Consider the following 112,935-nt stretch of genomic DNA (forward strand, 5'->3'; position numbering starts at 1 on the left):
GGGTGTTATTCTCTAATTAATGAAGCACCGTACTGCCAATGTAAAAACTGTATGCTAGTTTTCACGCCCTTCAAAAATGTAAGCTACGTTTTTTGTTTTGGATTTTTTTGATAGCCTGATCTCCTTTTTACTGAGAATAAATCAATAAGAATTTATAACATTCATGACAACAGGTAATAACTTGGATATTTTGATAACTTTCAGCAGTAAAAAATATGTTTACGAATGAAAATGGAAACAAATCTGTTGAAACATGTAACAGTGGGAGCCTTATTGACAATACAAAAGTTTTCAAATTACTTGGCACAAATGATCCCCACCATGACACAATCTGCAGAGCGCAACATTGCTACCCTCAAGGAATATCCAGGTTGCTACCCCCAAGTCAAGGTCACACTTAAAGGTCAAATGATAAAGTCCGCTCCTTAACTTTTAAACTACTGAAAAGTTTTTAAAATGACTTTGTACAAATGGTCACCAAAATAACATGATGTTGCCACCCCAAAGGACTAGGTCACACATAGAGGTCAAATGTTAAAAATCAACAATTTTGTGTCCTTTTCATAACCCTTTTAACTATTGTTATTTTGTAATTATATTGGCACAAATGATCACCATCATCACCTACAGAGGGTAACAAATAGGTGGCTACCTCCAAGGTCAAGGTTATACCATAACCATAAAGCATGATACAACCAAATATGTAAGAAACTTGTCAATATATGAAGTCTAGAATTACTCATGGTTACTAAGACCTTGAATTAAAAATTCAATCTAAATGAAAGGATCTACAAAGGTATCCCTCTGAATATAGAAGATAATTGGTCAATAACTGAAACAGACTTTTGTGATGAGCAAATGTGCTGGCACAACATCAAGGTCATGGTTGGGTAAAAGGTCAAGAAGTACACATTCATGTCCACTGCAGAAGGGGATTTAGCTGTCCTTAAGACTGCCTTGTTATTTAGGATAATAAGAAATATGCGGAAATGCCTTTGAGATAAAACATTATCTGCAATTTTAACGAAATTATATATTTACATCAAAATCTCGCAAGATGCCCCTGTACAAAAAGCTTTCTATACTGGTAATAACCTACTATCAAACTGATGCAGTCACCTCCTTTGGTTAAAAAATTGTAGAAGTTTATTTTATTTCTTGCTTTTCTGACTTTTTAAAACCAGCACTAGTGCCGTATATTAAAATTGATAATAACACATCAATCAGAATGGCTTATATGATATAAACTATAAGGTACTTTTTTTGTAATCATGGGCTACTTTTAGAAGTGACTAACTGTATTTCACCAGTCATGGGGAGGAACTGTTGTCTTTAAGAGTCCCAGTAGAACAAAATTCATTTTGTACAGCAGACCCTTGAAAGGCTCAATTAGTTGAAACATCTACATATATCTTTTAAACAAGGGTCAGAGCGTCAATAATCGATTAACATGAATCTGTTCTGCATTGTCGTCGAATATTTTTATCATACCAAAGGCAGTTAATGCTGACAATAATTTCCCATGCCATGGGAATTGTTTTAAAAGAAAACCAAATTCTTAGCTAGGAATGTCTTCAAGTCCAGACAGTCACTGGATATATGCAAGAAAGTGTATATGAACAATGGTAGTTCAAATGTTTTGGAATAACGAATAATTTGGATGTTTTTGTTCGCAAGTGTAACGTATCTCCGAGTGGGCTTTTGATTATAAGACTATTTAACTGAGAATTGCCTTCAACTACTTATTTACAGTTTATCATATACATATAATTTTTCTTATGGTTACCTTACCATTGATTGATTGGACAAAGTAATGATTACTGATTATATGGTGAACAAACTATATAATAAGGAAAAGAAACAAACTATATAATAACTATATAATAAAAACACTTGATGAAAAGCACACAATATTTACAGCTTATAGTCATCCAACATCATATAGAAGCTGGGCTTCTATATCAATTGGTGATCGTTCACCTCACCAAAATAATATATACAACTGATGTTCATCCAATATCAAAGAAGCTGAGCTTCTATGATAAATCTATGATAAATAAGACGTATCTTTATAGTCAACGTTCAGCAGCTAGAGCAATTATATCCTATTTTTGTATTCCCAAAAAAGACAAGCTTTTAAGGGATTTACTTATAGGACTTTGATGCCCACGGTTTATCTTCCTGGATAGCTTGAAGTGTTACATTCGCTTTCCAATCCGAAAAGTGATTTCAACTTTTTTTTTTTTTTTAATGCGTTTATTTAAGGTCGCCGCCGGAAAGCCCATATGGGTGACCGTACACTCAAGTCGGGCCATCCTAAAACGTCCCGCCAAGATTTTTATGTCAATTTTTTTCCAGCTTTTATTGGTGGAGGAAGACCCCAGGTGCCCCTCCGGGCATTATTTCAGGCACGAGCCGGCACCTGGATGGCTTCCTCACATGAAAGATTTCGACCCGAGTGAGGATCGAACCTACAGCAGTGAGGGACCTGTGATCTCCAGTCAGCGACCTTAACCACTCGGCCACGGAGGCCCCCCTGATTTCAAATGCTACTTCTCCTGCTTATATATGGATAAGAGAAGCGCCATCTACTGGATTACTTCCCCTTATTCTAAATAATCTCCTTTCCAAAGTACAAGATAATCTCTAAACTTAACAATATATTGAAATTCAACTTACCTTTTTAAATTTAGCATACTAATAGACTCTTTCCCGATAGGAATAACATAATAATAAACAAATATGACGTAAACAAAACATTTAACAGTACCAAATTTACCAAATATGTAATAATTGGTGTCCTGAAATGTAGATGCAAATGGCGTTTTATATTAAAGAGACGTAACTCTGGTATTACTATACAAGCGCATTCGTACATAAATAAATTCGTCACACAAGTTTCATTGCACTTATTAAATAATTCAGTAGTTTCATGTTTATAAATCAGAAACAGGGTGTAACATCAGGCCTCCAGTGCAATCTGATTAAAAAAATAGACCTGGTTATTGCATAAATGCAATTGTAAATTGAATACTTTGTAATTTAATCTGAATAATTAAAGGTTTTGCCAAGAGTAAAAATATAAAAGATGGTGTTCATCATACGACACCTTATGAAAATAGGTGTCTTCTTTGGGTACTCTGCACTTAGTCTACCTAATTGCAAATATGTCCGGACCAGCTACGTGTAGCTATTTAATTTTCTTTTGAATAAATTAATAATACTGATTAACTATAAATCAGGACCCTTAAATTCTGCCTACATGTATCTGGTCATGTACATACAATAAGCCATGTCAGAATACTATTTAAGTGAAGGGTGCTGTATTGTTACTAAAATAGTAGCAACATCCATCTTTTTATTTATATATATAACTTCTCTACTTCTTTGTTCAGGCAATTATTAATCGGAAAGTAATCGATTATATCCCATCCGATTGAACAGATAATCGATTTGGAGAAATTTCATCTGATTTCTATCACTAGCATAAACAATTTCTTCTGTGCGCAAGTCCTACATTTCTCAAGGAATTTTGACCAAATTTCCACAGAAGCATTGTCATCAAGTGTCCTAGCGCATTTTTTCCCTTATGTAGAATATATAGCAACTTCTCCTACATTTCTCATGGGATTTTGTTCAAAGTTCCATAGAAGCTTTGTCACCAAGAGCCCTAGCGCATATTGTCGGGGTTTTGTGATCGGATACTATTTGACCTTATTATGACCCTTTGTTTTTTTCATATAATGTAATATATAATGAAATATCATTTTAATCACAACTACTATACTACATGTACCAAAGTTTATATAGCTATTTAACAGAAACCGTCTAGTTTGATGCACACCTGCCAGCTCACCTGCCTGCTTTTTGGTCCTGTAAAATGAAGGTCAAGGTCACTGTTGCTAAAAATAGAAAATCAATTTCTGGTCAGTAAGTAGTGTTTTAATGAAACTTGTTTTAAATTTAGCTCATGTGAAGATCTAACTTAATATAGCTTTGGGCCACCTTAAGGGTCAACCTTAGTGTTGCTAAAAATAGAAAATCGGTTTCCAGTTAGGAATGAGATACTTTTATTATCCCCCTAGGACCAGGTCAGGATAATTTTTCCATCTGCTGTTTTTACAAAATACTTACTCTTTACAATGGTGATAATTGAAACCCTGGTTTCGTGGCATTGCCATGGTTCTTGTTTTTTGTGTTTTTTGTTTTGTTTTTTGTTGTTGTTGTTTTTACTGCTCTCAATGTTATCAATGTTTACATTATGTGCTTTAAAAACGTCGTTTGTGTAGAAAAATGGTCGGATTTGTTTTGAACGATAATCTGTTTATTATGTTTCTTTTTTTATTTGTGACATATATAATACGTCACTAGTATTCTATAGCACAGGTAAATGCAACTGACATTTATCAAATAAATATGAAAGTGTGTCTCTTTGACTTCTGAATTTAAATGTTGTGACAATGACTGTGAGTTATTTTGTCAAAAAATAATGATAAATGTCTCATCAAGGTGCACACTGTATCATTGGCTGACATATATATAAACAATGAAATGATGCACTTCTAATCCAAATTGATAACTTGGTTACATAAAAAATCTGTCTGCATAAACTCTTCATTTATCTACATGCCAACATTAAAACATGAGACTTTCTTCAACATTGAAATTCAATATTACGACAGAAGGTTCAAATAAATGACAACAACCAGTTATCACAAGAGCTGTCACAGGAGACAGCGAAGCTCGATTAATAAAATACTGGACACAGTAAGAAAGACAAAACTATGAAAGAAAAATCAATTATGTATAATTATGTTTTAAGTTAATATAGTAAAAAAAATAACATTGTTAACATAAATTCCAAGATCAAGGGAAATGATTCTGGAAATAGTCACGCTAGAGTTATAAACCTTGTCACACAACATGTGTGTAATGATAAGAAATATATATTTGAAGTTTGAAGTAGATACCTTAAAAAGTAAAGAAGTTATAATATTTCTTAAAGAAAATCCTAAGTTCAAAGAGAGATAAATCTGTAAATATTGCTTCAATAGTTATGAACCTTGTCACATAAAATGTAATTGATGGTAAGGAAGAAGTATTTGAAGTTTGAGGTAGATACCTTTAAAACTAAAAAAGTTATACAAGGGGTGATCCAAAAATTCGTGGACAATGTGTGTATCTCCATAACGTGACGTCCTACCGAGGTGAACTCTTTCGATATTATTAATCAATGCCTTTTTAATAAATTGACCAAATTTTAAAACACCAATTGCATTTTTTTATCTATATATGACAACATCAAAACATTCAGTATCAAAATCGCGGCGCAGCTTACTTTTTCTCTGTGATGTAAACGTTTTCATCTCATTTAAACACATGTAAAACCAGTGCAAACAAAGAAAATTGCGGGAAACGTTATAATAACGTTGTTTTGATGTGTATGATGTCATTCTGTCAGTATCAGAAGACATTTTAAAGTTGCGGTTATTTTACACTCATGCTTTAAAGAACATGTGCCTAAAACAGCTTAACCAAAAATGAACGTCACGGATCCAGCAAAACTTCGGACAGTTATATAGTTCTGTGTAAATTTTGGGAAAACGCCTGGCGAGACAAAGACCTGCTCATCGTGTCGCGGGACACACAGCTGACCATTCAAATCCAGCTTGGAGCAGAAGTACTCAGTCATCCACCATATTCGCCTGATCTTTCCCGTGTGACTTCCCCTTGTTTCAGAGTTAATAGGGAGACGTTTTGACAATCTGGACGAGTTGAGAGGAGCCATCCAATGCATACTGTCATCATTCAGCCAGGAATGGTATGCAAATACATTTAGAGACTGGTCCGCCGCCTTGAAAATGTGTGCGGGTTAAAGGGGAATACTTTGAAAAGTTATAAGGCAAAACGGTAACGTAGATTACTTCCTATGATAGCATAACTTCGTTTGTGACGTCGTGAGCTGCGCTGCGTTTTGTCATGTCTATGTGTATAAACTGGTGCAGAATCGTTAATTCTTGTACAATTTTTACAATATTTTGAGAATTTGCCGACATATGCGCACTTAATAAGATACTAGAATTTCATGTGATTTGCTTTATTACTTTTTGTTTTATGCACGGTGTCCACGAATTTTTGGATCACCCCTCGTACATGTACTTTGGAAAAATTTCTTTGAATTCCAACCAGTAGTTTTCAAGTTATGCTCTGGACAAGGAAAAGTAACAAAGGGCAATAACTCTGTAATTAGTCAAGACGGAGTTATGGTTCTTGTGCACTGCACTCTCTCTCAATGTGCTTGATCATTGTATAAAGTTATATTGAATTCCAACCATTAGCCTTCAAATTATGCTCTGGACAAAAGAAAGCAATGGAAAAGTAACAAAGGGCAATAACTCTGTAATTACTTTAGCTAGAGTAACGGTTTTTGTGTACTGCACTTCCCCTTATTGTGCTTGACCATTGTATAAAGCTGTTTTGAATTCCAACCAGTACTTTTCAAGTTATACTTCGGACAAAGAAAAGTAACAAAGGGCAATAACTCTGTATTTAGTGAAGATGGAGTTATGGTTCTTGTGCACTGTACTTCCTCTCAATGTGCTTGACCATTGTATTAAGTTGTATTGAATTCCAACCATTAGTCTTCAAGTTATGCTCCGGACAAGGAAAATGCAACGGACCCTGGACCGACCGACCACTGAGTGACTCCTATAAACCCCCCAAACTTCTTTTCGGGAATATAATTAGAACATTTTTTAAGAGTTTCATTAGATAATGCTACACACAAAATATCTAATCTCTATCCTTGCACTTTCAGAGATGATTTTACTAATACATATATGGAAAAAGATGTTTCTTGCCAAATATCTAAGCTCTAGTTCTTTCGGTTTTTACCAGAAAATTTTTGTAAGATTTTTTGTAAAAAAATAATTTGGTTGCCATAGCAACCGGAGTTCTTTATAGAATTTAATTCTTTGGACAATTTTGGTAGAGCTTCAAGCAAGCAACATCCCTGCAAGTTTCAACAAATTTGGCCAAGTTGTTTATGAGATGTTGTTTAAAGAAATTGTTGACACACACAGAGACGGACGGATGCACGCATGGACGATGGACAAAGGGCCATCACAAAAAGCTCACCTTGAGGACATTGTCCTCAGGTGAGTTAAAAAACTAGGAATGTGTTGTAACACCAAGAATGCCCCCTGCATGCAGCCAAAGTTCAAGAAAGATAACTCAAAAATCATCGGACCAAAACCAAATTCAAACTTTAGTTGCATTTTCTGGTTAAATACCTGCACATACAATTTCAATCTTATACATACATTTCTACATTTTTGCCAATATTTTGTTAAAAAGCAGGATAGTACCATACTTAGGGTTTAATTACTTTTTTTATTTATATTAAAGATATATTAAACCTACCACATATCATTTATAAAAACAAGACAGTATTAAAATTGCATGTATAATTAGCTAAGATTATGAACTACACCATAACATTCATATTTAAAAGTTACAAATTGATTAAAAATGTAATTTATATTGATAAATCTGTTTGTAAAATAACACAAAACTTTGTTTAAATTCAATTTTACTAATAAGATACTGTTAAAAGTCAATTTTACTAATAACAGGGTTGCCAGCACTTTGGTGAAATAAAATTCCCTGACTTTTCCCTGACTTTTCACTGACCAATTCATGTTTTTCACTGACCAAAATCGTCAAACACATAAACGGCCTCCTGACCTCCCCTTTAGCCGTCCAATCTTCCCATTATATTTTTGCATGTAAACTTGTATTTATTTTCCAAAATATAAAACATTTACATCAAAGTAATTATTCAAATATTGTGTTCTACTATTCTTAACTATTTCTATTCAAACACAGTGTGACTGTTGGTCAGTGAAACATATGACATGAAAATCAGAAGAATCATAATATAAACATCTGTATTAGAAATCACATAAGTCACTCTTTCCTTCCTAGTAGTAACACATAAAACACCAAGACTATAAGAGTAATACTTGTATGACAAAACTTAAAATTCAAACATCTCTAAACTATAAAAACAATAAACATTTAACACAGTTACTTGTATAAGGCATCATGATTAACTCCACTGATTGTGAAAACAAGAACATAGGGCTCATTTTGGCATATCATGAAATAATCACTATAAAATTAAAGACTTTGAATGAGTGAAGTAAGTTAGTGTAAAAACTAGAAATGAGTCATCATGCCACGGATGCCCCCGCATGCAGCCAAAATTTCAGATGGTGCATTAATTATTTTTTTCATTTTAAGTTCAAAGCCCTTAAAACTTTTCAATGTTAACACAAACCATTTCCATACAATGTTCAAGGCACTGAAATTATTCAGTCTTAACCTTTTAGAAATAGCATATTGCATATTTGTAGCCAAAATAATGGCTAAAAGAATGAGTGGTGAAACTGAAAGTTCAAAATTTTTCCAACATTCAGGAAAGATAAGTTTGTCTAAAATCATTGAACCATGACCAAATTCCAACTTAAACTGCTTATTCCTAAGATGTATCTAAATTATTTTCAAAGTGAAAGAGACATAACTCTGCCAAAAAATCATCAAACCATGACCAAATTCCAACTTGACCTGCCCATTCCTTTGACATATCCATATGTCAAATTTAAGTTGAATATGTGACACTGTTGGGTAGATAATGAACAGAAACTGTAAATTTCATATTATTTTCAAAGTAAAAGGGGCATTACTCTGCCAAAAATTATTGAACCATGACTAAATTTGAACTTGACCTGGGCATTCCAAAAACATATCCATATGTCAAATTTGAGTTGAATGTGTTGTACCATTGGGGAGATAATAAACGGAAACTGAAAATTTCATATTACTTTCAAAGTGAAAGGGGCATAACTCTGCCAAAAATCATTGAACCATGACCAAATTTGAACTTGACCTGCACATTCCTTTGACGCATCCATATGTCACGTTTGAGTTGAATGTGTTGTACCTTGAGGGAGATAATGAACGGAAACTGAAAATTTCATATTATTTTCAAAGTAAAAGGGGCATAACTCTGCCAAAAATCATCGAACCATGACCAAATTCAAACTTGACCTGTATTTTTTCATGACATATCAATATGTCAAGTTTGAGTTGATTGTATTGTACCGTTGGGGAGATAATGAACGGAAACTGAAAATTTCATATTATTTTCAAAGTAAAAGGGGCATAACTCAGCCAAAAATCATCGAACCATAACCAAATTTTGAACTTGACCTGTATTTTCTCATGACATATCCATATGTCAAGTTTGAATTGATTGTGTCCAACCGTTCTTAAGATAATGAACGGAAACTGAAAATTTCATATTATTTTCAAAGTAAAAGGGGCATAACTCTGCCAAAAATCATCGAACCATAACCAAATTCGAACTTGACCTGTATTTTCTCATGACATATCCATATGTCAAGTTTGAATTAAATGTGTCCAACCGTTCTTAAGATAATGAACGGAAACTGAAATTTCATATTATTTTCAAAGTAAAAGGGGCATAACTCTGCCAAAAATCATCGAACCATGACCAAATTCGAACTTGACCTGTATTTTCTCATGACATATCCATATATCAAATTTGAGTTGAATATGTCCAACCGTTCTTAAGATAATGAACGGAAACTGATGATGACGGAATGACAGAATGACGGAAGGACGGAAGGATGGAAGGACGGAATGACGGAACAGGGTAACACTATATGCCCCGGCCATTACATGGCGGGGGCATAAAAAGTTAGTGTGAAAAACATAGCATCACATAATTTAACCAGTTTCCATCACGTTTGCAAGACAAATCCTCTTGTACAATTTCTTAGTGTCAAAGCAAAAAGCAAAGAAGGGCTTTTAATTACTAACAAAATCTAGTCAGTATACATGTATACCAAACTACCATATTGGCATATAACCTGCTTTGCTTTTTGCTTTGACACTAAGAAATTGTACAAGAGGATTTGTCTTGCAAACATGATGGAAACTGGTTAAATTATGCAACAGAAATTATGTATTAGTCAGCTCTGGAGGCAAGGGCTGCAAAGCTTTTCAGTCTTTAGGCTGAATGATGTTCTAAGGTAAATAATGGGTATTATAATCACTAAGTTAACATATAATGCTTCTTAATATCATAGTTTACTGTTATTTGAATTTAATGCCTAACTGTGAGAGTGATAAAGTCAAATATTAAATGCCTAAAGACTGCCATAACTGCCAAGAAAGACCTTCAATGCGTATATTTTTCGACCTTTGAAATAATTTTTCCCTGACTTTTCACGATTTTCATTTTTCACTGACCAAATTTCAAAATTCCCTGACAATTCCCTGACCTTGAAAAAATACCTAATTTCCCTGACTTTTCAAGTCCGCTGGCAACCCTGAATAAGATCTAAAAGAAAACACATTATAGTAGATTAAAAATGAATAAAGGTTTAGGATTCTGTACATTTATTAAAAATTGTTGGGAGAAAATGATGTTTAATTTGTTTGAAACCTTTAGTTAAACTTCTTTTTATGTACACATTCTGGTTTCCCAAACCGTAATATTCAGCTTCTTATGTCCTTAACTTTTATTTTTGCCCTGCTTCCCTCATCTTTTGATTTCACTTTCTTATTTCCTAAAAGCCCCATTATGCCTCTGATATGCTTTAATTTTAATTTCTTATAACCTTTTTTTTTTTGGTAACCCCATTCGAGTTACTCCATTTGCAAAAGTCGCTTTGCACGGCTAATATACCATAACGGGAGACTAAATCATGGTCACTGTACAGACTAGACAGAGTCGCTACATACAGACCATTTATATAGTAAAAAAGGTTCAGCGCACCTAACTATGGTTACTAAAGACAGAACGTCACTATATACAGGGGGTCACTAAGACAGTCTTTACAGTACATATACATACATTTCCACAAAAGTAAGAGTGCTGAAACTGAAAATTTCAAATTTCCAACGCTCAAGAACGATAACTTTGTCTAAATCATCAAACCATGACCAAATTCAAACTTGACCTGCATATTCCTATGACATATCCATATGTTAAATTTGTGTTGAATGTGTACAACTGTTGGGGAGATAATAAACCAAAATTGAATTTTTTTTTTTAATTTCAAGAGGGCCATAAATGCATGCAGCCAAAATTTCAAATGTTATAATATTTAGTTCCAAATTTGTTTGCATAAACCATTTTTTTCAATCTAAGTTCAAGGCTCTTAAACTTTCAATGTTAACACAAACCATATTTACACAAAGTTCAAAGCCCTGAAACTATCCAGTGTTTACCTTATGCAAATTGCATATTTGTAGCCGAGATAATAAGAAATTGTGATTTTTTAAAAAATTTCCAAGTTCAAGGGGGATAACTGTCAAAAAACATCTGACCATGACCAATTTAGAACCTGACTTGTATTTTCTGGTTAAATACCAGCACATGCAATGTCAACCTCAGACATTTCTACAAAAGTTTGACCAGAAACTGAAAATTTCTTATTTTTTTCTAAGTTAAATAAGGATAACTAATCGGACCAAAACCAGATTCGAACTTGACCTGAGCATTCCTTTAAGGTATCCATATGGCAAACTTGAGTTGAATCTGCACAACTGTTGGGAATTTCTACAAGGGGCAAAAGTCTGTCAAAAGTCATCAGACTAAACTATGACCAAATTAGAACTTGACCTCCATGATGTATCCATATGTCCAATTTGAGTTGAATAATTTGGCCTTCGAGATCAAGGTCATTTATGAATGAAGGTCAAAGTCTGTCTGGTTAACTTAAAGGTCTATCCTAGAGAAGTGTTGCGTTCAAGTTTGAAGACAATCCATTTATAAAAACCAAAGTTATAGCCACTTATAGCAAAAGTCAAGCAAAATTTAGACATTTAAACTTGAAGGTCAAGGTCATTTATGAATGAAGGTCAAGCTTAGTCTGGTCTACTTGCCAAGGGTTGTTATTGCCCAGTATGAAGACAATACACCAAAAACTTTAAAAGGTATGATCAAGGTTAAAGATTGCAGACAGCAACAGGAACGCCAACATGACTAACCATATTTCTATTTTATTTTCATTTTTTTTTTTTAAAGTCAAGCTTAAAAAGGAAATAACTCCAAAATTAGGCAAGGCAGAGTTACAGTTCATATACACTGCACTTCTACTTAATGAGATCCTTCCAACTACAAAGTTTCTCTGTTGTAGTTTTAGAGTAATGTCCCGAACAACAAAATGCGGATGGACGGACATATACAGACATATAGAGGGACAAAGTTGCGACTTTATGCCCTTGGGGAGCATAAAAAAACCCAAGCAAAATTTAGACATTTGTCCTTGAATGTCTTCTCCCAAGGGTTGTTGTGGCCAAGTTTGTTTGTTTGTTTGTTTGATTTTACGCCTTTTCCAAACAGTATTTCAGTCATATAGGCGGGTAGTTTTCTAACCATCGTTCCTGGAGAGTTACACCAGTACTAGACTACCTTCCTCCGCGCTAAACTACCAAAGCATCTCCCTGGGAGCGAACCCGCGCCAGAGAGGTAACTGGATTAGAAGTCATCGACTCTAACCCCTCGACCACGGAGGCCAGTATGAAGGTACTATATCAAGAACTTAAAAGGTTATGATCAACGTTATTGTCTATGGCCGGCAATGCCACCATGACTATAACAATACCTCTTTTTTTTCTTCAAAAAAAGTCAATCTAAAAATCAAAGGATGGCATAAGTGAGAGATAATACACTGAAAATTCACTGTCAAGTTTATTTTAGTCATTCCAATAAATTCATTTTAAAAAAGACAATACTAAATATTATGAACTCTAAATGTTACAGCAATGAAAATATCTGAAAAGAAAGAAAATAGTTAGGTGTTTTGTGTTGTTTTTTACTAGAAACAAACTATAAATATTTGAAAGAATAAAGCTATCTAAATAGCTTTTTAGTTGTCCTTAATAATATGCTATTGACAAATGATAACAATTATTTCCCGAACAAATTAACATTGTTTCTCCTCTGATCACTGTGTAGGTAGCTGTTCTATAGGTGTGGCAAACTTGAAATCCTCTGGAAATAGTTCATGGGCTTTAGGGTACATGAGTTTGTATGCCTGTCTTATTGTAACTTCAGCAACACCTGCGATGTCTCCTATTTCTGTAATTGAATATAAATGTTGAAATGAATGTTTGATAATTAGAAATAAATCATACCATTATCATATCCCTATAAGAGAATACCAGAAATATGTCACTAGAAACTAATAATGTCATTGTTGCCTCATGCCAAAACTAGAGCGATCAGTGATCACAAGTGTTGCCTGATGATAGCAACTTAAGCAGTTGTTACAATTGAGGGGTGATTGGATAGTTTGTTGAAAATGTAAATTTAACTAGAACTATCACTAAATGTGATTAATACCCCCACAAGACTGCTTCGGAAATAAGGATGTTACTAGTAACAGAATACCTTGTAAAAGAATTGAAATATAGAGTAATGGTTGTGGGCAATTAAAGATAGTTGTGGTTCTTATATGTTGCATTACCTTTCAATGTGGTGGGCCATTGATGAAGTTTAATTGAATTACTCTGTAATAAGTCCAGAAAGACAAAGAAAAGGAACAAAGGGCAATAATTCTATAAATACTGAAGATAGAGTTATAGTTCTTGTGCACTGCACTTCCTCTTATTGTGCTTGACCATTGTATGAAGTTGTTTTGAATTCCAACCAGTACGTTTTAAGTTATGCTCCTGACAAGGAAAAGTGTCAAAGGGCAGTAACTCTGTACTTTGTCAAAATGAAGTTATGGCTGTTGTGCACTGCACTTCCTTTTAATGTCCTTGACAACTGTACGAAGTTGTACTGAATTCCAAACAGTAGTTTTCAAGTTATGCTCTGGACAAGGAAAAGTAACAAAGGGCAATAACTCTGTAATTAGTCAAGATGGAGTTATGGTTCTTGTGCACTGCACTTTCTCTCAATGTGCTTGACCATTATATGAAGTTATATTGAATTCCAACCATTAGTCTTCAAGTCATGGTCAGGACAAAAAAGGCAATGGAAAAGCAACAAAGGGCAATAACTCTGTAATTACTTTAGATAGAGTTATGGTTCTTGTGCATTGCACTTCCCCTTATTGTGTTTGACAATTGTATGAGGTTGTTTTGAATTCCAACCAGTAGTTTTCAAGTTATGCCCTGGACAAGGAAAAGTAACAAAGGGCAATAACTCTGTAATTAGTCATGATAGAGTTATGGTTCTTACGCACTGCACTTCCTCTCAATGTGCTTGACCATTGTATGTAGTAATATTGAATTCAAACTATTAGTCTTCAAGTTATGGTCCGGACAAAAAAAAAGCAATGGAAAAACGACAAAGGGCAATAACTCTGTAATTACTTTAGATAGAGTTATGGTTCTTGTGCACTGCACTTCCCTTATTGTGTTTGACAATTGTATGAAGTTGTTTTGAATTCCAACCAGTAGTTTTCAAGTTATGCCCCGGACAAGGAAAAGTAACAAAGGGCAATAACTCTGTAATTAGTCAAGATAGAGTTATGGTTCTTACGCACTGCACTTCCTCTCAATGTGCTTGACCATTGTATGTAGTTATATTGAATTCAAACTATTAGTCTTCAAGTTATGGTCCGGACAAAAAAAAAAGCAATGGACAAGCAAAAAAGGGCAATAACTCTGTAATTACTTTAGATAGAGTTATGGTTCTTGTGCACTGCACTTCCCCTTATTGTGTTTGACAATTGTATGAAGTTGTTTTGAATTCCAACTAGTAGTTTTCAAGTTATGCCCCGGACAAGGAAAAGTAACAAAGGGCAATAACTCTGTAATTAGTCAAGATAGAGTTATGGTTCTTGTGCACTGCACTTCCTCTCAATGTGCTTGACCATTGTATGTAGTTATATTGAATTCCAACCATTAGTCTTCAAGTTATTCTCCGGACAAGGAAAATGCAACGGACGTCTGGACCGACCGACCGCCCGACCGACCAACCACCGGGTGACTCCTATATACCCCCCCCCCCAAAACTTCGTTTTTGGGGGTATAATAAACTTGGTAACTGTCCACTGCACAATGTTTTATGCCACTTCTAGTCTTGATGGTGTACACCTACAGGGAAAATCCATGACCCTCACCCCCGGGATGAAAACCAATTTAGACCCCAGGACTATATTTTGAACAAATTTGGTCCATTACACAATGTTTCAGTCAAAATATCAAAACTTTAGCCATTATTGAAATGAAGAATTTAATATAATTATACATATAAGGAAAATTCATACCACCCTGGATAGGGGCTAATTTAGACACTCAGGGCTATAATTTGAACAAACTTGGTAGAGGTCCACCAGACAATGTCTCAAGCCAAATATCATATCTTATATTAAGTTTTAATTGTTTAAGAAAAAAATTATTTTTTAAGTTTTTACTACATACATATAAGGTAAATGCATAACCGCCGAGGAGGGCCAGTTCTGACACAAGGTCTATAATTTGAACAATTGAGACAATGTTTTATGCTTAATATCTAACATATAGCCATTTCAGTTTTTATGAAGATTTTTGAAGTATTTACTATACAAGGAAAAGCCATACCCCCTTTGGGCCGGCTCAATATTGAGTCCAGGACAATAGTTTGAACAATTTTTGTAGTTTCATTAGATGATGCAACTCACAAAATATCTAAGCTGTAAACCAAGCACTTTTAGAGAAGAAGATTTTCAAGACATAATTTTTAAAATCTATTTTTAGCCCTTCTGACCCAGATGTTCAATGGAGCAGAGCCATTCGAAAATTTTAGTACAGCATCATATTAGGAACATGCCAGGAAATTTTAAAATTTGACCCAGTTATTTCAGAGGTGAAGTTGTTTGAAAACAAGAGGGCCCAGAGGGCCCTGGATCACTCACCTAAGAAATAGGTAAATAGGTTTAAGTTGAGCCCCTTTCACCCCAGAAGAAATAGCGAAAATCAAAACATCGCGAAAAATACAGGATTTACATTACATATAAGGAAAATCAATGACCCCTGGGGCCGGCCAATTTTGACCCTAGGGCTTTCATTTGAACAAACTTGGTAGACATCCACTAGAAGATGTTTTATGCAAAATATCTAAGCTCTAGCTCTTTTGGATTTTCATAAGAAGAATCTTTAAGTTTTAACTATATACATGTATATATAAGGAAAATCAATGACCCCCTGGGGCGGGGCTAATTTTGACCCTAGGGCTTTTATTCGAACAAACTTTGTGAACATCCATTTGAAGATCTTTCATGCTTAATATCTAAGCTCTTGCTCTTTGAGGTTTTTTTAAAGAAGATTTTTTAAGTTTTTTCTATAGACATGTAAGGAAAAAAATCAGACTCCCTGGGTGTGGTCAATTTAACCCTAGGGCTTTTATTTGAACAAATCTGGTAGACAGTCACTAGAAGATGTTTCATGCTTAATATCTAAGCTCTAGCTGTATGGGTTATTTAAAAGAAGATTTTTTTAAATTTTACATATAAGAAAATCAGTACCCCCGGGGCAGGGCCAATATTGATCCCAGGGCTTTTATTTGTACAAACTTTGTAGACATTTACCAGAAGATGTTTCATGCTTAATATCTAAGATCCAACTCTTTGGGTTTTTTAAAAGAAGATTTTTTAAGGTTTTACAACATGTATATACATGTAGGGAAATAATGTCATATATATATAAACATACATGTATATGGAAAAAATGACACCCTGGGGCTGGGCCAATTTTGACCCCAGGGCTTTTATTTGAACAAACATGGTAGAGAATCACTAGAAGATGTTTCATGCCAAATATCTTAGCTCTAGCTCTTTGGGTTTTTTAAAAGAAGTTTTTTCTTTTGCTTGCCATGGCAACCAGATTTCTGCATGGAATTAAATTCTTTGAACAATTTTTAAAGGTGACCACCAAAGGAACATTCCTGTGAAGTTTGGATGAAATTGGCTCAGCGGTTTATGAGGAGATGTAGTTTAAAGTAAAAGTTTACCGATGCCGGCTGAAAAGCGATCACAAAAGCTCACCATGTCACTTTGTGACAGGTGAGCTAAAAAATGACAACAGATAAATGGTTGCATTGACAGTTGATGAACGCTGTACAAGCTGTGATCTCAAAAGCTCACCTTGAGCACTCTGTGCTCAGGTGAGCTAAAAATAGGGGTATATGACTGAAATTAATAATGTGTTTATTGCAGCGCAAATGAACTTTGACTTGTGTTAAGATACAACATTTTTAAATGCCAAATATAAACACAATCATTGAAATCCTTCGAAAGTTGATGCAACCAATAGTTTCACATAAAATTGCTTACAAAAAGGGACATAACTCTATTTATAATGAGCTGATTGCTCACATGATTATGAAGGCTCAATCCCATTTTATTTTGGCTGTGTGACCTAGTTTTTGACCACATATGACCCATATTCGAGCTAGACATAGAAATCAAAATTTAAGAATATTTTCTAAGTCAATTTTTGACCTTCAAGTGTGACCTTAACCTTAAGCTGGCAAAATGGTAACATGGGTTCTGCACATTACCTTGTTGAAGTGAACATTTGATCCAAGATTGAAGAAAATCATTCCATTAGAGAAGGACTTACAGAGCGGACACGACATACTGTCTAATATTTGATTGTTTGATATTTGACCTTCAATTGTGACCTTGACCTTGAGCTGACACATGGGCAACATGGGTTCTGCACACCTCCCTTGTTGAGGTGAACATTTGAGCCAAGTTTGAAGAAAATCCTTAAATTGGTATAGATAGAGCGGACATGATAATGGGGACGGACGGACCGACAGACACGACAAAGCGAATCCATTATAGCCCCAGCCCCACATTTTGTGGTGGGGGTATAGTAATGTCCAAAACAAATAATGTCAATATTTAAAATGCCTTGAAATACAATATACCTTTTTGTGTTTTCTTATCCTCTGATGCCTGTGATGCCATGTAAATAGCTGCTGCGGCCACTGATACAGGACTTCTCCTGTAAAAATTTTTATGGGAATACCATATAACTTGTTTGCAATTTTATAATATTCAGACATGTCATAAGTACAATGGGGAAATTTTAATTAGTGGCAATGGCAGTGCGTTTTAATAATTAAATCTTACCTGTGAACAAGAAATGAGTCCATAGGACATGATTTAACTCTAGGTGAAATGTTTTTTTTAGGCTACACGTAACACAAGTTTAAAACAAACAAAAAAATCTTTTACTAAGTCAATGACAAAAACTCTACAAATACTGTATAAATCCACAAGCAAACCCCAAGGTGCATAACTACACATGCTGACCAACATTCTTGTATGTTTTCAGGACTACAGGTCAAATACTTTTTGAGCTATGCATGAACAAGTCTATAATTTATACTAAGTCAAGGGCAATAACTCTAACAAAACTGAAAAAAATCCACATGCAAAACACCAGGACTGGTGCTTAGGTTCACAGTGATGTTGATTATCATTCCTGTAAAGTTGGTTGATTCTGACCCAAGCACTGAAGGTACACATAAAAACAACATTGATACTGGTGACATTTTTCATTTACATTGTGACGTCATGAACTTGATTCTGTTGTTTTATGTGTGTGCACCTGGTTGCGTACCCCTTGTTATTTGTAATTTTCACAGAATTATTTGTAAACATATTGCATTGATTTTTCAGTATATGTATATATATAAAGGAAATGTTGCAATATTTGTCTCTTGTAAAATCATGTACACAACTTAAAAGATGTTAACAGTAGAGCCGCAGGCCACAAACTTTGAACAACCTTTGTACACTGGTAGACAGCACTTCTCACACCACTACAGTTTCAAACAGTCAACTGCTAAGACAAGATTTGATGTATGGATTTAACTAAAAGTCACAAGGACAGAGGTGAGGACTATAAGCGGGATGTAGCAAAACCTCAATTCTCTGTTCCTCTAAATAAGCTTGAGCCAAGGCTGTCCAGTGTGCAAGTGCATTACTATGGAGTAATTTGATCCTACACCAGACCTTGGGTTTTTTGTAATGAAGTGATTAAGTACAACAATGAGAACATGGTCACAGTAAAATGTTCCAGTGACACTACGCTTCTCTAAGGCACAGCTACATAGGCCAGTATTCCATCACTGTAACAAGATTGCATTTGTGAAACAAGAGGGCCATGATGGCCTTATATTGCTCACCTGATTATTGAGGCTCTCAAGCCTCAATATTGTTAGCAATGAATGAAAGGCAGATATAATGCCATAAACTTAAACTGACATCATAACATTTATATCTGAAACAGTGCAAATGATAATAAGTTTTTTTTTCATATACTGCAAAATCACTATTATTCGTGGGGCACGAATTTTCGTGGTGTTCGTGGGTAGGTCAATCCACGAATTTAAGATCCCACGAAATTTTATTACACCATGTCTCTATTCTGTATATTAAAATCATGCGTCGGCGCTTTTCCTGCCGATTTTTGGATAATGAATGTATACAGATAATCAGCTTAGTGGCAGGTTATATCTATAAATAGTTCAAGTTTACAATATTTAAGAAACTTCAGAGAAAAGTCGATTAGGCCCCCTATATATATGTCACAAATCTCGATCACATAAACACATCACAGGGACTACTTGATTGTTATAGGCTACTTGATTGTGTCAGAAAATATACTTGAGATAATCAAGTAAATATGGGGCATTAATTAGCGCCGATAAAAATTGTCAGTTTGCACTTTTTAATTACCAATCTAATTGACTTTGATATTAATGTTGTATTTTAAAAAACAAACAAGATTGCATTTGAGAAAAATGCTATGCCACCGCATTAATACAACACTAAATACTAGTAGTAGTGTAGGAACAGATTCTTTTTGTTTCTATACAATTTTGAAGATTGTCATAATGCATAGATCTCTGACCTATCTAATTCTTAATATCAGATTAGTGGTTAAATCTGTTGTTAACTCAATAAAAGATCAGAGTAGGAATATATCAATGCACTCGAGTCTAGTGAATTAGGTGGTGAAGGTCATATTTCACACAGCCTAAATTTCATGACTACATCAAATGCAACACAGTAAGACACTTTGTAAAAATCTAGGTCAGCTGAAATCAAAGTTCACTTTACATCCTAATCTGTGCACATGGTTCAAATTTCATAGCTGTACATCAAAGGACAAGAAAGTAGGTCACATCATCAAAATCTAGGTCACCTGATATCAAAGTTCAATTTTACAACTAAAACTGTGCACATGGTTAAAATTGTCCCCTTGGGCAAGGCAAAATTTTGGACCCAAGGATTTAATTCAAAACAATCTTGATACAGTCCACCAAACAACATTTCAAGTCAAATATCTAAGTTGTAGCTTTCTCCCATTCAGAAAACATTTGTTATATTTTCTGTTTTTACTATGTGTACATAATGAGAATCACTGCCCCGGGGCAGGGCCAATTTTGACACCAGGGGAAAAATTTGAACAACTTTGGTAGAGCACCTATAGATGATTTTGGGGGCCTCCGTGGCCGAGTGGTTAAGGTCGTTGACTTAAGATCACAGGTCCCTCACCGCTGTAGGTTCGATCCTCACTCGGGTCGAAATCTTTCATGTGAGGAAGCCATCCAGCTGGCTTACGGAAGGTCAGTGGTTCTACCCAGGTGCCCGCTCATGCCTGAAACAATGCCCGAAGGGGCACTTGGGGGTCTTCCTCCACCAATAAAGCTGGAAAAAATCGACGAAAAAATCTCGGCGGGACGCTCTAGGATGGCCCGACTTGAGTGTACGGTCGCCCATATGGGCTTTCCGGCGGCGACCTTAAATAAACGCATTAAAAAAAAAAAAAAGATGATATTATATAGCTAACATCAAAGCTCTATGCCTTGTACCTTCAGACAAAAATATTTTTTTATTTTTTTACTATATGTACATAATGAAAATCAATGACCCCTGGGGAGGGACCAATTTTGACCCCAGGGCTATAATTTGAACAATCTTTGTAAAGGTTCACTTCACAAAGTCTCATGCCATATATTTAACCTCTAGCCTTTGTCAATTCAGAGAAGAAGATTTTTCAATTCAGAGAAGAAGATTTTTCAAGTTTTTACTTTATACATATGAGGAAAACTATGGCCTCTGGGGCAGGGCAATTTTAACACTAGGGGCATAATTAAAACAACTTTAGTAGAGGACCTATAGATGATATTATATACAAAATATCAAAGCTCTAAGCCTTGTACCTTCAGACAAGAAGATTTTTTATTTTTTTACTATATGTACATAGTGAAAATCAATGACCCCTGGGGGGTGGGGCCAGGCCAATTTTGACCCCAGGGCTATAATCTTGCTAGAGGTTCAATACATAATGTTTCATGAAAAATATCTTAACTCTAGACTTTGTAAATTTAGAGAAGATGATTTTTTAAAGTTTTTACAAAATACATATAAGGAAAACCTATGGCCCCCGGGGCAGGGCTAATTTTGACACTAGAGGCAAAATTTGAACAACTTTGGTAGAGTACCTATAGATGATATCATTTAACAAATATTAAAGCTCTAGGCCTTGTACCTTCAGACAATAAGATTTTTTTGATTTTCTACTATATGTATATAAAATTATTGAAAATTAATGACCCCCGGGGTGGGGGCAATTTTCACCCAAGGGCTATAATTTGAACAATCTTGCTAGAAGTTCACTTCACAATGTTTCATGCAAAATATCTAACCTCTATCATTTGTCAATTGCTAGAAGAATTTTTTTTTAAGTTTTTACTATATACATATAAGGAAAACCAATGACCCCCGGGGCGGGGCCGATTTTGACCCCAGGGCTATAATTTGAACAATTTGGGTAGAGGTCTACCAGACAATGCCTTATGCAAAATATCTAAGCTCTAGGCTGTTTTGGTCTTTACAAGAAGGATTTTAAGTTTTTACTATATGTACATATAGTGAAAATCAATAACCCCCGGGACAGGGCCGATTTTGACCCCAGGGCTATAATTTGAACAATCTTGGTAGATTTCTACCAGACAATGCCTTATGCAAAATATCTAAGCTCTAGGCCTTTAGGGTCTTTACAGGAAGGTATTTTATGTATATATAGTGAAAATCAATGACCCCCGGGGCGGGGCCGATTTTGACCCCAGGGCTATAATTTGAACAATCTTGGTAGAGGTCTACCAGACAATGCCTTATGCAAAATATCTAAGCTCTAGGCCTTTTGGATCTTTACAAGGAGATTTTTTAAATTTATTCTTATAATTCCTTTTGGTTGCCATGGCAACCAGATTTCTGCATGGAATGAAATTCTTTGAACAACTTTGGAAGCCCTTCACCCAAGGATCAATCCTGCCAAGTTTGGTTGAAATTGGACTAGTGGTTTTTCACAAGAAGATTTTTTAAGTTCACTATATAATCTATATAACACACACACACACACAAACAAACAAACAAACAAACACACACACATACATACACACAGGTGAATCGCTATATGCCACCGCATCGCAGATGCTGCGGTGGCATAAACACAATAAAAAATACCGATCATAACAAAAGATGACTAGTTAATTCTTTTATTGCATTTTAACAAGTTTGTTAATGGTCCAGTTTACATGAATTTTATTCTGTATTTGTACGACTTCTATTCCATAAACATAAAAAATGCGGCCGACTTTGTTATTTTTTTAGATCCGTACATACTCGTTCCATTTACTTGTAATAATGTATATGCATATAGATTTACACTGTAGATGTGAAGTTGCGTGTAATTTCTGTAACTGGCTGATTAAAACGTGGCAGTCGTGTCATAGAAATTATGTGATATTTACGTCTGCGAATTTTAGGGACAGGGTTCAATTGAGCTGCCTATCATGTCACATAAATGTGTTATTTGCAATAAATTATCGACAGATTTGCCCAGAGGCAAGGATTAAATTTAATGACCAGCGTGGTGTAGTACGTAAAGATCTGTGTTTGCTGTAAATAAACAAGAGGGCCATGATGGCCCTGAGGTCACTCACCTGTATAAAGGCACCCGGAGCGGGGCCAGTTTAAACCCCAGGGCTTCTATTTGAACAAACTTGGAAGATTGGAAGACACCCATTAGATGATGTTTCACAAAGTGAAGTTTTTACTACACACATATAATGAAGAACAATGATCTACTCCCCCCCCCCCCCGTCAGGGCCAATTTTAATCCAGGGGCTTTTATTTGAACAAACTTGGTAGACACCAATAAGAAAATAAGAAGATGTTTCATGCTAAACATCTAAGCTCTAGCTCATTGGGTTTTTTAAAAGAAGATTTTTTAAGTTTTTACTATACACCTATAGTTAAAAAATGATGACACCCTTGGGGCAGGGCCAGTTTTGACCCCCGGGCGTTTATTTTAACAAACTTTGTAGATATTTACTTAAAGATGTTTCATGCTTAATATCTAAACTCTAGCAATTTGGGTTTTTCCAAAGAAGATTTTTAAGTTTTTGCTATACACATATAAGGAAAATCAATGACCCCCCGGGCGGGGCCAGTTTTGACCCCAGGGCTTTTATTTGAACATACTTGGTAGACACCCATTAGAACATGTTTCATGCTAAATATCTTAGCTCTAGCTCTTTGAGTTCTTTAAAAGAAGATTTTTTTATGTTTTTACTTATTTTATGAAATGCATATAGGGAAAATCAATGACCCCCTGGGGCGGGGCCAATTTTGACCCCAGGGCTTTTATTTGAACATACTTGGTAGATACTCATTAGAAGATGTTTCATGCTAAATATCTTAGCTCTAGCTCTTTGGGTTCTTTAAAAGAAGATTTTTTAAGTTTTTACTATATGCATATAGGGAAAATCTATGACCCCCTGGGGCGGGGTCAATTTTGACCCCAGGGCTTTTATTTGAACAAACTTGCTAGACATTCACTAGAAGATGTTTCATGCCAAATATCTAAGCTCTAGCTCTTATGGTTCTTTAAAAGAAGATTTTTTTAAGTTTTTACTATATGCATATAGGGAAAATCAATGACCCCCAGGGCGGGGCCAATTTTGACCCCAGGGCTTTAATTTGAACAAACTTGGTAGACACTCACTAGAAGATGTTTCATGCTCAATATCTTAGCTCTAGCTCTTTGGGTTCTTTAAAAGAAGATTTTTTAAGTTTTTACTATATGCATATAGGGAAAATCAATGACCCCCTGGGGCGGGGCCAATTTTGACCCCAGGGCTTTTATTTGAACAAACTTGGTAGACATTCACTAGAAGATGTTTCATGTCAAATATCTAAGCTCTAGCTCTTACAGTTCTTTAAAAGAAGATTTTTTAAGTTTTTACTAAATGCATATAAGGAAAATCAATGACCCCCTGGGGCGGGGCCAATTTTGATCCAAGGGCTTTTATTTGAACAAACTTGGTAGACACTCATTAGAAGATGTTTCATGCTAAATATCTTAGCTCTAGCTCTTTGGGTTCTTTAAAAGAAGATTTTTTAAGTTTTTACTATATGCATATAGGGAAAATCTATGACCCCTGGGGCGGGGTCAATTTTGACCCCAGGGCTTTTATTTGAACAAACTTGCTAGACATTCACTAGAAGATGTTTCATGCCAAATATCTAAGCTCTAGCTCTTATGGTTCTTTAAAAGAAGATTTTTTAAGTTTTTACTATATGCATATAGGGAAAATCAATGAACCCCCTGGGGCGGGGCCAATTTTGACCCAGGGCTTTTATTTGAACAAACTTGGTAGACATTCACTAGAAGATGTTTCATGTCAAATATCTAAGCTCTAGCTCTTACAGTTCTTTAAAAAGAAGATTTTTTTAAGTTTTTACTATATGCATATAGGGAAAATCAATGACCCCCTGGGGCGGGGCCAATTTTGATCCCAGGGCTTTTATTTGAACATACTTGGTAGATACTCATTAGAAGATGTTTCATGCTAAATATCTTAGCTCTAGCTCTTTGGGTTCTTTAAAAGAAGATTTTTTAAGTTTTTACTATATGCATATAGGGAAAATCTATGACCCCCTGGGGCGGGGTCAATTTTGACCCCAGGGCTTTTATTTGAACAAACTTGCTAGACATTCACTAGAAGATGTTTCATGCCAAATATCTAAGTTCTAGCTCTTATGGTTCTTTAAAAGAAGATTTTTTAAGTTTTTACTATATGCATATAGGGAAAATCAATGACCCCCAGGGCGGGGCCAATTTTGACCCCAGGGCTTTAATTTGAACAAACTTGGTAGACACTCACTAGAAGATGTTTCATGCTCAATATCTTAGCTCTAGCTCTTTGGGTTCTTTAAAAGAAGATTTTTTAAGTTTTTACTATATGCATATAGGGAAAATCAATGACCCCCTGGGGCGGGGCCAATTTTGACCCCAGGGCTTTTATTTGAACAAACTTGGTAGACATTCACTAGAAGATGTTTCATGTCAAATATCTAAGCTCTAGCTCTTACAGTTCTTTAAAAGAAGATTTTTTAAGTTTTTACTATATGCATATAGGGAAAATCAATGACCCCCTGGGGCGGGGCCAATTTTGACCCCAGGGCTTTTATTTGAACAAACTTGGTAGACACTCACTAGAAGATGTTTCATGCCAAATATCTAAGCTCTACCTCTTATGGTTTTTTAAAAGAAGATATTTAAAGTTTTTTCTTTTGGTTGCCATGGCAACCAGAGTTCTGCATGGAATTAAATTCTTTGAACAATTTTTAAAGGTGACCACCAAAGGAACATTCCTGTGAAGTTTGGATGAAATTGGCTCAGTGGTTTATGAGGAGATGTCATTTAAAGCAAAAGTTTACGGACGGACGATGGACGGACGGACGCCGGACGAAAAGCGATCACAAAAGCTCACCCTGTCACTTTGTGACAGGTGAGCTAAAAATTATTAAAGGGCCATAACTCTGACAAAAATCATTGAACCGGAAAATACTGACAATATGCACAACTAGACTTGGTATTGATCATTCCTGTAAAGTTTGGATGAAATTGCACCAGTAGTTTATGAGGAGTAGTCCGGACAAGCTTTTGTGTATCTGGCAACACACAGAAAAAAACACCTTTTTATCAAAGGGCCATAACTGGGCCAAAAATCATTCAACCGAATAACCCGTGCAATATGCAATATGCAATATATAGGACTTGAGCTATATATCAATCATTGAAATTGCATTAGTGGTATAAGAGAAGTAGTCCGGACAAACTTTAAAAATAAAAATTATTAAAGGGCCATAACTCTGACAAAAATTCTTGAACCAAAAAATGCTGACAATATGCACAACTAGACTTGGTACTGATCATTCCATTAAAGTTTGGATGAAATTGCACTAGTAGTTTATGAGGAGTAGTCCAGACAAGTTTTGTGACGGACTACTCCGTAGAGGCGACACAAAAAGTATTTTTTAAGGAAAATTCTAAGTTCAAGGGGAGATAAATCTAAAACTATTGGTGCTAGAGTTATGAACCTTGTCACATAAGATGTGGTTGATGATAAGGAACATATATTTGAAGTTTGAAGTTGATACCTTAAGAAATTACAAAGTTATAGTGAAAAATATTTTTACTGCACCAAAACTTTAATCGTATAGTCGAGCTAAAAATCTATTTTTAGCCCTCCTGATCCAGATGTTCAATTGAGCAGAACCATTTGAACAATTTTAGTAAAGCTTCATGCTAGGAACATCCCAAGAAAATTTCATCAAATTTGGCCCAGTAGTTACTGAGAAGAAGTTGTTTGTATAAGAAGAGGGCCATGATGGCCCTAAAATCGCTCAACTGAATATAAGACTCTCCATGACAAGTAATATTGTAATCTATGAATAAAAGCAGATATAATATGTAAATCTATACCTGATTTCACAAAATTTATATTTGTATCTTAAATAGTGCATGTGTAAAAACATTTGCAAGTGAAAACAACAGTTCAAAAAGATGGGGTGCGGCCAATTTTTACCCCAGGGCTTTTATTTGAACAAACTTGGTAGACACCGATAAGAAGATTTTTCATGCTTAATATCTAAGCTCTAGCATTTAGAATTTTTTAAAAGAACATTTTTTTTTAGTTTAAGTTTTTACTATATATACTCAAACTCGGTATTATCGGCGCACCTCTATTCCGAAAATACGGTAATTTACATAAATAGCACCGCCTACCACCCTCTCACGTGAGTAAACAATAACAAGGAAGACGTCACTTTTTTTCTATGGAAGGCCGTTTACGTATAATAACACTTACATTATTAACCATCCTGAGCAGAGCAAGTTGTAGATCTGCATTTTTAGGTAAGTTTTTTTTTACTGTGTAATTCTTCTTTCAGGTTTCTCATACAGTGACTGCTAAGAGACGTCTTTCTTTTAGTACACCACATCCAGTGAAAATGAGGCGCCAGTATGACCCAGCAAATCTTCAACCTATCATGCAACCAATAAGGGTATGTCTGCCTATCGTGCTTCTGGGCTGTATGGGGTGCCAGAATCTACCATCAAGGATAGGCCATCAGGAAGGGTAGAGACTGGGGTAAAGCCAGGGCCGTTGAAGTTATTTTCATCCGAAGAGGAGCAGAGGTTGGCAGACCATATAAAGCACATGGCCAGCATTGGGTATGGCTATACTAAGGCCAACGTACAATATCTCGCTGCTGATTTTGCAGTGGCTTGTGGCAAGAAAGTGAACAGTGACAAACCACTTAGTGACAGTTAGTTTTATGGTCTTCTAACAAGATGGGAAAATCTGAAGGTTGCAAAACCTCAAAAGCTCTCTTTACTTTGAGCTAAATGTGCCTCCAAGGAGGTCCTTTATCAATATTTCAAGGAACTTTGCACCATTATTTCTGATAATGGACTTTAAGGGAAACATGAGCGCATTTATAACATTGATGAGACTGGCATTAATACAGAGCATACTCCACCACATATAGTATGTGATGCAACCTCTCAGCCACAAGCAGTTACTTCCCCAAGATCATCAACTGTGACAATTATTGGTGGGGAACCAGATCCCACCCTATTACATTTTTCCAGGGAAACAGTGGAATAGTGAATTTTTAAATGTAGCTCCCACTGGTGCAGATGGTGAAATGTCTGATAGTGGTTGGTTTAATTCTCTAATTTTCCAAAATTATCTTACAAAACACCTTATAAAGTATGCAAATGTCTCATCTGATACTCCAACTCTCATTATTTTTGATGGACACAAATCACATGTTCAACTCTCTCTGGGCAAGAGAAAAAAAACATAATTCTGTTTGTGCTTCCACCTCACACAAGTCACATAACACAGCCTTTAGATGTTGGGGTATTCGGACCTTTGAAGTCTATGTACTATAGGGAATGTCAACTGTATTTACAGAAACATCCAGGTCAAAAGATCACCAAATATGAGGTGTCTAAATTAACTTCAAAGCCATACTTGAAAGCTCTGTGTCCTGAAAACCTGATTTCGTCTTTCCGTAAGACTGGAATATATCCATTCTCAGATTGTACCATCAAAGAGTCCCAGATAGCACCCTCTTCAACTTATGTGTTCCTAATGTGTCTGCTGTTGATCCTCAACCTCAATGTCTTCAGTGTTCACCAAGACAAGAGAAACCAATGTGCCAATACATGCCCTAGAAACTGACAATAAAAACATTCCAGAAGGTGTACTTAGTCCTAGAAGTATTTTCTTCAAGTCCGGACCATCACTGGCATCTCTGATCCCAGTAGGAAACCTAGGAAGAAGTTTGTATCACCATTTCTAGCTGGTAGTTTGTCAAAGCCCAATAACATCACAGTGCTTCAAGCTAAAAAGCCCAAAGCAAATCAAGCAACAATCACAGATCATTCATCTCAATCTGAAAAATCTTTAAGTAAATCCTCTACTACCAAAGCAGTTCCATCATCTTCTTCAAAACAACTTCCTCATCCAGGTCCTTCTGCTTATTATGTCAGCAGTTCAGAGGCTGAAACTGAGTCTGGCTCTGAGGATGAATCTTCAAATTGCTGTGTGTGCCATAAATTTTCACCTCCAGCTCTTAAGCAGTGTACAAGTTTAGTTATTGTGAAGTGGGCTCAATGCGATAAGTGTCATCACTGGACACATTTGTCCTTCTGCACTGAGGTCAGGGTTGTGTGGCGTCATAGTGAATTTCTATGACCCCACTGCCAATAAATACATTTAAAACTGTAAAAAAACTGTTAAAAGAAAGACTGTTTAACTCTTTCCTGTTCCATGTTGACTTTTTAAATATCCAGTTAATTGTTTTGATATAACACTTTGACATTGTTTGGTGACATTTTATTTTCAAAAACCATGAACTTGTTGAATCATACTCTTGTCTTGAAACTTTATAAATCAACCATAATATGTGTGTAAAGTACAGAAAGATAATTATTTGACGGTGGATAGCCAAACTTTAAGGTAAGACAAGCTTTCAGTCATTTTTTTTACATCAACGGCTTGCCATAGTTGATCAATGCTGAATACGTCGATAACAGAGTGTTCTCCCTTTAGGAGGTTGTGTAGGCAGTCATGTGTATTGAAGCTAAACATCTTTGACCCAGTTCAGCATAAACTGAATTTCTTACGGTGAATTTGTAGAAAAGGTGTCTGCTTTTTCACGCAAAATATAAATTATTTAATCTAGCACTGAAAAATAACGCGTACATAGTGCAAACTTTAAGTACGCCGATAATACGGTGTTCTAGGCTACATATAAGGAAAACCAATGACCGCCCCTTCACCCCGGGAAGGGTCAATTTTGACCCCAAGGCAAAAAAATTTGGTAGACACCCACTAGAAGATGTTTCACGCTAGATATCTAAACTCTAGCTCTTTGGGCTTTTTAAAAGAAGATTTTGTTTTTGTTTTTACTATATATCTATCTATATATTTAAAATCAATGACCCCCTCCCCCCCCCCGGGCAGGCCAATTTTGACCCCAGGGCTTTTATTTGAACAAACTTGGTAGACTGTTATTTGAAGATATTTCATGCTTAATATCTAATGTCAAACAGCCCCGGGCGGCGTTTTTTCCACACAAAAAATCGTAATACCGGCCGATGGTAGCAGCAATCAGTGTAATAAGTCGCACAATGTTTATTAGACAGATAAAACGTATTTCTGTGAAAATAATGCTGATGAATAGTTCAGTCTCTACAGTATAAATCACAAAGTGAAATTTGGATGTTGTATGCAAATGAAAGCTGAGTTTTCTACTTTTGTCACGTAAACTAACAGAATTTTGCTATTTGAACATGAATTAAATCATAGTTAATATTTTTAGGCACATTATTTCTATATGTTACAAAATATTTAATTATTGAAACTGTTTTAAATGAAACCATTATTATATATACCAAAACAATTTGAAATTGTAAGGGCTGTAAACAATGTGAATTTGTGACTTACCCTGGTACAAGGTATTTGTCAACAGCTTTAGTGGCAATATGGGTAGCTGCCCTCTGTATCTTTGAAGATAAACTCAAATTTGAGCAGAATCTGGACTGAAATTGTAAACATAACAGAATGCCATTTGTAGATATACTATATGGAACTACAATAAAAACAGATAATAATGTTAAATCAAAGGCACATACAATCACCTCAATTTTAAATCATTTCATCTGAAGCAAACCAAGATAAATGTTCCTTTTAACCTTTTTATCTACAAGAGCTATGTTAACATGGCCATCCCCCGCCGATTATGTTTGCTCATTGGAAAAATGTATATGTAGTAGAGCAAAATAATTCAATTTTAAGAGGTCTTTTGGTAATGAAAACTGATGGCTGAAGTGATTACAGATTTAAAACCTATGTAAATACTGATGGTTAAAAATAACAAAGGGCAATAACTGAAAAATAATGCAGGGTAGGTTATCATTGTTATGTGCTCATTCTTGTGTGCTGCACTCCTCCTTAATGAGATCTATCCACCTATGAAGATTCAAGTTGATACCTCAAATATTTTTTGAGATGTGCTCAGGACAAAAAGTATGAAAAATAACAAGGGGCAATAACTCAAAATTTATAAAGGGTAGAGTTATCATTCTTGCACACAGCATTCCTCCTCAATTAGATCTACCAACCTATGAAGTTTCTGATGGCTGAAGTGATTACAGATTTGAAACCTATGTGAATATTGATGTCTGAAAATAACAAAGGGCAATAACTCAAAAATTATGAAGGGTAGAGTTATCATTCTTATGCACTGCAAACCTCCTGAGTGAGATCTATGCAATATTTGTCTCTTGTAAAATCATGTACATAAATTAAAAGATGTTAACAGTAGAGCCGCAGGCCACAAACCTTTTGAACAACCTTTGTACACTGGTAGACAGCGCTTCTCACACCACTACAGTTTCAAACAGTCAACTGCTAAGACAAGATTTGATGTATGGATTTAACTAAAAGTCACAAGGACAGAGGTGAGGACTATAAGCGGGATGTAGCAAAACCTCAATTCTCTGTTCCTCTAAATAAGCTTGAGCCAAGGCTGTCCAGTGTGCAAGTGCATTACTATGGAGTAATTTGATCCTACACCAGACCTTGGGTTTTTTGTAATGAAGTGATTAAGTACAACAGTGAGAACATGGTCACAGTAAAATGTTCCAGCGACATATTCCATCACTGTAACAAGATTGCATTTGTGAAGCAAGAGGGCCATGATGGCCTTATATTGCTCAACTGATTATTGAGGCTCTGATTATTGAGGCTCTCAAGCCTCAATATTGTTAGCAATGAATGAAAGGCAGATATAATGCCATAAACTTAAACTGACATCATAACATTTATATCTGAAACAGTGCAAATGTTAATAAGGTTTTTTTCATATATGCCTTTTTATAACATATCATGTATCAACTGAGGAAGCTAAATAAAGCGAAACGTGTTTTGATACTTAAATTTGTGTTGGTTTTTGATCCAATTGTCCTATTTTTATAACATAGTAACAAATAACATTTGATAACCTAATTTCTAAGTTCAAGGGGGAATAATTCTGGAAATAGTCATGCTACAGTTATGAAACTTGTCACACAACATGTGTGTAATGATAAGAAATATATATTTAAGTTTGAAGTAGATACCTTTAAAGGTAAAGAAGTTATAATATTTCTTAAGGACAATCCTAAGTTCAAAGAGAGATTAATCTGAAAATATTGCTTCAAGAGTTCTGAACATATCACATATCTGGTGAAAAATTAAGTATGAAAAATAACAAAGGGCAATAACTCAAAATTATGAAGGGTAGAGTTATCATTCTTGTGCACTGCACACCTCCTGAGTGAGATATATCCACCTATGAAGTTTCAAGTTGATACTTCAAATACTTTTTGAGATATGCTCTGGACAAAAATGTGGGACGCTAGGACAGACAAAAGGACGGACTGGTGGACAGACACCTTTTGGCAGGGGATAACAAAGGGCAACAACTGAGAAATTATGCAGGGTATAGTTATCATTCATGTGCACTGCACTCCTCAATATGATCTATCCACCTATTAAGTTTCAAGTTGATACCTCAAATACTTTTTGAGATATGCTCTGAACAAAAATGTGGGACGGAAGGACATTCCTGCGAATAGACATTTATTGGGTACTTCTTTTGTTTAAAAGTACCCAATAAGAGAACAAAAGTACCCAACAGTACTGACGGAATGAATAGAATTACCCAACAAGTGTCCTTTTGTGCGCCGGAGGTACCCAACAAGTGTCTTCTCGTGCGCCCTGATGGACAGATGGACGGACGGAGACTATTTCTATATCCCCGCTGCCTTTTTGGCAGGGGATAAAAATCATTACTATAGTTAGAGAAAATGTCCTTCAAGAATACTGTGTGGGGGCGTGCCCGAGTGGTCAATGCATCGGACTAGTAATCTAAGGATTGCTGACCGCATGGATTCAAAACCTGTCAGAGGCAAGCCATAGAAACTTTACATTCATTGCTTAGTACTGGTTGATTTCAGGAAGGGATTCGAGAGTTACAATAAGCTTATAGCTTCCGACATAATCAAACTAAAGTAAATTTGTATAAACTAAAAATACTGTCTTTCAGATCTTAAAACAAGACAGTACATCATAACATACGAAATTCTTAAAGTGAAATTAAAAGGTCCAATCAAACCTGGCTTTTTCTTGGCTTTATGGCACACCAACACAGCTGAAGTCATATGGCTCCGAAACAGGAAAGATAATTTTGACCAACCATGAGTGTAAATAACTTAAAGCAACAACAGGGGTCAAACCACTTTACCTGCTGGAACTAAGAGATGCATAGACTCCAGCAATTCAAAGTCATTTAGTTTCCTCTTACGATAACAAGAGTTAAACTGTGGCTGCCATTCTGATGCCTCCACCCATTAACAAGGGTCCCCATCAAACTTGAAGAAACCTCAGCTATCACTAAAGGTGCTCCATACACCTACCAGAAACCCTAAGTATTTGGAAAAACAAGGGGGCCATTGGCCCCAAAGCCCTCACCTGAGTACTGACTATTATAACTGTGACAGCAGTGAAAGTCAGTGTTTATCAATGTTGATCATTAGACCATATAATATTTCATGCAAAATGTATTTTTAATCATACAGTGTAACTTCCGAAAACCGAACACCCATGGGACTTGTCAAAAAGTTCGGATTTCAGAGGTTTCCGGAATTCAGAGGTTTATGATAATGTGGACAAGACTAAGCCACTTAATATCACTGAATGTCAAGGAAGATGTGGCCATTACTGTAATATTATATATAATAGTCTTTTAATCAAGATAAAGATGTGAATGAAAAGAATACATTTTTATCTTACCTGCAAATGCTTTTGGATTTCTATCAGTTTGTAGAAATGTTGTTAATTGCATAAACTTACATATCGTCAGATGCTAGTTAATTAATTATTACATCAAATGCAATAAAATCCCTAAAGACGTTTGATGCATACATTGTCCATATAGATAGAGATATAAAATCTAAATCTTAACAAGAGGGCCATGATGGCCCTGAGTCGCTCACCAGAAACAACTGCTTTTCAGTGTTGGAATGTCAATATTTCCTAATATCAAATTTAAGCATAGAATATGTTTAAACAATAATTTGAAGAAATGCCATGACCTGGGGCATTTAAGCTTTAGCTTAAATGGGGCTAATCAAATTAATATGAGCAAACTTGATAAAAAACTACCTAAGAATGCTACAAAGTTTGGTGATCATCTATCAATTATTTCAGTAGGAAATGATGTTCGAAGTTTTTTTTCTATTTTTAGCTTTAGTGGCCCCTAAAAGGGGCTAATCAAATTAATATAAGCAAACTTGATAAAAGAGTACCCAAGAATGCTACAGACAAAGTTTGGTGATCATCCATCAATTGGTTTTAAAGTAGAAGATGTTTAAAGGTTTTTCTATTTTTAGCTTGAGTGGCCCCGAAAAGGGGCCAATCAAATTCACGTGAGTGAACTTTATAAAAGATTACCCAAAAATGCTACAAACAAAGTTTGGTGATCATCCATCAATTAGTTCTGTAGGAGAAGATGTTTAAAATTATTTCTATTTTTAATTTTAGCGACCCGTAAAAGGGGCTAATCAAAAAAATATGAGCAAACTTGATAAAAGACTACCCAAGAATGCTACAGACAAAGTTTGGTGATCATCCATCAATTAGTACTGTAGCAATAGACGTTTAAGCGTATTTATATTTTTAATTTTAGCGGCCACTATAAGGGGCCAATCAAAATACAATGAGCAAACTTGATAAAAGACTACCCAACAATGCTACAGACAAAGTTTGGTGATCATCCATCAATTAGTTCTGTAGCAATAGACGTTTAAACGTATTTCTATTTTTAATTTTAGCGGCCCCTATAAGGGGCCAATCATAATAATATGAGCAAACTTGATAAAAGACTACCCAACAACGCTACAGACAAAGTTTGGTGATCATCCATCAATTAGTTCTGTAGAAATAGACATTTAAAGGTATTTCTATTTTTAGCTTAAGCGGCCCCTAAAAGGGGCCAATCAAATTCATATGAGCAAACTTGATAAAAGAGTACCCAAGAATGCTACAGACAAAGTTTGGTGATCATCCATCAATTAGTTCTGTGGAAATAGACATTTAAAGATATTTCTATTTTTAGCTTTTGCGGCCCCTAAAAGGGGCCAATCAAAATAATATTATCAAACTTGATAAAAGACTACCCAAGCGTGCTACAGACAAAGTTTGGTGATCATCAATCAATTAGTTCTCTAGAAATAGACATTTAATGGTATTTCTATTTTTAGCTTTAGCAGCCCCTAAAAGGGGCCAATCAAATTAATATGAGCAAACTTGATAAAACACTACCCCAGAATGCTACAGACAAAGTTTGGTGATCATCCATCAATTAGTTCTGTAGAAATAGACATTTAAAGGTATTTCTATTTTTAGCTTTTGCGGCTCCTAAAAGGGGCCAATCAAATTCATATGAGCAAACTTGATAAAAGACTACCCAAGAATGCTACAGACAAAGTTTGGTGATCATCCATCTATTAGTTCTGTAGAAGAAGATGTTTAAAGGTTTTTCTATTTTTAGCTCTGCTGACCCCTAAAAGGGGCCAATTGGAATGACATGAGCAAATCCAAGTGTGACTGTCACAAGGATGCTACAGACCAAATTTGAAGTAAATCTGCCTTGTAGTTTCAGAGAAGAAAACGATTGTTGACGCATGACGACGGACGCCGGAGCATCCCCCTTTGATACTAATAGCTCACCCTGAGCCTTCGACTCTGGTGAGCTAAAAATGATATCACAAGATCATATTTGTATCTGAAGCAGTGCATGTGTAAAAACATTACTGGCTGCTACTGTTCTTGGGAAAACAACAGTTCCAAAAGATGTGTTCTTATAACGCAAATCAATGAACCCCAGGGCGGGGCAAATTTTGACCCCAGGGCTTTTATTTGAACAAACTTAATATATACTTATTCAAGGATTTCTCATGCTTAATTTCTAAGCTCTAGCTCTTTGGGGTTTTTTTAAAGAAGATTTTTTAACTGTTTACTACATGTATATACATGTAAGGAAAATCAATGACCCCATGGGACAGGGCAAATTTTGACCCCAGGGCTTTTATTTGAACAAACTTGGTAGACACCCACTAGATGATGTTTTAGCACTCGCTATTTGGGTTTTTTAAAAGAAGATTTTTTAAAACATTTTACTATATATATTTAAAGAAAATCAATGACCCCTTGGGCGGGACAATTTTGACCCAAGGGCTTTTATTTGAACAAATTTTGTAAACATTCACGTGAAGATGTTTCATGCCTCTTTATCTAAGCACTAGTTATTTGGAGTTTTTTAAAAGAAATTTTTTTTAACTTATTACTATATATATTTAAGGAAAATCAATGACCCCTGGGGTGGGGCCAATTTTGATCCAAGGGCTTTTATTTTAACAAGTGGGCCATGATGGCCCTAGATCGCTCACCTGACCCATCATACTCATCCAAACAATTACCTAGACAAGTATTCTGACCAAGTCTCATGACAGGTGAGTCAAAAATGTGACCACTACAGTGTTAACAAGGATTATCCATATTTGAGCAGTGTGACCTAGTTTTTTACCCAGGTGACCAATATTCAAACTTGACCTAGAAATCATCAAAACAAACTTTTAGACCAATTTCCAGGATACTTGGATCAAAACAGTAGCAACTAGAGTGTTAACAAGATTTCTCTATTTTTAGCTCCGGTGACCTAGTTTCACATGCGATTTCGAACTCATCCGAGCAATTACCTAGACAAGCATCCTGACCAAGTTTGATGATAATTGAGTCGAAAATGTGACCACTAGAATGTTAACAAGGTTTTTCCATATTTGGGCGGTGTGACCTAGTTTTTCATCCAATATGACCCATGTTCGAACTTGACTTAGAAATCATCAAAACAAACTTTCAGACCAATTTACAGGATATTTGGATCACAACAGTAGCCACTAGAGTTTTAACAAGATTTTTCTATTTTTAGATCCGGTGACCTAGTTTTTGATCCGAGATGACCCATGTTCGATGTAATCCCAGCAATGACCTAGACAAGTTTCCTGACCAAGTTTGATGACAATTGAGTCAAAATTGTGACCACTAGAGTGTTAACAAGGTTTTTCTATTTTTAGCTCCTGTGACCTAGTTTTTCATCTGAGATGACCCATGTTCAAACTTATCCAAGCTATCACCTAGACAAGCATCCAGACCAAGTTTGATGATGATTGAGGCAAAAATGTGACCGCTAGAGTGTAAACAAGGTTTTTCTATTTTTAGCTCCTGTGACCTAGTTTTTCAGCCAGGATTACCCATGTTGGAACTCATCCAAGCTATCACCTAGACAAGCATCTTGACCAAGTTTGATGATGATTGATGCAAAAATGTGACCGCTAGAGTGTTAACAAGGTTTTTCTCTTTTGAGCTCCTGTGCCTTACTTTTTCATCCTAGATGACCCCATGTTCGAACTCATCTGAGCTATCACCTAGACAAGCATCCTGACCAAGTTTGATGATGATTGATGCAAAAATGTGACCGCTAGAGTGTTAACAAAGTTTTTCTATTTTTAGATCCGGTGACCTAGTTTTTCATCCGAGATGACCCATGTTCAAACTCATCCGAGCTATCACCTAGACAAACATCCTGACCAAGTTTGATGATGATTGAGGCAAAATTGTGACCGCTAGTGTTAACAAGGTTTTTCTATTTTTAGTTCTTGTGACCTAGTTTTTCATCCGAGATGACGCATGTTCGAACTCATCCAAGCTATCAACTAGATAAGCATCCTGACTAAGTTTGATGATGATTGAGGCAAAAATGTGACCGCTGGAGTGTTAACAAGGTTTTTCTATTTTTAGCTCCGGTGACCTAGTTTTTCATCCGAGATGACCCATGTTCGAACTCATCTGAGCTATCACCTAGACAAGCATCCTGACCAAGTTTGATCATGATTGATGCAAAAATGTGACCGCTAGAGTGTTAACAAGGTTTTTGCAATTTTAGCTCCTGTGACCTACTTTTTCATCCAAGATGACCCATGTTCGAACTCATCCGAGCTATCACCTAGACAAACATCCTGACCAAGTTTGATGATGATTGAGGCAAAAATGTGACCTCTAGAGTGTTAACAAGGTTTTTCTATTTTTAGCTCTTGTGACCTTGTTTTTCATTCGAGATGCTCATGTTCGAACTCATCCGAGCTATCAACTAGATAAGCATCCTGACCAAGTTTGATGATGATTGAGGCAAAAATGCGACCGCTAGAGTGTTAACAACAAAATGTGAACGGACGACGGACAATCATCGATCCTAAAAGCTCACCCTGAGCATGCTCAGGTGAGCTAATAAACTTGGTAGACACCTATTAGAAGATATTTCATGCTTAATATCTAAGCACTAGCTATTTGGGTTTTTTAAAAGAAGATTTTTTTAGTTTTTACTTTATGCATATAAGGAAAATCAATGACCCCATGGGGAGGGGCAAATTTTGACCCAAGGGCTTTTATTTGAATTTGTTTGGTAGATAGAAGATGTTTCATGCTTAATATCTAAGCTTTACTTCAGGGATTTTTCCAGGATTTTGGGAACATGACCCATACCCATGGTATTGGGAATTTTAGCGGTGTTTTGTTAAAATTTGGGAAAAAATGCATGACTGAAATTTTGCAGTGATTAAATGGATGCAAACAATTACTGTCTATGATGGCAGCTTCAGACATTTAAGCACTATTACAGTGATGAAGCCTTTTTTTGCAAAGATTTTAGAATTTTTATTCAATATTTTTATCTTGTAACTTTCAATTGGGAATTTTTTCCTGTGGATTGGGAAAATAATATACTATTTTCAATTGGGAATATGACCCAATAACGGCTATAAAATTAGCCAAAAAAAATCCCTGTACTTCTTTGATTTTTTGGGGGAAATTTGGTAAACAGTCACTAGAAGATGTTTAATGCTTAATATCTAAGCTCTAGCTATTTGTGTTTTTTTGAAAGAAGATTTTTTAAGTTTTCACTTTATACATTTATGGAAATTCAATGACCCTACGGGGCTGAGCCAATTTTAACCACAGGGCTTTTATTTGAACAAGCAAATTTGTTGAATTTATATCCCCCGCCGAGTACTGGTTATTATTAACACAACAACTGAAGACATAAGGCTTTATTTATATACAGTAGAACTTCGGTAAGTCGAAGTTGATGGGACTTGCGTAAAAACTTCGACACATCGGGACTTCGACTCATGAATTGCTCTCAATTCCATGACAAAATTTCGACCCGTGACTAGTCCTAATTATAAGCTCTATAACGAAACATATTTCATGTTTTTCCATCATTAATCTTATCTTTAAATTTTACAATGATAAATATAGCATGTCAAATTACGTTTTTCACGACTACCCAAAGAGTTACAAAAGGCGTATGATTACGAAAGGGCGATAACTAAACCAGCTTATAGTAAATATTTCGCGTGTTATTCTCACGCGACACCGGGTCAAGGATGTTTTCAAATGAAAGTAGTAAAGTAGTTCTTACTGTTTACTTTCAAATACCAATACGGCAATTAAAAAAGTTACGATTAAAGCATTTTGTCACACATTTTATCGCAAACAAAGGCTGTTCGAACACACGGCTGTGTTATTAACACCTATCACACAAGTTGATTGGAAATCGTCTTCGCAGCCAGATAAGGTGTGAAAAATGTCTGGAAGTCAAAGGTGTCAAAACAATCCAACGACTTCGACTTATTTGTTGTAAATTGCACTAGATTTACTTTATACGGACCACGAAAAAACCTCGACACATCGAAAAATTCGACACATAAAATTTCGACTCATAAATAGGTTTTTATAAGGAATATATAGGGGGGAAAGTCGGGACTTTCATTTTTATTCGACACATCGAGAAAATCGACTAATCGAAGTTCGACTCATAGAAGTTCTACTGTATTAATCATGGCATAAACAGTAATATTCTTTGAACTTGATAAATATTCAGGGCAATAACAGAGCCATAACTTTGTGTTAAATAGTAAAATCTGGAAATGCCAATGAGATGTATGCATACTACATAACTAATCAAGGGCCATAAATCTGAGTTATAAGAATCTGACTGGAACAAGGCGACTATATGCACATCTCCTCTTAGTATCCCATAAAGTTTCATTGAATTCCAGCCAGTAATAGCAGAGAAGTAGCGAGGAAACAAATATTTTTCTATATGGATACTGCATAACTAATCAAGGGCTATAACTCTGACTTAAAGTGTCTGACCGGAACAAGCCGACGATATGCGCATCTCCTCTTGGTATTGAAGGTTCCCATAAAGTTTCGTTGAATTCCAGCCAGTAGTTGCAGAGAACTACTCCGGTAACGATTTTTACTCCATATGCATATTGCATAACTAATCAAGGGCCATAACTCTGAGTTAAAGTGTCTGACCAGAACAAGCCGACGATATGCGCATCTCCTCTTGGTATTGATGATTCCCATAAAGTTTTGTTGAATTCCAGCCAGTAGTTGCAGAGAAGTAGTGCAGAAACGATTTTTACTCTATATGCATACTACATAACTAATCAAGGGCCATAACTCTGAGTTAAAGAGTCGGACCGGAACAAGCCAACGATATGCGCATCTCCTCTTGATATTGATGATTCCCATAAAGTTTTGTTGAATTCCAGCCAGTAGTTGCAGAGAAGTAGTGCGGAAACGATTTTTACTCTATATGCATACTGCATAACTAATCAAGGGCCATAACTCTGAGTTAAAGTGTCTGACCAAAACAAGCCGAGGATATGCGCATCTCCTCTTGATATTGATGATTCCCATAAAGTTTCTTTGAATTCCAGCCAGTAGTTGCAGAGAACTACTCCGGAAACGATTTTTACTCTATATGCATACTACATAACTAATCAAGGGCCATAACTCTGAGTTAAAGAGTCGGACCGGAACATGCCAACGATATGCGCATCTCCTCTTGATATTGATGATTCCCATAAAGTTTTGTTGAATTCCAGCCAGTAGTTGCAGAGAAGTAGTGCGGAAACGATTTTTACTCTATATGCATACTGCATAACTAATCAAGGGCCATAACTCTGAGTTAAAGTGTCTGACTGGAACAAGCCGAGGATATGTGCATCTCCTCTTGATATTGATGATTCCCATAAAGTTTCGTTGAATTCCAGCCAGTAGTTGCAGAGAACTACTCCGGAAACGATTTTTACTCTATATGCATACCGTATAAGTACTTTTTTCTGCGGGAACTTTATTTCTGCTATTTCTGCGGTTTATAACGACACCGCAGATTTAAAAACCGCAGAAAATTAAGCCTTTGCTATGTCTACATGTATGTCGTAATATGTCAACTACCTGTATTTTATAATAACATTACCATGTACCGTTATCAGTTTTTTTTAAGTTAAGAAGTTTTCTTTATGTATCCGTCATGAATAAAATATCAGAAAAAAAGGTACTTCACTTTTTCTTTTTGTTTAAAACAAAAAAATATCATGTGTGTATGATTTTCGCTCACCCTAAGCTTGATTTATTTTAAAATACAACTATTATAGTTTGAAGGGTGCAATAAACATACCCTTTTGTATTTGTACAATATATTGTGTCTACGTGCGATTTTACCATAGTTTATTTTTCACACTTCATATTTATACACATGCAGTATAATTATTACAATTAATTATTGTCATTGCGTGTTGTTGATTTTTGTTTATTAACGTTTATATACCAATACTGATGATGATTACGATGAGCACACATTGTAAATCGTCTGCATGTTTACCGGAAGTAATGTCCATGTTACATCAACAAATCTTGAAATGTTGTCTGTTTGTACCGGCCAATTTTGTAAAAATATCTTTATTAAAACGCAGAAATAAAAAACATTATTGCGATAATGATGAAACCGCAGAAATAAGATACGCAGAAATTTAAAACCCCTTATTTTAACCAAAATCGCAGAATTTTAAGCCTGCAGAAATAAGTACTTATACAGTACTACATAACTAATCAAGGGCCATAACTCTGAGTTAAAGAGTCGGACCGGAACATGCCAACGATATGCGCATCTCCTCTTGATATTGATGATTCCCATAAAGTTTCGTTGAATTCCAGCCAGTAGTTGCAGAGAACTACTCCGGAAACGAAATTCGGACGGACGGATGGACGGACGGAAGTTCTTACCAGAGCTACATTATGGGGTTTTCTTTTGTTATTTCTTTTGTTCTTTTTAAACCCACAATGCAGAAAATAACCCCACAAGAGAAACGGAATGAATGACATCAAAGACATCTATTGTTATGAGAACATTAGACCAAACCCCATAATGTAGCTCTGGTTGGTACGGACGGAAGGACAACGCCAAAACTATATCCCCCTCCCGATTCCATCGGCGGGGGATAATAAACTTGGTAGACACTCATTAGAAGCTGTTTCATTCTTAATATCTAAGCACTAGCTATTTGTTTTATTTTACAAGAAGAGTTTTTAAGCTTTTACTATGTACAAATAAGGAAAATCAATCACCCACCGGGGTTGAGCCAATTTTGACCCCAGGCCCCGTGTTCACAAAGAATAGATCAGGATCAGGATCAAGTGATCCTGATTTTATTTTTATTGTTTTATGTTACTAATATTTTGCTAGAATTAAATGGTACATATTTAAATTGTAAAACTAGGAATGTGTCGTCACGCCACTGATGCCCCCGCATGCAACCAAAATTTCAGATGTTATAATATTTAGTTCCAAATTTGTTTGCACAAATTATTTTTTCATTTTAAGTTCAAAGCCCTTAAAACTATTCAATGTTAACACAAACCATTTTTATACAAAGTTCAAGGCACTGAAACTATTCAGTGTTTACCTTTTGTAAATTGCATATTGCATATTTGTAGCCAAAATAATGGCTACATACATTTCCACAAAAGGACGAGTGCTTAATCTGAAAATTCAAAAAATTTCCAACATTTAAGAAAGATAACTTTGTCCAAAATCATTGAACATTGATCAATATCAAACTTGAACTGCTTATTCTTAAGATGTATCTATATGTCAAATTTGAGTTGAATGTGTTCAACCATTGGGGAGATAATGAATGACACTTAAAATTTCTGATTTTTTTTTTTCAAAGTTCAAGAGGGATAACTCTGTCAATTATCATCAAACCATGACCAAATTTGAAATTGACCAATGCATTCTTATGACATATCCATATCTTTAATTTGAGTTGAATATGTACAACTGTTGGGGGGATAAAGAATGTGAACTGAAAATTTCCTTTTTTTTCAAAGTTAACTCTGCCAAAAATTATCTAACCATGACAAAATTCAAACTTGGCCTGCGCATTTTTTTAACATATCCATATGTCAAATTTGAGTTGAATGTGTAATACTGCTGGGGAGATAATGAACGGGAACTGGAAATTTCATATTATTTTCAAAGTAAAAGGGGCATTACTCTGCCAAAAATCATCGAACCATGACCAAATTCAAACTTGACCTGTATTTTCTTATGACATATCCATATCTCAAGTTTAAGTTGAATGTGTAATAAAGTTGGGGGTATAATAAAGGGAAACTGAAAATTTCATATTATTTTCAAAGTAAAATAACTCTGCCAAAAATCATTGAACCATGACCAAATTTGAACTTGACCTGTATTTTCTCAAGACATATCCAAATGCCAAATTTGAGTTGAATGTGTGCAACCGTTACTAAGATAATGAACGGAAACTGATGATGACGGAATGACAGAATGACTGAATAATGGAACAGGGTAACACTATATGCCCAAGCCATTTTATGGCGGGGGTATGATAAAATTGTAGTTTCCTAACTTGACCCACATGGGTCAGGTTAGAGCGCTAAGATTTCACAATAGTTGTCACAGTGAACTCTGGAAACGTAAAAGAACATGCCAAAATGAATGACTTAGACTTGTTTCAATCATACAATATCCACAATATCTGTTATTGTAACTTCAAGGCTTTATTCAAGTCACATGACTTGTTATGAAAGTATTCGGTGATTCTGTTGGCGTCTAGATTTCGTTCAACATGCATAGATATATTTACACTTCAAACCCAAAATATGTAGAATTAATTCAGAAATTCATGCTGGGACTTTAAGAAATGTCATTTTAACAAGATTTGAGTACACAAGATCATTTTAATATTTTTGTCATTATTTTGCCTAAGTATCCCTTTAAATCTTTGTGAACACGGGGCCTGGGCTTTTATTTGAACAAACTTCGTAAACACTCATTAGAAGATGTTTCATGCTTAATATCTTAGCTCTTGCTATTTGTGTTTTTTAACCCTTTACTCCACAGATACATGAATCTACTCAATTATGGTAGACCATTGGTAATGCATTACCTCCACTTTGAAGAGTATTCAAACTTGTCAACTCTATTGAAATAGAAGGGCGTGGGTTCAAACCCCAGAACAGCAAATTTTTTTTCTTTCTTTTTTCCTTTTGAACATTATTTATGTATCTCTCTGATCCCTTATGGAAGAAAATAGGGTTTGATTTAAATTATATAATTATTGTAGGTATTTACTAGCTAAATAATGCCAAAATTTATAGCAAATATGATACCAGATATTTTCAAAGTTTAATAAAATAAAAACTACATGGTAAAAGTATTTTATATATTGATCAACCAATAAACCTTTAAGAATATTTAGGCAAACTTTGAAAACAGCCCCTTATTATGGTAAATTTTAGGGATATTTTGAATAAGGCATTTTAGATAGGGAAATGGTAAAATTAGTGTTTAAAGTGGGTGGGTGGGGTAACATTTTTATACATATTAAAAACATTTTGTTTAGAAACAAACATTTTGCTTGTGTAATTTGTTACCAGAATGTTATGAAAATCAATGATCCCCTGGGGTGGGGCAAATTTTGACCCAATGGCTATAATTTGAACAAACTTAGTAGAGGTCTACTAGATAATGTTTCATGTCAAAAAAGTATGCTTCAGCTCTTGTAGTTTTAGAGGAAATTTTTTAAAAAGTTTTACTATATTCATACAAAGAAAGTTCCCCCACATTACGGCCAATTTTGACCCAAGGGCTATAATTTAAACAAGAAGTATTGATGTGATGGGAATTAACAATGAAATATGGCAGTGAAGAAAAAAATGATGCTGTTATTTGTACCAACACAGAAAATTGGTTTCATTAGTTCAAAATAAAAATATACCAGATACTTGAGTATCAATGCCAGGCTCTATTTTCATGTAAGCTACACACTTGCCAAGTTAAGTATCAAAGGTCAATGTGTATTGAGTAGAAGCTGAAAATTCTACCGTGACCGTGCTCCCATATATTTAAGTAGCAATCCCAAGCTGCATCTTAATATAAGCTGCCCACACAGCAAATTTGGTGTTAATAAGTCCAAGCAAACTAAAGTTATTATATGAAAACTGAATTTTTTTTATAAGAAACAGTGACCTTGACCTTGTTCACAAGCAAACTCAAGTTTTTATGCGGAGACCTAATTTCTATTTTTAGCAACAGTTGAAGCCTAAAAAAGGTAGTAACTTGATATAAGCTACCTACATACTAATTTTTGTGTTAACAAGCAATTATCATAGTATTGCAAGCAATCCATAAGTCCCCTACCGGTAAGAACCCCATCAACATTCTGAAGGGCCATTGGCCATTCACTTATGTTTCAACTTTTCTCTATTTTAAGTAAACTTGTTGGAAAAGTTCTTTAAAAGTGATCACAGGAAACAGTTTTTATGAACAGACAGACAGACGGACTGAAGGACACTCTAAAGTTAATATTTGAAACATCCCTGTTACCAAAATATAACATTTTAAAAGCAGGAGGAGATAACTCTTGAATTAAAGATGCAATTTCATAAAAATTTTCAGCTCTTTTTGACTAATCACAAATATTGTTATATTTGCCATGTTTTAAGCCTATTTGTTGCCAAGGTAACTGATATTTTTTCAAAATAGGAAGAACAGATAAGACATGCATAATCTCAACACTGCTATCTACCCATATGTCAAGTTTCATAAAAATATTTCCAGTACTTTTTGAGATATCACTGGATTCAGTTTATGTGTAAAATTTGCCATATTTTCAGTCTATGTGTTGCCATAGCAACCAGAATTTTCAACATAGGAAGAAAAGAAAAAGACGTGCATAATCTCAACACTGCCATCTACCCATATGTCAAGTTTCATAAAAATATTTCCAGGACTTTTTGCTTTATCACTGGATCCAGTTTATGTGTAAAATTTGCCATATTTTCAGCCTATTTGTTGCCATAGCAACCAGAATTTTCAACATAGGAAGAAAAGAAAAAGACGTGCATAATTCCAAGACTGCCATCTACCCATATGTCAAGTTTCATAAAAAAATTTCCAGTACTTTTTGCGTTATCACTGGATCCAGTTAATGTGTAAAATTTGCCATATTTTTAGCCTATTTGTTGCCATAGCAACCAGAATTTTCAACATAGGAAGAAAATAAAAAGACGTGCATAATCTCCATACTGCCATCTATCCATATACCAAGTTTCATAAAAATATTTTCAGTACTTTTCAAGTTATCGCGGGATCCAGTTTTGTGGACGGACGGACTGACAGACAGACGGACGGACAGACGGACGGACGGACGGACAGACGGACGGAGGGTAAACCTAAAGTCCCCTCCGGTAAACCGGTAGGGGACTAATAAGTCAAAGCAAACTGATGTTATTGAGCAGATTCTTAATTTTATAATGTTAGCAACAGTGACCTTGATCAAACACATCTGGGTAGCAATCCCAAGATGCCTCTTGATATAGGCTACCCAGATACAAAGTTATTGAGCCGAAACTGAAATTTATTTTTAGCAACAGTGACCTTGACCATAATTATAGATACCTGCATAGCTATCCCAACCATACACCAAGTTTGGTGTCAATAGGCCTAAGCAAACTCCAGTTATTAAGCAGAAACTGAATTTCTATTTTTTAGCAACAGTGACCTTGATCACAGACACCTGAGTAGTAATTCCAAGCTGCGTCTTGAAATAAGCTTACCCATACACCAAGTTTGGTGTTAAGAGGCCTATGCAAACTCAAAGTTATTGAGCCAAAACTGCATTCTTATTTTTAGCAACAGTGACCTTGTCATTGATCACAGGCACCTGGGTAGCAATCCCAAGCTGCCTCTTGATATCAGCTACCCATTTACCAAGTTTGGTGTCAATAGGCTTAAGCAAACTAAATAATTGAGCAGAAACTGAATTTCTATTTTTAGCACAGACACCTTGGTAGCAATTCTTAGCTGCCTCTTAATATAAGCTACCCATACAGTAAGTTTGGTGTCAAAAGGCCTAAGCAAACTTAAGTTACTGATCAGAAACTGAATTTCTACTGTTTAGCAACAGTGTCCTTGACCTTGATCACAGATACCTGGGTAGCAATCCCAAGCTGCCTCTTGATATTAGCAACCTATAAACAAAGATTGGTGTCAATAGGCCTAAGCAAACTCAAGTTATTGAGCTGAAACCAAAGTTGCCAACTTCGGCATTACAATAATCCGGTTTTCATTGAAAACCTGGTTAACAAACTTGGTAGAGGTCTACTAGATAATGTTTCATACTAAATATCTAAGCTAAAGCCTCTATAGTATAATAGAAGCAGATTTTTTATGTTTTCACTATATATATATTAGGAAAATCAATGACCCTTGGGGAGGGGCCAGCTATAATTTAAATCATGTTACAGAGGTTTAATGTTTCATGCTAAATATCTGAGCTCTAGCCCTTGTAGTTTTGAAGAAAAACAATTTAACATTTTTACTATATACATATAAGGAAAACACATTACCCCCCCCCCCCCCTGGTAGGGGCCAATTTTAACCCCAGGGCTTTAATTTGAACAATCATGGTAAAGGTCCTTTTGCAAAATATCTAAGCTTTGGGCCTTGTGGGTCCGAAGATGCAGATTATAGCAAAAATCAGTGAAAATTCAATAATTTTACCTTCAAGGCCCAATAAATGAGTCAAGGTCAATTTTAGTTTGATATACATGAAGGTATTATCATAAAGAATGTTGTGTCTTAATAGGAAGTCAATCCATTCAATAATAACAAAGTCCTGTTAAAGCAAAAACAAGAGGGCCATGATGGCCCTGAGGTTGCTCACCTGTATATAGCCCCCCCCGCGGCCAATTTTTACCCAAGGGCTTTTATTTGAACAGACTTTGTAGACACCCATAAGAAGATGTTTCATGCTAAACATCTAAGTTCTAGCTCATTGGGTTTTTTAAAAGAAGATTTTTTAAGTTTTTACTATACACATATAGTTAAAAACAATGACACCCCTGGGGCAGGGCCAGTTTTGACCCCCGGGCTTTTATTTGAACAAACTTTGTAGATATTTACTTAAAGATGTTTCATGTATAATATCTAAACTCAAGCTATTTGGGTTTTTTCAAAGAAGATTTTTAAGTTTTTGCTATACACATATAAGGAAAATCAATGACCCCCGGGGCGGGGCCAGTTTTGACCCCAGGGCTTTTATTTGAACATACTTGGTAGACACCCATTAGAACATGTTTCATGCTAAATATCTTAGCTCTAGCTCATTGAGTTCTTTAAAAGAAGATTTTTTAAGTTTTTACTATATGCATATAGGGAAAATCAATGAACCCCTGGGGCGGGGCCAATTTTGACCCCAGGGCTTTTATTAGAACAAACTTGGTAGACACTCATTAGAAGATATTTCATGTCAAATATCTTAGCTCTAGCTCTTTGGGTTCTTTAAAAGAAGATTTTTTAAGTTTTTACTATATGCATATAGGGAAAATCTATGACCCCCTGGGGCAGGGCCAATTTTGACCTCAGGGCTTTTATTTGAACAAACTTGGTAGACACTCATTAGAAGATGTTTCATGCTAAATATCTTAGCTCTAGCTCTTTGGGTTCTTTAAAAGAAGATTTTTTAAGTTTTTACTATATGCATATAGGGAAAATCAATGACCCCCTGGGGCGGGGCCAATTTTGACCCCAGGGCTTTTATTTGAACAAACTTGGTAGACATTCACTAGAAGATGTTTCATGCCAAATATCTAACCTCTAGCTTTTACAGTTCTTTAAAAGAAGATTTTTTAAGTTTTTACTATATGCATATAGGGAAAATCAATGACCCCCCGGGCCGGGGCCAATTTTGACCCCAGGGCTTTTATTTGAACAAACTTGGTAGACACTCACTAGAAGATGTTTCATGCCAAATATCTTAGCTCTAGCTCTTTGGGTTCTTTAAAAGAAGATTTTTTAAGCTTTTACTATATGCATATAGGGAAAATCAATGACCCCCTGGGGCGGGGCCAATTTTGACCCTAGGGCTTTTATTTGAACAAACTTGGTAGACACTCATTAGAAGATGTTTCATGCCAAATATCTAAGCTCTAGCTCTTACGGTTCTTTAAAAGAAGATATTTAAAGATTTTTCTTTCGGTTGCCATGGCAACCAGAGTTCTGCATGAAATGGAATTCTTTGAACAATCTTGATAGAGCTTCATACAAAGAGTATTCCTGCCAAGTTTCATTAACATTGGCCTTGCGGTATCATAGAAGATGTCCTTAGAATATTTAAAATGTGGACGGACGCCATTTGGTTGGCCATCCTAAAAGCTCACCTGCACTTTGTGCAAGGTGAGCTAAAAAAGAAGAAGAAAATTTCAATAATTTGACCTTCAAGGTCAAGGTCATTTGAGTAAAGGTCAAAGTATGTGTAATCTATCCTAAAAGATTGTTCTGTTCAAATTTTAGGGTTTTTAAGAAGAATCGGTATAACTCTGCCAATCTTGTCAAAATTTGGTTTGTCTGTTTCTTACAGAAATTTCAACAAATTAATGTGTCAAAATACCCGGTGCATAAGTTCATATGCTGACAAGAATTTTAGAAAGTTACATAGCTTACAACACAGGTCTTAAATATGTTGTTGTGTTGTTTTTTTTGCTTATTCAGGGGGTATGAATCAGCCAAAAATGTGTATCAAAATATGTAGGTATATAAATTCACATGCTAATAATTCTTAAAAGGTTTCATGTTTCTGGCAGGTACACTTTTGGAGCTACATGTAACACAAACAGGTCTATAGTGTTACAGAATAAACTCTATTGTTCTCTCTGCTTAAAGTACATGTACCTTGGTCCCTTAGTTTATTTAAAGATTGAATGTATGCACCTGCCCACCCCCCACAAATTGGTTGAGTAATCCAATGACATGATGATTTTATTAATGTGTGATTTAACCATGTTTTCTTGCCTACAGGCTAAAGTCAACACTGTGCCACAGAATCGATTCCTTGACAAAATTGTCAGGGGTTATATTTATTGGAATTGAGATAGGTTTGCACTGGTATTTAATGCATTTTCATACTGAAATAATTAATAAAATAAGCAAAGTATGTGATAAAATATTACCATAAAATCGCCTGTTGTTATGAGCTGAACATTTGTTTCTAGCGTCTTCAAAATTAACTTGAACACTCTCCCAATCTCCTTCTTTGATGACACTTTGGACACAGCGCAAATTTCTAAAAAGAAAAACAACAACAACAAACAAGAGCTGTGGATAGGGCATGCTCCGCTATCCTTAGTGCTTGATAGTAAATAACAGCATGGTTAAAGTAAGAATTAACAACAAGAGGGCCATGATGGCACAGAAATCACTCAACTGAATAGAAAAACTCTCCATGACAAGGAAAAAGTAATATTGCAAACTGTACAAAAGCAGATATAAAACCTAAATCTTAAACTGATATCACAAAGTTCATATTAAATATCTTAAATGGTGCATAAGTAAAATCATAACTGTTTGCTATTGCTAAGGGAAAACAACAGTTCAAAAAAGATGTGTACATATAAGGCAAATCAATGACCCTCCCCCCCCCCCCCCCCCAGCCAAGCCAATTTGACCCCAGGGCCCTTATTTGAACAAACTTGGTAGACACTCACTAGAAGATTTTTCATTCAAGAAGATTTTTTTTTTGTACTTGATATATATAAGGAAAATCAATAACCCCCTTGGGCAGGGCCAATTTTGACCCCAGGGCTATTATTTAAACAAACTTGGTAGAGACCCACTAGAAGATGTTTCATGCTAAATATCTAAGCTCTTTGGTTTTTCAAAAAGATTTTTTTTGTTTGTACTATATACATATAAGGAAAATCAATGACCCCCTTGGGGCAGAGCCAATTTTAATTCCAGGGCTTTTATTTGAACAAATTTAGTAGACACCCTTTAGAAGATGTTTCATGCTAAATATCTTAGCTCTTGCTCTTAAGGTTTTCTAAAAAAAAATAGTTTTTAAGTTTTTACTATATACATAAAGGGAAAAACAATGACCCCCTGGGGCGGGGCAAATTTTGACCCCAGGGTTTTTATTTGAATAAACTTGGAAGACACCCACTAGAAGATCTTTCATGCTTAATGTCTAAGCTCCAGCTATTTTGGTTTTTTAGAAGAAGTTTTTTTTTAGTTTTTACTATATACAAATTAGGAAAATCAATGACCCCCCTCCCCCCATTATGACCCTAATAAATGATAAATCATCTCCGCGGGACAGATACCTCATTTCCGGGACTTTCCCAGACATCAGGGATGTTATGGCATGTATGCCTTAAGAATGTTCTGTTATAATATGAAGTCAATCCATTCAATAATAGCAAAGTTACAGCCAGTTACAGTCAAAAAAATGAAAATTTTAATCATTTCACCATATTATGTTCAAGTTTGAAGACAATCCATTCGAAAATAACAAGGTTACAGCCAATAATAGCCAAAAATTGAAAATTTCAATAATTTGACCTTCAAAGTCAAGGTCATTTATGAGTGAAGGTCAAGGTCTGTCTGGTTATTTTAAAGGGCTATCCTTGAAGATTATTATTATAGATTGTATGAAGACAATACATCAAGAACTTAAAAAGTTATGATCAAAGTACATGTTTGTGGACGGCAACACCAACATGACTGTAACAATACCTCTATTTTTTTTATTTTTTTTTAAAGTCGAGCTAAAAATCATTAACTGGGCAAACAGCATTTTTTATTCAAAGGCCTTAAGTCAGCCAAAAATCATTCAATTGAAAAACACGTGTAATATGCAAATGTATTTGAGCTACTGATCAATCCTGAAATTGAATTAGTAGTTCCGGACAAACTTTAAAAATCAAAATCATTAAAGGGCCATGAATCTGACAAAATATCATTGAACCGGAAAATGATGATCCCAACCAAGGGTTCCCTCTGGGTCAAAATTAGTTTGCGCCACCAAATTCGCCAATCAGAAAAAGTTGGAGCCAAAAATTCTGCAAGGGAGACGTGCCTAGATATGCTAGCAGTTATATATCATTATGATTACAAACACATATTTATAATTATTCATTTTATTACAGCTGAACATGTTTATTATCTAAAATATAGACATAGTATTATGTGGTTTTCAAATTCCATTTTAATAAATACACATGACAACATAAATGTAATCAAAAACATCATGTTAAGTTAGTCATGAGGTTGGGAGGTCCTGTTTTCCACCATTTTGCCTATAGCAGTTCTTCTCACAGGCTTGACTGAGCCAAGATCTTCTACCCGACAATCTGGTGATCTACAGATACAAAATAATAAAAAAAACAAAAACATTACTATAAATTGACTTCATCTAAAAATCAATGAGAACAAAAAATGAAATAGATACTAAGTATTTTTAACAATGAAGAATATTGTTTATTTTAATAGGGTTTGCATGTGAATAGACACTTCAGCACTTTACATTCAGATATGAAAATATTAACATTGCAGTAAACAGTGGCTTTAGATCAATCATTAGTGAAATTATTCTTTTAATTGTCATCCGATTTAATACTTCAAACTGTAATTATTTTTAATCAGTTGACAAGTCAACTTACCTTAAGTTCAATGTTTGTCAACATCACGGACATCTTTCACTTCTCTGTACGCTTCTAACACCTGTGGACCACACATGTAATTATCAGTGCTCCAAGTCAGAGAATGAAAGACGTAAATTGTTCCAATTAACACACTGACACTTTCATCTTCACATGTTCCCGAAGTGTCACACAATTGATGACATAATTGGAGAGGTCATCAGACCTCTCCACAGTGTTCAGACTGATTGCTGGCGGCATCCATTTTTGCGTATCTGATTGTAGTGAACGAATCTCATTTAAAGCGTAAAATCATTAGGAGCAGTTTACAAAAATTGTTTTGCGCATGCTCCGTTTCAAAATACGACTTAACTGAAAAGTAAAATTAACATCGAAGTGAACAAATCGGTACAAAGAAAAAAACAGAAAATATCATTTATGTTACTTAGCGCTACGTGGATGTTTCATTCTGTTTTAATCTTTTAAATTGTATAAATCGATTACTGTATTGTTTACTGAAAAGCGTTTTTACTATTTCATGTTCAGATAAATAGTAACAGTGAATTTTACAGGTAAAATATCACCATGCACTATTATATGACTGGGTGAACCGTGTACCGAAATTTTGCTACAGTCTTGTCCAATCTATCATTTGGTCTTTGGAGTGGGAGGGGGGTGCAATATAAAACTGCCTAGGCTAGGGACGGCTATCGCCGAATTTTTTTTAACTAATGCGCTTTAAGGGTCATCTTTTCTAATCTACTGTGTGGTTTTTAGTGAACTATAGGACAACTACATATTGCAGCAGGACAAGTAGAAATTCTAAGCTACTCACCCTGCAGGACGAGTTGCTCCCAAAAAATTTGTCAAGCCCTGCTTTTAAGTGTGATGTTTAATTTAATGCATGTACCATAATGATTCAATACAAATCTTATACAAAAAATAAAATTAAATTTTACATGATATGTGATTATATTTGTTTTTCAGGGATTCTTATTTTATTTACATCAAATATTTAAACTGTTAAAGCAGCACGCCTCCAGATTCATGCTAATTTTCATGAAAATTTTGAAAATGTATTAAAAAGTTAAATATTGTAAAATGAACAAAGAAATTAAATTTCACACTGCACAAAGCTTTACAACCCATGTAAATTACAAAAAAAGAGGGAAAAATATGCATAAATGACCCTTACTGCGTAACACAGTAGAAATATGATAAAAAATACTGCAAAATTGGTCATAAATCGCACATAACATGGAAATTATAATTTTTATTTAGAACCTTTTTACTTTTCTTAAAATTTCAATACCTTATTTTCTAGTTTGATTTTCTTGATATTTTGGTTCATCTGGAGGCAAGCAGCTTTAAAGTACCTATATTTATTTGCAATTGGTTAAATATTGTTCCTTTACACAGTTATGTATGTTAAGCCACAATGGTATATAGATGGTATTTAAATTTTAATTTTCTTTTAGACTCTTTTTCTGAAAGTCCCTTGGAAAGTCACATATGACAGTCTTGACTGTATATCAAATATCAAAGCTCTAAGCTTGTACCTTCAGAACTGAAGATTTTTAAGTTTTAACTATGTGTACCTACTGAAAATCAATGACCCCAGGGCTATAATTTGAACAATCTTGGTAGAGGTCTATTAGACAGTGCCTTATGCATAATATCTAAGCTTTAGGCCGTGTGGGTCTTTACAAGAAGATTTTTTTAAATTGACTCTTATCATTCCTTTGGTTGCCATGGCAACCAGATTTCTGCATGGAATCAAATTCTTTGAAAAACTTAAGACGCTCTTCATCCAAGGAACAATCCTGCCAAGTTTAGTTGGACAAGTGGTTTTTCACAGGAAGATTTTTTTAAGTTCACTATATAATCTATATAACACACACACACACACAGGTGAATCGCTATATGCCATCATACTGCAGTGGCATAAAAATAGTGGTAGAGTTACGATGTGTAAGGAATATAATTACATTTTAAGTTTGAATTTGACACCTTAAGAAATAAAAACAAGAGGGCCATGATGGCCCTATATTGCTCACCTTAAGGAATAGATCTGATAAGTATTTTTCTTTTTAAAAACAAGCAACAGGTTTATAAAATTCTTTTATGTCATTTAAAGGTTAGTATCAAATGTATATTTGGCCGACAGCAACAGGAATGCAAACAAGTGTATAGAAATACCCCTTTTTTTCATTTCTTTAAAGTACAGGTTGCAAAAAAATACACTCCCTGTAGCGTGTTTACATCATGAAAATTTTAAAAATGCCATCATAATTAACAAGACGAAGTACAAATTTGGATAATACTTCAATAAAAGTGGGTCAAAGACAAAAATGGCCGGGTTGCATTTGCATACCAAATAACATGACTCATGAGGCTGTAATGTTACAAAAATTTCCTACCATTGACCATTAATGCGAACATTTAACGAAGTAGGTAAACAGGAAGTGGATAAGCGATAGACCTGAACTTGGGAGTGTGCACGTGTTAATGCAGTCACAAAACCAAATATCAAGAGGCTGTGATATGTAGTTGCTGAGAAAACTGTTACGGAAATTTCCTTCCATTTACAATTAATGCCGAAAATTAAAGTAGGTCAGCAAACGGAAAGTGGATGAGCCACATACCTGAAATCATATCAATGCTGTATACCAAATATCAAGAGGCTGTAATAAGTAGTTGCTGAGAAAATTGTTACGAAAAATTCGTACCATTGACCATTATTATGAATTTAACTAAGTCAGTAAACATGAAGTGGATGAGCGACAGACCTAAAATCGAATCCCATGGTATGGGACAATGTGTTAATGCTGTATACTAAATATCATGAGGCTCTGATAAGTAGTTGCTGAGAAAACTGTTACGAAAAATGGCCCAACCAATTCGCCTGCCTGCCCGGAATCAAGTCTCAATACATGATGGTAAACAGTCTTTTTTTTTTCATATATGTAAATTTTTTTCGAAAACCAGTATTATAGTTGTAACAGATATCCCATTAGTGTTTAAATATTAAAATATTTTTTGATAGTGTTTACTCAGAGGTATCATGTTGGGGGCAGGATCTAACCCCCAAGCATCTGTGATTTATCATATTAGAACACCCCTTTCTAAAAAAACAACAACAACAAACAGCAGGGATCTCAGGAAGGTCAGAATTTCACGTGGCAGACTGTTTAACCAAAATTTTCATGAGTCAATTCAGTTTTTTCTTGTCTTATTTTTCTACATGAACCATTTTCATGTTTCAAAAATTACTGTTTGGGAAGTCATTTCAAGAAGATTTTCAAGTTTAAATTGATAATATTGTGAGGTTAGGTAATTTTAAAATTACGTAATTTTCTTGCTTAGTTAACAATATGATAAAGATAACAAGCAATTATCATAGTATTGCAAGCAATCCATAAGTCCCCTACCGGTTAAAACCCCAGCAACATTCTGATGGGCCATTGGCCATTCAATTTTACCAGTGAATGAATGACATGAATGAACTTAAATCTTATGAGTTCTAAGTTTGTCTATATCATAGTAATGTGTTAAGTTTCCATGCCTAGTAAGGAAATTATGTTTATACAACCTTTTCATATTATTACGATGTGGGATTTTAAAGTAAATCTTATAAGGAATGAAGATGTTGGGAGTAAAAAATACCAATTTCTCGAAAAAAGATCTAAGTTCAAGGGGGACATAATTCTGGAAATAGTCTTGCTAGAGTATTTAACCTTCTCAAAAATGTTGAGTGATAATAAGAAACATATATATGAAGTTTGAAGTAGATAAATTAGGAAATAAAGAAGTTATTTAAAAAAAGACAACATTTTTTTTTCATAAAAATTCTAAGTTCAAGGGAGGTAATACTGATAATTTTTGTGCTAGAGTTGTAAACCTTGTCACATATGATGTGGTTGATGACCAGAAACTTATATTTAAAGTTTGAAGTAAACACCTGAAGAAATAAAGAACTTATAGTGAAAAAGCTGAAAAATTTAAATCAGAAAACTTGAAATTCAGGCTATTTGTAGCAACCAGAATTTTCAACATAGGAAGAAAAGAAAAAGATGTGCATAATCTCCAGACTGTCATCTACCCATATTTCAAGTTTCATAAAAAATATTTTCAGTACTTTTTGAGTTATCACTGGATCCAGTTTATGTGTTAAATTTGCCATATTTTCAGACTATTTGTTGCCATAGCAACCAGAATTTTCAACATAGGAAAAAAAAAAAGATGTGCATAATCTCCAGACTGCCATCTACCCATTTTTCAAGTTTTATAAAAATATTTCCAGTACTTTTTGAGTTATCACTGGATCCAGTTTATGTGTTAAATTTGCCATATTTTCAGACTATTTGTTGCCATAGCAACCAGAATTTTCAACATAGGAACAAAAGAAAAAGACGTGCATAATCTCCATACTGCCATCTATCCATATATCAAGTTTCATAAAAATATTTTTAGCACTTTTTGCGTTATCGCAGGATCCAGTTTTGTAGACGGATGGACCGACAGACGGACGGACAGAGGGTAAACCTAAAGTCCCCTCCGGTTAAACCGGTAGGGGACTAATTAAGTATTAATAGCACCATGGATAATTACCATAATTATTGTTCCATTTCCACTTACATTTATTGAGGTCAATAACACATGTGTACATGTATAATTTTATAAATCACAACACGGGAGGTGATATTTACATAAATACTAAATGTCATGCCTTAATACTTCACAAATAGTTAACAAAATACCTGTTTCAACGAAGCACACAGATAATTGTATTCATCTTCACTTCTTTGTTATGAAATACGAGTTTATGTTACAAAATTTCTCAATTTTCTTGTACATGGCGGACTTCCGGTTTAGTTCTATTTATAATCTCAACTCGAGGTCAGATTGATATAGATGTTTTCTGAGGCAAAGTTCAATTTTTTTAAGTTGTTGAATGGACTCATTGATATGCATTATTTAATGGTTTGAATTGTATGTTTGTTCTCAGAATGAAATACAATGTATTAGGACATAAATCGTTCATCAGTAAGACCGGTGTAGACGATGTTGAAATATATGATTTTCCCCGCAAACTGAAAGGATGTTAAAAAGTAATATCCGTAGGCTACTGTAAATTAAACTTTTATCTTAATCAACTAATTTTTGTGAAAAAAATACAACATTTTTTGTTCACTTACGTTTCTTTGTGCAATATCTTACACAATAGAATGTGCAAGTCATTGTCATGAACCGAAATATTTTACATTGTATTTCGGAAATGACACAGTCTTCCTTTCTGATGGTGTTACGAAATTAATGGAAGAATCCATTATTGAATGGGGAAATCAACTTCACTGTAGCTCTCAAATTTGTGCTAATCTGATTGACTATGTTTTGAATTAACATTCACATTCAACAAACTTTTCATCTTTCTTATGCTTTAACAGAAAAATCTTCATAACAATGTCTGTTGAGACAAATAATACAAGATACACTACCTCAATTTATCCCTACAAAGAAAGTCTATATAAAAAAAACCTTTAACCCCCAAAACAGAGGCCAATTTTCAACAACTAACCATAATTTGAATATATTTTGTAGAAACTAACAAGCTAATGCCTTGTGAGAAATATCTAAGCTCTAGCCCTTTCCATTTTGAAGTATAAGCACTTTAAAGTTTTTTCTTTTAGTTGCCATAGCAACCAGAGTTTAGCATGGAATGGCATTCTTTGAACGATCTTGATAGAGCTTCATACAAAGAGTATTCCTGCCAAGTTTCAATAATATTGGTCGAGTGGTATTATAGAAGATGTCGTTTGAATAAAATGTGGACGGACGACGGACACATTTGGTTGGCCACCCTAAAAGCTCAGCTGCACTTTGTGCAAGGTGAGCTAAAAATAGAGTAAAAATTATTCTACTGCACTAAAAATAATCAGAAAACTGGATGCGGACCCTGGGGTATGAGTAGGACAGCTGTGAATACACTTTCTTAAGTCAAGCTAACAAGAGGGCCATGATGGCCCTGAGGTAGCTCACCTGTATATAGGCCCCCGGAGCGGGGCCAGTTTAAACCCCAGGGCTTTACTTTGAGCAAACTTGGAAGACACCCATTAGAAGATATTTCATGATGTGAAGTTTTTACTACACACATATAATGAAAAACAAGAGGGCCATGATGGCCCAAAGTCGCTCACCTGTATATAGGCCCCTGTAGCGGGGCCAGTTTAAACCCCAGGGCTTTTATTTGAACAAATTTGGTTGTATATGTATGCATGTATATATATATATATATATATATATATTTATATATATATATATATATATATATATATATATATATATATATATATATATATATATATATATATATATATCATAATATGTATATATATATATATATATATATATATATATATATATATATATATAATATATATATATATATATATATGTATATATATATGTATATATATATATCTATATATATATATATATATATATATATATATATATACCTTTATATATATATATATATATATATATATATATATATATATATATATATATTTATAATTATATATATATATATATAAATATTAAATATATATGTGTATATATATAATATATATATATATATCATAATATGTTTATATATATGTATATATATATATATGTATATATATATATATATATATATATATATATATATATATTTATATATATTTATATATATATATATATATATATATAAATATTAAATATATATGTGTATATATATAATATGTATATATCTAAAAAAAAAAAAGTCAAGCTAATGAATGACCCCCGGGGCGGGGCCAATTTTGACCCCCAGGGCTTTTATTTGAACAAACTTGGTAGACACCCATGAGAACATGTTTCATGCTAAATATCTTAGCTCTAGCTCTTTGAGTTCTTTAAAAGAAGATTTTTTAAGTTTTTACTATATGCACATAGGGAAAATCAATGACCCCCGGGGGCGGGGCCAATTTTGACCCTAGGGCTTTTATTTGAACAAACTTTGTAGACACTCATTAGAAGATGTTTCATGCTAAATATCTTAGCTCTAGCTCTTTGGGTTCTTTAAAAGAAGAATTTTTAAGTTTTAACTATATGCATATAGGGAAAATCAAAGACACCCTGGGGCGGGGCCAATTTTGACCCTAGGGCTTTTATTTGAACAAACTTGGTAGACACTCACTAGAAGATGTTCCATGCTTTATATCTAAACACTAGCTATCTGGGTTTTTTCAAAGAAGATTTTTAAGTTTTTGCTATACAAAGTCATATAAGGAAAATCAATGACCCCCGGGGCGGGGCCAATTTTGACCCTAGGGCTTTGATTTGAACAAACTTTGTAGACACTCACTAGAAGATGTTTCATGCTAAATAGCTAAACTCCAGCTATTTGGGTTTTTTTAAAGAAGATTTTTTAAGTTTTTGCTATACACATATAAGGAAAATCAATGACCCCCGGGGCGGAGCCAATTTTGACCCCAGGGCTTTTATTTGAACAAACTTGGTAGACACCCATTAGAACATGTTTCATGCTAAATATCTTAGCTCTAGCTCTTTGAGTTCTTTAAAAGAAGATTTTTTAAGTTTTTACTATATGCATATAGGGAAAATCAATGACCCCCTGGGGCGGGGCCAATTTTGACCCTAGGGCTTTGATTTGAACAAACTTGGTAGGCACTCATTAGAAGATGTTTCATGCCAAATATCTAAGCTCTAGCTCTTACGGTTTTTTAGAAGAAGATTTTTTAAGTTTTTCTTAATGGTTGCCATGGCAACCAGAGTTTTTAATGGAATTTAAATTTTTGAACAACTTTGAAAGGGGTCCACCTAAGGATCATTTCTGTAAAGTTTGGTTGCAATTGGCCATGTAGTTTAGGAGGAGATGTTGTTTGAAAAGTTTGACGCCATTTTTTGAAGGACGCACGACGCACGACGCACGACGCACGACGGACGCAGAGTGATGACAAAAGCTCACCTTTGAGCACTTCGTGCTCAGGTGAGCTAACAAGCAAATTCGTTGAATTTATATCCCCCGCAGAGTACTGGTTATTATTAACACAACAACTGAAGACATAAGGCTTTATTTATATATTAATCATGGCATAAACAGTAATATTCTTTGAACTTGATAAATATTCAGGGCAATAACAGAGCCATAACTTTGTGTTAAATAGTAAAATCTGGAAATGCCAATGAGATGTATGCATACTACATAACTAATCAAGGGCCATAAATCTGAGTTATAAGTATCTGACTGGAACAAGGCGACTATATGCACATCTCCTCTTAGTATCCCATAAAGTTTCATTGAATTCCAGCCAGTAGTAGCAGAAAAGTAGCGAGGAAACAAATATTTTTCTATATGGACACTGCATAACTAATCAAGGGCCATAACTCTGAGTTAAAGTGTCTGACCGGAACAAGCCGACGATATGCGCATCTCCTCTTGATATTGATGATTCCCATAAAGTTTTGTTGAATTCCAGCCAGTAGTTGCAGAGAACTACTCCGGAAACGAAATTCGGACGGACGGACAGAAGGACGGACGGACAACGCCAAAACTATATCCCCCTCCCGATTCCATCGGCGGGGGATAACAATGACCTCCCCCCCAGGGCCAATTTTAACCTAAGGGCTTTTATTTGAACAAACTTGGTAGACACCCATAAGAAGATGTTTCATGCTAAACATCTTAGCTCTAGCTCAATGGGGTTTTTAAAAGAAGATTTTTTAAGTTTTTACTATACACATATAGTTAAAAACAATGACACCCCTGGGGCAGGGCCAGTTTTGACCCTAGGGCTTTTATTTGAACACACTTTGTAGACACTCACTAGAAGATGTTTCATGCTTAATATCTAAACTCTAGCTATTTGGATTTTTTCAAAGCAGATTTTTAAGTTTTTGCCATACACATATAAGGAAAATCAATGACCCCCGGGGCAGGGCAAATTTTGACACCAGGGCTTTTATTTGAACAAACATGGTAGACACTCATTAGAACATGTTTCATGCTAAATATCTTAGCTCTAGCTCTTTGAGTTCTTTAAAAGAAGACTTTTAAGTTTTTACTATATGCATTTAGGGAAAATCAATGACCCCTTGGGGCGGGGCCAATTTTGACCCCAGGGATTTTATTTGAACAAACTTGGTAGACACTCATTAGAAGATGTTTCATGCTAAATATCTTAGCTCTAGCTCTTTTGGTTCTTTAAAAGAAGACTTTTTAAGTTTTTACTATATGCATATAGGGAAAATCAATGACCCCCTGGGGCAGGGCCAATTTTGACCCCAGGGCTTTTATTTGAACAAACTTGGTAGACACTCACTGGAAGATGTTTCATGCCAAATATCTAAGCTCTAGCTCTTTGGGTTTTTTAAAAGAAGATATTTAAAGTTTTTTCTTTCGGTTGCCATGGCAACCAGAGTTCTGCATGGAATTAAATTCTTTGAACACTTTTTAAAGGTGACCACCAAAGGAACATTCCTGTGAAGTTTGGATGAAATTGGCTTAGTGGTTTATGAGGAGATGTCATTTAAAGTAAAAGATAACGGCCGGACGCCTGACGAAAAGCGATCACAAAAGCTCACCCTGTCACTTTGTGACAGGTGAGCTAAAAATGTTAACAACATATGTCTGATATTGGGGTATCACAACAGCTTACCTTGAACATGTTTTGCTCTGGTGAGCTAAAAATATAGGAGCATGTAAATAACATTTACCTTTAAATGTTCTTGGCACACCTTCCTGTCTACAAGCTATGTACATACAAGCTGAACATACAGCATCATTACTGCGACCCTTCAGTGATTTTGTGTCATTGACTTGTTTAAACAATGTGTTTGCTTTATCCTATACATAAACAGTGTTCACAGATTAATAATGTACATAAAGAACATTTTTCATAGATTATCACAAGTTACCACAGTTTAATTTTCATCGCAAAGAGAAGTCAGTCAATATAACTACCAATCATTGTATTTCTTTTTAACAAATACATGTATTTGAGTCGACAAGACAATAATAATTCTGATTACATTTGTATATACCTATAAATTTTCTCCCTAAAATACACGCACATCTTGAAGCCCAAATACGCTTCAACGGATAGAAATTTCTGTATAATGTTAGTGACAAATACGGTACCATATATGGAAGTGCCGGACTATTTTTGACACTGGTTCCGATCTCAGGTTTGTATAACGTTGCATTTGGAAACGGGAACCAAAATTATTAAAGGCGCTGGTTTTGCAATTACGTATTCATTTGTCAGTCATGCATTTATTTCTTGACAATTACATTTCATTTTCTGAATAAAACAAACAAGAGGGCCATGATGGCCCTAGATCGCTCACCTGAATTATCAAACTCATCCAAACAATTACCTAGACAAGCATTCTGACCAAGTCTCATGACAGGTTAGTCAAAAATGTGACCACTACAGTGTTAACAAGGATTATCCATATTTGAGCAGTGCGACCTAGTTTTTTACCCAGGTGACACATATTCAAACTTGACCTAGAAATCATCAAAAAAAACTTTCAGACCAATTTCCAGGATACTTGGATCAAAACAGTAGCAACTAGAGTGTTAACAAGATTTTTCTATTTTTAGCTCCGGTGACCTAGTTTCACATGCGATTTCGAACTCATCCAAGCAATTACCTAGACAAACATCCTGACCAAGTTTGATGATAATTGAGTCGAAAATGTGACCACTAGAATGTTAACAAGGTTTTTCCATATTTGGGCGGTGTGACCTAGTTTTTCATCCAAGATGACCCATGTTCGATCTTGACTTAGAAATCATCAAAACAAACTTTCAGACCAATTAACAGAATATTTGGATCACAACAGTAGCCACTAGAGTGTTAACAAGATTTTTTCTATTTTTAGCTCCTGTGACCTAGTTTTTCATCCGAAATGTCCCATGTTCGATTTATTCCCAGCAATGACCTAGACAAGTTTCCTGACCAAGTTTGATGACAATTGAGTCAAAATTGTGACCACTAGAGTGTTAACAAGGTTTTTCTATTTTTAGCTCCTGTGACCTAGTTTTTCATCCGAGATGACCCATGTTCGAACTCATCCGAGCTATCACCTAGACAAGCATCTTGATCAAGTTTGATGATGATTGATGCAAAAATGTGACCGCTAAAGTGTTAACAAGGTTTTTCTATTTTTAGCTCTGGTGACCTACTTTTTCATCCGAGATGACCCATGTTCGAACTCATCCAAGCTATCAACTAGATAAGCATCCTGACCAAGTTTGATGATGATTAATGCAAAAATGTGACCACTAGAGTGTTCACAAGGTTTTTCTATTTATAGCTCCGGTGACCTAGTTTTTCATCCGAGATGACCCATATTTGAACTCATCCGAGCTATTATCTAAACAAGCATCCTGACAAAGTTTGATGATGATTGGGTCAAAAATGTGACCACTAGAGTGTTCACAAGGTTTTTCTATTTTTAGCTCCTGTGACCTAGTTTTTCATCAGAGATGACCCATGTTCGAACTCATCCAAGCAATTGACTAGACAAGCATTCTGACCAAGTTTGATGATGATTGGTTCAAAAATGTGACCACTAGAGTGTTCACAAGGTTTTTCTATTTATAGCTCCTGTGACCTACTTTTTCATCCGAGATGACCCATGTTCGAACTCATCCAAGCTATCACCTAGACAAGCATCCTGACCAAGTTTGATGATGATTGGGTCAAAAATGTGACCTCTAGAGTGTTCACAAGGTTTTTCTATTTTTAGCTCTTGTGACCTAGTTTTTCATCCGAGATGACCCATGTTCGAACTCATCCGAGCTTTCAACTAGATAAGCATCCTGACCAAGTTTGATGATGATTGAGGCAAAAATGCGACCGCTAGAGTGTTCACAAGTAATTGTGGACGGCCGGACGGACGACGGACGACGGACATTCACCGATCCTAAAAGCTCACCCTGAGCAAGCTCAGGTGAGCTAAAAAGGTATATAATAAAAGGAAAATTATGTTGTAGTAGCTTTCTGAGGCTATGTATTTTTCTACTCGCAACGTTGGAAAATTGATATCTCGCTCGACCTTCGTTCTCGCAAGATATCAATTTTCCACCGCTGCTCGTAGCAAAATACAAAGCCTCAGAAAGCTTCTACAACATAATATTCCATATATATACACTCTACATATCAACTAAAACTGGACTAATTTGATATAGAGTCAAACATGTATTAAGCAACCACGTAACGGAAACACCAAACATGATTGCATAATGCAATGGTCTCTGAAGACAAAGCATGAGAAAAAGTCAAAAATCTTTATATCTTTCCTTATCGTCACGCCCCCGCATGCAGCCAAAATTTCAGATGTTATAATATTTAGTTCCAAATTTGTTTGCACAAATTATTTTTTTCATTTTAAGTTCAAAGCCTTCAATGTTAACACAAACCATTTTTATACAAAGTTCAAGGCACTGAAACTATTCAGTGTTAACCTTTTGTAAATTGCATATTGCATATTTGTAGCCAAAATAATGGCTACATACATTTCCACAAAAGTATGAGTGCTGAAACTGAAAATTCAAAATTTTCCAACATTCAAGAAAGATAACTTTGTCCAAAATCATTGAACCACGACCAAATTTAAACTTGAACTGCTTATTCCTAAGATGTATCTATATGTCAAATTTGAGTTGAATGTGTACAACCATTGGAGAGATAATGAACGGAAACTTAAAATTTCTGATTTTTTTTCAAAGTTCAAGAGGGATAACTCTGTCAATTATCATCAAACCATGACCAAATTCAAAACTGACCAATGCATTCTTATGACATATTCATATCTTGAATTTGAGTTGAATATGTACAACTGTTGGGAAGATAATGAATGGGAACTGAAAATTTCCTTTTTATTTCAAAGTTAAAGGGGTATAACTCTGCCAAAAATCATCATACTATGACCAAATTTGAACTTGACCTGCGCATTTCTTTGACATATCCATATGTCAAGTTTGAATTGAATGTGTAATACCCTAGAGGAGGTAATGAACAGAAACTGAAAATTTCATATTATTTTCAAAGTGAAAGGGATATAACTCTGCCAAAAATCATTGAACCATGGCCAAATTTGAACTTGACCTGCACATTCTTTTGATGTATCCATATGTCAAGTTTGAGCTGAATGTGTAATACCGTTGGGGAGATAAGGAACGGAAACTGAAAATTTCATATTATTTTCAAAGTAAAAGGGGCATAACTCTGCCAAAAATCATTGAACTATGACCAAATTCAAACTTGACCTGTATTTTCTCATGACATATCTATATGTCAAGTTTGAGCTGAATGTGTAATACCGTTTGGGAGATAATACACAAAACTGAAAATTTCATATTATTTTCAAAGTAAAAGGGGCATAACTCTGCCAAAATTCATTGAAAGATGACCAAATTCAAACTTGACCTGTATTTTCTCATGACATATCCATATGTCAAATTTGATTTGAATGTGTGCAACAGTCGCTGGTCACGTTGAGCAAAATTTGCTTAATACATTGAAGATATAGATAGAGAAACAAGATATGTTTGTAAAACATGTATGCCCCCTATAGGCAGCCAAATAGTCATGTGATCAGGTTATTATGCATGACTTCTGACCTTGAGAACAAAAAATTAATAAGGTTTATCTACTGGTCATGACTAGTCACAAGGTAATAATTATTGTGACCGCATAGGTTGTGTGCAGCAATTGAAGTTATTACAAATCTTACAAAATAATATGTGCATAAATTTTATGAATCATGTAGGCCTCATTAATGATAGCCAAGTTGTTATATTACATAAGACCTTCAAATGAGTATACCAAAAGCATTTTTAGTTAAATATAAAAATATCAACCAAGGCAACTTGAGTTGTTGATTTATTGGTCAGAAGCCGTCTTTAAGTACGAGGTCAAAATGACACTGACCCCTTGACCCCAAAATCAATAGGGGTCATCTACTGGCCAAGACCAATGCACCTACAAAGTTTGAGGGCCAACAGCTATGGGCTTGTCAAGTTATTGATCGGAAACCGTTTTCACCTACAAGGTTAATATGACCTTGACCTTTGACTCCTAAGAGTCCTTTAGGTATTGAGTGGAAACCGTTTTTAAATTCAAGTCAAAGTGACCTTACCTTTAAACCCTTGACCCCAAAATCAATAGGGGTCATCTACTGGTCATGACCAATCACCATACCAAGTTTGAAGTTCCTAGGCCTAAGCGTTCTTTAGTTATTGCTCGGAAACCGTTTTCACTTACAAGGTCAATGTAACCTTGACCATTGACCCCTTGACCTTAAAATCAATAGGGGTCATCTACTGGTCATGACCAATCACCATAACGAGTTCCCAGGCCTAAGGGTTCTTTAGTTATCACTTGGAAACCATTTGGTCTATGGACCGACAGACAGACAAATGCAAAGCAATATGATTGGGGTAATTTACAGTGGTCGCATATAAGACAAAAGTCGCTTAATACACATGGTCACATGGGCAAATTAGACTGTTTTAACAATCATTTCAACCTATTCTTTGTTATATGTGAGATTTTTCTCTTTTTAAGTTTACAATGCTGAGACTTGTTTAAATTCTTTTCTCTATCTGGTAATATTTCTAAATGTATGTTTTCATTTACAGACTTTGATGAATATTTTAGTAGAATATGTACAGGAAATAACTATTAAATTTAGACCTACTGCAACCATTCGAGGAAGATTTAACCTTTCAGCCATATCACCAATCTCTCTGAATGCATTTGATAATGCTCTGTCAGCACTGTTCATCTAAAAATAGTAACATAATTATTATTATTTCTTTAAATATTAAATTTCAAAGTGACAACAGCCACCTCCTAGAGATGGTCACATTCAACTTTTTCTAATTTCTAAAGTCAAACACATCTGAGGAAGAATATTGTAGTTAAGAATCCACCAAGAAAACATAATTTTATTGTACAAAATATAACTCAAATTCACTGGTTAAGATCACATTAGAAGAAACATCACGTATAATGTCATAAGTGTTCTTTTGTTCAAGTATGAATCAAATCCATATCTAATTTAAGTTAATTAAGGTAAATAACAAAGTTATTACAATTTTTTATAATTTGGCCGCGATGATCAAGATCAATTTAAAGTTCAAGATCATAATTCAGCATGTTGGTTTTGTCATATGTGTACTTTTGTTCAAGTATAAATCAAATCTGTAAATTTTCATATAGAGAATCTGCATTTGCAAGAATACAAAATTTTCTTATTTTGGTAATACACAGACTTGATTAATAATTCTGTATTTTATTATATACAGACTTTGTACAACAGAGTTTGTGTATATTTTGAGTGTACATATCTCTGTATATTAGTCATATAAAGATTTGCTTAAAACATGGTCATGTTTTAAATTTCCCAAATTTTTACCCTTATATTAATGATACCTGTATATGGAATTCCTTATACTTACGTATATCCATATATTTTTTGCAGTGCTTGTTCATTTATAAATAGTAAACAGAATTGCAATGTATTAAAGACTAAATGAATAAGCCATATAATGAATCTTTTACCTTTTCAGCACATGTAATAATCAACCAAGAGTGGTCTATCATATGCATTAGCATTATATGTAGCTATGATGCTCTGAGAAAAATTGTACTTACAGTACGTCTGTTTCTATACATAGGTTTGCCAAACTCATCCATTTGGGTACTTTTGGGATCTATGGCAATTCCAGTTGACAAATCTCCACCTTCCAACAATGGATTCTAAAATTGGCACACAGATTGTTTATTCATCATTAACATTAAATAGTATATACATTGTACTGATTCAACTAGAGCTATCACTAAAGGTGATTAATACCCCCAACAGCAACTCTGAAAAATAAGTGGTCTGAAAGAAAATTTGAACTAGAGTTACTCAACCTAGATTAAACTAGACCTGCCATTGTTATGGCGTGAATACCATATACCACTGGTCAGAATCAACAGTGGTCATTTAGAACTCAAGGACAACCTCTCTGCCAAATCTGTAGTTAGTACGCCAGTGCATTGCTAGTTATATATTCTACATGTTTTTAGAGGTAAAGATCAAAGTGACCTTTACCTTTGACCTACTGACCTGAAAAATGAAACTGCTACTGCATGACTTGAATACCCCTCCCCCTATTCATGCAGCTTTTCCTGGGGGGGTTTTATGATGAATATATAAACATAATTATATACTTCAAATGTGAAAAAGTCAAAATCATTACACAGTGGACAAGCATTCTTAAGCATTTGAGCAGACAAGCTTATTGTAGTAAAAGCCCCTGTGACCTTGACATTTGACACAGTCACCTAAAAATCAAAAGACAATCTTTTTGAAGTCAAGGCCCTTGTGACCTTGACATTTGACACAGTCACCTAAAAATCAAAAGACAATCTTTTTGAAGTCAAGGCCCTTGTGACCTTTACCTTTGACCAAGTAACCTTAAATCAATAGGGGTCTTCTAATGGTGATGACTAACCTCCATGCCAAATATGAAGACTGTGGGTCAAAGGAATCTTAAGCTATTGGGCAGACAAGCTTTTTGAAGTCTAGGTCCCTGTGACCTTGACTTTTGACCTGGTTACCTGAAAATCAATAGGGGTCATCTACTTATCATGACCAATCTCAAAACTAAATATGATGACTGTGGGTCAAAGGAACCTTAAGTTATAGGGTGGACAAGGAAAAACTGACCGACGGCCAGATGAACAAGTTGATTCCAGTATACCCCCGTTACAACTTTGTTGTGCGGGGATATAATGAAGTATCAATTGTGTACAAAGAATTATTTCAATTAATTGCAATCCCAACCAGGATCTTCATATAAACTTGCTATAAACCAAGTTTCATTACAATATCTCATTCCCTTAAAATTATTATCCAGAAACCATTTGTTATATTTAGTAATGGTGACCTTGACCCCAGGGGGTCCAAATTGCAATACTCACCAGCATTTCCACATAAGGTTGCTAAATACCAAGTTTGATAACAATACCTGATTCCTAATTATTGTCCGGACACCATTCTTCTACTGTATTCCTAGAAATGTTCGCGAATTCAATATTTCCCTTTTTTCACAACGTCGGCATTTTCGCGGAGACAAACTTTCGAGGATTGTAGTATGCGCAAATTCTGCAAATATTTAGTCGCTACGGCACAAATTACAGTTTTTAGAGGCTACGTTTTCGATGCATGACCTTGCTTTTGGGTTCTTTTATTTTTTTTATTTTTTTAACAAGTCTCGCCTAAAGCGCTACATTACTCGATACCTTTTCATTTATTAACTAGTCGAACACGGACGGTTGTTCCGTAAACACTTTTTACTTAATTCCTGACCTTTTTCACTGTGTGATTAAGTAAGAATAAGTAAGAGCAATTAGTTTTTTTTATTTCTCATTTGAATCATAACTGACTTTTTCTTCAAAATGTTGATACATAATTAATTACACTGTACAGCGCTTTCATTATAACAACATAACAGCTGTTTATCAATGTAGCACTTGATCGCTATGTAAGTAAATTATAAAAATATTCTACAGGTTTACGTTTTTATTTGGTTAAAGCTAGAAATGTTCGCAGGTTTGTTATAAGTACCATATTCGAGGCTATTAAGATTTGCGGAATCATGCCTACCGCGAAAAGCGCTAACTTAAAACGCACGAAAACTTTTCTAGGAATACAGTATTTCTGGTAACAGTGAAATTGACATTGACCCAAGGGGGTCCAAAAAAAACAAGAGCTGTCGGTAGGACAGCAATGCTCGACTATTCTTAGTGCTTGATAGTAAAAAAAAATGCTTGATACAGTTACCTCCTCCTGTTTACAGGTTGGGGTCATGATGGTGAACAAGTGTGCAAAGTTTCAAAGCCATATGTCATTGGACTTTGAAAATATTTGAACTATTACAAAATTTTAACGTAAATTCTTAGTCGAAAAAGGGGCATGATTTTGTCAAAATGCTTGGTACAGTTACCTCCTCCTGTCTACAGGTTGGGGTCATGATGATGAACAAGTGTGCAAAGTTTCAAAGCCATATGTCAATGGACTTTGAAAATATTTGAACTATTACAAAAACTTTAACGTAAATTCTAAGTCGAAAAAGGGGCATGATTTTGTCAAAATGCTTGATAGAGTTACCTCCTCCTGTCTACAGGTTGGGGTCATGATGGTGAACAAGTGTGCAAAGTTTCAAAGCCATATGTCAATGGACTTTGAAAATATTTGAACTATTACAAAAACTTGAACGTAAATTCTAAGTCGAAAAAGGGGCATAATTCTGTCAAAATGCTTGATAGAGTTACCTCCTCCTGTCTACAGGTTGGGGTCATGATGGTGAACAAGTGTGCAAAGTTTCAAAGCCATATGTCAATGGACTTTGAAAATATTTGAACTATTACAAAAACTTTAACATAAGTGGTTACGCCGACGCAGACGCCGATGCGGACACTGACGCCGACGCTCGGGTGACTACAATAGCTCTACTTATTCTTATCGAATAGTCGAGCTAAAAACCAACCGTTGTTTTCACATAATTGGTTGCTATATACCAAGTTTGATTACAATAAGTCATTCCAAACTCTAGTTATCATCCTGAAACCATGATGTGGACCGAACAATGGACCGATTGACCGTTCGACCGACAAGCTGACTCCTACATAACCCCCCATACTTCCGTTTGTGGGGATATAATGGTATAATAAACAAAAAAGAATGTTATGAACATTTAAGCCCCTCCCATTAAACCAGCTGTTATTGAACAACTGTGATATTAGTTTTACTTATATTTATCTTTGCAATAAAATGTAATTTATAATAAATTACATTAATTTTATATTTAATAAAAAATCCATATACTTAAACCAACAATTCTATTTTTATCTACATTAACAATAATATGTAAATATAATAAGTTGTAATATATTTATAATTTTAAATTAAGTTTACATTAATTGTAATAAATGAAATATTACAAGAATTATGTATCATTTATAAAACGTAAATAAATTACAAATATATTATAATAGCATTTGTAACTTTTTTCTTGGACCAACGTTTAATAACTTATCAAGTCACATCATGAAAACCTCAAAAAAATTGCTTGTGTCTTAATATTGTTATAAAGAAAGTGACTTTTCCTAAAAAAAATGGAAAAATTCAACTCTTTGTGTCGCTAAAAGAGTGTTTCACAAGGTTTTAACTATATTCATAGTCCTGTGACCAATCTATATACGAAAGCCATGGGCGAACATGCCAACTTTGACCCAAGGCTTCTTGAACAACGTTTGGTATGATTAGCTCAAAAATGTTTATGCTTTAAGGTTCTAACACAGCATTGGGATAGAGACAGATCTTTAAGATCATAGTTCTAACTGAGTCAATCCTATGGCAAAAAATCAATACACTGTTAAGTAAAGCCAACTTTTGACCCTAGTTGCAGTTTATTGAACACAATCTTTGATGACATCGAGCATGTTATATGCTGTATACTAATTGCGCAAGCTACATTGGAAAGTTCAATAGAATGAAGTTTTTGAATTAAGTTTTGTGGTTTAACTTAAGCGACATCATGACTTCCTTTACAGACAACATGGCATTTCATTTACTGAAAAGCGCCCATTCAAAACATAAAGTACCCAACAATACTGACTGAATGAATAGCATTTACTGTTAACTTTTGTTCTTGGCACCCAACAAGTTTTGGCCAACTAACCTTCATCAAAATCAACCAATCATGACAAACCTCAAAACCAAATCTTTGGCCTGTAGGTGCTCTTGAATTATTGATCAACTACCTATAAGACCAAGGGTGGACTTTTCCTAGAGCAAAAAATGAAAAAAAAGTTCAACAATACATATAAACAAAATTTCGATCACTTTCACAAAGATTATAATATTAACATAACGTACCTCTGCAGCACCAACTCTAGATGGATCTTTATTGCTTTTCTCATTACTGAATGTTCTCCACTCTGTGCCAACATCTACAACTCTGGTACAATGAAAATTAAATAGTAATTAGAAATTACTCTGTAGCCTGATCTGTAAGCCAATCAAGCAGTTGTATTGAGGGGTGACTGGAGTTTGTTATCTTCACATACATGTGATATCCCAGTAGGATTTTAAACAAGAGGGCCATGATGGCCCTTATATCGCTCACCTGACTATGAAGGCTCAATCCAATTTTATTTTGATACAATAAGATTTTGATCCGAGATGACCGATATTTTAAGTTGACCTAGAAATCATCAAAACAACCTTTCTGACCAATTTCAAGGATATTTGGATAAAAACTGCAGCCACTAGAGTGTTAACAAGATTTTTCTATTTTTAGCTCCTGTGATCTCACTTTTGACACGAGATGACCTATATTCAAACTCATCCAAGCAATTGACTAGACAAGCGTTCTGACCAAGTTTGATGATGATTGGTTCAAAAATGTGACCGCTAGAGTGTTCACAAGGTTTTTCTATTTATAGCTCCTGTGACCTAGATTTTCATCGGAGATGAGCCATGTTCGAACTCATCCAAGCAATTTACTAAGCAAGCATTCTGACAAAGTTTGATGATGATTGGTTCAAAAATGTGACCGCTAGAGTGTTCACAAGCAATTGTGGACGTACGACGGACGACGGACATTCACCGATCCTAATAGCTCACCCTGAGCAAGCTCAGGTGAGCTAAAAAATCAAACAGCAACTGTATATAAAATGTAAACCGCGCCCTTGGGATTGAGTGTTATCTGTCCATATTCTGGATGATAGCGGATTAAATATTGTGTTACTAATTGACAGCAAGGTGACATAATAAACAGTTCCATAGGACGATCGCCCAACCCTTGTTGTTAGCTGAAGTTATTCTTGCATGTTTAACTTAACACATGTCATCTGTCACTTTCCTTTTACACGCCTACTAAACAGTGGCATTTTCATATTTTCGTGATCAGTGTAAATGAGAGCCATTGTAGCGAATTTTCAACACTTTTTAACTACACTGAAATAATACAAACACTTTAAATCCATTTCTTCACTTCTAATTTTTCCTTTAATACCAAACTCCTACATTCACAATTTTAGTAACTCCTTTTAATATCCACTTTTTGCAATGACTTTTAACAACTCTTTTTTACAACTCTGGCTAGAGAACAATAACATCAATATATATAGTAGCCAAAAATTAGAGCCAAAAGAACTAATAATTACAAGAAAAGCATGATAATCGTGAACAATTGTGAACATGTGAATTTTTCCCACCAAAATTAAATAAGGAGCAAGGTCGGAGTTTAAGATTCATAAACAAGAGGGCCATGATGGCCAAGAAATCGCTCACTTGTTTATAGGCCCCTGGGCCAAGGCCAATCTTAAACCAGGGGCTTTTATTTGAACAGACTTGGTAGACACCTATTAGAAGATGTTTCATGATAAATATCTAAGCTCTAGCTCTTTGGGGTTTTTATAAGAAGATTTTTTAAGTTTTCACTTTATACATATAGGGAACAAGAGCTGTCACCCAAGAGACGATTGCCTCCGAAAAGGTTTCTTAAGCATGCAGGTATATTGAAAAGAAAAGAGGATGAAAGTAACTAATTGTTGAATATTGTTCTTGATAGCATGAACCTTCAAAATATAAGTGTGACCTTGACCTTTGAAGAAGGAACATGGTTCCTGGATGCGACAAAATGTTGTTATGAGATAGACATGTGTGCCAAATAATTTCAAAATCCCTCAATGCATGACAAAATTACAGTCTGGACATGATTGTTGTGTAAGTGGGGACACACGGACATGAGCCTTAGCCGTGACACATTGTCTTGATGTGGTAAACATTTGTGCCAAGTTATTTTAAAATCCTTCTATGCATGACAAAGTTACAGTCCGGACATGAATGGGTATCTTCAAACTCTTCTTGTGACCTTCAAACTATAAATGTGACCTTGATCTTGAAGGTAGCGACATGGGTCTTGTTCGCGACACATCGTCTTGATATGGTAGACATTTATGCCTGGTTATTTTAAAATCCTTCCATGCATGACAAAGTTACAGCCTGGACACAAATTTGTGTACCTATTAACACTAATTGTGATGAAGTGAAACTTCAAAATGATAGTGTGACCTTGACCTTTTAGGTAGAGACGTAATTCTTTGACGCGACACATCATCTTGATGTGGTAGACATTTATGCCTAGTTATTTTAAAATCATTCAATGCATGACAAAGTAACAGTCCGGACACGATTGTGTGTACCTCAGCATGCCCATTCACGCACTTCAATGCGTAATTCATGCAAAAATTCTAGATGCACGCATAAAAATTGTAAGTAGGGGGTACATGCACGCAAAGTAAAATTGTCAGAATGAATGTTTGGGATAGCCTTATTTGCATATCAACTAAATGTTGTTGCCATCTACCAATAGTTAGGAACAGTCTAAACCCGGTCACAATTGCATGTCTGCTTTCAAAGTCATCTCAGTCTGATTCGTAAATATTTTAGTCATGTTTTGACGTCACATGTACTGTCTTAAGAAAAAAAGTTTTGGATATCTACAACTTCCAAAAAGTATTTTGTGTTCTCCAATGATCAGCAAAAAGTTAGTCACTTTATTTTTTAATAACTACCTTCAATTGTGAGCTTTATCTATGTCATATTGAGATTTTGAAATAAATGTTCATAATTTCAGATATACAAAATTTTGGTTATGGGTGATAATCGTATGGACTTAACAAGTGATTGTAATGGCTGTTATATTGCTACCTCAAGTGATGAGTTTGTTTCTGTGTTAGTGGGTAGTAATACTTAGTGAAACACTGTTCATTAATATCATGTTGACTAAAATGTTCTTACAAACAAAAACATTTTTAAACTTATTACTATGTGTACCCCCAGATTTTGAAATGTACCCCCAATTTTCAATGACAGGGGGTACATGTACCCCTACGTTTGAAATTGAGTGGGCATGCTGTACCTATTTACTATAATTGTGATAATGTGAAACTTCAAAATGATAGTGTGACCTTGACCTTTGAGGTAGAGACATAATTCTTAGATGTGACACATCGTATTGATGTGGTAGACATTTATGCCAAGTTATTTTAAAATCATTCAATGCATTACAAATTTACAGTCCGGCCATAAATTAAGTGGGGACGCACAGACGCACTAGAAGATATTTCATGCTCTAGCTCTTTGAGTTTTTTATCAGAATTTTTTTTTAAGTTTTTACTATACACATATAAGGAAAATCAATGACCCCCAGGACTGGGCCAATTTTAACCTAAGGGCCCTTATTTGAACAAACTTGGTAGACACCCATTAGAAGATGTTTCATGCTAAATATCTTAGCTCTAGCTCTTTGGGGTTTTTAAAAGAAGATACTTTAAGGTTTTACTATATACATAAAATGAAAAACAATGACCCCTGGGGCGGGGCCAATTTTGACCCCCCAGGGCGGTTATTTGAACAAACTTGGTAGACACCCACTAGAAGATGTTTCATGCTTAATATCTAAGCTCTAGCTATTTTGGTTTTTATATAGAGGATTATTTTAGTTTTTACTATATACAAATGAGGAAATTCAATGACCCCCCTGGGGCAAGGCCAATTTTTACCCCAGGGCTTTTATTTGAACAAACTTGGTAGACACGCACTAGAGGATGTTTTATGCTTAATATTTAAGCTCTAGCTATTTGGGCTTTTTAAAAGAAGATTTTTTAAGTTTTTACTATATACAAATAAGGAAAATCAGATTATAATTCATGCCAAATATTTAAGCTCTAGCTCTTTCGGTTTTCTGAAAGAAGATATTTTAAGTTTTTTTCTTTCAGTTGCCATGGCAACCAGAGTTCTGCTTGACGACGAACAAGTTGACTACCAAAGGAACATTCCTGTGAAGTTAGGATGAAATTGGCTAAGTGGTTTATGAGGAGATGTCGTTTAAAGTACGGAGGTAAAACTTTTACCAAATATTAACTTGTGTGTTTTCTTTCGCGAGGAGATCTGACACACCACCCAATCATGGTGAACATTTGTATCAAACAATTTTGTAATAATTCAAAGAATGAGCAAAATGCAGACCCGATAAATTTAGACGACAAACGCACGGACTGACAGACTCACATACACCAAACCGCCAAAATGAAAAGTGGCGACTAATTGGACCTCACCACAAGCGAGCTCAACAATTTAAAAGTCCTATGACCACTAAGCATAATACTTCAAAGCATATGCAAGATACAGCCCCAACAAACAAAATTTTTATTTCACCTCGGACATCTTTGAACCTTGACCTTCATTTTGTGTGAGACAACTCAACTCAACACAGAGAACATTATATCAAAATCCATCCATGAATATAGAAGTTATACTTTCAAATGAACATGTTATTTTATTTGATCTTTGACCCCTAAGTATGGCTTTCACCTTTAACAGACACCTGAATTTTTGGCAGAACACTCAGCCTCACCATGAAGACAATTTGTCCTGAGTTGTATCAAAATCCCTTCATGCATGTGGAAGTTACACTCTGAGCACAGGTTTTGCGCTGACCACCAAGTGTGACCTTGAACTTTGGGTAGAATACCTCTGCTTTGTTTGCAACACACCACCCCATCATGGTGAACATTTGTACCAAATTATTTTGTAATCCTTCAAAGAATGAGCAACATACCAGGCCTAGACATTAACTTTTTGAATCAGGTTGTCCTGTCGGGCAAGTAGTTTTTAAAACTACTTGCCCTGACCTAAGACTTACTTGTCCTGACCTAAAAATGGTAAAAATGTATCAATCAGAAAAGACAAACAAGCTCATACATTATTACTTTTTGTATAATGTCATGTTAACATAAGGCAATAAACTAGACATTGTTTATGAAATTGATTGTTAGTTAGACACAAATATTTTTGTATTCAGTAGTTAAATCTAAAACATCAGTTCATCAATCATCATCCAGGCTAATAACAACGACTATGTTCATAATGTAGTTATATTAGATAAAACAATAAATCATTTTAATGCAAAAACTTTATTTAACAATTATATTTAAAGATCAGTATGATTATTTACATATTTTCAATGATATCTTCACATGCATGCATCAAAATTAAAACGACAGCATGACCTGGGAATTACCTTGTACAAAATTAGATATAGTCTATTATTAGAACGGGGAATTACCTTACCACGGCGCATGCTCATATTTTTGCTTCCGTTTCCTATATCAACAAATGTACATGACAGTAGTGTATTAACATCATTGATAATGATTCATGGTGTATTTTTGTTTTACAGATGTTTATTAATGAAAAGAAGTTTTTTCTATTTATTGTGTACATGCATTTTGTTAATGATGCTTTTTATTTTCACTTGCCCTGTCGGACAAGTGTTTTTCAAAATAACTTGCCCGGACCAAACTTTTAGTTGTCCAGGGCAGTCGGACAACCGTTAATGTCGAGCCCTGCATACAGTTTTTATGCATAATATTTTTATTTGACTTTATGTGACACTGACCTTCTTTTTGTGTGAGATAACTCATCTCAACATGGAAAAGAGTGGTGCTAAGTTATATTATAATCCATCCCTGTATATAGAAGTTATACTCAAAAATGAATTTTTTATTTAGTTATTTGACCATTGACTCCTAAATGTGAGTTATAATAAAATCCCTACATGCATGTGAAAGTTACACTCCGGACACCGGTTTATGCCCTGACGCCATGTGTGACCTTGACTTTTGAGCGGCAGACCCTGGTTTTGAGTTCGACACACCACCCCATCATCATTTTATAATCCTTCAAAGAATGAGCAAAATACACCGCCAGCAAACAAATTTCAGTATTTTATTTGACCTTTGACATCTTGTGACCTAGAACTTTTGTGCTACTTTATATCAAAATCCATCCATGTATAAAGAGGTTATATTTGAAAATGAATGTTTTATTTTATTTGACCTTTGACTCCTTATTTTGACCCTGACCTTTACCACAGACCCCTTTATTATTGGCAGGACACTACAACTCACTATGGAGAACATTTGTCCCTAGTAATATTACAAGAGGGCCCTGGATCGCTCACTTGAGAAATAGGTCAGAAGGATTAAGTGGAGCCCATTTCACCCCAGAACAGATAGTGAAAATTAAAATAATGCGAAAAATACAGGATTTACAGTACATATTAGGACAAGAGCACCACTAGGCGGAGCATTATATGCCCGATGAAGCATTTGTAAGACATAACATAAATTAAATAAAGTATTACCTCCTTCAAATCCTCCTATAAAGTTTGAATATTGTGGGCCAAATGGAATTTAAGTTATGCTCTGGAAACTGTTTTCAGTTTTGAGGTCATAGCGACCTTGAACTTTGACCTTGTGACCGCAAAATCAATAGGGGTCCTCTACCCAATATGGACAATCATCCTAAGAAGTTTGAACACCATGGGCCAAATAGAAATTAAGTTATTTTCTGGAAACCGTTTTCAGTTTTAAAGTAATAGTGATCTAGACCTTTGACCTTTGACCCCAAAATCAATAGGGGTCTTCTACCCAATATGGACAATCATCCTATGAAGTTTGAATATTGTTGGCCAAATAGACCTTCAGTTATCCTCCGGAAACTGTTTTCAGTTTTAAAGTAATAGTGACCTTGACCTTTGACCCAAAAATCAATAGGTTTTTTTACCCAATATGGACAATCATCCTATGAAGTTTGAATATTGTGGGCCAAATGGAACTTAAGTTATGCTCCGGAAACTGTTTTCAGTTTTAAAGTAATAATGAACTTGACCTTAGACCTTGTGACCCAAAAATCAATAGGTGTCTTCTACCCAATATGGACAATCATCCTATGAAGTTTGAATATTGTGGACCATATGGAACTTAAGTTATGCTCCTGAAACTGTTTTCAGTTTTAAAGTAATAATGACCTTGACCTTTGACCTTGTAACCCCAAAATCAATAGGGGTCTTCTACCCAATATGGACAATAATCCTATAAAGTTTGAACACTGTAGGCAAAACGGAACTTAAGTTATGCTCCGGAAACTGTTTTCAGTTTTAAAGTAATAATGACCTTGACCTTTGACCTTGTGACCCCAAAATCAATAGGGGTCTTCTACCCAATATGGACAATCATCCTATGAAGTTTGAATATTGTGGGCCAAATGGAACATAAGTTCTGCTCCGGAAACCAAATTGCTAAAGGACGTACTCGTACTCACAAAATGGTACTTTAATATGTGACTTTTCCTTTGATCTTATTGGCCATTGCTAGACACACAAGGCTTAAAAAAAGACACACAAGTAAAAACGGAATGAATAGGATCAAAGAGAATTTACTGTTACCCATTGTTCTCCAAGTCACACAAGTACCTCTGGGTTTGTACGGATAGACAGACAGATGTTCTAACAGGACAGTAATTATGTGGCTACTCTATTGTTCTCTCTATGTTCTTTTTAGCCACACAAAAGAAAATAGCCACATAAAAGCATTACGGAATAAATGACATCAAAGAGAAAAAACAGTTACCTATTGTCCCTCTAGCCACATGATTACTGTCCTGTGAGTGCGGACGGACGGACGCGAGGGGGTATACGAGGGATGATCAAAAATAAACCGGACTGTGACTGTCAATTGAAGAATTTTCAACCTATCACTTATTGTTATATATCACACTTAATCCGAAAACAATACCTGTAAACTGATGCTTTATTTAATCTGATAACGCAAAAGCTTGTCAGTAACAGCGAATTCAAAAACCATGGTAATGCTTACCCGGCACAGTGCGTAAATTCGCCTTGACATTAGGCGCTTTAAGCTGCGTATATTTTACAATATGGCACATTTAGATTTCAAAATATGCCAAAACGTCATTAACCATATCTTTGACGTTGTCAGTAAAAATGACTTCATTTAAATCATATTTATATTTGCAATCACAATTCAAACGTCACATGTTAATGAAATACTCCCATTAAAACTATGTCGTCTGAATGTCTCGAAAATCAATCAATAAGAAAAAATTTGTCAAAAGTAAGACGAGAAACTGTTTAAAACGTAGAAAAAGATTATGGCTATCGAGTTAAAAGTTCCAGAAAGCCACAGCATATTTTTTGATTAGCAAAAAAATAAGAAAGGGTAATAGAGAAATAGAAAACAAGTAAGGGAGAGACAGAAAAATAAAATTTTTAAGGACGTTTGGGATGTCAATCGCCAAGACGTTGAAAAATGACAGTCGATTGGCTGCGGACATTGTCAACGATGTTTGACAGTAGCTACGGCACGGTGCAGTCAACTCTAAGGATTTTAAAATGTTAATAGTTAATGCATTAATTACATATATTGTATGAGGGTTGTTCAAAAAGTAATAGGACTGGAGCTCTACTGTTCACAGTTTGTAATTTACGTACATAATTTTACAAGAAACAAATATCGGAACATGTTCTTTATATACAGTGAAAAAAATCAAGACAAAATGTTAACAAATAACAATTCTGCGAAATTTTCAAATGACAAGGGGTACGAAACCCGGCGCACGCTGACAATACAATAAATAACGTTCATGACGTCGTTAACAAAATACATAATACATGTATAACAAGTGTCATCCATCCTGAAAGTATTCTCCCTAGTGTTCTAGGTGTCTGAATCATGTGATCATGATCAGGTCCCATAAGTGGAGATTAAGCGAGAAAGAAAGCGATCAGAATTTCGTTCAATTCTCCAAGAAAAATGCCAGATAGCCGACCATTATCCACTTTTCTCAAATATTTGAGTAAACTGGGAACTCAACAAGCATGGACTTATAATGCTAAAGCAAAACCGATTTTTATTATTAATTTTCACATGTATGTCATCGTACGTTTTTAAAACAATATGATTGTATACAGTAAAAAAAACACTATTCATCAATTGATAAGTATCATTTATTATAACAAAATTGGGGGGGGGGAATTACTACTATTTATTAAAACCGTTAATAATTATAATGTTAATTCATTAAAACCAAGTATATCTAATGAGATGCAATAAAATAGTGTTTGATAGAAACGATAAACAATCCTTTGATGAGAACTGAATAAGTAGACCCGAAGCAGACATAAAACAATACCGGACAGTCCGCGTACCGTTTACCGTCAATCCATTGACAGCGCTTTTGCAATTGACGTCACTAACGTCGCGTCAATTTTCCGCTTTCATCCTCACACATTCCTGTGAGAGATTTTGTATTCGCCGTTTTTAAATTGATTGTACCAGCTGACAACGAGTGTCCTGATGGCAGGATAATTTTCCTTAATTAATATTATAATTTTGTATGTATCTGGAAGAATATTGCCAATTTGTTGGCACAATTTAACGATTGCACAAATTTCTGTTTATTACTGAGTGCCGTATTTCTATATTTAACGCAATAATCACAGCTATTCAAAACTAAATAATTATGCCATTTCATGCCCTAATGATGTCAAATTTAGATATAATGTCACTTAAATATAAATAAATGTGTTGTGGAATATATGGACAAATTAAGTGTAAATTATAAATAAATCAGAAGTACAACTTAGGTTCAATAACTATTTGTATGTGTTGCGCCGGGTGCGTGTTACCATGATTATTCAATATCATGAAACACACGTTCATCACAATAAATAAATAAACTTTTGCATAAATTGTAGAAAACATTTTACGATCCCTATACATATGATAATATTCTAAATTGGATTAAATATGAATATGCAAGACTGTCAGTCCTATTACTTTTTGAACAACCCTCGTATTCTTTGTTCACAATTGTTTCAATTATTTTCTTATTTTAGGCAGTAGTTTTATAGAGAAATAACCATTAAACAGTCACTGTTCAAAATCGTTTTTTTCATTTTAAAATAATGTCAATTGTGTTCATAGTTGTATTATTTTTTTTCTTATGTATGATACATTATCATTCAGCAACATTATTTTACATTATTTGTAAAACATAATATTGTTTATTGCATTTGCAATTTTTCCAACAATCAAGTTACAGAAGGAAAGAACGGAAATTACAGTAGCTCTTTATCATCATCCATTCTTTTACAATACAATATGATACCCACTTGTACAGAAATATATATAGGCAGTGGATCCCCCGCATCAACAACATGACTGTACCACGTATTGACATACTCTGTGAATGAGTAAAAAAACTGCTCCGTTAAGAAAAATACACTTGTGACGTCGTTAACGTCAATTTCAAAGTTATACCGTGCGCCGCATTGCTTTACATGTACATGCCAATAGCAGCATAACTTTTTTATTTGTTTATATTTCTTGTTGGTATTTTTTGTATCATTTAAGGGATAGATTCCGATTTATGTTCCGTGTATTTTTATGTAAATTCATTTAACAGATAAAGAATCATTTACAAAGTCCGGTTAATTTTTGATCATCCCTCGTAACATAATATGCATGAAATTTTTTTGGGCATATCAAAATCAATGACCTCCAGGGGTGGTGCCAATTTTGACCCTAGGGGTTTTATTTCAACAAGCATGGTAGACATTAACTAGAACATGTTTCATGCCAAATATCTAAGCTCTAGCTCTTTTGGATTTTCACAAAGAGATTTTTTAAGTTTTTACTATATATATATATATACATATTTATTAAAACGTGATAAAAGTTCCTTGTGCAGTGTTGATATAGATAAAATTATAATGTTTAAGAAATAACAAACTCTATATGTTAAAATCGTAGCGCTTTCAATGCTTTCTTTGCATATCTTAGATATGCAAAGAAAGCATTGAAAGCGCTACCGATTTTACATATAGAGTTTGTTATTTCTTAAACATTATAATTTATATATATATATATATATATATATATATATATATATATATATATATATATATATAAGGAAAAACAATGACCCCTTGGGTGGGGCCAATTTTGAGGGCTTTTATTTGAACAAACTTGGTAGACATCCGCTAGAAGATGTTTCATGCCAAATATCTAAGTTCTAGCTCTTTCAGTTTTTTACAACAAGATTTTTTTAAGATTTTTGTAAAAAAATCTTTCGGTTGCCATGGCAACCAGAGTTCTTCATGGAATTTAATTGTTTGAAAAACTTTCGTAGAGCTTCATGCAAGAAACATCCCTGCAAAGTTTCAATAAATTTGGCCATGTGGTTTAGGAGGAGAAGTTGTTTAAAGAAATTGTTGAAGCACCCAAGGACACACGCACTGATGATGGACGACGGACAATGGGCCATCACAAAAGCTCACCTTAAGGACATTGTCCTCAGGTGAGCTGAAAACATCAACTTATTTAAAACTGTTTTAGCATACAATGAATTGGTATACACACCTGTCACCAACAACAAGTCCACATTCTGGACAAATCATGTCACCAGCATGATAATCTTCTACTAAAGGTGTATCAGGATGTTCAGGACATTGTATCTGGACCCCACGTCTGAAATCATACAATATGTAAATCATTATTTTACCAAAGATTTGTGATTATTTAAGTTTATAATTACAAACAAGGAGGTTTTTGGCCCCAAAACACTCATTCTTGAAGACAGATTGGTAAAATATTCTCTAGTTACGGGTTATATGAGCTTTTAGTGACAAGCCACTGAATTCTTGATCTTTGACCGAATTGTAACAAAAATCTACTAGTCATGTCTTATGTCCACACCCAATGTCTGAAGAGTTGGGTGTTTTATAAAAGAAAACACAGGTTTTGCGCTGACCCCAAGTGTGACCTTGACCATTGAGTGGCGGACCTGTGTTTTATGTGCGACTTTTTTTATTTGACTTTCCCTTTCATAGCCTTTCCCTGCTCAAGTACTTGAGCTACAGATCAATCCTGTAAAGTTTCATTGAAATTGCATTAGTGGTAAAAGAGGAGAAGTCCTAATAAAAATTATTAAAAGGCTATAACTCTGACAACAAGAGCTGTCACAGGAGACAGCGATCTCGACTAATAAAATACTGGATGCAGTAAGGAGGACAAAACTATGAAAGAAAAATCAATAATGTATAATTATGTATTAAGTTATAGTAAAAAAATAACATTTGTTAACATAAATTCCAAGATCAAGGGGAATAATTCTAGAAATAGTCACGCTAGAGTTATGAACCTTGTCACACAACATGTGTATAATGATAAGAAATATATATTTGAAGTTTGAAGTAGATACCTTAAAAAGTAAAGAAGTTATAATATTTCTTAAAGAAAATCTTAAGTTCAAAAAGAGATAAATCTGTAAATATTGCTTCAAGAGTTATGAACATTGTCACATAAAATGAAATTAATGATAAGGAATAAGTATTTGAAGTTTGAGTTAGATACCTTTAAAACTAAAATAGTTATAGTAAAAATAACATTTTTCTAGTATAAAAATCTAAGTTTATGGGGAGATAATTCTTGCAATATTGGTGCTAGAGTTATGAACCTTGTCACATAACATGTGGATGATAAGGTACATATATTTGAAGTATGCGGTTGATCCCTTAAGAAATAAAGAAGTTACAGTAAAAAATAGTATTTTTTAAGGAAAATTCTAAGTTCAAGGGGAGATAAATCTGAAAATATTGGTGCTAGAGTTCTGAACCTTATCACATAAGATGTGGTTGATGATAAGGAACATATATTTGAAGTTTGAAGTTGATACCTTAAGAAATGACAAAGTTATAGTGAAAAGTATTTTACTGCACCAAAACTTTAATCTGAAATCTGGACGCCAACGCCGGGGCGAGTAGGACAGCTCTCCATATACTTTGTATAGTTGAGCTAAAAATCCCAACTTTACTTGGTACTGATCATTCTTATAATGTAAGGTTTGGATGACATTGCACCAGTAGTTTTTGAGGAGTAATCCAGTCAAGTTTTGTGACAAATGGACATGCTCAAAGTTTGATGTTTAAGTGGCTACTGTTTTGTTCTTTTAGCCATGTAAGAGAATCAAAGGGCTGCAAGCTCTGTGGTATTTTCTGATCTTTGTAACTAAAACGTACTAAATATCTGTATGTATTTTCTTGTATTAGTTTATTTTGATATACTTAAATTCATCTTGCAGGGCACCGAGTTACAGCAACTGCGTTTACTATAACTGTTCGAGTTTGATACATACGGAATTTGCATGACAAGAGTTTCTACTTGCATCATGAAATCATTTCTGTTCATTTTTTTTATGACAGCCACACTTTATCCTTGCATATCGCCACTACTTCCTTAGGTAAACCATGAGTAATGGGCACTATAAGGAACTGTAAAATTGACAACATATGACAGTTATGTGTCTTAAAGGTCACCTGTATGCAAAATTAAAAAGAACAAGAATGTCGAACGACACATATACCCCCCTTTCTAGCCATTGACTCACATAATTGGTAATTTTATTACAGAAACTTGCCAAAAATGGGTACATGGAAGTGTTCAATTATGGAAAAATCAACGAAAACCATTTTGACATTTAAGGCCCCTGTGACCTTGAACTTTGACCTAGTGACCCCAAAATCAATAGGGGTCATCTACTAGTTATGACCAATCACTATGTGAAATATGAAGACTTTGTGATACACACTTTTCAAGATAATCAGCGGAAACCATTTTGACATTTAAGGCCCCTGTGACCTTGACCTTTGACCTAGTGACCCCAAAATCAATAGGGGTCATCTACTTGTGATGACCAATCACTATGTGAAATATGAAGACTTTGTGATACATACTTTTCAAGATAATCAGCGAAAACCATTTTGATATTTAAGGCCCCATGTGACCTTGACCTTTGACCTAGTGACCCCCAAAATCAAAAGGGGTCATCTACTAGTGATGACCAATCTTTGTGTGAAATATGAAGACTTTGTGATACATACTTTTCAAGATAATCAGCGGAAATTATTTTGACATTTAAGGCCCCTGTGACCTTGACCTTTGACCTAGTGACCTAAAAATCAATAGGGGTCGTCAACCTGTAATGACCAATCACTATGTGAAATATGAAGACTTTGTGATACATACTTTTCAAGATAATCAGCGGAAACCATGTGGTCTACCGACGGACAGGCCGACAGACAGACAGACCGACAGACAGACCGACATAAGCAAAACAATATACCCCCTCTTCTTCGAAGGGGGGCATAAAAATTACTGTGTTAAATTATGAGTTATGAATATATTTCTGAACTAAAACTTTGCTGTTAGAAGGGCTTTTTTCAGAAATGAGGAAACTCCAAATAATCTATAATATCATCATTATGAAAAATGTTTTCCTATTGCTCATTGTTATGAAACAAATAATAACATTCAGGTAACAAATTACACAAGCAAAATGACGTTTCGGCCCCAAACCAAATCGGCCCCTGTGCAAAAATCAGCCCCTAGACGCTTCGGCCCTTTTCCGCGAGATGTTTCGGTCCTTTTTTTATTACAGTTTTTTTTAAGTATAAAAGGAATTTTTACACTTAAAATTGGTAAAAATTGTAGTATATTAATTGATTGATGGCACACAAACAATTATGACATTTTAAGGTATGACCCACCTAATGCATTACCTCCACTTTGAAGAGTACTCAAATAGGCTAGAAACTTTGAAAACAGCCCCTGTTTTGAGTAAATTTTAGGGATATTTTGAATAAGGCCCTCCAAGTAAAAAAAGAACAAACAACTTCTTAAAATGGGTGGGGTAGGGTAACATTTATATACATATTTCAAACATTTTGAGTAGAAACAATAATTTTGCTGGGTCATTTGTTAGCTGAATGCTACTATTTGTTTCTTAAAAAAATTCTATAGGAAAACATAAGTTTATAATGATTATATAATAGAATAATTAAAGTTTCCCATTTCTGAAAAAGAGGCCTTCTAATAGCCAAGTTTTACTTTAGAAAAATCTCCATACAGTACGCTCAGCGCGACTTTTTCAAAACCCGCGTGACCCCGCGGATGAGGTTTACCGCGGACGAAAATTTGCTCAGATATTGTCCGCGTGACCCCGCGGACAGAAAATTTTCACCACCGCGGACATAAATCGGCGGCTGAAACCGTTTCCCCAGCGGAACGCAGTGGTAAATTGCGGAGGAACGCAGCGGTCAAACACCGGTCAACGCGGTGGAAACCTTAAATTTTAAAAATTAATTACTGTATTTAAACATCAGTATACGTACGTACATGTACTGTAACATGTACTGTACATATACATGTAACTATATGTAAAATTTGTTTGTTTTCTTTCTTTTTTGTTGTAATAAAAGTACATGTACAAATGCAGTGTTTTTCTTGTTCTTCTTCTTGTTATTGTGTTGGGTAATGTATAATATGTATTGGACATCAAGATAAATCATTGTCGTCGCAACTTCATGGTAGACCGTAGTGAGAAACTTGAAGTCAAATAATGAAAAATTCGGCATATGACATTTATGAAAAAGATACTACAACAATTTATATGCCAGCTTTTGTTTCTTATTTAAAAACTTTGAAAACGTAACCCTCAACAATTTTATTCAGGCAATATTCCAGGACGTCTCTTTCAATTGTCAGATGCGTTTTACTGTTTCTGTTTATTTGCATGTTTATCATAAAGTCTTATATTTTATTTGGAACATTAAAAGAAAGCGTTTATTTCACCAAAATATACATTAAATGATATTTTGATTTATCTAATTACAGGTGTGAGCGTAATGTATATGTTTTGAAGTTTGTATCAACTGTTGAAGTTTATTTTCATTTTTGTTTTAGTAGTTTGTTTGCATGTTCTTTTTTATTTTTTTATAGATTTTTTTTGCAGAATTTTGTTAAACTTGACGTTATACTTTTGTTATTTTATTATGAACAGTATGCATGTACATACATGCATATAAGGCAAACGAGCACATGTCAGTTATTTTCTAAGAACTTCCATCGACCGATTTTCAAGTTAGAAATATTTCATTTTAATTTTATCTTAAGATATTATTGTTCATAATAGTATTTGTAGACAACATGTAGTTTTAAGTACATACAATTGAACGTAATTGTCTTTGCTTTCTTGTATTTATTATACTAAGTTTTCATTGAAATTAATTCCGAGGATAATAATGTAATTTTATAATTTGTAAGAGGCAGCCTAATTACTATTTTTTTAATGGGTGCGGAATTTGTTTTTAACGCGTTTGGTGCTTATTATATATAGTTATCATACATCAAGAGCGCTGGAATGATAAACAAGCTTTTCGTTGTCTGTTCAAACAAAGATGCATTTTTAGACGTGTGAAAGTCGCATCACATGTGCTTTCTTTAATGTATTATATGTATTGTTTGTTACTATAAATTGAAAATGCTTTGAAGTTCCGAGTTGTTCGCAAAATTACCTTATGGAGCAAATGTTTTTCATTGGCTAGTTTATCTAAATTAAAGATTTATATAAACATATTCGACAGTTATCTCATTCTCAGAAAAAAATCTAGCAATAGCTGTAGTCATAAATTGTCTACACTGTAAAATGTCTTCCTTAAGACAGTCAACGCGACAAGAGTCGCATTTTCTGGTACAATATTTGTGTGATAAAAAGTTTCAAGTGAGAACTAGAGGATTTATTCGAAGTGATGATGATCGGGTAAGTTGAATATGTATTTTACTTATTTGTACTTATTTTAAAATAAAAAGTAGGTTCTATGGAAATTTAATGCAAAGCAGGTAAGCGATGTCATTGGACTGTTAAATGCATGTGAAAATGACATAAATTTTCAATGGTTATGTTGATTTTCGTAAAAATTATACGAGATTTTCTCGTAATATATATGAGCCGTGTCATGACAAAACCAACATAGTGGGTTTGCGACCATCGACTCATCGACCTCTTACAGGACATGTACTGTAGCGTCAGTCATCATTGAGAAATCAGCACAAATGTCCTTTTTTTACTAAGTATCATATTTATGGCTCCCATATAGTTTAACAGCAATAATACTTATAGAACCACAAGGCATGAACAAGTAAAGATGACAGTGATAAATGACGATTTCAGTTGTAAAAATATTGGTATGTGGACGAATAGTTTTGTGGACGTTTATAACAAAAATATTAAAAACAACAACAAAAACAGGTACAGCTGTAATTATTTTTATTTCAAATTCCGTTCAATAATTTAACGTATAATAACATTTAAGGAGAACGATTGTGGTCAATTTTTCAAGTCATTGTGTGTAAAAAAGATGACGTTAAATAATAATAAAACGTCTATTATTTTTGGAGGTTAATTTATACTGACCAACTGACCATGGCGTTCCCCCGCGGGAAACTGGTGACTGATTTTATCGATAAATGAAGAACGGTCATCAGAATTTTGTCCGCGGTGGAAACAACTGAACACCGGGGATCGCGGGGAAATTAGGCTTCTCATCGCGGACGAACCCCCGCGTTTGTCCGCGATAAAAACAAATCGTCCGCGGTGGTATCGCGGAAAAAGCAAAACCCGCGGTGAGCGTACTGTAACTCGTAAACCATATGGTAAACTTTGTTTAAATTTTGCATTCTTGTGTCTTTTAAGGTATATAACTGACCTATGTTGTCAATTTTATAGTTCCTTATAGTGCCCATTATGGGGCTCATACCTTAATCCTTAATTGATAATCCATTATAGATCTACATGTATCAAAAATGCTTTTTTTCAAGGTGTAACAATAAATACATCTAAATAAAGACACTTAATCTATAATTTATAAGACAGTTGACAAATGCAAAAACTTTTTGATTAACAAAATTAATTTCACATATACTTTCAAAAATTATTATCCTTCATTTAGCTAACACTTTAGATATATGTTTTTTTTTTTTCAAGGTTTAACAAATTAATTGTTTATAGCGTATTTTTTTAACTTATGATTTGATATAATTTCTTGATATTATATGCTCTTATTGAAAATCTATCACTTTTATTGTAAAAAATGTTTGTTTTTATACATATTTAAAAAAGTCTGTTTACAAAGTATTGTTTGTTTTATCTTATATTTTTTAACTGTTATGTGTTGTATTGTATTGCTAAAACTCGTCACTTACTACTAATTTAATAGTTGTTGATAATAAATGTTTGTATTGTTCTGTGTCTGGCTTTTAAATTGTTCAAATTTGAAGAAAAAAAACTTGTTGATAATAAGCAGATAAAATATTCGAATATAATTCCCAGCCCTACTTATCAAATTTGCTTTTGAATTTGGCAATATTTAACAAATAATTACCTACAATAATTATATAATTAAAATCAAACATTTTTTCTTTCATAAAGAATCTGAGAGATACCCAAAGAATGTTAAAGAGAAAAAAGGAAAGAAAAAAAGTTGACCCTTGTCAGCTTGAACATATGCCCCACAATTTCAATGTAGCTGACAACTGATTCTAGCCTATTTGAATACTCTTCAAAGTGGAGGTTATGCATAACCCATGGTCTACCTTATAAAAGAATGTTACAATCGCTAAAAAGACACTTAAAAAAATAAAATGAAACAAGATTGCATTTGAGAAAAATGCTATGCCACTGCTTGGTTCAAATTTCAGAGCTGTACATCAAAGGACAAGAAAGTAGGTCACATCATCAAAATCTAGATCAAAGTTCAATTTTACAACTGAAACTGTGCACATGGTCAAAATGTCACTGCTGTACATCTAAGGACAAGAAAGTAGGTCACTGTCCCCTTGGCAAGGCATAATTTTGACCCAAGGGTTTAATAACAATCTTGATACAGGTCCACCAAAACAACATTTCAAGTCAAATATCTAAGCTATAGCTTTCTCCCATTAAGAAAACATTTTTTTATTTTCTGTTTTTACTATGCGTACATAATGAGAATCACTGCCCCCGGCAGGGCCAATTTTTGACATTTGAACATCTTTGGTAGAGACCTATAGATGATATTATATATCAAACATCAAAGCTCTATGCCTTGAACCTTCAGACAAAAATTTTTTTTTTCACTATATGTACATAAAGAAAATCAATGACCCCCGGGGCGGAACCAATTTTGACCACAGGGCTATAATTTGAACAATCTTGCTAGAGGTTTCACTACACAATGTTTCATGCAAACTATCTTAACTCTATCCTTTGTAAATTTAGAGAAGATGATTTTTTAAGTTTTTACTATATACATATAAGATAAACCTATGGCCCCCCAGGGGCGGGGCTAATTTTGACACAACAGGCAAAATTTGAACAACTTTGGTAGAGTACCTTTAGATGATATTATTTAACAAATATTAAAGCTCTAAGCCTTGTACCTTTAGACAATAAGACTTTTTTTGATTTTTTACTATATGTATATATTGAAATCAATGACCCCCAGGGCGGGGGCAATTTTGACCCCAGGGCTATAATTTGAACAATCTTGCTAGAGGTTTACAACACAATGTTTCATGCAAAAATATCTAACCTCTAGCATTTGTCAATTGCTATATATAAGTTTTACTATATACATATAAGGAAAACCAATGACCCTGGGGCGGGGCCAATTTTGACCCCAGGGCTATAATTTGAACAATCTGGGTAGAGGTCTACTAGACAATGCCTTATGCAAAATATCTAAGCTCTAGGCCTTTTGGGTCTTTACAAGAAGGTGTTTTAAGTTTTTACTATATGTACATATAGCGAAAATCAATGACCCCGGGGGCAGGGCCGATTTTGACCCAAGGGCTATAATTTGAAAAAATCTTGGTAAGGGTCTACCAGATGATGCTTATGCAAAATATCTAAGCTCTAGGCCTTTTGGGTTTTTACAAGAAGGTATTTTAAGTTTTTACTATATGTACATAGTGAAAATCAATGACCCCCCGGGGGGGCCAATTTTGACCCCAGGGCTATAATTTGAACAATCTTGTTAGAGGTCTACCAGACAATGCCTTATGCAAAATATCTAAGCTCTAGGCCTTTTGGGTCTTTACAAGAAGATTTTTTAATTTTATTCTTATAATTCCTTTTGGTTGCCATGGCAACCAGATTTCTGCATGGAATGAAATTTGAAAGCCCTTCACCCAACAATCCTGCCAAGTTTGGTTGAAATTGGACTAGTGGTTTTTTACAAGAAGATTTTTTAAGTTCACTATATAATCTATATAACACACACACAAACACACACACACACACACAGGTGAATCGCTATATGCCACCGCATTGCAGAAGGTGCGGTGGCATAAAAAGAAATAGTTGCCTCTACTGAGATTAGAAAATAATCTACCTCTCACACCCTAAATGAGCGTGTTACCCCTGGACCGCGGTGAAATTATACAAAAAGGTCTGAATGAAGCCAAATGATTCTTAACTAAGAATTTCCATTCCTTATTAATAATTTCGAGGTATTTTGTTCACGGTAAACCTGTTGTTTAACACCAGGGTTTTTTTACTAACAAATTGACACCGATAGTCTGCGTCTTCCCCTCGGTAAAAAGCCAAGTTTTCCCCCAAAAAATTCTATTTTCCCTTTGAACTGTTAAGGGATTAAATACTTAAAAGTTAAAAAATATAAAGTTTTTCCATTTCAGCAAATAAAACCCACCAATTGTTGCCCAAAATATCCAAAGACATTGCAGAAAACTGCAAGTAGTGTATGAACATGAAAGCTGCCATTTTTTATGGGAACCATAGATACAAAAAGGCAATTTACATCCTATTCCCTTTTCCGGGATTTTTACTTTTTAACACCCAATTTAAAGGGGCTTTTTTTCCCTTTAAAATATTTTTTATTAAAAGAAAAAATTACTTGTTACCCCGATAAAATTTTATAAAAAAAGGGGCCTTTTATGTTTTCATTTTCTTTTTACAAATTGCCCTGAATTTTGATATTTTCGAATGGATTGTCTTCAAACTTGAATACAATAATCTTCAAGGATATCCCTTAAAAATAATCAGAGAGATCTTGACCTTCATTCATAAATAACCTTGACTTTGAAGGTCAAATTACTGAAATTTTCATTTTTAGCTCGACTTTTTTTTTTAAAAAGTAGAGGTATTGTTAAAGTCCTGGCGGCGTTGCCGCTGCTGTCCGCAAACTTGTACCTGGATCATAACTTTTTAATTTCCTGGTGTATTGTCTTAATACTTGGCCACAACAACCCTTGGGACAAGACCTTTAAGTAGACCACACTAACCTTGACCTTCATCCATAAATGACCTTGACCTTCAAGGTCAAAAGTCCAAATTTTGCTTGTTCTTGTTATTATTGGCTGTTACTTTGTTATTTTTGAATGGATTGTCTTCACTCATTAATGACCTTGACTTTGAAGGTCAAATTATTGAAATTTTCATTTATTTTTGGCTAATTTATTGGCTGTAACTTTGTTATTTTTAAATGGATTGTCTTCAAACTTGAACGGCTCGGATGATATAAAATCTTAACAGGTAATATATCCACATATATCACTCCAAAACCAAAATAACAAAAAATGTTTACAATGATATTAAAAGAAAAACAAGCAAAATCGTTGAATTTATATCCCCCTCCAAGTACTAGTTATTACTAACACAACAACTGAAGACATAAGGCTTTATTTATATATTTATTCAAGGCAATAACAGAGCCTTAACTCGGGTGTTCAATAGTAATATCTGGACATGGCAATGAGATGTAAATTGCCTTTTTGTATCTATGGTTCCCATAAAGTTTTGTTGAAATCAATACAGCAGTTGCAATGAAATAGCAATATTGCTCTATATGCATACTTCATAACTAATCAAGGGCCATAACTCTGTAATGAAGGGTCTGGTCTGAACAAGGCAACATATTATGCACATCTCATCTTGGTATTAATGGTTTCCATAAAGTTTAATTAAATTCCAGCCAGTAGTTGCACAGAAGTAGCGTGGAAACAATTATTGCTCTATATACTGCATAACTTATCAAGGGCCATAAGTCTGAGTGTCTGACCGGAACAAGGCAATGATATGCTCATCTCCTCTTGGTATTAAAGGTTCCATAAAGTTTGCCCTATATGCATACTGCATAACCAATCAAAGGCCATAACTTTGAGTTAAAGTGTCTGACCGGAACAAGACGACAATATGCGCATCACCTCTTGGTATTGAAGGTTCCCATAAAGTTTCCTTGAATTCCAGCCAGTAGTTGCAGAGAAGAAGTGTGGAAATGATTTTTGCTCTATATGCATACTGCATAACTAATCATTTGGGCCATAGCTCTGAGTTAAGGGTCTGACCAGAATAAGCCGATGATATGGGCATCTCCTCTTGATATTGATGATACCCATAAAGTTTCATTGAATTCTAGCCAGTAGTTGCAGAGAAGTAGCGCTGAAAAGATTATTGCTCTATATGAATACTGCATAATTAATCAAGGGTCATATCTCTGAGTTTAAGTGTCTGACCAGAACAAGGCACAATATGCACATCTCCTTTTGGCATAAAGTTTCATTGAATTCCAGCCAGTAGTTTCTGAGAAGTGGCACGGAAACGATTATTGCGCTTTATGCATACTGCATTACTAATCAGGGCCATTATTACTCTGAGTTTAAGTGTCTGACTAGAACAAGCCAAGGATATGCACATCTCCTCTTGGCATTAAAGGTTCCCATAAAGTTTCGTTGAATTCCAGCCATTAGTTGCAGAGTAGTAGCACGGAAACAATTTTTGCTCTATATGCATAATATCAAGGGCCATAACTCTGAGTTAAAAGGTCTGACTGGATCAAGTCGATGATATGCGCATCTTCTCTTGATATTGATGATTCCCATAAAGTTTCATTGAATTCCAGCTAGTAGTTGCAGAGAACTAGCGCGGAAACAAAATTCGGACGGACAGATGGACGGACGGACGTTCTCACAGGACAGTAATTATGTGGCTACTCTATTGTTCTTTTTAGCCACACAAAAGAAAATAGCCACATAAAAGCATTACGGAATGAATGACATCAAAGAGAAAGAACAGTGACCTATTGCCCCTCTAGCCACATAATTACTGTTCTGTGAGTGCAGACAGACGGATGGACAACGCCAAAACAATATTCCCCTCCCGATTCCATCGGCAGGGGATAACAAAGAATCCTCAATATTTAAGTATTTTATTACATTTAATCACGGTCCGCCTCGTCTGGAGTCACAGTCCGCCCTGTCCCAAAATATGGCTCGCCCTGTCCCAAAATATGGCTCGCCCCGTCCAAACATACGCACCCTGTTTCACGGTCCACCCTGTCCGTAATTCGCATTTACAGGACTTACAAAGGTATACTCAACATCACTAATTCCGCATAATCACTTATTTCACGGTAATGGCATATGTGACCAGTGTTAAAATTGGTCAGAATTGACATATTTTATAAAAACACCTAAACAACAAAGTTTTTGTGCAAAATAGTTTAAATCTATAGATTTTTACATAAAACAGAACAACATTTTACAAACTTCTGCAAAAAGCAACAATAGTCCGTTAAATTTGTGCATATCAGTATGTCTGAAACAATCATCATTTTCTAAAAGTTCTTGTTTGTTGAATAAATAGGGAGCGGTGGCCTAGTGGTTAAGGTGTCTGCCTCTCAACCCAGAGATCATGGGTTCGAGCCCTACTCGGGTCACGACCATGTTTCTCCACATGACACCAGTACTGGTTGGTTCCAGGAAGCGGACTCGAAAGTGATTAATATAAGTTGCAAGAACTTGTTTTGCAATCGAGCTTAAATAAATATGTTTAAACCAAATAAATTTTGAGTTATAATGTCAAGATACTTTTAATATTTAAAATTATGCAAAATAATATGTGGAAATTTTAAACTGAAACATGAAAAAACTGAAATAAAACACCATTACCGTGATTTAAATGATGGCTGACATATGGTCTACGTCTGGCTCATTTAAACTTATTTTGACTAAATATATTGTCGTTTCCTTGTGTCATACAGCAGAAAATACCTATATGTTACAGCTTATGACAATATTTGTACCATAAGTTTCATGTGTTGTTTTCTTTCTTGCTTCAAAGCGTTAACTAAGAGGAGCACAGTATAATAGCAATTTGTATGAAATTACATGTACTGGTCGGGACCATCAACCGGACACTTTTTTAACATTTTTCCATACAGATTTCATAATTGCAAACTTAGAGACCTAAAAATTTGACAAGTACAGCTAGGTTTTTCTCCTAAATAACAAATTAGTTTGTTATTTTTTTATTTTATTGACACTTATATCTGAGGTTTGTCAAGGAGGGAATCAAAATTACCTAAAGTGTCACACTACAGTACCATGTGTCCGGACAGATCATATGTACATGACGTGATTGAATACAGATAAAAGATCAAGTGTTTTAAATTTTGATTTTCAACATGATATACAATATTTCAGCAACAAATGATATTCTATTGGTTAGTCTGCAAATGATTATAGCTGGTATATGAGGTCAGGCATTGCTTTCTTGATGCCCAAATTTCAACGTCAACGTTCTTGAAATAGAGTCAGACATTAAAATATTACCATTTACGAAGGTTGAAATAAATTTATTTACGTAATTATAGATGAAACATGCATATATTGTTGATAAAAAAGTGACTGACAACTAATAAACAAAGAAAATACTAAATTAAGCAGTTTAGGGTCCGTCCGAGTTTGGTGGTTGTCCGGTTTTGGTGGTCCCCAACAAGTATGCTAAGTAATAAGATATTTAATTTCTTGCATAGCAGACTGGCGTTTCCGTGAGTTTTACCCATGTCCAAAATTTCATCTGGCATGGGGGTTGCCAGATGAGTCGCGTGCCAAACAACGTCATTTTAGCGCACTTTATGAATGAACCGCGTTAAAATGACGTTGTTTTAGAATGGAAATATGTGCTTAGGATGACATCATTTCGCGGTTGTTATTTAATTTGTTATTGTAAGTTCATACGCTATTGTAAGAAAATAGCTTAGGATGAAATGACTTTAATTTCCATGAACATATATCATATTGAGGTAGACCATTTTAAATATGAAATAATACGGTAGAATATATGCAAGAAAAAATATCTGACATGTTTGCGGTTCGGATCGGAATATCTGTCCCTCGGCAAGCCTCGTTACCGCACAATGGGCAGGTCCCCTCGGGACGTATATTCCGTCCGAACCGCAACATATGACAGATATTATTAGTAAATATTCCTTACTATGCACCGTTTTAATTTAACAGCAGCAGACATGACTGTCAGAATCTAAGCTTTAATTAATGCACACAAGTTGAGGACATCATAGAAACTTCTACTAAATAAATAACAGCTCATGAATGAAAGGTTTGAGAATAGGTTGGGTGTGAGATAAAATAGCAGTTTAGGTACTTAGGCCTATACGATACATTTTCCCGGCAAATTGCCCAAATCGAATAGATCTACATCACTTTTAAATCGATAAAGCGTTTTTAATTAGGTAAAATAGCTCTACACGTGGATTATTAGTATCACATACCCTTTACTAGTTGATGCCATATTCAAACGTAAATCAATATTGGGCCAAACGCATTTTTATCATGGTAGTTTTAAAGTCCATACATCAGACAATCTGATAATTTACAAGCATATTATTGTAATTTTCAAACAATTGTCTAAAATATTTGATAATAGAAAACAAAGAAAATAAATGCATTTTCAATTTGCAGCAAAAATTAATTAACTTGGTTTTCTTATACCTAAGTCACCCCTACAAAAATTGTTTGAGTCCATAGAAACATCCGGCGGTGCACTCATAAACATTGGCTCTTGCAATTCGTCGGCTATTTTTTATAAGGTCAGACTATTGTATTGATTTTTCCATCGTAAATGGTCCCTAATCCTACTTTAAAACTGAGTTTTGTGTTAAAGAGGTGATTTTTTTCTCTAGGAGAATGAATGCCTGACACATAAAAATGATACATATATTTCAGAAATAATATATCCCAAACAGTGAAATCGGTGATTTTATCGCTCAATAACATCACTGTTTGGAGTTCGGATGCGAGGAAGTATATCACGAGGGCGTAGCCCGAGTGATATAATGATGCGCATCCGAACGACAAACAGTGATGTTATCAAGCGATAAAATCACCGATTTGGATATATTATTTCGATTCTAACACGACAGTAACAATAAATCTCGTCATACCTTATAATAAGCTAAATTGCAGGTAGAAACCGGCGACTATATTTGTAACAGTTTAATATTATACCTATGGTAGGAGAAGCCCTTAAAATCTGAAAATAAAAGCATATCAATCATTGAACAATTAAAGACAACAATTATTTTTCAGTTATCTCAAAAATTCAAACATATGATAACTTTGCTCATTGAAATGAAATATGCACATATTGACATCTTAAAAAGCAACTGAGGATCAGTCATGAATATAAGGGATACTTTTACTTTTTTCTATGTGTCAAGTATTGCTATTGACCTTTTCGAAAACCTAGCTAAACACCGTTTTCCGGTACGTTACCGTTTTAGCTCTGGGGAATTACATCAAATGAAGTACATAACACAGTTACGTGATATTTCGATTTTTCTATCAGTATTTAACCGTTTAAGTTGAAAAAATTGATGTTTTTGAAAATTATCAATATTCCTTTAATATCTATTCCAAATTATTCAAAAAAATAAATTGTTTATAATGAAAATCAATAAAATTCAAACAGACGTAGTGGAATCTTCCATAATAAATAAGGTTATTTTCTGCGTTAACTTGTGTTTTTACTTTATTTTTTGTATGGAACTATTCATACAATGATATCTAATTATTTTCTTATAAAGAAATAATTACTTTATTTCAATTTGATTTTAAAAAATGCCGAAAACATCGAGTTCGCTATTACACTCCATTGGGTGAATTCCCCAGAGCTATGTACAGAAAGTACCGGAAAACGGCGTTTAGCTAGGTTTTCGAATTCGTGAATTTTATAATATATAAATCATGAATGATATTTGAAATGACACTTTAAAATTATTTGGTTGTTTATATTTTATGAGACCTATTATAATATGAAATTAGGTGCTACCTATGGCGCGGAAAGCTCTTATGATTTAAGCATAAAATGTTTAGTGTACATGTTAACCAGATCTATCATGCAATTCGTTAATAAGTAAATGCAGGTATTTTGTACCGTAAACAGAAACGAATAAATTGGTGGTGTTCAACCTATCATCGGAAAGAGGGACCACTGCGCATGCGTCGGCGTTTGGAAAATCCCGTCCGCCATTTTCTGTTAATCTCTAATCACATATGTTGTTTTTACGTTATTTTTAATGTGCTTATTTATCAAAACGGATTTAAAAGTAACTTTTTACATTTATCATCGTTACTATAGTTCTTATGAATGAAATGAATGTTTATTTTCTGATTTTGAACATCATTCTTTCACCGGAAGTGTTATTAAGCATGCGTCTGCTAGCAATAGTCTGAATTATGTAGACGTTCATTAAAAGCGCTGTGATATCTATATTTAGCTCAAAAGATTTCAAAATGGCGGCGCCCAGTTAACTATTGGAAAAGTTGTTCCGGTTAGGTGGTTTCCTGCTTACATTTGTTAGTGCATGATTGAACGAGAAACCAGCTGCAATCGTGCCAATCGCAACTTTTTGGCCCTTTCCGTCACTCTTCGGTTTAATGATTATAGCCGATGTAGTTCCGATTGCAATCGTGACAATTCGGGCGATTCCGTCATACTGCGCAATCAGACGAAGTAATAATATGAAATTAGGTGCTACCTATGGCGCGGAAAGCTCTTATGAATTATGATTTCAGCATAACATGTTTAGTGTACATGTAAACAAAACGGATAAATTGGTGGTGTTCAACCTATCATCGGGGCGCCCGAAAACTTCCGAACGTAAAGGGGGGCCACTGCGCATGCGTCGGCGTTTGGAAAATTCCGGCCGCCATTTTTGTTAATCTCTAATCACACGTTATTTTTTAATGTGCTTATTTATCAAAATGGATACGTTAAAGTAATTTTTTATATTTATAATCGTTACTATAGTTCCATTAATGAAATGCATGTTTATTTTCTGATTTTGTACATCATTCTTTCACCGGAAGTGTTATTTAGCATGCGTCTGCTAGCAGTAGTCTGAATTATGAAGACGCTCATTAAAAGCGCTCTGATATCTATATTTAGCTCAAAAGGATTCCAAAATGGCGGCGCCCAGTTAACTAAGGATTTTTTGGCTTGCAGCCACCATTTCATATGGAAAACTTGTTCCGGTTAGGTGGTTTCCTGCTTACATCTGTTGGTGCATGATTGAACGGGAAACCAGTTCCAATCGTGCCAATCGCAACTTTTCGGCCTTTTCCGTCACTCTTCGGATTAATGATAATAGCCGATGTAGTTCCGATTGCAATCGTGACAATTCGGGCGATTCCGTCATACTGCGGAATCAGACGAAGTAATATTACGGAAATCTAAGCTATTTTAGTTACTTCGGTAATCCCAGTTTGTTTATATAAATAGGATTTCTATTTTTACTTGATTTATCGGTTTAAACCGTAATGGTGAGGTAATCTTAAAATAGCCCATGCATATCATTAACCTTCCCACTCCTCGCAGCGGTTACTTCCCCTGATCTGTACAGTTAAAGTAGCAAAGCGTGACGTAACAGCTGTGAGGAGTTTGGTGCTGATATCGTCTATTTGTGATCGTGTAACATGCTTATTAATTGGTACCACGTAACGAAGTATTTTAGTGCATTTACTTGTCTATAAAGCAAAGGAATGATTTCGCTGCGAAAAAGGGGAAATGAAATGTGCACACTTGTTTTCCTTCAGTATCACGTTAGTATTTTTACGATTGATCATTTTCTTTATTAGTTTTATACGATAGAGAATAGATTTCAAATCGTTTTGACAAAAAATATTCGGTTTTCCAAAAAAAAAAAAATCCAACTAAATAAACCCTTTATGATATACAAATACCGTAATTCAAAAAAAAATGTGATAATAAATTGAGACCAAAAAAACACACAATTTTAAAGGGTTGGGATGAAGGCACAACTGTGCAAGCCTTTCCTTTTAAAAGGAAACTTTATTCACAGCTCATTAGGTATAGGATATTTTTTTTGAAATTTTCATTTACTTTTAATTTGATTTTATTTGAATTGATACATGTCATACATGTTATCTAAGAGCGCTACAGCCCTCGCGGGGTCTTCGGCCCCGCTCGGACTTTCTGCGTATTACGGAAATCTAAGCTATTTTAGTTACTTCGGTAATCCCAGTTTGTTTATATAAATAGGATTTCTATTTTTACTTGATTTATCGGTTTAAACCGTAATAAATTATAAACGAAATTGTTCCGTTTCAATTCTTTTTCAAGACGCAAAAGTTAGTTTCTTTTATAATTGTTTTTGTCTGTATTAGTTTTATACAATCAGGTTCTGTATATTAACATATATACCCGATACAATAGAGGATGGTTACGTCTCCAAAGGGTGGTCTTGCTTACCAAATCACACAGAATATTAGTGCATGATCGAGTTATATTTAGATCTAATGAACGCAGTGAGGTAATCTAAAAATAGCACATGCATATCATTAACCTTACCACGTTAGCGCATCGTATCTGGGTCGTGTAACATAGTTGATACATGCTTATTAATTGGTACCACGTAACGAAGTATTTTAGTGCATTTACTTGTCCATAAAGATGCTATATAAATGAAATTAGCAACTGCCAAAACGAATGATTTCTCTGGAAATGAAATGTGCACACTTCTTTCCTTTTCAGTAATATGAAATTAGGCAAAGCCTATGAACGGGGAAGTCGGTAAAAAAATCCTTTCATTTTTCCGTTTTAAAGGTGTCATTCGGTATTATATGTACCCACTTCCGTTTTCACTCGGAACACTCGACGATTATTATTATTCCGAAAAGTTGAGATGTGTCCTGTAATCGGAATACACCGCCTTTTATCATTGAGTTACATTGTAAATGGCGGCGCCTAACTAGAACTGACACTGAAAATTTCATTGATAGGTATAGAATTCTATATATATATATTTTTTTTTTTAATTTGAATTTTCTTTTAAATATACACGTGTAGTCTATAGCCGGGCAAGCCAAAGCCCGGGCCCGCTTTGCGGGCCCGGACTTTGACTTCCCCGTATGATAGAATAGTTAGTATTTTTATGATTGATTATTTTCTTTATAATTAAGTTTTCTACAATAGAGAATAGATTCCAAATCGTTTTGACAAAAAATATTCGTTTTTACAAAAAAAAACAACTAAATAAACACTTTATGATATTCAAATACCGTAATTCAAAAAAAAAAATTGTGATAATAAATTGACAATCCGCGTATTACATTATTTTATCTAATTATAAACAAATTCTCCCTGGTTTTTTCGTAAGAATCACGTGACTACATGTTTATATATGTTGTATATCGTTATAAAATCTATAGTAAGGGGCCTCCGTGGCCGAGTGGTTAAGGTCGTTGACTTGAGATCACAGCTAGGTCCCTCACCACTGTAGGTTCGATCCTCACTCGGGTCGAATTCTTTCATGTGAGGAAGCCATCCAGCTGGCTTACGGAAAGTCGGTGGTTCTACCCAGGTGCCCGCTCGTGCCTGAAATAATGCTCGAAGGGGCACTTGGGGTCTTCCTCCACCAATAAAGCTGGAAAAAATCGACGATAAAATCTCGGCGGGACGCTCTAGGTTGGTCCAACTTGAGTGTACGGTCGCCCATATGGGCTTTCCGGCTGCGACCTTAAAGGGATATTCAGGCAAAATAATGACAATAATATTAAAATGATCTTTTGTACTCAACTCGCCTTAAAATGACATTTTCTGAAAGTTTCAGCATAAATTTCTGTTTAAATTGTATATATTTTGGATTTGAAGCATAAATATATCTATATATGTTGAACAAAATTTAGACGCCAATAGAATCACCGAATAATTTTAAAACAAGTCAGGTGACTTTAACAAATCGTTGAAGTTACATTAACAGATACTGTGGATATTGTATGATTGAAACAAACCTAAATCATTCATTTGACATGTTCTTTAACGTTTCCAGAGTTCACTGTGACAACTATTGTGAAATCCTAGCGCTCTAACCTGACCCACGCGGGTCAGGTTAGGAAACCGCCATTTCATTCTTTATATGGAGAAAAGTTTTGTTCTATTGACCTTCTAATATATTTATTGTGAGGGCATTTACAGAATTAGGAACGAAAAATTCAAAACTATTTAAACTAGTTTTTAAACGCATTAAAAAAAAAATCTATTAATAGAATCTAGTAACAGATTGCTGATAAGACATACAGGTAACTTGTTAATGGTTGGCAAAAGGTGTGGTAGCTGATAAGATGCTTATCATTGTCATTTTGTACAGATAATTACAGAAGTTATTTTTCATTAATCAGTTTCATACTTTATATTATTAGAAAAACCTGTTTACTCATATTTTACACATTCAAAATAAATTTTCAAAACCTTTTCCTTTCTTCTTGGTAAAGGGTTAAACTTGGCCCTTTCTGTCAAACTTTCGACAAGAAAGTTCAACAGTTTAGTTTAGGTTGAACATCCCAAAATAATTGTATGCTTAAGAGGCACATTATTGAAATGTATAATGGTAATCGTTGATTTCGGTATATTCCGTCGGTTTCCATCTAGCAGGTTTCTAAAACAGTATGACGTTAGGGGTCCGGAATCGTATTAGATACATAGAAAAAAATAATAAACTATCTTTGTGTTGATAGTTTATCGCACTGAAAGGCAATTAAACGTTAATTTTATATATCGTATGTAACGATGGGAATACATGTATTGATTTCAACTAAATTATATATTTTTTCTATAGCACAAAATAATGATGTAGATCTACAACACTTTTACAGTAAAATTGTATTGTTTCATGAAATAATTAAACATATATATTTTCATAGTCACTTTGCAAATATTCGATGATCGGTAATTATTTGTCGGTAGTTATCTGAATCTGAACTAGTAACCTACACGGATTTTAATGTATGGTACTACAGTATATGTATAAAGTACAATTACAAGAAGAATTACCAGCATAGCACTTGCCTTACATTTACAAGCCTCAGTGGCAAACATTACTCAACTCATTGTTCCTCTTATTTTTGTACTTGAACCATTAAACTTATATTTTCTTATATTTATGATAATACAATCATTTTTCTTTCCGGCGAATTGATGCTTTAGCATCAAAATCTCTACTTGTTTGTTTCCGAACTTATTTTCAGCGCGTCGCATTTTTAATGGTTACGTCACATGTATATAATGATTACGTCACAAGTCTAAAAAAGAACGTCAACAGTGATTTTGTTGCATAATTTAATACACACTTTCGGTTCTTAGGGAAAAATGCGGATCGTGTTAGAATGTTATATAGGGTAGCCAGTATAGAACATAATTATTATTGACGCTCTAGTATTAAAAAAAAATGAAAAAAGTTGTCTCATTCAGGTAGTGTAATAAAGTTGGGTTTTTTTTGTATTATAGAACATTTCCTTGTGGTATGTTTTCTATTCAAAGGTGTAGTTTATCTTTTGTTATTTTCTATTATTAATTAATTTTGCAGTGACGACCTTTTATTATTTTCGAAACATGGGAGAACAATTATGCGAAATTTTGTCATTTTCAATGACTAGATCGACACGTTAAAAAGTATACATTAGTTATAATAGAATAAATCAGAATATAATATGCTAAAATATTTTTTTTCTTATTTATATCAATTGACCATAAATTTATCCATGTATTAAATTTATCCATTTATTAACATCTAACTACTTCAATAAAATATTTTTGCCTTCTAATTTATATCATTTAATCTAAATACTTCAATGAAATATTGTTTTCTTTAATTAATATCAATTATTATCACACACCCGTGCCGATTTTGCGACTCCGTAAATATGGTATTGCACGGCCGTGCATATATTTTGACGCGACGTCATTAGCGTTATACAAACATAGTGTAAAGACGCGCTAAATGTTAACGTTATACTATAGGCGCGTCAATGTAAAATTACTCTTATTTCACTTTAAACGGTCTTTATTTTTGGTATGTGATAAATAGAATATTAAATTCGTGTAAGTTCAATACTGAATTCATTGCACTCGTTGAATAAAATAATATTATGCTCGCCACAGGCTCGCATAATATAATTTTATTCAACTCGTGCAATAAATTCAGTATTAAACTTACACTCATTTAATATCCTCTATATAATAAACTTTTTATTTAACATCTAAATACATTATGTACTTCAATAATAGTGTATTAATAAAAATAAAAGTCATATTCGGTATCTTCAATCCGCCACGGATGACTTTTATCACGGATTTATATTTAAGAAATAATATATCCCAAACAGTGATTTTATCGCTCAATAACATCACTGTTTGGAGTTCGGATGCGAGGAATTATATCACGAGGGCGTAGCCCGAGTGATATATAATGATGCGCATCCGAACGACAAACAGTGATGTTATCAAGCGATAAAACCACTGATTTGGATATATTATTTCGATTCTAACACGACATCAACAAATAAATGTTGCCGTACTTGATAGTTAAGCAAAATTGCGCCTGATTTGTTTCGTACTTATTTTCAGCGCGTCGGATTTTTAGTGGTTACGTCACGTGTATAATGATTACGTCACATGTCTAAATATAGAACGTCAAACTGTGCATCTGTTGCATAATAACACACACTTTCTGTTCTTCTATGTTCAATAGGGAAAAATGCGGGTCGTACGTATTAATACATAATAATATAAATCCGTGCTTTTATACAGAGCGTGCAATATATGTAACTTAAATATATATATGAAGCGTTTGAAATACGTCAGGGTATTGTTAATATGATATCTGAATAAGCTTATTTATCAATAAAAAATATACTAATTGTCCGTGTTATAATTCAATAATTTCATGAAACATTTGACTGATTTTCACTGTTATTTAGCTGTAAGTCATTAAATATACAAAATCTCCATTAGTTCAACCTCCTTGTTTTCTCGCTTCCATTTTCTTTCTTGTTTTGACTATATGTATCATATTTTCCGCTAAAAATATAATTGTATATAAATTTGTGTCATGTTGACAAGTTATATTGTATCATTGTATATATGTATTGTGTAGCAAGAAACGTCATGTTTACGTTACCAAATAAAATATTTTGAATCTTGAAAAGTCATATTCGGTATCTTCTTTCCGCTACGGATATGACTTTTATTTAGAACATGCAACGAATATAACATGTAACATTTTTGTTTATGTATCAAATTTAACCATTTTTGGCATGTAATTTCATTTTATTATTATAAAATATCATATGAAGAAAAACACTTTATGAACTATAAGTCATATTCGGTATCTTCTGTCCTTCACGACTTTTATAGAAAACGCAACGAATATAACTTACAACTTTTTTATTTATGGACCAAATTTAACGATTATTTGCATGTTATTTCATTTCATTGTAATTAAATATCACATCCAGACAAAAAAAACCCCACTTACTTTCAGGGGCAGATACAGAACAGGGTTTCCTGGGGGACTGACATATGGGTGAAAGATTTTGACAAAACCAAAAGAAAAACAGATGAAAATTGAGCATGTTTGAAGAATGGGCCAGCATCTTGTTTATGTGACAATAATTAATTCATGTGGCAATGCACTCTTCTTTTATACGTGTATACTACTGTATTGTACATATTTAGATGATACATGTAATTTAGACTGATTTCTGATTTAAGAAAAATGTATGTGATTGGGGTGGGCCTGGGAGGGGTGTTCCCTCTCATAGACTGAGAAAATTTTGAAATGACATTATGTGAAGATGAAAATGGTGTTATTTCCTTGACTTTCTAGTGCTGTTTATGGTACCTTTTGGATGGTTTAACATCACATTGTATTTTGTATAGATTAGTGTTTGCAGGGTCTTTCAAATGGAATTCCCCTTGTGTATTGTGTTTAGTAGTAAGCATTTACAAAATAACAGCACACTTACCAATGTATGTGTGACCGTTGATAAAAATAATTTCAAACACTCAATCAATTTTCTCGTCTGAATAAAAGTGTTTTATACATGTATATTTATTATATATTTTATAATAGCGATTCTCAAAAGTAAAGTGTTATTAAAATACTGCCTTTCTATTGTACAGAAAAAAATATTTCAAACACTAAAATTCAATAAGATTTTTTTCCATCAATGTATCCTGATTTAAGATATTGAAGAATTCAGTACAAATAAAATTTTATTTAAAAATATTATTGCCAATAAAAAATATTAAAAGCAAATGACCAATCACCTCATCTTAATAAAAATCTTAGTAAAACTAGTTATTGAAATACGATTCCTTTAATATTATCTTTATAAATTTTTAATTTACAAATCATAATTTTCAATTTCTTAATTTTAGAGCTAACGCAAAGAAAATGGAAAACAAAGACAGTAAAATATGGTGTACTATGTAACACACCTATTTGCCAATATCTTTGATTATAAATAGATGTTAATCCATTTTTTAGTGTTTTTGTTTTCGTTTCGTTAAAGCACTAATTTTAAATGGAATTCTAGACAATAAATTATAAATATATAAATATATATATATATCTCACAGCATCTTTTGTTACAAATGTAAATATGTAAAATTATATTATGATGCATATAAATTTATGTGCTTAACCTATGTTTACACCATGACCTATATTTGCTATGTTGAATTATTGTATAACTTGTAATGATTGTGATTGTACATTTATATATATATGTTTTTTCTTCTATTATGTTAAAATCTATGAAAATGGGAAATAAAGTGTAATAATAATAATACAGCCAATAGAGTTTGAAACTGACAAAAATATATTCCAGCCCAGCTGGTAAACGTATCTTTGGACCGAGCTGGGGGGGGGGGGGGGGGGGGCTGCAGCCCTGAAGCCCGGGGCTGAATCCGCCACTGACTTCATATTCGGTGTCGGAACAAATATAAATTTATGGATCAAATTTAACGATTTTTGCATGTTTTTTTGCATGTTATGTCATTTTATTATTATAAACATCTATCAGGAAAAGTTAATAAAAAATAATCAATTTAAAAAATACAAGTCATATTCGGTATCTTCTGTCCGCTACAGGTGTCGGCCTGGTGAATTTTCGTATTCTTTGTTCTATAGTAAATCAGATAGTATAGGGGTCGGTTTACCCCCAAGACTGCGCATGCGCGGCGGCCATTTTGTTTTCTATAATTAGTAACTCATTTGCATAGAAGAAATGACCTTACTACACATGCGCGGCGGCCGTGTTGAATAACAGATGCGCGGCGCCATATTGGATTCTATTTTTAGAATGACATCATCGTTCTATTTTTAGAATGACATCATCTGTCTATTTTTAGAATGACATCATCGTTCTATTTTTAATCTCCCGGAAGTATACGGAGCTGACTTGTATACCCGATCTAGGGCGTGAATCGCGGACATTGAGGGTCAGGTCCTCGGCCCAAGACGGGGAGATAAAATTAGTATCCAAGCATTTTAAAATTGAATGGTAAAAATAATGATCCCCTTTGTTTTTATATTTCCCACACTGCGTACAGTGTACTTGACAACTGATTTAATTATTACTTTTAATCAATGTTCTCTATAATACACGTTTAATTTAACTCAAATAACTAACATTTTAAATGTATTTCTTCATATTTTAAATATCACCCTTAATACATAATTTATCTTATACATTTTCAAATAAGGTTATTAACATATTTATTTTATGTATTTCTTTATAAACATTTAATAAAAATATTACCTCTTTACTCCTTAAGCTCCAGCAACGAAATGACTCCAATATTAAAAGTACTATCCCTTAATGCGCATGCTTGAATCTGATGACGTCACCAATGCAATGAAACAAGCTCCAATATGTTGCGCGTCTATTTATTTAAGGCCGACTGGGCGGACAATTAAAAGTAAACATGTCAAATTTGATCCTTTTAAAGTCGCCGCACTGTCTGGCATGTGTTTATTTAGGGACGGATACATTAACAATGGTCTATTCAAGAGCCAAGGCTAGCTTGTTTACATTATTTGGCGTGTGTTGATTTACCCCCACGACTGCGCATGCGCGGCGCCATATTGGATTCTATTTTTAGAATGACATCATCGTTCTATATTTAGAAATTTATTTTTAATCTCCCGGAAGTATACGGAGCTGACTTGTATACCCGATTAAGGGCGTGAATCGCGGACATTGAGGGTCAGGTCCTCGGCCCAAGACGGGGAGATAAAATTAGTATCAAGCATTTTAAAATTGAATGGCAAAAATAATGATTCCCTTTGTTTTTATATTTCCCACACTGCGTACAGTGTACTTGACAACTGATTTAATTATTACTTTTAATCAATGTTCTCTATAATACACGTTTAATTTAACTTAAATAACTAACATTTTAAATGTATTTCTTTATATTTTAAATATCACCCTTAATACCTAATTTATCTTATACATTTTCAAATAAGGTTATTAACATATTTATTTTAAGTATTTCTTTATAAACATTTAATAAAAATATTACCTCTTTACTCCTTAAGCTCCAGCAACGAAATGACTCCAATATTAAAAGTACTATCCCTTAATGCGCATGCTTGGATTTGATGACGTCACCAATGCAATAAAACAAGCTCCAACATGTTGCGCGTCTATTTATTTAAGGCCGACTGGGCGGACAATTCAAAGTAAACATGTCAAATTTGATCCTTTTAAAGTCGCCGCACTGTCTGGCGTGTGTTGATTTTAGAGCAGATGTGCGGACAAAAGTCTATTCAGGTGTCAAAATTAATCCATTCAGAATGTCAACAATGTTTTGCGTATGTTGATTTAAGAGCAGATGTGCGGACAAAGGCAAATTCAACTGTCAAAATTAATCCATTCAGAATGTCAACAATGTTTGGCGTCCTGTTTATTTTAGAGCAGATGTGCGGACAATGGTCCATTCAACTGTCAAAATGAATCCCTTTAAAGTCGCCGCGATGTTTGGCGTCTTGTTTATTTAGGGACGAATACTTTAACAATGGTCTATTCATATGTCAAAATTAATCCCTTTAAAATCTCCGCGCTGTTTAGCGTTTGTTTATATAAACCCGAATGTGGTATAATGGACATTGATTTTATCAATAGTGTACCTTTTAAGGGTCCCGGTCAGCGAAATGTTTACTTAGTGCAAACAGACTGCTGAAATAAGGATTAAAATTTGTAGAAAATGTTGCAACTTATAAAATTATGACTTATACCTAATACTGTTTTGCTTTCTAGTCTACAAAATGCTGTAATCTACACTTTAAATGAAATTTCATTCCCTTGCGTGTATTTCTGAGCAATTCCATTCAAAGAAATTAAGCTACAGACCGTTTTTCCTCTCTAGGGCAACCGTTTACGATATAATTTTTCAATTTTTCACTACCAATTAAAAGAACATTTTAATACCTTTAATTTACACCCCCCATTGTCGATTCGATTTTCAACTGTTACAGAGTTATTACGTAACAGCGATTTTTTAAACCCAAATTTTTAAAGTTTACAAAGCCCTTCAATTTATATACCGTTAAAAAGATCTCGACGAGTAGATTCAGAAAATGTATAGGTTTATGGGTCTATCATTATGAGTTACTGAGATATTACAGATATAGACTTAGTGTATTTTAACCACCAATGTAAGATAAAGCGTTATTGCACTAAATTGTTTGAAAATATTCAAATGAGTGTGGCGTCCTTATTTATGGGTCGATTTTATCCATTTTGGTATCAAATTAAAGGTATTCAAGAGTACTTTCAGACGCTGTTGATAGTAAAGTTCATACTGGAAGTCAAAATTACTCATGCGTTAAATGACAATTCTCCGCTTATTTCTGGACATAACATGGGTATGTTGCATATCAAACGAAAGGTCTTGACAAATGCGACAAGCTGAAACTAACAAACCGCAAGTGAAACCAATCATGCGTAAAAATCATTAAAATAACTAAAATAAGCTTACCCCCAACCTTTACTCCTCGCTATCTAAATCGGCAATGAATGAATCGCTACGGTTAATCGTAATAAATGGAGTAAAAGAAGCGTTCGGATTGGTCACTGATAAGACAGTATTCTGATTGACTCGAAAGCAGGTTGGACAACCGTTCCTTGCAATGTGTAAAAATACATAAAACAAGTGAGGAGGAGGAGGAGGTGGAGGAGGAGGAGGAGGAGGAGGAGGTGGAGGAGGAGGAGGAGGAGGGGAGAAGGTGAAGAAGGTGGAGGAGGAAAAGAAGAAGCAGGAGGGGTAGGAGGTGTAGGAGTAGGAGGAGGAGGAGAGAAGGAGGGGAGGAGGAGAGAAGGAGGGGAGGAGGAGGAGGTGGTGGCGGAGGAGAAGGAAAGGAAATTTTTTCCTGTATCTGTGACCTATGGGTATCAAGCAGTTCAACCGATCTAAATGGAGAATAATCCTCACTCAGGAGAATAAATAAAATAATACGTCGATGTATGTAAACCTTTCAAAAGACATCCAATGGAACAGAAACTGGACTTTTCTCAATGAACCAACACACTCTATAGATAAAGATTGGAAGTGCTTATCAGAACGGGATATGTACATGGACACCACAAAGATAGGCATTGAAGGTGGTCAATTACACTGACAATACATCATAAATAACAAGGCAATATATGTATTCATATCTTTTATTTGGATAAACATGTATTTTCATGCGAAAAATAAAAAACAAAACATGTCAATTTTTATTTTATTAACATACAACATTCTGAAACAATAATTATTGTTTCAGAATGTTGTATGTTAATAAAATAAAAATTGAATTATTGTTTCAGAATGTTGTATGTTAATAAAATAAAAATTGACATGTTTTGTTTTTTATTTTTCGCATGAAAATACATGTTTATCCAAATAAAAGATATGAATACATATATTGCCTTGTTATTTATGATGTATTGTCAGTGTAA

The 112,935-nt window shown here is 34.5% G+C and overlaps 1 protein-coding gene across 1 annotated transcript; it reads right to left on the reverse strand.

Annotated features, from left to right (window-relative positions):
* Positions 1–12,774: 12,774 nt before the first annotated feature.
* On the reverse strand, positions 12,775–98,556 carry LOC132751954 (transcription initiation factor IIB-like). Its single transcript, XM_060742173.1, has 10 exons — positions 98,397–98,556; positions 84,355–84,462; positions 72,935–73,016; positions 68,659–68,763; positions 67,700–67,786; positions 62,702–62,831; positions 50,474–50,586; positions 30,425–30,519; positions 17,963–18,039; positions 12,775–13,177 (listed from the first exon to the last, which is right to left on the reverse strand). Exons 1-10 carry the CDS (start codon positions 98,414–98,416, stop codon positions 13,044–13,046), a joined length of 951 nt encoding a protein of 316 aa, XP_060598156.1. The 5' UTR covers positions 98,417–98,556; the 3' UTR covers positions 12,775–13,043.
* Positions 98,557–112,935: the final 14,379 nt, after the last annotated feature.

This window comes from Ruditapes philippinarum, unplaced genomic scaffold (assembly GCF_026571515.1).
Source record: "Ruditapes philippinarum isolate M1 unplaced genomic scaffold, ASM2657151v2 ctg1888_1_1_1_1, whole genome shotgun sequence".
Lineage (NCBI taxonomy): Eukaryota > Metazoa > Mollusca > Bivalvia > Venerida > Veneridae > Ruditapes > Ruditapes philippinarum.

Excerpts from the sequence above, each read along its gene's own strand:
- LOC132751954 (XM_060742173.1), bottom strand. The coding sequence starts at position 98,416 with ATGGCATCAACTAGTAAAGG. Across the intron at positions 84,463-98,396 it reads ATGGCATCAACTAGTAAAGG|ACGTGGGGTCCAGATACAAT; the intron begins GTATGTGATACT and ends GTATGATTTCAG. Across the intron at positions 13,178-17,962 it reads GGATAAGAAAACACAAAAAG|AAATAGGAGACATCGCAGGT; the intron begins GTATATTGTATT and ends ATTCAATTACAG.